General features: G+C 40.8%; 1 protein-coding gene and 3 long non-coding RNA genes across 4 annotated transcripts; all 4 read left to right on the top strand.

Annotated features, from left to right (window-relative positions):
- The first annotated feature begins 15,863 nt into the window (after positions 1-15,863).
- LOC124280366 lies at positions 15,864-33,994 on the top strand. The gene is made up of 3 exons (XR_006899663.1): positions 15,864-16,010; positions 31,476-31,481; positions 33,983-33,994. It is a non-coding gene; the product is annotated as an uncharacterized LOC124280366 (long non-coding RNA).
- Positions 33,995-55,966: 21,972 nt separating this feature from the next.
- On the top strand, positions 55,967-69,267 carry LOC124280367. Its single transcript, XR_006899664.1, has 3 exons — positions 55,967-55,980; positions 65,075-65,078; positions 69,173-69,267. It is a non-coding gene; the product is annotated as an uncharacterized LOC124280367 (long non-coding RNA).
- Positions 69,268-76,737: 7,470 nt separating this feature from the next.
- Positions 76,738-136,937, top strand: LOC124280368 (guanylate cyclase soluble subunit beta-1-like). Its single transcript, XM_046716273.1, has 8 exons — positions 76,738-77,117; positions 85,374-85,447; positions 120,429-120,529; positions 121,036-122,017; positions 124,494-124,731; positions 126,080-126,223; positions 132,729-132,811; positions 134,459-136,937. The coding sequence occupies exons 1-8, from the start codon at positions 77,115-77,117 to the stop codon at positions 134,616-134,618; spliced, it is 1,785 nt and encodes a 594-aa protein (XP_046572229.1). The 5' UTR covers positions 76,738-77,114; the 3' UTR covers positions 134,619-136,937.
- An 18-nt stretch (positions 136,938-136,955) lies between these two features.
- Positions 136,956-140,082, top strand: LOC124280376. Its single transcript, XR_006899667.1, has 2 exons — positions 136,956-137,813; positions 137,991-140,082. It is a non-coding gene; the product is annotated as an uncharacterized LOC124280376 (long non-coding RNA).
- The last annotated feature ends 4,097 nt before the right edge of the window (positions 140,083-144,179 follow it).

Here is a 144,179-nt window from a genome sequence, read left to right as displayed (position 1 = left end):
ATTGGAGGCTTTATGCATACGGAGCTATTTATTAGCAACTTTCTGTAGTCACTTTTCTCACTTTACACAAAGAAGGCATTACTGTCCATTTGCAAGGCTGTGTATATGTAATTATTATGTATCTGCATGTTCATCTTAGTCGGTGTGTATATGTTTATCCCTTTAGGTATTTCTGTCTGTATTCATAGCAATGTTTTTTGTAAGACTGGAGAGTTTGCAAGTTGGTACAGAATGATTGGGCATGTTTCGTTTGTCGAATGGGAATATTTGTACTCACACACTGCCAGGTGGCGTCCTACAGATCACTCCCAGCCATTGTACTTTCTCATAGCCTCGGTCTTCTACATGTCAGGACAGGAAGCACTCCACATCATGAATGATCGGGAAAGTGACGGCAAACAGTGTCTGCTCAATCCTGTATATTGAAATATATCACACTTGTTGACAGGCCGTCACTTCTACAACCACCACAATGGTTGATTTATCTCCCTTGAATAGACCCTCTCTGACGTGAAAGCTGGCTAATTTGCTGTGAAAGCACGTACAATGAAGCTAATGAAATAACGCAAAGATGATATATTTGATTATATCAACAGGATTATTGAATATCAAGAAATCTGCCAAAGATCTTAACGTTTCCGAAAGTGTCTGTCACTTCCTGTTCCAAGTGAGGGGTTTTCTTCTCAAGAATTAAAAAATCCCCGGACTTCAGGTTGTGTGCCGTAACAGTGGTTGGAAGAGGTAAATCTTGATTGCAGTCTTCCTGTTTGCGTCTTGCAGCCGTCAACGAGTAGATTCGCTTCCGCAAAACATTGACCATAATTTGTTAATTGACTATACGAAATGATTGATGCAAATGTCAAGATGTAACTACTTTTTGTTCGGAAACATGATAAGCACGTGAAGGATGGTGCCTCCTTCCAATTACTCAGATTATTTAAACACTCACTTTAGGACAAGCAGTTTAATGCTTTGTAAACTGACGCTTTATCGAATAGTGTCCATGAATTCTCGTAATTGAAAGCTTTTTTATGTTACTCATGATCAAGCCACGTTCTGTTTCCTTCTTGTTTTTTGTAGGGGATTTTGTGGGTGTTTTCTTTGGTGAAACATTCGGTGGGCCAAATTGTATCTTGCTTTTTCTCAAGGCAGTAGTTTGATTGAACATAATTAGGAAGTGTCCTAAATTTTATGTATGTTTTACGATTGCATTAAAAGCTCTTGAATTCAGGTTTAATTCACGGCATGTCAGTTAATATTGGTGTGACTATGGGTTTGGTGACATTGACGTGAAGTGTCCTCTGTCCTCTAACTATCGCAATACCAGCGGCAAGGAATGGTAGTATCTCACATCAAAGAGAATGAATGAATGAATGATGCTCTATGCCACGTCATCAAGTTTCCATCTATCCGAGGTCAGATCAAAAAGAAAAGTTTTTGGAAATATCGTATCATGTTGTTAGATAATATTATAATGCTGTTTGTCGTTCAAGAGGGTAACTGTTGGTGCAGCTAGTTGTCTTTATCATTACCAGTTCAGCAACACCTTACGACCACGATGGTGATAAACCCATCATCAATATATAGGCCATAAATATACAATCAGAATAAACTGAACATTGCATAGTTCTCAAGATTCTGGTAGTCTGCACAACGTTTATGCAAGCGGCAGATAGTATTTGACATGAAGCCTTCTCCAAATAGCTAATGCAAAACTTCTGCCAATGGTTAACTATGACTTTCCATAAGGCTTTAATGATTTTACTTATATCTTCCATGATGCACTAGTAGCTAAAGCAGTAACAATTTCAAGCCATCACATGTATTAATTTCATTCGCTGATTGGAAGAAACCATGTACAGCACTAAATTTTCTTTGTTGCACAAAACGTGAGCATATACAGAATATTGGCTGGACATGAAAAGTGTAACCAAACATGAATTTGATCGGTCATAGCATTTTACGAATTTTTATTGAGGTGTAATTTGATTTGAGTTAATCCGCTTTGGTAATTCAATGAGGCTTCGTTTGTAACGCCTCAGTAACACTGCATGTAATCTACTATTTGCAGAAGCTGTGGTAGAAAACGTTCCCAGTACTCCATGCTTGTTGTTCACGTGTGTGAACCTCCTATACAAACATGTCAGGACCATGGACTGGCATTTCTAAGGGCTTGCTGTAATGGGTTCTCATTAGACATTGCGAAGAGTACATATTAGATGTTTTTTTTATCAAACTTTCTGAAATGCTGTTTTTGCTAATGCAGTACTGGTCATAGAGCTACCAATTACACACCATTTGTTGTACAAGCAGATGGACTGATAGTTGTAAATGTTAGCGTTAGTTGTTACCCCGCGAAAACTCGGAGGATTGGGAAACGGGAATAGTAGCAGCAGCAACAGTAGTAGTATAAGGATAAGGAGGAGGACGAGAGGGAGGAGGAGGTGGAGAAAGAGGAAGTTGTATGTCTTTTGTCTTACTAACTGAAAATGTTGATACCTGAAGACCAACTAGCAGACTAGCCAGGCTTCCATTCTAATGCAATGTGTTTATTGACCAATTAATGATGTTCGAGGATGTTGAACTGACCCTTAGTACTGCATTCTAATTCAGCTTAGTATGTAACATGAGTTCTGATTGGTCAATGCTATAAATTTCCGAACGTATAATCAGCATATACGGTCGCAATTTGTAAACCGATTCACCAAAACCTTTGAATGTATTTCTACACAATTGGGGTAACGCTGTTTTTCAGGTCATTGTCATTTGTAGAAGCCCTTGGCCAATTAACTCCCATATCCAGCTAAAATGGGTGGAATGTGTGTTAACAAAAGACAAAACAGTATCATAAATTTAATTTTAAGTTCAAACGACTTACTCGCAACGGCCTGTTGACCCAACACTGTTAGATCATGAAACAAGATTTATGACGTCATTATGGGGGTCATCACGTCATCTGCTGTGACGTCATTTGACAACAGAAACAGTTACTGATAATGGCCCGTAGTTGAGGAATCAGCGGGCCGCTCATTTCTGATAACTAGAGATTGGTTTTATTATAATTACGTCCATTTTATCTATAACACTATGATTTATTCATCATTGTCAGATTTCGACAGTCTGCACATAATAAACGTGTTGAAGTTTGAAAAGGGAACTACTTTTTCTGGCGATGTTGTATGTTCAAGGAGTGATATGATTAACCTTTGACCTAGAGGAACTTTGATCTGGTTAAATAATGAATTTCTGTCACGAAAAAAACTGCGTAAAACGAGTTGAATTACGCGTCGCCGATATAACTAAATTTGCGGCTATATAACCACCGGTATACGTCCCCAATTCGTCAAACACAGTACAGTTATCCCCTAATTCATGACTCAGAGGTATCCCGACGACGCTGGCCATTGCCCATCCTTTATCAGAAATCTGGAACCATGCATTCAGAGGGCGATATCCTCGACAGATTGGTTGCAGCACTGGCATTGCACATTTGGAGCCGCTGCATTCTATTTCGTATGCTATATGCTCATTAGATGCCATAAATAAATCGCTCGCTAGGTTTTTTTTCATTGAAAGAACTCTTTTGACTTGCTACATGTTTAATTGGTGTAAAATATTGAGGCAATCTAAATGGAATTGCTATGGTCCAGGCAAATAACATTTACATGTACATGTTGATTGTAGCAGATTCACTGTAGCGTCCTCAGCAATATGGCTTCAATTGGGTATTTTTAAGATGAGGCTGATTTGGTCATAATAAGTCATAAACACATGACTGTTATTCACAGTTGGAGAATTGATTACTTGTCAATTGTCGTCGTGGTTGCGAGTGTTATAAATTCAGCTGGGTGATTATTTTGGTTTGGGGTTTAAAAACACATATGTGAATTCTTCGAGACTTCATGTGTGGCTGTTTACGTGATTGACAGTTGAACAAGGTATTGGACAAAGTGACTGACAACCCATCAGAGGAACATATTGTCGGGGGGAAATAAATGACAGGAACCAAAATGTCCTGACCAGCTGATGGGTTCTAGAACCGACTGAAGTATCACATACTTGAGATTCGGACTGTGTTTTTGACGTCAATAAAATGGGCCAAAAAAACCGCAGAGTGCTCTATAAACAATATCCACATTGCCTCTTCTTGTGATGATGTCTTGGGTAATTTGGAAAATTTCAGTTCAATTAGGTAAAAATTAGTTATAAGCAAAGTGCTAACTCAGGTTATCAGATTATCTCGTCACGAGATCATAACCTACTGATTTTAATTGAAAAATACACGTTTGAAGAGAACATAATGATAATGATTGAAAGATGCGAGTTTCTGTAATTACCTGTAAACACAGAAATATGGATCTTGAGTGAACTAATTTGTCTGCAATTTCGAACACATAAATATTTATGCTTTGAAATAACCTCCTCAGCATATGAATGATTCAAGAATAACGTCCTATAACTGAAAACATAGATATCTTCATGCCATCAAAACATGACAAATTATTTCATGCTTTGAAATAAATATTGATGATTTAAGGATACCGGTTCTGGAAACTGTATGTCATCAAAATCCTGCTCTATCTTGGACATCACATATATACTCATGGAAACGAAAAGGGAACGCATGAAAGTACAAGTGTTCCTTTATTCTTTTCCAGAATTTCACCAACAGTGCAATACGAAACTTGTGAAGAAAACTGGAAAATAATAAAGGAACACTTGTTCTTTCAGGTGTTCACTTATTCGTTTCCATGAGTATATTTTGAAAGATTCTTTCTTTACCTTTAATGTCTGCCATTATATTTCTGTGATCACAATTTCTGTTTGTTCATTTGTGGTTTTCATTCCTTACTCCATCCATCGAGTCACTTTAGTCTTGGTATAACACAAAATATATCTTGGTTTGGTATAACGCAAGATGGCTTTAGTGTTATTAACAGACATTTCTTTAGAGGATGAAAACGCTGCATATATACTGGAGAATCCTATTTGTGCTACACGTCCACAGCCTCTTGATTACGGTGTGGCAGCATATGCGGACACACAAAATTAGCGTAGTCTGTGAGTTACCTTTTACCACTTGAGAACAGGTAGGTGCATAATCGGGCTATTCCTGTAATAGAATTAAGGCAGATTTTGGCTGCTGTGGGCGAGTTATGACGCCCACGGACCACCACGAATCAATGATGGAAATTTTCAAGTGTGCTATGCCTTGTAACACCATGGACTGCCATTCTTCTGTAAATTTAAAGGTCCACAGAGAAATCCAAATGTTCTCGTTTTATACATAAATTATTTATAAATATATATTTTAAGAGAAGTATGTTTTAGCAATCCTATAACGCATAATGTGAGATACTGAGTTCTTACTAGAAAAATCTTTCTTAAATTGTATTTAGATGTATTTAGCTATTATAGGAAATGTACAAATGACTGAATGCTTTTAGATTTTCAATACTTATTTATAAACAGAATAATTTATACAAAAAAAGAATTATTGAAAGTGAAGTTAGTTGATGATGATACATGTACATTTTGCAAAACGCCTCAGAAGATATATCACATGTCTTCTTTGAATGTCAATTTGTTCGGAACTTTTGGGTTAAAGTTGAAGAATTCCTTAATAATAAGCTCCAAACCAATATGACACTATCTAAATTAATCATTATGTTGGGACTGCCCTCAAATAACCAAGTAGTAAATCACATTTTACTGCTTGCAAAAAGATTAATCTATACTTCAAGCCTTAAACAGCAAGATATATCTTTTGCAGAATTTCTCAAGTAACTTAAAGACATATGCTATATCGAAAGGTTTATTGCAATGAAAAACAATAAATTTAGTTGTTTTACTAGGAAATGGCAACACTTAGATACGGTACTCTGACATTTTAATTTAGCACATATGCAATTTGACCTACTCAAACTATTGTGTCCACTACAGTAATAATATTACAAACTAACTTCTATTTATCTATATATGTACACCCTCATATGTGTATACAATTTTGTACTAACTTGATGATGTAAATGCCAACACATGTCACTCTTCTGTCTGTACATGCAACTTGAAATGGAATAAAAAAAGACCGTAAAAAAATAGTAAAATAAATCTAACATTCTGCTTCACCATCTTCCACAATCTGGAATGTTTAAGATGCATGGTCTAGAAACGAATTCATGTGTTGCTGAACCTACTTCATTAGGACTTAATCATAAAAACAGAATACCCCAATGGTTAGTCATTAACATGAAAGAAGCCGGTAAATCCAACTCAACAGTTTGGGAAGGATTGATTCTATTTTAGAGACGTTTCCAATATACAGATCTAAATTGTTTCATATGGGAAACCAGCCAGAAGGAGTCCAATGCGGTGAGTTTAGAAAGCCAGCAAACCTTGACGGAAACGGTATATCAGGGAAGAATGGAAACACAGCAGGGTACGGTCCGGAGTCGAAATTGTTTTACTTACATTAGACAGAAAAAAGTCCTAAAGTCACATGGAACTGAGGCCATGGAAATCTCTGACGAACTAAAATTCGGAAGACCAATCTCAGTGTCCAGACAGGTACTGTTTCTGCCATAAGCACATTTTTCATGACATCTTTGTTTGTTGGTTTGATCGATTGTTTTACGCAAAACACCAACTTTCCAGCCATATGGCAGCGGTCTGAAATTAATCGATTCAGGACAATTTTGTCAAACCGGCGTGAATGACATCCACGTTTGAATTCCTTTCATGTCAAGAAAAAGTCGAGGACACGGGAAGCCAGTTCAACAAACAATGAATTCTTTAAACATCAAATCTGAATAGTTACAGGAGTGAATATTCACAACCGTTTTATATTAAACAAATGTTTGATAAATAAAATGATATATTGATTTATTACCCACGTGGTCAACGTATGGGTTGCATACTAATCTCATACGTCACACGAGTGTCGTAACGACTTGACCTGAGATTTTAGCGATTTGATTGGATAACCGATGACCTCTCAATTAGGTCACGTTGTGTCGGAACTACTTTTTCATTCATAACAAACACGTGAATTCATTCATTCTACAACTTATATGCATTGTGGGAATGTAAACATTGCGAACGTTGCCGTATCGCTGTCGAACTGAGACAATATATGCGTCGAAAAACGTAAACACAAAGTTTCCACCAGTGATGTTAGCCGAGAGAAGCAACTGCAAACTAAGAAACGGGGTGCCACGGAATAGTTTAATGTAGGAGGCCGTACGAGGCGATGACAACTGACATGCATCGTGACGTCGATTACCAAGGGGGCAGACGAGCAAGGCGTAGTGACGTCATTTCAGTGTGACGTCATGCAAAAAGCGTACTACAGAACAAAATTCTTCCGCAACCTCTTTATGAAATTAACCGGTGTCGGTTTGAAACCATAACAATAACAAAAATACGCTATTTTGTCAATTTAAGGCATGTAAGACGTGGGTAATAAATAAAATACCACTCTCGGTCTCATAACATACGAATTATACGAAACTCGTTTCGTATGTCATGAGACCTTGTGTAGTATTCTCTATCTACGTCCATCAGCTCTTACTGAAGAAAAGAGTCGTTGAGTGGACGTTCTGCACTTCTCATTTATGACACACAGTCATGGTCCATGTATGATATCATGATAGCTGCACTGAATAAAGTGATTTGTTTATAGTACATTACAGAGAAATAAACGCAATAATGATAATTGGATCAGATCAATTAGTTGTGCTCTGGTTATCTTTCGAAACTATTCAGTAAGACGGAACGCGTATGGAGAACCCAAGTATGATATAGATTCCGCGTCCTCTTTGCTTGTGGTATGAAACAACCAAAATGGGGATCGGGTTGTTAACCCCCTTGATTTGGTTAAATGTGTGTCATCGTAACGTTAATGATGCCGTTCCCAGTGCCTATTTGCCAATGTCTTTCTATATGGCCTCGGGAGGTGTCGAAGCCTAGTGGTTATAAGCTCGTTCTTCACCCAGGTTCGATTTCCTAGATAGGTACAATGTGTGAAGCACATTTCTGGTGTCCACTGCTTTGATATTGCTGAAATATTCCTAAATGCGACCTTAAAACATACTCACCTACTCACCTTCCCACTCATTCACTCACTCACTCATTCACACTCCCACTCACTCGGCCAATGTCATGTATAGCTATGCTTTTGCAGACCCAAGTCATATTCCTATGACTCTTTGCTCTTCTTCCTGACATCAAACGCTCGACAATCATTTCTCTCCATGATCCGCCGAAACAAGTTTAATTCATCGTAAAATGAAAAATACCTGCGGAAATGTGGGATGACACCAAGTTTTCGCCAAACAGGTAAGAATGTCCTACCCAATCGGTAGTACCCGTTATTCATAAATATTCATATTAGCATAAAAAAGTAAGTGTTTATTTATTGTCTTACTCAGCACAATGTTCCTGCCACACGATGTCGGCCTGTAAACGCTCTTTTGAAACTAATTCCGAAAACTAGCCAGTGCTCCTTTCACGAGAATGCAGCTGGATTCTTCATTGCTGACAGCTGACTTTCCCGTTATATTTACATCTGCCCTTACTAGTCACGTCCCATGTACACATGTTCCACTCCCCGGGGCATTTGACCAGACCGCCAGAGGAGGGGAACTATTAACACAGAGGTATCGGATAATCTGACAGGGCCATGAACACCATATAATGCATCTGCCAGTGGACATAGCAGGTTGAGAAACTTCCGGAATTCGATGAGCTTATCCATTAGCCCACCACTTCGCAGATGACCATTGCCACCATCTGTACCTTAGAAACAGACAACCCAACTCTTCATCCTGTCGCCCCGGTCTCCAAACCCTTATTCGAATCAAATTTAGGCTTCGTAATATCCTTCTGACGTTTCCTTTGGCGCTGAAGTCGATCTTGTCGCTGTTTCATTTGAGAGTGTTATTCCTGAGGGAGGATTCGATGAAGGAATAATTCCTGGAAAATTGATCTGGCTAATTCACAATGGTTATTAGACAACACTGAACACAGGGGAATGTACGCATTGATCCTAATGAGACTTGAGAATCAGTTAATAACCATGCCAAATCTCGCTTTGCAAACATAGTTCCACCCAAGTGGTGACTTGTGGCATGGACAGTCGCCGTGTTGTCTCCGTGAACAGAATTACACATTTGGTGCACTATATTATATGATGATATTCGGGCGTATCGGTTTCCTAGATATAGAAACTGAAGTGTCCTCATGTACTAGTGTGTAACATGTGGGCAAATACAATATAACTATTCCTGAATATGTTTATATTAAGTGTCTGTTGTCATGGACCGACCACTGACCAATGTCATGGAATTTTTAGCTTGTTAGAACCAGGTCCCAAGAAAGGCTAGGACAGACTTGTTCTTTTAACAGCAAAGTTTATGAGGATACAATTATCTATTATGAAACCCGATCCTGCACTATTTTCGTATTTTCCAGAACGAAGTATTTTTAAATTCAGAATAATCTTATTACAGCTACTTACTCTTAGGTGAGCGAATAACGCCTACCTCATACTAAACCATTACCAGACATGTGGGGAATCCAATTAAGAACTGATCCCCAAAACCCATGCTTGTTGTATGAACTTGTCGTGAGGCTGTGAAACGATTGCGTATCATCAGTGTGTTGAGTAACAGATTTGCATGGTTCAGTTAAATATTTCCACACATATGTACAGTATTAAACAACGCTCGGTGCGAACATCATTTAGGAAATGAGGCACTGTTGTTTTTAGAAACACTGACAAGTAAAATATACTAGAACTCAAATGTACAATTTATCACAATGTTGAATTAAACACAAAGTAATCTACCAAAAATCAATTATAGGACGGATGCAACAGTCGCTTTAGTCTGCACTCCCTGTAAATTTACTTTATTCATCCCATTGGTAATACAGGTGGTTCACAGCTGTAGAACGTGCAAAGAAAGCTCACAAGATTTCTCAATTATAAGAGGAGTACAGACGTCAAATAAAACATACCACTGTTATCTGCCAAACAGAGAGAAAGGGACATTGATACAATGCTGTTAATAAGAGTCAGGCATGATGCCGTCCCTATGTGGTCCCTGGATCAAATCTGTCCCCATCACCTCCAAAATAGTCTTAGGAGTATCTTAAGATTCCGGATCAGAATTGGTCTCTACCAATCTGTGGTGGTCACAAGAAGTGAAGTGATGGATTGTATGTCCTCGTACTCAGACTGACAAACAGTAGACAGACAAACCACGTTTCATGTTTGTTAACGAATATTATTGTTTGCGTATATTTCATTTGAGGATAATGTACATCATCTGAAACAGTCGCCCCAAGATACATAAACCATATCACTCGAAACAGCGTCAACATTGAATACTCGGGCCCCTAGACCTCTTTGGAGGATCACTTTGACACCGGAACATCGACGTCTAAATATTACTCCTAACAATAGCTTAATGACGTCATATATTGGCGTGTCTGATTGTTTCTGTTAAATCAATGCTTAGTAACTTTATTTGTTATGTATACTGTCACCACAAACTAACGTAGAGAGAGATACACTGACGAATTCAAATGTACAACTATCCAGTTTCTAAAAGGTTCTGAATACGGAGCTTAGTCCTTTCATAACAAACAGTTTTTTCATCAATAACGCAGACAGGTTTCACTGTTAGCGCTGCCCAGCCGTAAGGTATTAATTGAGCCATACTTTGCTGGTGTATATTGCGTCATTCTTATTGTTAAGCTAACAATACAGGATGTTAATCTTCAAAAAGGATGTCATCTCTTGTCGATTGAAGAACCCATTAGCTATATATGGGCGTAATGGTTGTCAGTCAGCCATTCCTATAAGTTTCACTTTTACTCCCAATGGCCTCAAACGACACTGGTTATCATACTGCGTTGGGGTTTTATTTTCTATTTTTTTCCACCTTCATTCTAGGTCGCGTCCTTTTCAATCTATAATCCTCTTATGTAATTCTCGTCAAGAAAATACAGATATGCATAATTTTGCTAATGATCTTTCAAACACTCGAGGGTCATCGATAGGAAAGAGATCATTACTGTTCATGTTCACCGTGGCTGTAACATATGCTTACTGTTCACCGTGGCTGTAACACAGCTTACTGCTGAGAACCTACACAGTTACTGTTACATGTACTGTGGACAAGGACCCGTCCAAACTAAAAGCCGTTCCAGCTGGATCTGAAAATACATCCAAACCATCCTTCGACTCAGCACTGTGTAGGCATCAACAAAGTAGTACAAATAGTCACCCATCTTCCACTTTGTTAATTATATGTACTTATACTCTGTAACATCATTTGTATACATCACGTTGGTCGTATAGAGTAAGTTAGGACAACAACTAATTGATCTGATCAAAATGGCGTTTATCATTTGGATCACTGCCCCATGTATAGAACGACGTTGTTATTTCATCTATAATGTACTATAAACAAATTCCTTTATTCAACAGAGTGCAGCTATTAATGATATACATGCACAACCTGACTTTGTGTTAAAAGTGAGGAGTGTAGAACGTCCAACTGCAATCGATCACATGGACCCTTTCTTGGGTAAAAGCTGAAGGAAAACAACACTTTTCTAGGGTTGATCTCCACCACTTTTAGGAACGTGCTTTGTGCTTACATTTACATTAGAACTTTATATTGTTTTATTCATCAAATATTTGTTTTATATAAAACGTCTGTGAATATTCATTTCTGTAACTTTCTAGATGTGATATTTGAAGAATTCAGTGTTTGTTGAACCGGTTTCTCATGTACACGACCTGAGAGTAGGGCTTTTACTTGACATGAAAGGAATTCAAATGTCAATATCATTCACCCTTGCTTGACAAAATTGTCCTGAATAGATTAAGTTCAGACCGCCGCCATATAGCGGTAAAGTTGGTGTGGCGCGTAAAACAATCCATCAAACCAATAAACCAACAAACACTGATGTCATGAAAAAACTGCTCATGGCAGAAAAAGTACCTGTTTGGATACTGGTCTTCCGAAATTTACTTCTTCAGATATTACATGACCTCAGTTCCATTTGACTTCAGAATTGTTTTCTGTCTAATGTAAGTAAAACAATTTCGGGTCAGGATCATACCCTGATATACCGTTTCCGGCAAGGCGTGCTGGGTTCTAGGTTCACCGCATCAGACTACATCAGGCTGGTTTCTTAAATGAAGCAAATTTTGATCTGTATATAGGAAACGTCTCTTAAATAACTTCCTATTAATACTTCCAACCAAAACTTTTAAGGGGGATTTACCTGCTTGTTTCATGTTAATGACTTACCATGATGGTATTGTTATTTATAACTCATTCCTAATGAAGTAGGTTCAGCAGCAGATGAATTCGTCTCCAGTTTTAATTTGTAGACCATGCATCTAGACCATTCCAGATTGAGGAAGACAGTGAAGCAACATGTTCGGTCTTTCTTCTCTGAAAGAAAAATAACTTGCTTGTGTCCGTCAATTCAGCTTGTTGTCAAACTTGAAAAGATGTCTTGGCGAAGATTAACGTCTCTTCAAAACTAAACTTCAAGTTTGTCCGAGATTTGAAAGACTACGAAGGCTTTTAGATGCTGTTTTAAGATAGCATTTTCAATGTGAAGCATTAGAAGGGTGATCATTATTCTTTTTTCAAATCAATTTTAATATTTCAGCAACAGAAGTCACATCATGCAGATAGCAATTTCTGTTCTACGTGCACTGCTGTTAAATCACTCCGGAAAAATAATCATCAAAATGAGTCAAAGAACACGGACAGAAGAGAGTCTAAAGAAGTGTTGGTGTAAATAAATTGAATGTAGAATCAGGCAGTGGTATGCTACACTTTGTTTGACAACATATTCACTTCTTGTGATGAGCAACGTTTATTGAGAGGAAGATTTCATGTCAAGAACCTTCAGACTGTCGGTTTCTCTTTCATTCTTATGATATTATATTGTAGCTGTTTATCTACGAGGTAAGAAAAACGTTTGGTATGAATATTCTCTTTCTTCTGTTTTGTTATAGATCTTTGAGACAAAATCTATTCTTGACGAACATATTGGTTAAGTTGAAGTAAAAATTCTATCTGTTGACACACGTGATGAGGAAACCGTTTTGACACCCCATCATTGTGTTTCTTCACATTATGCCAGGATTGCTTTGTGAATTTAACAACCATTTTTGTAGGGAGGTAGTAGTGGTTAAAGCGTTCGTTCGTCACGCCGAAGACCCGGGTTCGATTCCCCACAAGGGTACAATATGTGAAGCCCATTTCTGGTGTCCCCCGCCGTGATATAGCTGGAATATTGCTAAGGCGGCGTAAAACTAAACTCACTCACTCAACAATTTGTATATTAAACTCTCTATTACACATGATGAAATAAGAGTTTGAAATGACAAACATATTAGCTCACTCAAGATCCATATTTCTGTTTTTACAGGGTCATTACAGAAACTCGCATTTTGAATCATTACTATATCCATGTATTATTCAATTGAAATCATTAGGTTATGATCTCGTGACTAGATAATTTGATAATCTGAGTCAGCACTTTGCTTATAACTAACTTTAACCTAATTGAACTGAAATTTTCCAAATTTCCCAGTAATTCATCACAAGAAGAGGTCATGTGAATGTTGTTGTGTGGTTTTGGGCCCATTTTATTGACGTCAAGAACACAGTCCGAATCTCAAGTATGTGATACTTTTAGAACCCATGAACTGGTCAGGACATTTTGGTCATGTCATTTATTTCAAATATTCCCCTGACAATATGTCCCTCTGATGAACAGTCAATCACTATGTCCATAGTTCAACTGTTAATCGTGCAAATAGCTAGATGTATTTTTAAACCAAAATCAAAATAATAACTGCTGAATTTATAACACTCGCAACCACGAGGATAACTGACAAGTAATCAATTCTCCAACTGTGAATAACAGTCGTGCCTTTTAGACTGACTGACTGACTGACTGAGTTTGGTTTTACGCCGCTTTTAGCAATATTCCAGCAACATCACGGCGGGGGACACCAGAAATGGGCTTCACACACTGTACCCATGTAGGGATTCGAACCCAGGTCTTCGGGATGACGAGCCAACGCTTTAACCATTAGGCTACCCCACCGCCCCCGTGCATTTTAGAATTATGACCAAATCAGCATCATCTAAAAAATACCTAATTGAAAACATATTGCTGTGGACGGCCAAGCGATATCTGCTGCAATCACCCGCATGTAAATATTATTTGCATGGACCACAGCAATTTCATTATAACTAGATTGCATCAATATTTTACAACAATTAAACATGTGAAAAGAGCCCAGTCAGTCAAAAACAAAACCCACAAGGGATTTGTTTATGGCATCTTATGAACATGTAGCACACGAAATGGAATGCAACTGCTCCAAATATTCAATCCCAGTGCTGCAACCAATCTGTCGAGGATATCGTCCTTTGAATGTATGGTTCCAGATTTCTGATAAAGGCAAAACAAAAGATGGCAATGGCCTGAGCCGTGGGGATACCTCTGAGTCATGAATGCAGTACTTAGGATCAGTTCAACCTAGAACATCACTAATTGATCAATAAACATATTGCAATGTTATTGTTAGGCACGTTGTAATTAGTATGGAAGCTTCGCTCGTCTGCTGGTTTGTGGTCTTCAGAGATCAACATTTTCAGTTAGTAAGACAGAAGACATACAACTTCCTCTTCCTCTACCTCCTCCTATTGCTACTGCTACTAGTATTCCCGTTTCTTCCTACTACTACTACTACTACTACTACTACTACTACTACTACTACTACTACTACTACTACTACTACTACTACTACTGTAAGCCATTAAAAACGCAATTGGTATTTGTTGTCCTGAAACTCACAAAAGTTCTATTGAAGATTTTTTCCTGCGATACAGAGGATGTAGGGATAAAAGGCTGTTATTCTGGCCCATTTCGAGTTCGAGTCCCGGAGCATTCCTCTCACATGAACTTTGATACTTAAAACTGAACCTTTGACATTTCTCGTAAACACAACCACATTCACGAAACACGTTGTGCACATGCATTACCTGCACCCAAGCCCTGTAAAAGCACAAGGAATTGTGGAACTCAATCACTTTGAGAAAATGCCACAATTGACACAAGACGAAAGGAATCAGGTTATCGGTATGGTCAGCCAAGGTGCTTCAGATGTGATGATTGCCAGGCACTTTAATGTGCATCCATCCACTGTAAGTCGACTCAGACAACGTTTTCGGGCTACCGGAAGTGTTGCTGATCGTCCGCGACCTGGTGCACCACCTGTGATAACAGCTCGAAAAAACCGCAATATCCGAGTTTCACACTTGCGAAATCGGCTCCAAACAGCTGATGATGAGGCAAGGAGGACAATTGGGACAAGTCAACGTCATTTCAGCGCCCAAAAGGTGCAAGGACGCCTTGCTGACTTCAAGATCCGGTGTCGTCACCCGTACCGTGGTCCAACCTTATTGCATCGCCACAGACTTGCCAGACAGCGATGGGCAGCAAATGGGGCCAATCTTGGCAACCGGACATTGCCACATGTCATTTTTTCAGATGAATCCAGGTTTAACTTATCCTTTGCAGATGGACGTCCACAGATTTATCGACGTAAAGGAGAAAGACTTGCGCCAAACTGTGTCCTTGAACATGATCGTTTTGGAGGGGGGTGGTGTCATGATCAGACCACAGACCATTAGAGGCTGCAGACCATCCAACAGCTGTTCCTGAGAAATGTGTGTCTTTCAATGCCCCAAAGACTGCGAGCATGTCTTGCAGCGCACGGTGGACACACACGATATTGACTGCAAGTTACCCCTCCTTTGTTTGATGTCGTTGTTGCGTCACTGATGTTGTTGTTGACTGGACATTTTCAGATGAAATTATTCACAGATGTTCACTTAAAACATATCTGCCAGTTTGGTTTATATAAGTTGATATTGGTATGAGTAAAGAAAGTATCCATGGTCTATAAATGGGGTTCACTCATGTGAGGTTTACGCTGTTAGAATGTTGCTCGAAACAGTAACGGTTGTAGAATATTCTGTGTGTGCGTGTTTGTGTGTGTGTTTGTTTGTTTGTTTTTGTTTTTTTGTGTGTGTTTGTGTGTGTGTTTAAAGCCGCAATAGTTCGACTACAGACCAGATACTGCAGTGATTAGTTTAGTATAAGCAATGGCGCCTCTTTAGACCGGTCAGTTTTGAACCGCAATCCCCAAGGGACCAGTGAACGAGAGACTACAAACCACACAGGTGCAATATTTCATGATAACTCCGATTGCTTGAGTATAAGCGACAATCGACCAGTGAATCATTTGACTGTTAGCTTGAGCAAATATGTTTTCCATCGGTGATCGTCATCACAACCACCAGATCCCCATTTCTATCCGTCCTACAACAAGCAACTGGGAACGTTTTCTACCACAGTTTCTGCACATAGTAGAATATATGCAGTATTACTGGGGCGTTACGAACGGAACCTCATTAAACTGAAATATAATTAAGGATTTCGTGGTTAGAGCGTCCGTCCAGAGAGCGGAAGGTCGTGGGTTCGATCCCCGACCGTGTCAAGACGTTAAAATATGGTACTTGTTGGTCCCTGCCTGGCGCTCGGCATTAATGGGTACAACAAGGACTGGTCGGCTTGGAGTCAGTATAATGTGTCTGAGTGGGGTATTCATGCTTTACTGCGGCATGGTATCTCAGTGGGCTAGCACTATAAAACCAGCTTCAGTCTGGGCTAGTACAAGCAGCCGCATATACACATACACACGCATTCACGTCGTCATTTGAGCGAAGTATTCTCCAGCGCGACGTTAAACCTAATTTCACCTCACCTCACCTCACCTCATCTCACATTCCAGCGCTTCAATTGCATTCGTAAAACATACATAAAATTTAGGACACGTTCTAATCCAAATTGTGTTCATTCAAACTACTGCCTTGAGAAAAAGCAAGATACAATTTGGCCCACCGATTCCGTTTCACCAAAGAAAACCTCCCACAAAATCCCCTACAAAAAACAAGAAGAAGAAAAAACGTGGCTTGATCATGAGTAACATAAAAAAGCTTTCAATTACGAGAATTACAAGACACTATTCGATAAAGCGTCTGTTTACAAAGCATTAGGCTGCTTGTCCTAAAGTGAGTGTTTAGATAATTTGCGTAATTGGAAGGAGGCATCATCCTTCACGTGCTTATCATGTTTCCGAACAAAAAGTAATTACATCTTGACACTCGCATCAATCATTTCGTATATTTTTGAATCGTAACAAATTATGGTCAATGTTTTGTTGAAGCGAATCTGCTCGTTGACGGCAGCGAGACGCAAAGAGGAAGACTGCAATCAAGATTTACCTCTTCCAACCACTGTTACGACTCACAGCCTGAATCGAAAGTCCGGGGAGTGTTTATTCGTGAGACAGGAAGTGACAGACACTTTCGGAATCGCTAAGATCTTTTGCAGATTTCTTGATGTTCAATAATCCTGTTGATGTAATCTAATATATCATCTTCACGTTATTTCATTAGCTTCATTGAAAGTGCTTTCACAGCAAATTAGCCAGCTTTCACGTCAGAGAGGGTCTATTCAAGGGAGATAAATCAACCATTGTGGTGGTTGTAGAAGTGACGGGCTGTCAACAAGTGTGATATATTTCAATATACAGGATGAGCAGATACTGTTTGGCGTCACTTTCCCGATCAATCATAGTGTGGAGTGCTTCCTACCCTGACGTGTAGGAGACCGACACTATGAGGGAGTACAGTGGCTGAGAGTGATCTTTAGGACGCCACCTGGCGGTGTGTTAGTACAAGGAATCCGTACCTACAAACAAGTTATTCCCAATCAACAAACGAAACATGCCCAATCAAATGATTCTTTACCAACTTTGAAACTCTCCAGTCTGTCCCCAAAATATGACTATGATTACAAACAGAAATACCTAAAGGGATGAGCATATACACACCGAATAAGAAGAACATGCAGATACATATAATTACATATGAACAGCCTTGCAAATGGACAGTAATGCCTTCTTTGTGTATAGTGGGAAAGGTGACCGCAGAGAGTTGCTAATGAATAGCTTCGTATGCCTAAAGCCTCCAAAATACAGGTACATACACCAGTCTGGCAAATGGACAGGCCGGTAACCCTAAGGCCTCCCAAATAGATAAACCATTGGTTCCAGAGTCTTGTCAATAGCATTATACCTGTAATCTCCCACATAGGTTCACCCTTCAGTCTAAAATCTTGCAAATAGACCATGGAACTAAGGTTTTATACATCGTCAGGAACGTGTACCTGATGCCTTGCAACAAGACGGGCAGCACTGCAACAGATCTCGACACACAAAATTGACTAAAATACATGGGAAAATACACACGACAACGAATCCAACTGACTGCAGATAACATAATACTGTTGCTACAGGTACACGAGGACCAACAGAGAGGCATTCAGATGCACATAGCTGCTAGACGTACCGGGAGTTTATAAACGTACATATTCACACCCACAGAAACTGAGGGAATGCAGACACACTAACACAGAGGCCCGTCCTCCATGAGGGATCCATGAGAGACTACAGCGGACGCGGAGTGAGCGGATCAGCATCACAGGCTAATGAGAAGACAGTGAAGACGAGGAGAGACTGTTTCCTTTTGATGTCCGATTAATCATGGCTAACACCTGCCCCTTACTCTAATGAGAAGGAATGGCTGGCAACGTCCAAGACAAACACTATCTCTATTACTGACACACCGTCATAAATAGCGTACTCTTCTGTAATTACAGCATTCACAACTGGCAGAAAACTTTACTCAGGGTCTGAATAAAACTTCAGGTACAAATATATACAAAGTGAAGCTGTTGAAAGGCATTTAGAAGTTGGAGGAACATGTATACATGACACGTTATGGAGCAAGAATTAGCTCCTAACGTCGTGTAAAGAATAAATAAGAAGTTGTTATCCACAAAACGTGTCATGTATAAATACGTTCCTCCAACTTCTAAATGCCTTTCAAAAACTTCACTTTGAATATATTTGTACCTGAAGTTTTATTTCACAGAGGAAGACAAATTATTGTGAGGAAATGTGTGGCTGAATAGTGGTATTGAAAAGAATACAAGATAAAGGACGATGTATCCCAATTATAAGAGAACATTCCGGAAGCATTCAGACCATTGCTTTCCATTTCTCGCTAATCATTCAAATTTTACTCACCAAATGCGATTTGACAGTTTGTTGGCTACAATAGTGAAAATGTGTATTCCTTTTCGCTTAATGCATACACCAACTAGTGTTTTTATCATGAGTAGATGGCATATGTAAATGCCCCACTAGACGACGTCACAGGTGTAACTGCAAATAGGTAGGAATCCACTTTCAATAATAACACGACAGAGATGGACTATTTAGCAGATAATAAAAACCTGTTGGAGACTATTTGCATGTACAGTGCGTGAATTAAATATCAAATACATAGGACACGTTCTATCACATACTTGCTCAGATAATAATTTGTTGTAGATTTCCTGTTTGTCACTACACATGTTGACCTTTGCTGTGCGAATACCATTGTCATTAATATACTTTAAAATATTAATTTAAGAAAGGGAGCCTGACGATCCGGGTTCAAAATGGTCTTCTGCAACCAATGTTTGCCGTAAGAGGCAACTAACGGGATCGGGTGGTCTGGCTCGCGGACATCGTATCCCAGACATCGATTCGCATCCAGATATCGATGCTTATGCTGTTGATCAATGGATTGTCCTGATAACAAAAAAATAATAAAAACAAAAAAAATTAACAATTCAAAGGGAAAAACAACAACAATAAAACAATCAATCAAAGGGAATGAGCAACGTGCTTCATCGATGGGGACAGCTCTTGATATGACAACAACAGTTGCACTGGGTTGAACAAGTTCTATCAAATATGGTTTCTCTTGAACCTTTGTTTAGACAGAAGTATGGATATTACCAGAATTAGCTGAGCAGAGACGTGCGTATTAGACGGTCATAGATCCGCTGACTGAGACTGACACAGTGTTCCTGAGTTTCATTAATGATGTAAACATGTACAGCTCTTGATATGACAACAACAGTTGCACTGGGTTGAACAAGTTCTATCAAATATGGTTTCTCTTGAACCTTTGTTTTAGAAGAACGAGCAGAGACGTGCGTATTAGACGGTATGGATATTACCAGAATTAGCTGAGCAGAGACGTGCGTATTAGACGGTCATAGATCCGCTGACTGAGACTGACACAGTGTTCCTGAGTTTCATTAATGATGTAAACATGTACAGGCTGATATATTTGAATTTGAATGGCTTTCCTTGCCTATTAAGCTGCCGTTATATGATCAAAACACTTTATCTTGCCACACATATAAATGTCGTTTTCTGATTGGCTGAGCGCTCTTCTATTATTTTCAATGTACCACGCTTACAAGCGAGTAACATTTTCTATGTACCCCGCTGGAATTGCCGAACTGATTTGGTACTTCGTAGTAGTAATTCTTTTTCTCGAATAACATTGAACCACGTATGATGTACGGAAATTACCGATGTTTTGCGAATGCAAATCGATGGAAGGGAGATAACTCTAAATTTGTTTTTCTTGTCATCTGGTACTCGATACCCGTGCTTCAAACAGTTCAAAATTACCATTGAGGTGTTCGATAAGATAATACGTTGTTCACTGGTCCCTCAGGGCCCATGGGTTGATGTACCCTCGATGTTGCTTTATGTTCCCCTTGCCCGAAACATCGATGGTACATCAGCCCATGTCCCCCTCAATACCAGTGAACAACTTATATTCACCCACCTCACTCACCATGCTGTTGCATCTGCCGTTCCGAATGGTGTATGACATGATCCATTCTGCTCAGCCAGGCACAGGAGAGATATATGTGTATATGTGGAATGCCAACAGTAGAAGTATGCATGTATTTCACAGTCGTATATGGCGGGGCTGTTCCGTTCCAAACAAGAGTAATATCATTTGCCTTGCGCAGGAGGCGAATGGGAGGCACCGAACCCCACGAATAGAAGGACTTGCTGGACCGGCAGAATGTCGGTATAGGTAACTGACTATATTTAGCAGTGTCCTTTGAACAATTCACATGTGTTCTCGTGTATCCATGAGGTAGTGTTCAGAAGGTAAATTATCATTGTTGTTATATTTAGCATGTACATGCTTAACTCGCTTTCTATAACGTGCATGAAGTCTTGGCTCAGGTTGTTTCGTTTACAAATAGTAATGTGCAATAGTTGAGTGAGTATAGTCTTTCTCCGCTTTTAGTTATTTTCCAGCAATATCATGCTGGGAGACACCAGAAACGGGCTTCCCCATCATGCCCATGTTGTCTAATTCGGGTCATCGGGTCGTGACGAGCGAACACTTAAACTAGAGAATAACCAGTCTCAATCGTCCATCAAGACCGATTGCAATTGGTGTAAATGACAACGCAGCATTGAAACTCAATTGGATGGATCACACAACGTGTGCCAGGAGGTCGGGATAGTTAATTGTAAATGATTCCGTTAAGTACTAAGACTCGGAACACCGGTTACAGGCTTTCAATATAGCAATTTCAAGGATGAGAACATTGTCACAGAAGGCCCTGGAGCCGATTCTACACTTTTCCATTCTACCTCTTCTGATCCCCGAGGAGTGATACGTAAACATCGCAAAAATCCAACCAGTAGACATAGTGTAAGATGATTCCGGTACAACATTTAGTGAAAAGGGCGGAAAGTTTACTTTTAACCGTGAAGGGACATACTCCTGGGACGGGGACGATGAGCAGAGCATCAGGAAGGAAATAACTGGACAGATATCCAAGTTTGGCAAATTGAAAGGAGGCCACGGCCAGGTTCAAGGTTTATTACAGAAGTTTTTCAAAAACTTGGGCCATAAAGTGTGAACTCAAATGAAGTGAATTTATCGACTTTATACGCGCATGTGTCTTTTTGAGAGAAATCGATAAGTACTCCAATCTTTCATTTAACTGCCAATATTCAAATATATGTTGGCGTTATTTCCTTTTGTTCCCTTCGTCGCACATTTGCGTCAGAAAAATGATATTGTTCTAATTTTTGTAATGATTTCTGAAAAGGAAGTGGAAGTTTTGATGAACTTCATCAAGTACTGTTATATTTTCAGCAAAGAATATGAGGAGATACTACTGCTCGAACAGGACATGGAACAACTTTGTGTTTGAGTATAACAGAGACAATAGTATTCCTGAAAGTTCACTATCCATGAGGTTTTCTTAATGTCGTAAATAGAGTACTGGCCACGAAGCATTTTGTTCATTTATCAGTGATAAGTGAGTGAGTGAGTTTAGTTTTACGCCGCACTCAGCAATATTCCAGCTTTATGGCGGTGGTCTGTAAATAATCAAGTCTGGACCAGACAATCCAGTGATCAACAGCATGAGCATTTATCTGCGCAATTGGGAACCGATGACATGTGTCAACGAAGTCAGCGAGCCTGACCACCCGATCCCGTTAGTCGCCTCTTACGACAAGCATACTCGCCTTTTATTGCAAGCATGGGTTGCTGAAGACCTATTCTACCCCGGATCTTCACGGGTCTTATCAGTGATAAACATTATGGTGGAAATAGATATGAAATTCATAGACACGGGGGAGATTTTACGTATTTATTCCACCATGGAAATAGTGTGGTATATGCACTTTTTTCAGCTATCTTGTTTAGGTGTATGGCAGAGTTTGTGGTAGCAACACCTATTGAATCGGACCATCTTCCACTTCCATCTTTCCAGTTTATATAAACTTCTCAATCCCTAGTAAGAAGTCATAACAACAACAGGACCAGTTTACCGACACGGATAGTAAAACTATATATATTAATGTAAATATATTGATATCTTATTAACTACTCGTATATACATAGCTATCGTGGGGATAAATTAAACGTCACAGTTATCGTAGTATTAAGAAGTTTACAGTAGGTTGCGTTTTATGGATACTCAGTAATGATAGTAATGGATCGTAAAGTATCTGTCGATATTTCAAAATATGATGTTAAAATACGATGTTATTTGGAAGTATAAGTACGTTAGTTCAGTTTATAATTTTCTTGGAAATGTATTTTAGTTATATCACCGCGGAACAGCTTGACTCCGGCACAAACATCGGTATGATGCTAGTCATATGAAGGATGAATTCTTTTTTCTTACATTTCGCGATAAATTGATAAGACGGATGTATATAGTCAGTAAACACGGAAAGAAATTGTCTTGTTGTTTTTCATTCTAATGTCCTGAGAAAATGCTGATATGAATAAAAGTGCATCATAATTTATTTATCATGCTTTAAGGCGAACATGTACTTGTATACAACATACAAACAGTGACAAATCTATAATATTACTGAATAGTGGCATGAAGCAACCGGCAATATATATTGTTTGACTCAATCAATAACTCAAGACGACAACACTGTTTGCTATAAGCTTAACAAACAACAACAGAAACGCCTTTCAAAAGAAAGAAAACAACAACTACTTGATCCCCACCTGTTGTGGGTTACCAGGTATATCCTTGCCCTTGGCTGCATATAAATGTCTGCATATCCCGATGGAATTGGCAATACCCTCACTTCCAGCATTCGATACACCCACCAAACATAGTCCTGAATCCTCGCTCACCGTCTTCAGTTGACGAATCTGAAGCAGAGTGATCTTCACTCTTAGTTACACACCTGGAAATATTTGTATGTTAGCCTATTTCCCGTGTTCGCCAGCCTCCAAATTTGAGATGATGATGATATAGCGAGCATTGACTGGATTACCCCATATCAGGTGGTGTCTTTCGTGTTCTTCAACACGACAGTGTGCGCAGCATACACGTGTTTCATGCTCGTATAACCATTTCCATCCTGCCTCATTTCAGTGCACATTGGTTAAATGATGTCTTTGAAAAACGAGTTTCTGAACGGATTGACACAAGGACGATTTTTATCTTCGGTGAACTGTTTTTCAAGTGCTTTTCTTCTTCGTGACTTGAGTCGAAATCGGAGTTAATATAACATGTGATATTCTTGAACGTATAAAGTGACAAGTTTCCGTCGTGAACAGACTGCTTTATACATTATCTGATGGTGGGATTAATGAAAGATGCAATTTAGTTCTTATCAGTTGTATTTCATAATTTCTTCCAGAATTGTGTTTGTGTTAAGTACGTTGGTGTGATCTACAATTAGTACAACTAAACATTAAGTAGAAAACCTCTAACCTGAGCATGCCAATAAAGGCATGTCCTAATTTCTTTATTCTTCAACTTTTTATTATTTCTGTTCAATTCAAACAAAAACATAAAGCGTATAAGTCACTGTATGTTACACAGATTCAAACATTTAAGCGGGAGAGGGTTATTTTAAAATGAGCACATATGTGCTCCGAACATAAGAGTACATTACAAATGTCAAGCAGGCATGACGATCAAGGGAGATACAATCAAAATAACAGAAGTTGCTGTCCATTAAGTTTGTTCTTCCATATTTTACTTCCGAACTTCCCAACAAATGCCACTCAAAGAAGATAAAGGGAGACAATCGAATATTCATAAGAGTACTGTGTGTTAGCTAATCTACATTTCAAACATTTTAGTTTGTTATGGCAATTGTTTTATCCACCTAGAAAACCTCTTTCAATGATTCTCTTTTATTAATATCATACCCCTTTCGAGAAATCCAACATTCGCGATCCTCATTGTACACATGGTGTGGGGATATATGAACAGTTGTTTGATGAAAATCCGCTTGAAGAAAGTATATTTTAAATTGATTATCGATTGTCGAATACAATCCAATCAAACTCTGCAACCAGAGAACAGATAATGACAAACAGAGATGTATGATTACTTGAGAGGCATGTAGCCCTTTGAGCCTTCATCACAAAAATAACTATTTCAGATGAAGATATTGTATGAAAACAAGGGTGGTCAAAATCTTTCCCCCGTGTAATCAGAGGTGTAAATTCTGTTCTTTTTTAAAAGATGTATTTTTCGTGACTAAACAACCTTCGTTCTGCAAGTGGACTTGAAAGATACCCATTTCTTGATTAATAGCTTCCCTTGCAGGATCAATGGAGTCTGCAGTATGTGGAGGAGGAAGATCCCAATATCCTGAATGGGCATTTTGAAGCGATGTATTCGTTTCAAGATCTCCATTAGCCACAATTCAATGTAAACGCACGGTCTCAACAGAAAATCGTAGTTAATAATGTAAGGGTACATTTGGTTTGATTGGTCATAAACAGGAAACGAGCAATTAGAATTCTTGCATTAGAGGAAAATGCCCAGCCTTGAGTGCAAGGCGTATTTATCAAACGTATACGTCGGATAATGGCTGAAATATTCAATACATAATATTTCTACTTTGATGTCATTCTACGTATAGCGTTTGAAAAGGTGAATACGGCCTCCGAATCTCTAGTCAAAGATGTAAAGGGGCCCAAAGCGCAGTTTCAAATCATTCCATGTAAGTGATCAAGTTTGACAATGAATGTGTCGGTCAAGGTGGAACATCGAGTAAATGACAATGATTATGTGTATGAGAGTGGGTGAGTGAGTTGAGTTTTACGCCGCACTCAGAAATATTCCGGCTATATGGCGGCGGTCTGTAAATAATCGAGTCTAGACCAGACAATCCAGTGATCAACAGCATGAGCATCGATCTGCGCAACCAAGAACCGATGAACATGTGTCAACCAAGTCAGCGAGCCTGACCACCCGATCCCGTTAGTCACCTCTTACGACAAGCATTGGTTACTGAAGATCAATATTCTAACCCGGTCCTTTACGGGTCAATGTGTATGAGAGAAAAATAAGCTTCATTATTGGAATCATAACAACTCGTCTATCAGTTTGAATGTCGTCGCAAATTGGATTACCTCCAATGTAGATTTGATTTGTTGATTGAGATACTATTGAACGTTGAATATGTGCAGTAAAATACTGTTATACTATAACTGGCAAATAAATCGGAAATACATGTTTATTGTAATGCTGAATCTAGAGAACTAAAATTCACAGGGTACTTACGTGTGAGCAAATGTCAGCACATCTGTGGTGTGTGTGTGTGTGTGTGTGCGCGCGTGCGTACATACATACATACATACATACATACATACATACATACATACATACATACATACATACATACATACATACATACATACATACATACATACATACATTGAACTTGTATATGCTATATCTTTAGTTCTACATTGAAACTGAAGTATGCTGGTTTCTGCTTGGTCTAAATATAAGCTAAAAGTAAGTATCTATCAGTAAAAATAAGACTAAATCAAGCATCGAATTCTATTCCATACCTTATTGCCTTGAACATGATTACATCGATATAAAGCAGGTAACTATGGCTGTTGATAACCAATTAGAATTTTGTTCGTACGTTTATGAAACAATATTACATCTATCTAAGAAAGTACACATTCAAGAAAAACACTACCCACTGTGACAAGGAAATTTCGCACATTTCCACCAGTACGTGAGCGTAGTTTTACGCCGCTATTAATAATATTCCAGCAATATTATATACAGTACATCTTGCGCCAGATATGTTTTTCATACCTTGAACCCGTTTCCATCAGTAAATCATAACTTAATGGTGAATCTTATAACAAATTGTGGTCATTTTGGGTGTTCAGACAACTCGGCACGTGACTATTGTGGCAGCCATTTTGAACTGAAGTGAACTGACGTTTGATTTGTTTGTCGTTCAACGTCGCACTCAGCAATATTTCAGCTACAGCACAGCAATTTGTAAATAATCCTGTCTGGACCAGACACTCCACATCGTAGCATTATTAGCATCGATCTTTGCTGCTGTGATGCGTCGAATTTCATACTTTGACCCGCATCAACCAAGTCAGTGAGCTTAACCACCCGATCCCGTTAGTCGCCTCAAACATCAAGAATAGGTTGATCATGATCTAACCACTGATCTTCATGGGTCTTTTAACTGACGAATAATAGAAGTTCGGGGCTGTAGTTATTCTGAATACATTTCAATGAATTGCCACTTACTGAAAAGCTATTTCAAACAATCTGGCATTTATTGAAACCCAAAATAGTTCCTTTACCTGGCTTTGTCTAAGCAGTGATAATATGAAACACCATGCAACGTAATTAAATATATATCTATGGGTGGTTATTGTAGCAATAAATTGAAATGTAACTAAGTATATAGTAGCGTTCCTAGTATGGTGATCTACCTTCAGTGGTTGGCGATCTATAGCCCGTGTTTTATATTGTATTGTATGCTTTAATTAAAATGTTTTAGTTTTCTATGCTAGTTCTATATCCATATCCGTCGATGACTGGTTATTTACCTACTTGTATATATTGTGTATGTTCACCATTTCTCGTCACTATATGGCTGAAACATTGCAGAGGTGACGTTAAATTGTAACTCACTCAATAAGTATATAGTAGCCATAATTTGGAACAAGTAAAATAAATGTAAGTATGTGAGGAATTGACATCAACTTTGCCTCTATACAAATAACAGGGACAAACATGGATTTTAAGAAAGCACCATTTACCAAAGCGCTCTTGTCATGGTAAAATGGAGAAAAATCAGATTGTTATAAAAATCGAGGTAATCTAACAAAAGATCGGATATCCTGAAGCGTCTAGTTCGAAATCAACATCTAAAGTAATGTATCTACAGTTGGACTTCGTGAAATTACAACAAAGTAAATGTATGATATGTATGCCATTTCATAAACTAGTATCATTGAAGACACAGAGATGCCAGTGACCAACAACTGCGGCGAATATTGCTGTGTCGCAAAGAATGCAAACTATTGAGAGAATTAAAAAAAATCCTAATATGTGAAAGGGTAATGTAAGAGGTACAAAGCCTGGAAAAGTGTTGAAAGACAACTATCAAGTAGATACCAATGCTAATCAATCGTATTATCTCATGAACAATAATCACATATTGTAACTGCACTGCAATCAAGCACCTTGCTGAAAGGTTTCAACCCATATGCAACTGGTAAGGTCTTAGTTCTGCAGCTCAAAATATTTTAAACAACACCCGCAAATAGTAGCCTGTGTGTTGCAGTACACACTAGCCATGAAATATATTGCTAGTCATGTAAAAGACTAGTGTTGCTTAACTTCGTCTGAGTTAACGTGGTTAATAAAAAATATTGTTATATACAGACAAGAACAACAATTGGTAATATGGTAAGAGATGGCAGTGTATTGTTACTAAGGTAATGAGATGTGATTCCAGTCGATGAGGTGATGGTTTGATGAAGTAACCCTGGTCTGAGATGGTCGGCTGGAAATTGTATAATACTAGACGTAGCAGCCTGGGTTGAAACGCTGCACAAGCATGGATTACGTGGAATTTGGCAACTGTTCTTTCCTTAAACTTAGAGATGACACACTTCATGCATATACATATGTACTTCCAATCCTCTGGGAAATCAAACCTCCCGTTAGGAAGAACAGGTTGAATACACCTTCTTTCTTTAGAACTGAAGCGAAAAGGGGTCTATTTGTGTGTCTAAAATTCTTTCACTTAAAACACGACATGAAGATAATCAGTCTTAAAGCTGGAATTAACAAGAATATTAGAGATGCATTTGTTGATACTATAAGATGACCAGTTGAGGTCTGGATACATACATGCCCTATGTTAGTGTAGGAATCAAGAATACAGCATAGGAATCAAGATTACAGCAAACAGATGCTAGTTTTACTTTGAATTTGTGATGAACGTAACTGCACAAATGTGTCACCGCTTATTCTATTTTGCACGTTGAAGTACAAGCAGTAGTATAAAGAGATGTCATGCTCAAGGTAAACACGAGACACAAAATGTTGAATCCAAGCCAACCAGTCGAACCGTCGATCTTGCGCTCTCAAGGCAGACACTCTATCCAGTGGGAAGTTGTTCTGTGCTGTTGGATGATGAGAGATTCAAATAAGTAAGTGAGCAAGTTTGCTGTAAGTATAAAAATGCGTGTTTGCAAGGCTTGCTTATTACAGAGGTGGTCACTATGTGGCTGAGATATTGCCGAGGTGACGTTGAATTTTAACTCACTCACTCACTATTACAGTGGTAACGCTGATGATGTGTGGAATCGAGATGAGCTGTAACACCGACCCATAACGTTAAGAGCCCAGTTATGAACTTTCGCAGACAATAATGCTAATCAGAATTACATTATAAGTTGTTCACTGGTCACGTATTTATCTTACCGAACACATTAATGTTAATTTTGAATTGTTTGAAGCACGGGTACAAATCTTTTCGTAGCCATCGCTAGATTTTGCTGACAAGAAAAACAGATTTAGAGTTATCTCCCTTCCATCGATTTGCATTCGCAAAACATCGGTAATTTCCGTACATCATACGTGATTCAATGTTATTCGAGATAAAGAATTACTACCACAAAGTACAGAATGAGTTGCCATTGACAGCGGGGTACATTGAAATGTACCTCGCTTGTAAGCGGGGTACATTGAAAATAATAGAAGAGCGCTCAGCCAATCAGAAAGCGACATTTATGTGTGAGGCAAGATAAATATCAGTATTGGTCCCTATAGTGGTGGTGCAGTGGTTAGAGCGTCCGCCCGGGGAACGGAAGGTCGCGGGTTCGATCCCCGACCGCGTCATACCAAAAGACGTTAAAATATGGTACTTGTTGGCCCCTGCCTGGCGCTCGACATTAATGGGTACAACAAGGACTGGTCGGCTCGGAGTCAGTATAATGTGTCTGAGTGGGGTATTCATGCTTCACTGCGGCATGGTATCTCAGTGGGCTAGCACTATAAACTAGCTTCAGTCTGGGCTAGTACAAGCAGCCGCACGTACACATACACGCGCATGCACGTCGTCATTTGAGCGAAATATTCTCAAGCACGACGTTAAACCCAATTTCACCTCACCTCTCCCTAGAGTGGTGGTCTACCTTCAGTTGTCAGCCTTTTTCTATATTGTATTGTCCTAATCTGAAATCCTATTTTAGAGATATATGCTAGTTTATTTCTTGATATTGTGATATTCTAGTCGGTTTTACTGTCCTTCGATGACAGGTTTTGTTATTTACCATAAATTACTATGTATAACAATTAAATGTTCTCGTCCCGATATGGCTGAAATATTGCCGATGTGACGATAAATTATAACTCACTCACTCACTATTACAGTGGTAACGCTGATGATGTGTGGAATCGAGATGAGCTGTAACACCGACCCATAACGTTAAGAGCCCAGTTATGAACTTTCGCAGACAATAATGCTAATCAGAATTACATTATAAGTTGTTCACTGGTCACGAGGGGGGCAGTGAACAACGTATTTATCTTACCGAACACATTAATGTTAATTTTGAATTGTTTGAAGCACGGGTACAAATCTTTTTGTAGCCATCGCTAGATTTTGCTGACAAGAAAAACAGATTTAGAGTTATCTCCCTTCCATCGATTTGCATTCGCAAAACATCGGTAATTTCCGTACATCATACGTGATTCAATGTTATTCGAGATAAAGAATTACTACCACAAAGTACAGAATGAGTTGCCATTGACAGCGGGGTACATTGAAATGTACCTCGCTTGTAAGCGGGGTACATTGAAAATAATAGAAGAGCGCTCAGCCGATCAGAAAGCGACATTTATGTGTGAGGCAAGAAAAATATCAGTATTGGTCCCTATAGTGGTGGTGCAGTGGTTAGAGCGTCCGCCCGGGGACTGGTCGGCTCGGAGTCAGTATAATGTGTCTGAGTGGGGTATTCATGCTTCACTGCGGCATGGTATCTCAGTGGGCTAGCACTATAAACTAGCTTCAGTCTGGGCTAGTACAAGCAGCCGCACGTACACATACACGCGCATGCACGTCGTCATATGAGCGAAATATTCTCAAGCACGACGTTAAACCCAATTTCACCTCACCTCACCCTAGAGTGGTGGTCTACCTTCAGTTGTCAGCCTTTTTCTATATTGTATTGTCCTAATCTGAAATCCTATTTTAGAGATATATGCTAGTTTTATTTCTTGATATTGTGATATTCTAGTCGGTTTTACTGTCCTTCGATGACAGGTTTTGTTATTTACCATAAATTACTATGTATAACAATTAAATGTTCTCGTCCCGATATGGCTAAAATATTGCCGATGTGACGATAAATTATAACTCACTCACTCACTATATCAGTATTGTTGTCTCTAATAGGAATTGTGAAGAAAATCAAAACGTATCAGTCATGTCTGTCCCGAACCAATGCAGGCGAGATTTTTCTCTTTTGGTGGTTGGGAGTCACAGCGCTGCCAGATGGGTAATGAGTTGGCAGACAGAGACCATTTGTTTGTGACACAAAGCCCATTTCTGAAGTAATGCGCCCATCTGTCAGTGAAATGTTTTATAAGCAATGATTCGTCAGTAATTAGTACTTCATTTCTGTATTCATCCATCTCTCCAGTTAGCTATCTGCATTATATCCATTATCTGACAGATATGTTTCAGATATCTTTCATTCCAGCAAATCACATGCTTTCATCGACCTATCATTTGTCTGTGTGCAGTATCGTCTTTCTACCATCCAATGCGCCTGTAAGTCCCGGGCTTTCATTCATGCTGTACGTTACTGACTCGAAGCATTCTTCAGACTTTATTACAATGATATTAAATTGTTCTTTCTCGTGGGTGGCCGCATTATATAAGGTGGCTTAGATTTTGGATGTGCAATGTTAATGGGCGCCCGGTTATTACCAACGTATGTACATCCGTCATTATTTTGTTGGAATATTGCTGGAAAACAACTTCCTTTCGCGACACTATCAACATAATTTTTAAGTGACCTTCTTGGAGTTTCAGAAACTAGTTGAGTTTCTGTTAGTAGTCTCTGCCGACAAGCATTGGTTGCTGAAGATCAGTTCTACCCCGGATCTTCACGGGTTTCTGATCCAGAATATGTCACCATTTTATAGTGTAAATAATCTAGCCAGGAATAAATTGACTCTTATTGTGAACAACAACACAATGACACCCAAACAAACAAATCACCGAGTCTACCCACCCAATCCATCAGAAACAGTGAAGGTTCAGGTTAGAATGAACCTTCAGTAACCCTTGCTTGTCGTAAGAGGCGACTAACGGGATCGGGTGGTCAGGCTCTCTGGCTTGGTTGACACATGTCATCGTATCCCAATTGCGTAGGTCGATGCTCATGCTGTTGCTCACTGGATTGACTGGTCCAGACTCGATGATTTACAGACCTCCGCAAAATAGCTGGAATATTACTGAGTGCGGCGTAAAACTAAACTCACTCACTCACTCACCCAATCCTTCATTGGCCTTCTCCGACCTGCATGGAGTGTTAGGGAACTATTCTCATCTGGAATCCCCACCTCGCCTTTAGTTTGAGCTGGCCAATGAAGATAAGTCACCACACAGAATAGATCTTGGCTGAGTTCAAGTTTAAGAGAGAATAGCATACAAGATTCTCTGTCTCACTTAAAAATGTCCCAATGGTCTGCTGAAAGTTTCATGTTAGACTTCATGTCAACCATCCAGAAATTTCAAATCATATAAGACACACAAAGAACTTGTGTTCAGAGATGGAAACTGACGTCCTTTTGTTCTAAATCTTTTCCAACAACAGCAGCCTTCCTTTTGGAAGGGAACAAACCACACAGAGACATCAACACATCACAAACACTGGATGTATTTATAAGTCCGCTGAAACAATTTTGAAAGCAAATAGTGCAGGGATAAATCCTTCAAAACATCATGGACTTTCATTGACTTTGGCGCTTTATAAATGCTTATATTATCATTATTATTTGTGTGTCATTGTGACCTGGTGTCTTGGCTCCATTCTGTGATGTAGCTTTAATATTTGACGCACGGACACAACATCCCTTATCCATTCTCACTATGTCTGTTTGTATGAATTCAATACAGTTTGTGCAATTGTGTAACTCTCCGGTTATGAAAAATATTAGAAATATAAATGTTTCGAATCCCAATACGAAAATAGGAACATTTATGGCCACTACATTGGCACACAACGTGGTGCCCTGTGCACGCTTATATAGAGAATCCTAAACGATGTCCTGTGTAATACCATAGTTAAAGCCTAAAGCGAGTTAGATACCAATGCCATTCACGAGTTTCATAAATATGGTATTACACGGGACATAGTTTAGTATTTTATTTATTACTCACCCAACATTAGCAAAATATTATCGAGCAAAGTACTTCTCTCCTAAGAATTCAACGAGTATGATGACTCTCAGCTTCACTGTAAACTTTTAAACAGTGATATCTTCAACGGGTGAGTAATAAATTACGTTTGAGCGACATGTGTCTCAGTTAATGGTAATGGTATAGCCCCAAATCAGGCAAGTCTATAGATATGTTTGTCTTTTTCCACAATATATATTTACAGTGACTAGGCGTGGGAATACGTCGAATCGTACGGCATGTTATGCTAGACAGAAGAAGAGGAGAGCCTGAGTTCCAGATCCACACCTTTCCCATTCCCCTCCGTGAAATATACACAAGAGCGGACGCCATTTACCACGAAGCCCCAGTGTTACAGGCACGTACAGGGTATATTTAGCAGGTACATCATGACTCCAGCAGTCTCGGCCAACAGGGCAATACTTTTACACGCCGAAAATACTGTTCGACGAATCAATATGATGCCAAGTAGAGTACCTGTTAAAAAAAACCAAAACTTTAAAAGTTACAGGACCAAATCTTTCCTGACTATTCCAACACATAAGCAGGCTAACTTCCCAGGTCGTTCATCTAAATCTTATGTATATCAGTATTGGTAGAAGTTTTAGTACCAATAATTTATAGTGGAAAGAATGGAGTTTTTAAAACAGTTTTACTTTGGTCATTTCCAAGTAATAACTAAGAATTTTACAGCAAATGAACAGATTAACTGGAAATTATTTTCAAGTAGTTAAGAATTTAGAAGCAGTTACTCTAGCCATCATTTTAATGCATTCTAAATACATCCACACTGTTATCTCTACGGTCAACTTTACACCAAGGACAAAAACGTGAACATATTTTATTTATTAGATTAACAATTCTAAATCACGGCAGTTCCTTTTAAGATGTCCAGTTTCTGCTGACAACCACGGGGGCTAGCCTAGTCGGTTTTGCCTGCAGGTAAACACACACTCCTGAAAGGATTTTTCCAAAGTTAATACTTTCGTAAAGGAGCGGTCCAGCAATAAACATTTTTATAGAACCTGATTAAATTTCTCTAAACGGAGATTATTGGCGTCCACATGCAGTTACCATTGGCTATATTCTATCATGCCATGTACAAAGCCCGAATGGATTTACACAAAGCCTCAGGTTTTCTGTAAACGTCTCCTTCCTCCATCAGATTACTGTTTTGGACCACTTTCAACAGATGCTGCACTGGCTTTACAAAAGAATCCTCTAATGTAGGTGTTTTGCAACTAATGCTCCCATCTGTATCTTCAGATGTACGTATGAGTGACTATTTGTACTACTTCGTTGATGCCTACACAGTGCTGAGTCGAAGGATGGTTTGGATGTATGTTTAGATCCAGCTGGAACGGCTTTTAGTTTGGACGGATCCTTGTCAACAGTACAGTAACAGTAACTGTGTAGGTTCTCAGCAGTAAACTATGTTACAGCCACGGTGAACATGTAGAACATAATGGTGTAGGTTCTCAGCAGTAAGCTATGTTACAGCCATGGTGAACATGTAGAACATAATTCTGTAGGTTCTCAGCAGTAAACTATGTTACAGCCATGGTGAACATGTAGAACATAATTCTGTAGGTTCTCAGCAGTAAGCTATGTTACAGCCATGGTGAACATGTAGAACATAATTGTGTAGGTTCTCAGCAGTAAACTATGTTACAGCCACGGTGAACATGTAGAACATAATGGTGTAGGTTCTCAGCAGTAAACTATGTTACAGCCACGGTGATCTTCTCTTTCTTGTCGATGACCCTCGAGCGTTTGAAAGATCATCAGCAAAATTATGCATATCTGTATTTTCTTGACGAGAATTACATAAGAGGATTATAGACTAAAATGGAGGCGACCTAGAATGACGCTGGAAAATAAAATAAAATAAAACCCCAACGCAGTATAATAACCAGTGTCGTTTGAGGCCATTGAGAGTAAAAGTGAAACTTATAGGAATGGCTGACTGACAACCATTACGTCCATATATAGCTAATGGGTTCTTCAATCGACAAGAGATGACATCCTTTTTGAAGATTAACATCCTGTATTATTAGCGTAACAATAAGAATGACGCAATATACACCAGCAAAGTATAGCTCAATTAATACCTTACGGCTGGGCAGCGCTAACAGTGAAACCTGTCTGCGTTATTGATGAAAAAAACTGTTTGTTATGAAAGGACTAAGCTCCGTATTCTGAACTTTTTAGAAACTGGATATTTGTACATTTGAATTCAACAGTGTATCTCTCTCTATGTTAGTTTGTGGTGACAGTATACATAACAAATAAAGTTACTAAGCATTGATTTAACAGAAACAATCAGACACGCCCATATATGACGTCATTAAGCTATTGTTTGGAGTAATATGTTAACGTCGATGTTCCAGTGTCAAAGTGATCATGCAAAGAAGTCTATGGGTCCGAGTACTCAATGCTGACGCTGTTTCCAGTGATATGGTTTATGTATCTTTGTGCAACTGTTTCAGATGATGTACATTATCCTCAAATGAAATATATGCAAACAATGATATTCGTTAACAAACATGAAACGTGGTTTGTCTGTCTACTGTTAGGCAGTCTGGGTACGTGGACATACAATCAAACAACTGCCATCCATCACTTCACGTTTTGTTACCACCAAAGATTGGTAGAGACCAATTCTGATCCGGAATCTTAAGATACTCCTAGGACTATTTTGAAGGTGATGGGGACAGATTTGAGCCAGGGACCACGTAGAGACGGTGTCATGCCTGACTCTTTATCAACATCATTGTACCAGTGTCCCTTTCTCTCTGTTTGGCAGATAACAGTGGCATGTTTTATTTGACGTCTGTACTCCTCTTATAATAGAGGAATCTTGTGAGCTTTCTGTGCACGTTCTTCAGCTGTGAACCACCTGTATTTCCAATGGCATGAAGAAAGTAAAGTTACAGGGAATGCAGACTAAAGCGACTGTTGCATCCGTCCTATGATTGATTTTGGTAGATTACAGTGTGTTGGATTCAACATTGTGATAAATTGTATGTTTGAGTACTAGTATATTTTACTTGTCAGTGTTTCTAAAAAAACAGTACCTCATTTCCTAAATGATCTTTGCATCGAGCGTTGTTTAATACTGTACATATAACTGGAAATATTTAACTGAACCATACAAATCTGTTACTCAACACACTGATGATACGTAATCGTTTCACAGCCTCACAACAAGCTCATACAACAAGCATGAGTTTTTTTGGATCAGTTCTTAATTGGATTCCCCACATGTCTTGTAATGGTTTAGTATGAAATAGGCGTTATTCGCTCATCTAAGAGTAAGTAGCTGGGATGAGATCAAGTGCTCGGTTCATGACAACACGTACTTAATAGGAAAATATTTAGGAATAGTTCTGTTGTATTTGCCCACATGGGGCACACTGGTATCGAGATCTAGGAAAGCGATATGCCCGAATGTCTTCAAAATGGAGCATAACGCCAGTGGTTAAAGAGGTTAATCTGGCCTGTTTCATCATATAATATAGTACACCCAATGTGCAATTCTGTTCACGGAGAGAACAGGGCAACCGTCCATGCCACAAGCCGCCATTTGGCTGGAAATGTGTTTGCAAAGCGAGATTTGGCATGGTTATTAACTGATTCTCAAGTCTTATTAGGATCAATACGTACATCCCCCTGTGTTCAGAGTTGTCTAATAACCATAGTGAATCAATTTTCCAGGAATTATTCCTTCATCGAATCCTCCCTCAGGAATAACGCTCTCAAATGAAACAGGGACATGATCGACTTCAGCGCCAAAGGAAAAATCAGAAGGATATTACAAAGCGTAAATTTGATTCGAGTAAGGGTTTGGAGACCAGGGCGACAGGATGAAGAGTTGGGTTGTCTGTTTCCCAGATACAGATGGTGGCAATTGTCATCTGCGGGATGGTGGCCTAATGGATAAGCTCATCGAATTCCGGAAGTTTCTCAACCTGCTATGTCCACTGGCAGACGCATTATATGGTGTTCACGGATCTGTCAGATTACCCACAGAGTCGATACCTCCGTGTTAATAGTTCCTCTCCTCTGGAAGTCTGATCAGTTGCCCATGGGGTGGAACATGTGTATGTTGGACGTGACTAGTAAGGGCTGATGTAAATATGACGAGAAATGTCAGCTGTCAGCAATAAAGAATCCAGCAGCATTCTCGTGAAAAGAGCACTGGCTAATTTTCGAAATTAGTTTTAAAAGTGGTTTTACAGGCCAGATGTCGCGTGGCGGGAACATTTTGCGGCGTAAGACAACAAATAAACACTTACGTTTTATTACGAGAATTTTACCCGTTTGGCGAAAAACTGTTGTCATCATTCATTCTCACCGCTATTTTGCATTTTACGATGAATTGAACTTGTTCAACTTGAACTTGAGAGGAATTGTTGTCCAGTGTTGACGTTTGATGCCAACAAGAAAATCAAAGGAATGTGACCAGAGGAAAGTCTGCAACATCATAGCTACATCACATTGGCCTCTTAGAAAGGCGTTGGTAAATAGGCACTGGAACCCGCACTATCAGCGTTACGAAGACACACATTTAACCAAATCCGCCAGGTTAACAAACCGAACTCAATTTTAGTGGTTTCATACCAAAAGCACAGAAGACTGGGAATCTATACCAAACTGGAATTCCCCACAGGCGTTCTTTCCAATGAATGGTTTCCAAAGATCACTAGAGCCCAACCAATTGATCTGATCAAATTGGCGTTTATCATTTGGGTCACGTGTATTGCCGATATTTCTCTATAATGTACTATAAACACATCAATATATTTAACAGTGCAGCTATCATGATATCATACATGGACCATGACTTTTGGTTAAAAGTGAGGAGGCAGAACGTCCACTCAACAACTCTTTTCTTGGGTAAAAGCTGATGGAAAACAGTTTGCGTCCAAGATTTCTAGGAACGTGCTTTGTGCATACAGTCAATCGTAGATATTTTTGTCGTCATATTTATCAAATATTTATTGAATATTAAACGACGGTACAACGGAATGCCCAAAAGTGAAACTGATTATATTAACAAAAAGTTCTATTTGGATGTGAAGAGGAAAATAGCTGTGAAAATTATAAGAATGGACCTCGAAGATCGCCCATGTGTAGATCGCTACCAAAGGGGTTTTACATGTATGTAAAAGTCTCATCTATGTAAAAGGTTTATCGATGAGTATTGATTCATACAGGTTGATATTGATGCGTTCTGTTGCAAATGATTTATCCGTGCTATTTTCCAGATTATCCAGCATGTCCAGTGATAGACAAGATCCAGTATATGGATGGCTGATTTATTTAAATATCATTTGTTGACATCCTTTACTAAGACTATCTATATTTTAACCAAAGTAATGCTTACTTTAATAGTGTTTTATAAACATCAAGTGAGCACTTAATCCTTTCTCTTTTATTAAAGGTAATGATCACTTCGTTTGAGGAGACGTGTGGTCTCAATTGACACATTTATAGCCTCATATCAGACCAAAATCAGAACAATCACCCTCAGCTATACAACAACGCCCCTAGTGATCTATTAAGCACAAGGAGTGACGGAAGATAAGGGCTTGGCATCAACTTAAATATACCCTAGGAATGTTGTCTTGAGAGGGGCGGTGGGTAGCCATGATGTTATGTGTACAGCGGTCGTCCGTCACGCGGATTCCCCATGTGGGTAAAATGTGTGACGCCAGATTCGTTGTTCCTTATCCACACAATGGAATAGGTTCTGAAGCTGCTTTAATCATGTTATCTATAGGAGAGGTTATTAGTTTCTGCTTCTCTTGCAGTTGCTGCAGTGCATGATTAACTTAGTAATTTGTTCTTTATCACTTTGTTTACGACTCTGTTGACCTCCAACTATGGGTCCAGTTTTATACTCTCACTATTGCTGTTGACCTGGGAATGAAAATCGCACACAGTTGTCTCAGGTAAATGGTCTTTCAAACCTACAAGTATTACATAGCTGTACTATGTAAGCTTCAACGCTATAAAACTGTAAATCAAACAAGCTATTTTGGCAGTTTGCAACCATTGAAGATCCGGATTAGAATTCTGCATCTAAGACACAGTATACTGACTCTGAGCTGACCTGCACTTGTTTTAGCCCTTCATTTCAAAGCGTCGGACTACCAGAGAAGATACGGTTTAGAATTCAACAACCTATGTTTTCGTAAGAGGCGTGTTACGACGTAAATTGTAATAAAAACACAAATTGTAATACTTGCAGCAAATTGTAATAAACTTGACGTAAATTGTAATAAAAACGTAAATTGTAATAAAAATTGACGTAAATTGTAATACGCAAATTGTAATAAAAATTGACGTAAATTGTAATAATTTTCGTTGCGGTAAAATGTAATAAATGTTTACGTAAATTGTAATAACAGTTTTAATCACTCGTAAATACGCGGGTGTTTGTTTTTCGTTGCATTTCATACATCAAATAAGCTTGTTAGGGCGATAACTCAAGAAAGAAATGATGGATTTTGTTCACATTTGGTACCAAGGTATATTGGCGAGATTCAACGACACAAGTGAAATGGAGTGACCTTGAGATAATTTTCAAGGTCACAGCAAAAATCTGAGGGTTTTGCCAATATAAAGATTGTTAGCGCGATAACCCAAGAATGAATTTACAAATATTAGCTAAATGACGAAAATGATATTCGTCCTGATATATAATCGATATAAACTGTCCTCTGTATCATGTCTTTTCGCAAATATCTTTTGAGGTTTTGATATGTATACATATAAAGTAGGGGTGGGGTAGGGGGTGGGTTTCTAACGGGTATATCTAACACACTTGCATGCATGTAGAGTCGGAGAGGTGGGTGGGTGTTCTAACGGGTATAACTACGAGGGACGTTCAAATAGTAGTCAGCTTCACCTAGAATATGATACAAATGCAGCTGTTTTTATGTTTTATTTTTCTACATGTTATCTGTCAGCCTCAAGCAAATTGGTTTTGCTATGTTGCAGCCTCACGATCCCCATTTTGTGAGACTTTGTATATTGGCTTGGTACTCCCCAAAAACGTAAAATCTGCAATAAAATGCATCACAAACTTCAGGAAACAAAATATGCTATGTTTGAGATTGGTAGAAGTCGGCTAGAATCAAACTTAGATATTAAACTGCACAAAAAAGCAATTTCAAAACTACAATCGCTTGTTCAAATGACTTCCCATTCTGTTTACTGAAAGAACTCGAGAAAGAAATGAAGGATTTTGTTCAAATTTGGTACCAAGGTTTATTGACTGTAGATTGGAGATTTACCGACACCACTTGAATTTAGTGACCTTGAGGTCATTTTAAAGGTCACAGCGAAGGTGTAACAGTTTTGCACATGCCAAGCTTGGTAGCCGCGAAATCAGGAAAGTATTAATAGATTTTGATCCAATTTTATATCAAGGTGTATTGGCGGGATTCCCCCAACACCAATTGATTGGGAAACTTGTGCTCATTTTAAGTTCACAGTGAAAAGTGTTTTGCACATGTCTAACCTTTTAGTGCGAAAATACAAGACAGAATTAATATGTTTTGCTTAAAGGTAGTACCAAGATGCGTTGGGAGTATCGTCTAACGCCAGTCGAATTCAGTGACCTTCGGATTATTTTCAAGGTCACAGCGAGTATTCTTGCGATATCTCCAAACCTAATGGATGGAATTTGTTCGCATTTTGTATCAAGGCATCAGATGACAGTTTCGGTAACGTTTACATAATTTTCAGGGTCAGACAGAGGATAATTGCAACATTCAGATATCGACATGTGGCGGGGGTAACAGCTATGTTTGTGACAAACGCTTTGTCATTACTAATTTTCAAATTTTTGTTAGCATATGGTTTCTATAATTTCATGTTAATTCTACCAGCTGTGAAATTATTCGTGACACGTCTTAAAAAAGCCAGAGATTATTTGTGTATGTTTCGAAAATTAAAGTTAATTGTTTTTCATTACGGAGTTATTTTCGATGTTGACGCAAGCACATATTTTACGAGCAACAGCTTTCAATAATTTAATGTTATTTCTATTACATTTTGAAGTTCTTCATAGCATATCCCAAAATAACAGGATAGTGTTTGTTTACGCTTTGAAATGTACGTTTCTGTCTTCTTCATTTTCGAATTATTTTCAATGTTGACGCAAGGATATATTTGAAGTCAATTTTATGTTTTGATCATATGTGATTTATTATGATTTATGTTTCGATCATACATTCATATATTGCGTTGTCATAGTTTAACCTGGTTCGTATTATTTTCTTCATCATATTACTACATATTATTGTATTTTTATGAGAGGGAATTTTAAGTTACATTTGCTAAGGATATCATAAATCGCTGGCGCCTGGTTATTCCTTGCCACATAGCAGTCAATCTGTCTACTCATTTGTTGTATTTGATTGATGCATTTAAAATAAAATATAGAAATGATATTGAATTGCATCATTTGCTTCAAGGAATCGATCAGATGTGCTCGTTATCAAAGTAAAGTCAAAACTTCTTTCTGTAAGGTATACAGTGGAAGTTGACACCTTAATTGTTATGGGTAGACCAAAGAAATCATTAATTTAGTTTCACCGCCAAAATACAACAAAGAATTCAACGGGTGGCATTAACCTCAAAGAATGATAATAACAATACTTATAACATACGAGGGCAAACATATCGGGGATAATTTGTTTTCATGCGATATGCACCGGGTAAAATATCACTTTCTCATGGTGACATGACATCATGAACAATGTTATGACGTCACGTTGCTTCTAAGAAGCCGCCTTCTAAATACAACGATGACGGGGAGCCTGCCTTTGTTGGAAAGTAGATTATCGCGTAATTTCCGCAATTAAAGACTTCGGTAATAAATAGAAAATTATATTCGTGACCATAATATGCTAGGTTAACGACCTAAATATCGGCATATCCCTTCTCTGGTTCCGAAAATATCAAGATTTAGGCAGTTGTGTTGTAAACTGATATTTATCTTCTATAAAGTCGGCTATATTCAAACCATGAGAAATGTCGTCAAATAATGTCTGATGACAGTTACCAACGTCCCAATAGTGTCCATATGTTTCAGAAATCTATAACAATATTTAAAGCACAACCTCACTATTTTTTTGATAAATGACAAAGGATTAACCAACCATATTAAAAGGTTTTCAGGCTTGAAGGACGAAGCTCATTAAAATCTATTGCCAGCTCCCTTTTAGAGACTGATAAAAGGTTCGACAATGTGGGTCATAAATGCATTAAAGTTTTTATTGTAAAAATATCCGAACGATTACATTATGATACTGAAAGTGTAATCGGCGGGATATGGTGATTGTGTATACTCTTATTCTACCGACCTTCACCTCAGAGAAATTGCCAAATACACTCCCATTTTAAGAAAGAGAAAAAGCCAGAAATGCCGATTATTACCGTGGTCGTTCTGCGTGATTTTGCGTCAGTCATGGCGTCAGGCAGGACAGAAACTTGACAGTTTCGTGTAAACACATCACATTCCTGTATTGTATCTATTTTTAATTTCCTATTTCTTGCTACTATGCTCTTTCCATGCAAATGGGTGTACACAGTTTGTTTACATTTCAAACAGGTGTTGTCTTTCGAGCACAGCAGTTGTTTCCACCCCCAATATCTTTCGTTTCACTTTATCTAGACACTTGGTATTGGTGCCAAAAAGACCAGTTGTAATTAGATTCTAAAATGTATGAAGAATTCAGTAGGGCTGGGACGAGTAGGAAACAATGGAATCTAGTACCCGCATGTACGTACCCGAATTGGAATCGAGTACCCGGAAATGTAAGAAATACATTCGGGTCAACTTTCTGAATATTCAATCACGATTTGACAGAGATTATTGTAGAAAACTTGAACAGTTGGTAACAAGACTCACATTAAAACAGACCTCAATCTATTTAATTTACGTCTGTTTAACCAATATAGAGAGTAACACCATTACTTACTTCCTCGTTATAACAACGAACGTTTTGTTCCTGCTGCTATTGTAACTTAACTACTCACTGCTCATGCACATATAAATTACAGTCATTAAAACTATTCTCCATTAATCGGACAATACCAAAGATGTAAAACCCGTGAATTTCCGGGTTAGAATATGGATCTTCAGTAACCCATGCTTGTCGTAAGAGGCGACTAACGGGATCGGGTGGTCAGACTCGCTGACTTGATTGACATATGTCATCGGTTCCCAATTGCGCAGATCGATGCTCATGTTGTTGATCACTGGATTGTCTGGTCCAGACTCGATTATTTACAGACCGCCGCCATATAGCTGGAATATTGCTGAGTGCGGTGTAAAACTAAACTCACTCACTCACTCGCTCAATGATGTAAATGTGTGTTACGTCAAAAATGAAAAAGACAAGCTATTGTCTGCCCTTGTCATTACAGAGCTCTCTCCTTTCCGGATACTCGATTCCTACAAAAAGGACTCGATTCCAGCTGTACCCGACCTGGATTCGAGTACCCGAGTACCCGTCCCAGCCTTAGAATGCAGTGATTCATTTGTCGCCGCTGAATATGAAATACAAGTGATGTAATTGGCGTTTAAATACCGGCCTTCGCGAAACGTGATTTTGTAAACACTATCCAAATAGGGCGCAAAGTGCACTTGGGCGTTCGTGTGAGTGTATTTATGAAAACATCTGAACACGATTCCAGGCTTATCGGCAACGTTTCAGAATTATTAGTGATTTTATTAAAAACTGATATCATTGTTAATTAATATGCTGTTTTTGAAAATCTATACTCCAAGTAATTATCCGATTTTGTTTTGATGTGTCCGTCTGGCATCCCTTCCCATAGATGGATTTTAATTATATTTTTACTAATCATTTCAGCAATAGGACTAATTTCTTTTCAATTCTTCGAATGTTTTAATTGACGCAAATCATCTTTTAAAAATGCTGTATTAATTGATGAAAGCTTAGTTAGCATAAACATTGCTCTCGCAACTGATGTGTAGGAAAATAAACATAACATTAGTATGTATCTATTTCTGTTGTGAGTGATATGCAGGCCTACTTCGTAGTCACTTTGATTAAATATTATATTTGAATATCGAAACCTTTTTGTCACAGCGAACACAACACTTTCTCTTGTCATATTACACGATAATATTTGGAATTTTTAACTTATTTTATAACAATATCTGAATGCTAATGTTATACACTGATGGGTTCATATAAGGAATACTATGGCACAATAGTATTTCTCTGTCGAATCGTTGCAACGTTCTATAACACACTTATGAAATATAATATATGTTTTCCGACCGTGAAGTCATTAACAAGAATTATGCATTTTCTGCAGTCACTTGTGAATTGAACTAAATGAAGGTTCATCTGATTAATGAGTATCGAGGAAATTATGTTCATCTATAAATTAGACGCAGCTTCATGTTTTTCAAAACATCTTTCCGGAATATGCGTCTGTGAAGGCGTTCTGATAATGACGATATTGCACAGTATTATTCATGAGATTCTTGTCAAAAATAAGGTCGGATAATAGATCGATTTTATTCAGCAGTGTTGGCCCTGGGGCCTATAGTACGATTAAAGTTTGATTACTTGCACGTGGTGCTAGTAACATATTAAGTTTCTATTGGTATTGAATGCATATTTCAGATAAAAGCTATGGTATTTATTACACAACATCTATATTGTTTGATGTTAAAAGATTTGGCAATGTGTGTTCATACATTACAATTCTTGACAGACTTGGCAAATAATTAATAAATGATAATGATAGCATCTTCACGACTTGGCCATACAGTCATGACAATTTAAGGAGTGAAAAGTGAGCGATAGGTCTTGAGGGAATTCAAAGATTCATTAAGACTGTAGCCGTCTAAGCGTAACTCTGTGTGTAATATTTATACATTTTCTATCCACGGACAACATGCTTCTAATATTAATATTATTTTCATGGATTCATCATATTTTATCTATAGCTGTGCTATAGTTTTTCATTAAAATGTGGGGCGGTGGGGTAACCTAATGGTTAAAGCGTTGGCTCGTCACGCCGAAGACCCGGGTTCGAATCCCCACATGGGTACAATGAGTGAAGCCCATTTCTGGTGTCCCCCGCCGTGATGTTGCTGGAATATTGCTAAAAGCGGCGTAAAACCAAACTCAGTCAGTCAGTCAGTCATTAAAATGTCTTTTCTGTTGCTGGAATTGAAGTAAGTCCCACACAGAGCTGGGATCATATGTCTTTGAAATATAAATTATGCAAACGGCTGGAACCTTGTGTTCCAATACAAAACGTTCGTAACGCTACGACATTCGCATGCCTATGATAAACTATAGAGTTGGCCTCAACCATTGACTGGATTACATTCTCTTCGTCAGCAGAGAAATTTCGACTTCTCTTTTTCCTTGGGGTGCAGGCGACATTTTGCGTTTCCATTTTTGGTAAACCGGAAGTAAACAGAAAACGGAACTATGGGATATATGGAAGCTAACCAGTGACGTTAACCACACTGTTAAACTTTGACGGCGACGTTAGCTAACGGCATGAATAACTATGTTTTGAACAACGCATATTTAACGTTCGGTTACCTAACGGAGTTAGGAGTTAGGAGTTAACCGGCGGTTAAGATAACCGTGTATTGAACAACCGGGCCCAGATAGATTGTTAGTTAACCAACTAAGTACGTTTCCACGAACACCATCATTTTCTAATTTGTGCAAAAAAACCTTTATGCTTTTGAAATATCACAAAACAGCATACAGTAAAGGTGGTGATTATCTAGGATTGAGCATATATCATGATAAATGTCTATGTTGAGATGTAGTAGAATGACTAGCAGTAAAACCTGACTGGAATTTACTTAAAATGTTATGTTCATGGAAATAGTCGTGCACATGCTTTACCATTATTCTTTCAAGGATTTTCCAAAGGATAGGTATGAAACTAATAGGTCTGTAATTAGTTGGGAGGGATGCATTTCCTTCTTTCAAAATAGGAGTAACATTACCCGTTTTCCACAAAGTAGGAAATACAGTCACTCAGTGATATATTATACAACAAACAAAGAGGTTCAGCTATAGATGTACAAATTCGTTTTAACACTCTCATGTTAATGCCATCAGGTCCACTAGATTTGTTTGCTGGTAAGGTCTTATCAAATACCTCCTTTTCGGTTACAATGACATTTGTTATACTGTTAACACAGCGATGGCTAACAGGTGGCAAAGTCTTGCCGCCATCAGTAACATTTCAAACAGATACAAAATATTCATTTAATGTTTGAGCTTTATCCAAATCTGTAAAAAACTGAAGGTATCCCAGAATCATCAGTGACAAGAAGGGGAATGGGTCCCGATGAAGTAGCAACCACCTGATTGAGTAGACTGAGGTGATAAATAGTTATCAAAAATAGATTAAAAGTTTCCCTTGGCTATTCTTTTCAGATTATTTACTGTATTCCTTTGCTTTTTGTATTTAAATAGCTCAGAAGTATTCAGAGATCGAAATGCTTTTTTCCTTAGACGTTCTCATTTCTTTTAAGTATGTTACGAGGGGCGTTGAAAAAGTAGTCAAACTTACTATTTTCTCGATGTCCAATGTTTGAAAAAAAGCTTCCATTTTATTATGAAGGAATCATTAGCAAAGTCATATCCAAAATTTCATGTGGGTAATGTGGTTAACGAGATATTAGTCATCACAACATTGGGGTATTATGTTTCTTGCAAATTTGCAGAAAATGGAAAACGATCTCCCATTTGGTATCTAGTAATAGTAATAGTCCGCTTATATGGCGCTCACATCCAGGCACATTGCCTGCTCACGGCGCTACGTACATTACTATCCCCGATCATAGGACACTATCGTAGTTTCCGATACTTTTTCAACTCCCTGGGGACTGTACAGCCATGCTGCCTGTTAGGCGCAATGAACTAAACACTCACATTGCCAGCACACACTCACGGGTACCCATTTCACAGCTGGGTGAACTGAGACAGTTTAGATCTAAGTATCTTGTCCAAGGATACTACGCAAATGTGCCCATCTCGGGAACCGAACCTCGGTGCCTCCTCGAAGCAGGGCCTTCAGCGTGATAGGCAGACGCCTTACAACTGCACTATTGCACTATCTCTTGGATAATGGTATACCCTCAGATAGTATCATATAAAATATGTTCAGCATAGTATTGGATGACTTTCCGTCATCATCAACATTCAAAGATTTGGATTGCTTGATTTACATTTAGACGGGGAATGGGTTTTTTAGGACACCCTCATTTTAAATTTTCAAAAACATTGTGTCCAGATATACAACATATTGAGAGCTGACACTTGTGTGACCATTCAGTATTTAGTTTGAACCCTTGACACCATGTATGAATAAGTGAAAACTTTAGGATGAGTTATATCCTTATGATGACGTCAGCTGAAAGGGGGTGGGTAGTGTCTCCAAAACAAGCCCTTTCAGTAAACATGAGGGGGAGTCACTTGAACAAGCGATTATAGTTTAAAATTGCTTTTTTGTGCAGTTTAATATCTAAGTTTGACTTTTACCAACATACAACATGTTTTTTGCATATTTTGTTTCAATTGGTGTAGGGGGATTTCCGCCAGTACACCTTGATATAAACTTGGATCAAAATCTATTAATACTTTCCTAATTTCGCGGCTACCAAACTTGGCATGTGCAAAACTGTTACACCTTCGCTGTGACCTTTAAATGACCTCAAGGTCACTAAATTCAAGTGGTGTCGGTAAATCTCGTCAATAAACCTTGGTACCAAAATTGAATAAAATCCATCATTTCTTACTCGAGTTCTTTCAGTAAACCGAAGGGGGAGTCATTTGAACAAGCGATTGTAGTTTCAAATTGCCTTTTGTGCAGTTTAATATCCAAGTTTGATTCTAGCCGACCTCTACCAATCTCAAACATACAAAAATGTTTCTTGCTTATTTTGTTTCCTGAAGTTTAATTTGTGATGCATTTCATTGCTAGTCAGCTAGGCTATTCCATTTGTCCGAACCACAACATACGGAGACAGATCATTTAGCAGACCGGGTGCTGTACTCTGGAATTGATTACCTGAAAATGTCAGAAAATCGGAAAATATCAACAGTTTCCGATCTTGTCGCAAAACCATCCTCTTCAAACGAGCATTCGACTAAGCGCACATGAGCAGGACTCTTGATATGTAGCGCTATACAAATGTCTAATTTGATTTGATTTGATATACCCGTTAGAAACCCACCCCACCCCACCCCACTTTATATTTATACATATCAAAACCTCAAAAGATATTTGCGAAAAGACATGATACAGAGGACAGTAAGAGATCTTATATCGATTATATATCAGGACGAATATCATTTTCGTCATTTAGCTAAGATTTGTCAATTCTTTCTTGGGTTATCGCGCTAACAATCTTTATATTGGCAAAACCCTCAGATTTTTGCTGTGACCTTGAAAATTATCCCAAGGTCACTCCATTTCACTTGTGTCGGTGAATCTCGCCAATATACCTTGGTACCAAATTTGAACCATATCCATCATTTCTTTCTTGAGTTATCGCCCTTACAAGCTTATTTGATGTATGAAATGCAACGAAAAACAAACACCCGCGTATTTACGAGTGATTAAAACTGTTATTACAATTTACGTAAATATTTATTACAATTTGCGTATTACAATTTACGTCAATTTTTATTACAATTTACGTTTTTATTACAATTTACGTCAAGTTTATTACAATTTGCTGCAAGTATTACAATTTGTGTTTTCATTACAATTTACGTCGTAACAAAGCGACTAATGGGATCGGGTGGTACGTTTCACTGACTTGGTTGACACATGTCATCGTAATCAAATTGCGTAGATCGATGATGTCAATCAGTGGACTGTCCAATCGAGATTCGGTTATTTACAGACTGCCGTCACATCGCTGGAATATTGCTGAGTGCGGCGTAAAACAACAAAGAACCAATATACCAACTGTTTGACTGTGCGTGGGCTCGCTCACATCCATCCTTTAACACTCCTATCACAGTTGACAAATATTCTATACCAGTCTGTTTAATAATTCTTTTGACACTATTTTCCACATAATCAAGAAAAGAAACGAGGGAGTCATTTCGTAATTCTCTATAATTCTTACGCCTTTACATGGTTTGGAGCAAATAATCATGAAACCAGCTAATGCAAAATTCCTAAGATTTAGGTACGCACCAACACATCGTCTCATCAATCCTGCGATGTGGGAGTTTAATATGTCTAGTCAGCGGATGTTGATGTGCCCCACTTTTCTCCAGCAATCATTCTCCAAGACCGAGTCTCAATGGGCCTGCATTTTTGTAATTTCCCTCCAAATACGATTTCCTCAGTATCCCCCAAGGTTGGCTTTCGTCTAGCCTTGACCTTGACCTTGGTCTGATTATGTAGCCTCGCCCTAACATTTATGGATGTGTAATAAACCTTATTAAGCCACCGTATCGACAGAGTCAATATGTACCCATACCATTACGCTGCGTCGATACCAGAGAGTTATCGGCCAAAACGGACGGCAATCTGGCATGTTTGAGGTGAACATAGATGATCTCGTCAAACAAACATCACAGAGGTACAATAAGTGATCGATCGAGGGCGGGGAGATACCATATCTCAATAAAGTAAATTTACTCCAAATGATTTGTGTAAATGAGATATTCGAGATACCACAATTTTGCTACACTGGGTACAGGGCTTGTCAAAAGAAAGTGGTTGTGATTCTGGCGCTGATCGATATGTTACATTTCTTTTGAGGGCAGATATTATCGATATGTATTGAATGTTTAACTGTACATCATCTCAGAAACCATCTGCTGATGATATACATAGATTTATGGATGTGTTATAGCTATAACAGAACATATATAACTACCCATCAAAAGTTTGTACTCACTTAAAGCACTCACTATATACTATGTATATGTATATATATATATATATATATATATATATATATATATATATATATATATATATATATATATATATATATATATATATATATATATATATATATATATATACGGTTACATCGAAGATGAATTTGAATTTCTCCACTAACTTAGGGGAACCAACTGCAAACCTTATGTAGATGAATTGCACGAGGATCATGCATTAGTTTTCTTAAAAGCATGTGCAAATATCGTGCATGTTAAAAGCTGCGTGTTGGTGTAAAGTTTTGTTAAGAATTCGCTAATTTTCACTGAATTTCATGATTTCTTGAACTGATGAAAATAATTTTTTCAACGTTACGATTTGTTTTAACAATACATCAGTTCATGTGTAAACAGTACCTTTAAACAGTATGGAATATTTAGCAAAGTCTAGTTTAGAACAGTTGACTTTTGATGGGTAGTATATTTATAGTGTTGAGATGGTACTTATTTATAAATATTTGAATAACCAGAAATAATCGAAGCAAAGACAACAGCTGAAAACAATTATTTATGCTACGAAGGTGACAGAAGTAGCTCAATCAAGACGTGCAGCTTCTGAGTCATTTTCAAACTTATACATACAGATGACCTAGGGCTCCTTTCAGAAGCAACCTTAACTAAGGTTAACCTTAACTCCCATTCATTACCATTGCACTAACATGCACTAACATCTTAGAGACTTACAATCACCTTAGTGCTTTGTGAAAGGAGGCCCTGATGTCTTTCAGCTATGCAAGAGTCTCTTCAGCTCATGTACCACCCTGAGATGGAAATGAACACAACTGAGAAAGTAAATCCAGTGTCCTATCCAGGTGTATGCATGAAAAGTCAAACAGATGCCAATAGCTGCACCAAAGGGTATGGCGGGAGATCATTTCTGATTTACCATCGCGGGTTGGTCCTTCTTGTCGAGGAATATACCAACAGCTTCGGATGGAGAGAAACCTTCTTCAGTGAAACGTATCCGAATTGATCGGATAGACCACTTTTGGTGGGCACGTCATCGTAGACCCAGTGCGTAGATCGATGCTCATGCTAATAATTGTCTGGTCCAGACCTTGACTGCATTGAATATTCCATCACAAGGGATAACTATTTCAAATCACGAACTATGAATGATTTTTTAAATAATATAAGATCTCATTTAATTACTGCATTTTTAAAAGATTTAGATTTGTTGAATGATTTGTAAATAGATAAATAGTTTATGTTTGGAAGTTTATATTAGTAACTTCGATTGGGAGTGGCTGTATCCTCAAAGGGGGTTAAATTATTGTCCTCCTGAGAGGATACGTAAGTCCTAAAACATTCAAAGTAAATTAAAACTTTCCACGTTTTTAATCGTAGAATACGTGTCTTTTTTATGTATGGCTAGATTTCCTAAATTGCTAACGGCTGAAGGGATGGTGTAAATCCAGCTAGGGCCCATGCAGAAAGCAAATGTACTGTAAGTCCCCATGGTCCCTAGTATGGTGATCTACCTTCAGTTATAGCAATATATAGCCTGTTTTTATATTGTATTGTCATCTATAGTTAAACTGTTGAAGATCTAATTACTAGTTTTAAATTCGAATCTGTGATAATCTAGTTATTTTACTGTCCTTCGTTGACAGGTTTTTACAATTTACCATTAATTCCTATGTATAAAATTAATTGTTCTCGTCACGATATGGCTGAAATATTACCGATGTGACGATACATTTTAACTCACTCACTGGTCCAGACTCGATTACTTACAGACCGCCGCCTTATAGCTAAAATATTGCAGTAGAGATGCTCGTTAAACAACCATCCATCCATCCAATCGTTGGTGTTTCTCCCCGCCGACGTTGGCGTAGAATACTGATCACGGGATGGTCTGCTTCGTTTACACTTTTGTTTGAGCAAGTGCGTTTTTGTGTGTGGCGGTCCCATCGAGATAAGAGTAGATGTTTGCCCTTTTGACATCTGGAGTCAACACTTTCATATAATCTTCATTACAATTTTGTGTTTTATCCACAATTGTGTCTGTTTCGGCAGATAATCGAGTTTCTACGGAACACCTATTCTACTTCATTGGAACAAAAACATTGTTTATTTTGTAAAGTGTGGAGATGTGTGTGGCTTATAATATTGTTAACATAAACTTCACCAACGAATTACAGAACCGTTTTTATCACGTCGGTCAGGGCGACTACCTAATGTAAAGAATCGTTTATCTTCTGGTATAGTGTTTCATCTTCAATTTAATTGAAATTCCACAAGACGAGATTCACACTATTAGCATCAACATGGAATCTTGCCATGGCAGATAAAACAGACAACGTCGATTTTAAAGGTACATTGAAAATATCGCGTTTTCCATGACTTTTCTTAATGTGGATGACATTTGGAGAAGATGAAAATTGTGCTAGTAGTACTAGTAATAACAAGAGGAAGAAGAAGGTTGACAATAATGCACAAATACATACAATGGTGTGTCCCTTTTGTGTAACGCACCACTCCTCAACATTTCAGTTGTGTGACAGTCTGTAAATGGACCATACAATCCTGTGACTGATCACAATATGAGCATCGATCTACGTATGATACGAAACAATCACGTCAGCAAGCCTGACCACCCGATCCCGTCAGTCGCCTCTTACGACAAGCTTGGGTTGCTGAAGACCAACTCTAACCCTGTTCTTCACAAGTGTAAAACGTAGAGCACTTGATTGAAACAGTTGGAGGAAAGTGTGGATTTGGATTTGAATGCGTCCATGCTTGACATGTCTTTTGCTTTGGGGAAGGTTAATCCATAAGCTGGGAGAGGCGTAGTAGGTAAAATGACCTCGATCACTGTATAACTTGATGCAGTCAGAAGCTGTCTATAACTGGCATGTAGGTCACGTCACATACGTGTAGGACACAGTGAGTGAGTGAGTTGGTGGGTGAGTGAGTGAGTGGGTGGGTGAGTGAGTGAGTGAGTGAGTGAGTGAGTGAGTGAGTGAGTGAGTGAGTGAGTGAGTGAGTGAGTGAGTGAGTGAGTGAGTGAGTGAGTGAGTGAGTGAGTGAAGTTTTACGCCGAATTATGCGATGTTCCAGCATTATCACGGCGTGGGACACCACAAATGGGCCTCACACATCGTACCCATATGAGAATCGAAGCCAGATCTTCGGCGTGATGTAGGACACAGAGCAATAATTACGTTTAGACAAAGAGGGTGCTTGTCCACGAAGAAACTCTTTCTAGCCAGAGTACAACAAAACAGCATGTTACACCTAACATCGAACCTCCCCCACCGAATTACCGCATCTGTCAGCCTTGACAAAGAAAAGACCCAATTACCTCTATTGGATAACATGTATCGTGTCTCGCAAAGTGTAGATTAAAGAGATTTGTCAGACTTAACGGACTAACGATTTCTTTTATGTGTCTGTATGGGATGCGCCATGTGGTGACCAGCACGCGTGTTAATACAAGATAGGGACTATAGATAGATCCGATACACGACGCAATACATTGCGTGTGAAAGTGAACGCGGTAGTCACCTGTTACACCAACATGACCCGGCCTTATGAATATGGTAACAATCCCTTGGGGCTGTCACCTTGGTTTAACAACTGGATTTATCGTTTATCAGTTTGTGTCAGTTTGTGTTGCAGTTGTAGCGGTTGTGTTATTGCAATGTGTTAGTTCATGTTCTTTTTTAAAAAATTACATTAATATGATTTGTATGTCCTTGACATTTATATTATGTGGATCAGTTGTGACTTTATAATATACTAAGCAGCAAAAGAAACGTCAGTTTGGAAGTTTCCTTCGCAGAAACGGATAACTGTTAACTCATTTAATGTTTTGATAGTATATTTTTGACAACATCTCCAACTTTACCTGAGCAAAGACATTCATTCCCAAACTCAGAATGGAACCCAGGAAATGGTCTCAAAAACGCAACCTGATCTCGGAGATGGTACGGTGTTCTCCATGTTTTTTCATGCAACTCATGCTGCACGTGCTGTTTACAAGGACCAGCCCTATAAAATGCACCCCCAAACCTGGTTGAAACATTCACATTACAACGTCAGCAGGATGCCGCAACTCACGACAGCTGAGAGGAACCAGGCGCTAGAAAGACTTGAAGCTGGCCACACTGCACAAGACGCTGCCAATCACTTCCAGGTCAACGTTCGGATCATCTACAGGCTGCAGCAACGTTTCCGGGCCACCAACACCACAAATGATCGCCCCCGTACTGGCAGACCAAGGGTGACCACAAGAAGACAAGACCGCCATGTTGTGCGACAGCATGTACAGAATCCCTTCATGTAGGCATCCGAAACAGTGGGAACACACGGAAGACCAATCAGTACTGATACTGTACGCCGACGTCTTAACAGTGGGAACCTCCATTGCCGTAGACCTTACCGTGGACCTATCCTCACCCCTCGTCATCGGAGTGAACGTCTACAGTTTGCCCAACAACACCAAAACTGGCGATACAGGCAATGGAGAACTGTTCTGTTCACAGATGAGAGTCGGTACTGCGTATCAACTGCGGATGGCAGAACAAGAATATGGCGACGACGTGGCCAGCGTTACTCAGACCAATGTGTTATGGTGAGAGACTCATGGGGAGGTGCAAGCATCATGGTATGGGGTGGAATAGGCCTGAACCAGAGATTGGGTCCTGTGGTGTTCCAGAACCTTGGTCCAGGGAGAGGAGGCGGCATCACAGCGGTGCGCTACATCGACCAAGCTCCCAGACCCCACGTCATACCACATTTCGCACGTCACCGGAACAACATTTTGCAGCATGATAACACCCCGGGCCCAGAGCTACACGGGACTTCCTACAGCAGAACGGTGTCAACCCTTAGTCGAACATCTTTGGGATGAAATTCAGAGGAGACTGGATAATGCCATACCAAGGCCGAACACATACGATTTATTGCGCCAGGCCTTTCTCAGAGTGTGGTTCCAGGTGCCAATGACCTTCACCAATCGACTGGTGCACTCCATGTATAGACGCTGTGCTCCAGTTATTGCCGCTCGTGGTGGTCACACTAGATACTGAAGTCAAGAGTCTGAATGGACTGCAAACGTTCACGTAATGTCTTGAAATTGCGCTGTGTTATTCATTGATGTGTCAAATTATTGTACACAAAAAATGTTTTTGATCCGCTTATTATGTCCATTTCTGTAATGATTTGATTACGGTGCCTATCTAATTTTGAATTCGTACTGACGTTATTTTTTGCTGCTGAGTATAGTTCATCTTTTAATCATCCTAGCACTTGTTTTAAGCAAAATGGGGCAGTGGTTAAAGCGTCCACTTGTCGCGCCGATGACCCGGGTTCGATTCCACATTGGTACAACGCTTTGATAATGGTAGATGTTTTGCTAAAAGCGGCGAAAGATAATACTCACTTTACATAAAGTTTTTGATAACACAGTTAATGTACATATTTTTTAACATGATAAATGTTTTAGTCACGACCTTGCTGAAATACCGACGATGTGTTTGTGTTTTTAACCATCCACTCACTCATTCACTCACTCGTTTATCTTATTTAATGTAGATAATCTGACTACCAGACAGTAAAACATGATTTTTGCGAATTTTTATTCGTAAAACATGATTTTTGCGAAGATTACGTTCGTAAAAAATGCCTTTGCCCTCCAATCACGCAATCAAGTAATGTGTTGTACTAAAGATGCAACGAGCCAGTATCATTCAAGATAAAAAGAACAATCAAGCTAAGAATGATTGAAGGACCTGCTTGGAAGTAGCAATTTTAAACAATGGAGATTACTTTAAAGTGCATGTTATAATACCATCTCATGCTTGGGAGGATGCTGTTGAGCGCAAGTAGGCTTATTGTATTTCTATTGTCAAGCACTGCTTCGTGCATATTGAGTGTGGTAGTATTGACTGATGCGGACAGTCAATCATGCATCGGCGGTGGAGGTGTGTTTACAGATTGACAGGTGAGACGCCTCTTGTGGATTCAGTTTAAAAGTGCACGAAGGAAGTATTATTTGACAAAACAATTATATGGCGATTTGCATTATCTTCGAGATGAACAAAGGATGACGATTGGAGAATCAGCACCGATATGGATTATGTAGTGGTTTTTGTCAGTATTCAAACTGTTGGGGCGAGAGTGAGTTAAAACTTCGAGTTATCCTGACTATAAATATAAATTGTGCAAATGAACTTCGAGTAAACAGGAGTATAAAAATAGTGGTGTTTATCGTAACATATGATAATTTGGGATTACGCTTTCTAAGTAAAGTACAGATTCTAGTGAGTGAGTGAGTGAGTGAGTGAGTGAGTTTAGTTTTACGCCGCACTCAGCAATATTCCAGCTATATGGCGGCGGTCTGTAAATAATCGAGTTTGGACAAGACAATCCAGTGATCAACAGCATGAGCATCGATCTGCGCAGTTGGGAACCGATGACATGTGTCAACCAAGCCAGCGAGCCTGACCTAGTACTTTTAATAGGTTGAATCCTATCCGTCATTAGAACCCACTTTCTCAGAATCAAGCACCTAGTCGCCAGCACACAAAGTCAGCCATCTAACCTACTCAACCACCATGGCTTCCACAAATGTCACATTTGTCCACTTTCTGAATGGCGTTGGGTATTATTAGTGTTAATCAATGAAACAAGGGGTGGAGCTTATGCTAAGTTCCAATAAATATGAGTATCAAAATGGTAAACCGAAATGAAATATGGAGTGGAGCTTATGCTAAGTTCAAATAAATATGAGTATCAAAATGGTAAACCGAAATGAAATATGGGGTGGAGCTTATGCTAAGTTCCAATAAATATGAGTATCAAAATGGTAAACCGAAATGAAATATGGAGTGGAGCTTATGCTAAGTTCCAATAAATATGAGTATCAAAATGGTAAACCGAAATGAAATATGGAGTGGAGCTTATGCTAAGTTCCAATAAATATGAGTATCAAAATGGTAAACCGAAATGAAATATGGAGTGGAGCTTATGCTAAGTTCAAATAAATATGAGTATCAAAATGGTAAACCGAAATGAAATATGGGGTGGAGCTTATGCTAAGTTCTAATAAATATGAGTATCAAAATGGTAAACCGAAATGAAATATGGAGTGGAGCTTATGCTAAGTTCCAATAAATATGAGTATCAAAATGGTAAACCGAAATGAAATATGGGGTGGAGCTTATGCTAAGTTCCAATAAATATGAGTATCAAAATGGTAAACCGAAATGAAATATGGAGTGGAGCTTATGCTAAGTTCTAATAAATATGAGTATCAAAATGGTAAACCGAAATGAAATATGGGGTGGAGCTTTTATGCTAAGTTCCAATAAATATGAGTATCAAAATGGTAAACCGAAATGAAATATGGAGTGGAGCTTATGCTAAGTTCCAATAAATATGAGTATCAAAATGGTAAACCGAAATGAAATATGGAGTGGAGCTTATGCTAAGTTCTAATAAATATGAGTATCAAAATGGTAAACCGAAATGAAATATGGGGTGGAGCTTATGCTAAGTTCCAATAAATATGAGTATCAAAATGGTAAACCGAAATGAAATATGGAGTGGAGCTTATGCTAAGTTCTAATAAATATGAGTATCAAAATGGTAAACCGAAATGAAATATGGGGTGGAGCTTATGCTAAGTTCAATAAATATGAGTAAAAAATGGTAAACCGAAATGAAATATGGGGTGGAGCTTATGCTAAGTTCCAATAAATATGAGTATCAAAATGGTAAACCGAAATGAAATATGGGGTGGAGCTTATGCTAAGTTCTAATAAATATGAGTATCAAAATGGTAAACCGAAATGAAATATGGGGTGGAGCTTATGCTAAGTTCCAATAAATATGAGTATCAAAATGGTAAACCGAAATGAAATATGGGGTGGAGCTTATGCTAAGTTCTAATAAATATGAGTATCAAAATGGTAAACCGAAATGAAATATGGAGTGGAGCTTATGCTAAGTTCCAATAAATATGAGTATCAAAATGGTAAATCGAAATGAAACATGGAGTGGAGCTTATGCTTAATTCTAGTAAATATTAGTAAACAAATAAGTAGTGTTAATCGATGTGAAATATAGAGTGGAGCTTATGCTGAATTCTAGTAAATATGAGTTTCAAAATAAGGGGTGCAAATCCAAATGAAATATGGAGTGGAGCTCATGCTAAATTCGGGTAAATATGTGTATGAAAATAAGTGGTGTAAATCGAAATGAAATATGCAGTGTGAGTGTATTTTCAAATAGAGGAAACGGAAGAGAAACTCACAAGCAGTTCTGCTGCTCTATGAACACATCCCATTTTAACCCTTTATCTATGTCACTCAGCCATCAGCCACCATGTTATTTATTTTTGCCAAAACGTTCTTCTGACTTCTGATACAGAATTCAGATAAACCCAAAAACTGTCTACTTGTTTATAAACTGTAAAAATGTGTATAGATTGTCGGACATACAATACACATTCGGTGTGCTCTATCTAAACACATGAAATGAGCAACACTCTCGCAGCTGAAACATAACCTAAACACAATATTCACATAATCTAAACACGTTTAGATACCGTTCTGATACGGATCTGATGCTGGGGTTAATACGTACCTTTTCCCTTTTTAATGTATGGCTAAATCTCAGCATAAACGCCAATGGCTGAAGGGATGGTGTAAATTCAGCTAGGGTCCATGCAGGTAGCAAAAGTAATGTAAGTCCCCATGGGCCCTAGTATGGTGATCTACCTTCAGTTGTTGGCGATCAATAACCCATTTTTATATTGTATTGTCCAAATATAATTTTTTACTTTTACAGATATATGCTAGCTAGTTTTACCTCATTTGTGATAACCTGGTAATTATACTGTCCTTCGTTGACAGCCTTTTATATATTATAGGTATGTATAATGAATTTAGAACTAGTTTTAGTCACGATATGGCTGAAATATTGCCGATGTGACTTTAAATCTTAACTCACTCACTCACTCACGTACCTTTTCCAAGTTTAAACCCTCACACATTCAATTGCTAAACGCGGGGATATCATAACATATAATATATAAAATATTATTTCAATAAAACCCAAGCCCCCCAACCTGCAATATCAAATAACCGGTAATTAACAGACAGCCAGTTTGAAGTTGCAATGGTGTTGAAAATGGCATTTTATATAATTCATGGATCTCAAAACAGACCCATATTTTCAGTACATATAATCTACACACATCAGCACTTCAAACCTTTAAAAGCAATATAGGAGTACTGTTCACGATAAAGGCTAATAATGCACTTGAAACACAATGTTGTTTTCCTTCATTAAGAACACATTTTATAGCTGGTGCTATCAACAATATTTACCTATTAAGTAAACAAAACTTCAAAATGCTGCATTACCCCTTTCATTGCTGTTGACATGTTAATACACACTTAGTTATGGAAATATCTCGCACATGTTGCAACTATGTGTAATAACAAAAATAAGTAATAACCCTACTTTATCACCCTATCTCTTATTACAAACATCCCTCGTCATGACAAATTACTAATACATCGCTGGGCTGGTTATTTTGCCTCCTAGTGTAAATACAGTTGTAAACCAGCTAACAAGCCAGAATCTAATTGTGTAGAAAGCATAAATTCACTGTCGTTCATTTCCCTGTCGATATGTTTACTCTCACATAAATAAATCATGCTTTCCATCTCGATGGTAATGCGCATGCGTGGGAACCAATGCTTTGGCCTTGACCTGACATTTTTTCACATTAAAACATTATAACGAGGTCTGGTGTACTCGGGCTTGTATTGTTCTGCCATGACAGATCTGAATTCTCTTTGTTTTGATTTACGGCCATAGGACCGTGCAGCCACGGTCGTTTAGTGAGATGTATGCGTTAAGCCGGGTAGAGACGTTTTAAAGGGTATTGAATGCCACAGGCCAACTACGACGTAATTTATACCATGGATACCAGGGACAGTATGTTTAGTTACTTGCGTTTGTTCGTGAACATTTTCTCCAAACATGATCGTTGGGTAGCCGAGTGGTTCAAGCATTCGCTCGTCACGCTGAATATCCGGGTTCGATTCCCCACATGGGTACAATTTATGAAGCTCATTTCTAGTGTCCCCCCGCTTTGATGTTGGCATAGGCCTACTGCTAAAAGCTGCGTAAAAGCATACTCACTCACTCACTTCTCCAACCAATGTGTCGGGAAGGGGCGCAGGTCGCCGTCTCCCATTGCTGAATTCGGACAGAAATGAACAAGCTGATCAGCTGACAGACTGACAGACAGACAGACTAACATTTGTATAGCACCGATATCCAGCTCAGCTGCTCAAAGGCGCTTTGTTTTTCCCTCGATCACTGGACGTCAATCTCAACGGCACGTCGTATTATCAATCTCAACTCCCTGGGGATCATACAACTCTTGCAGCCACTAGGTGCACCGAGTTAGTGTGGCTTTCCGATCCTTACGAGGTACCCATTCACAGCTGGGTGGACTGGGACACATAGTCACAGTACTTTGTCCAAGTTTACTGCACGTTGCTGTACCCGTAACTAGGCGTTTGCACGTATTCATGTGGCCACCATCTGGTCATATACCAATGGATTCGTGTTTTTTTAAGTGCACAGGGTTGTGTACTGTAAACTAGGGGTTGTGACAACACTGAAAGAGTCTGCACACAAAGTTGACTCCATGGTTTTCGCACCCGGTCACAGGTGGGCTCGTGTTACGGTTAATAAATTTGCCATGACAAAGGTTTCAGAATCCTTTTTGAACCAGCAAAATAGAATACAGACAAGTCTAAAATATTCAATAATATATTGAGCAAACAATGAGCAAACTACAGTGAATGACAATATAGATTTCTAGTACAATGCAATTGAGTCAAAAATCCAAAATATTGGGTCACAAATATAAAATATTAACTCACCAGAGTCTTGACATTTACAGTGAGAGCAAATATACTGATTGAAGGTTGTTTACAATGGCAGCAGGCAAGCAGGGTCAGTCTTGAAATGTTGAACAACGATGGCAGACAGATGTGTATAAATCCAGACATGTGGAAAGTCCCGATCACACTACTCAACCACCAGCCTATATATATATAGCTCTTACACAGTTCCCGAGCATTCTAGCAAAGCTAGGCTCCATCATTATTCCCTCAGAACATTCTCTCAGATTTTCTCGAACACACGACCGGAAGACAAAAACAAATACAAAAGATTGCCCCAAGGGAGGCAACTCTGAAGCACTATCAAAAAGGCGTGCCGCTACTATTGCCATTGAACATGTATGATGTGAGATGCGAGCCAAACCCACACTCAAAACTTCAAACATTGTGACCCATAATAACTATCACTTAAACAGTGTGATATTACAAATTACAAATTACAAAAAACCCGAACACTCTCATAAGACTCGATCCCGTCACCTCATGCTCGCTGGATCACTAGCCCGGCGCTTTAGACAGTTCGCCCACGACGCTCCCACATGGTACCGCTTATCGCTACGCCCAGTTGTTTCCCTTCGGTAACTGTCAGGATCCGGCAATTGTAAGTTCGAATCTCATATTCCCACGTTTACAAATGTCAACTGATGCTAAGACATGCTATTTTTGAAATTGTAGACATGATATAATGAAACAATAATAACGTTTTCAACCTCTCTCTCGATCCTCTGGTTTCAAAATGCAGCATGGTATCGATTAAAAAATATATATGAAACAACAGTACCAGTATTAGCGACGGGGTCGGCTAGCGAGATGGTGCCATCAAGCACAGCTGTACAGTCCTCTCAACAATATTGGAACCTGGCTTTGATATGCACCCGAGTTATTGGGAGCACAGCCAACATGACGGATCAGATGGTGGGAACACACATCAAGGTGTAAACGATTCTGACGTTTCTTACTGCGCAACCTTACTCGTTGACCTAAGATTGGCTATATCAGCATCTTCAACAATGTCTGTGACAATAGTTCCTTTCTTAGCCAGCATGACAAGACAGGAAAAACAAAGCACAACAGCCAGCATGAGATAAGGCAACAAAAGGCCCTTGAGAACACAGATAAGAAGAGAGAACCCAGCATAAACTGAGGCTTCCCAGGACGCTTCTGACGAGAGAACAGAAGCACGTAAACGTTACATGGAGTCTTTTTATTAAACCAGACACTCGTGTCCCGAGTTTGTACGAGTGCGTTTGTTTGATTGATGTAATATTTGTGGCCCGTGTTGGGTTTTTGACATCTGTTGAAGAAATCGAGGCCCGAAAATAGATTTCTGGTTTATGCACTAAGTCTTTATGACAACATTTGCACTGGTGACACCGTCGATGTTTCATTTAGTACGTCTTCATCTGAAAAGTATGGAATCCAGGACGGGACATTGTCGCGTTGTCGGGTTGTCGAGCATTTTTAGGCTTTATTTACACATCTTAGATGGGGCGACAATGCGACATATTTTGACCTTGAAACTTGTCGCTATGTCGCATTGTCGCCCTTTGGAGGAACAGAAAAATATTATTCAAAACGCGACATGCGACAATGCGACAGATGGCCGAAATGTTGCGCCGTCGCATTGTCGCGCTTTGGCTAATTTTGCCTCATTTTGCTTGTTTTTGAGAGGGCGACGACGCGACAATGCGACAACGATGTCCCTTCCAGGATTCCATAGAAAGGGAACGGAGTTGGAATGTCCCTACCGACCTGAAAGGATGGGGGTCTTGTTGTGCCAGGAACGTTATGATCAGGAGATCCAATTCCAGATCGTCATGATGTTCTGGGGTTTTCAGCGTTATACCCGTGTTTGTGGGTTTCACAGAAGTGACAAACAACTGAGACCTCTAAGGCATCATTTGGGTCTTTCCTACCACACAACACTGACATGCCGTTATATAACTAAACTCCTGATCATCCGTACTCACTAACTCTTCATCAGTTCAAGTGGCAGACTGCTATATGTTCAGGTGAAAAAAGTGACATCATCGTCATGAATGCTGAACCGCAGGGCTCGGGTTGGAATTAGTCCAACCTGATAACGATGAGGGTCAGGTCCGTCAGGTAGTTCTAAATAATCTAAATCAAAACTTCCAAACAATCATCACAACGTCAGTTGAAGCTTGTCATCTCGCAAGATAACTTTCTGAACCTCTTTGGATTCACTCGTGTTTACTTTAGACCAGAGATATGCACGGAATATAAAGATTGTAACCATGTTTAAAGAGTTATAGTTCTTTAAAATGATCAATTCTTACTTTTGGAAATCGTCAGATTACGGCTTGCAATATAGAAGGTTCACTTAGATACATACAGTGTCAGTATGAGTGAGTGAGTATGGTTTTACGGCGCCTTTTAGCAATATTTCAGCAATATCACGGCGGGGGACACCAGAAATGTACCTTTTATCATCGCAGTGACATCTGCTATTTTTAGTACACACACGGAGTGACGCATTATGAGGACAATGTGTCCAGCGTGACACCTAATACCTTGTTTAAACAATATCTACGTAGACATGACTGAACTGCTGATTCTCGTACCACACGCATAGTAAAACTTCGCGGCATATATTTCGCATTTCACAGTTAACATGACCGGTATATCAGCGAAGTGACACCTTGTAATGATACGTTATTGACACCTCATGAATGATACGAGTATGTGGGAAATCGAACCCGGGTCTTCGGCGTGACGAGTGAACGCTTGAACCACTTGGCTACCCCACCGCCACAGTATCAGTATGAGAGACAAAATAAGAAGCCCCACAGACTGTTCTTTTACTGCCGATTAAAGATCGAGCCTAAGTGAGACCTTCCAGTATTTTATATCCTGAAACCATACCTAGAGTATATGAGGCAAGGCTTGACGATTGAAGGATGTAATAAAAATGCTTTGAACTATATACCCACTTGTGGGAAGGCGGTATAACCATTAAAGTGGATATAAGTAGATGTTCAGATACAATACGGCTACCGGTAGTTCAATATGTCTGGTGACTGAAGTAGTTCATGATACAATTCATTATCGTTGAGTTCAGACATAAGCCAACGAGAATTCAGCGGAAGTGTTCATGTGGTAAATATAACAGTTTATTGGATCACTGTCGTTACGATGCTTTAATCATAAGTTTGTTTAAAGAAGACATAACCAACGTTCGAATAACCCAAGGACATCTTTCCGGTTGCCGTGATCTTTCCACCTTTGAATCCCGAATCGGATTTTGCAATCGCTAACACAAGATTTAAGCATGACAAAGATGTTAAGAAGGAAGCGATGAGAGTCTTGACCAGAATAGAACCGGGGCAGTGATGGCCTAATTGCCAAAGGCCCTGAATTTCGCTGTGCAGAATTACCTCCCTTAAGCGTGCCAGAAACCTATGAACTTGGGATCGAATTACTACTGCACTGAAATTTGCCAGCACCATGTCCGTGGTATTTGATTTCACAAATATGGCAAAAATCTAATCCTCACATCACCGCTGTCTCTCTTACCTCTAGTGTTTGGAATTGGTTGAAATCTCACAATTGATGATTGCTTCATTACCAACGAACAATCATCGAAAAATAAATTGGTTAGCGTCATTTTTCAGATTTTCCTATCCAGGTTGTTACTGCAGAAAAGTATAACATGTTGCAACGTGCTACATTAAAGTGATGACTAATATATCATTAACATAAACTTCCTTGAGTCTTAGAGAAATATTCAGTCATGACTTTTCAGTTAGTGAAGTGAGTTTTCTAAGAAATAAACATGTTTTCAGGCCCTGACAACTTCTAAGATATGTTCCATTGTCAAGTATTTCAAAAGACTAAAACAGTAGTTCCAAATTCGTTTATGTTCGATTATGAGAAAATGTGATCGATTGCTTGGTCGTTTGGTCACTGCGACCAATCTTCGAATATTTCAATTAATCGGAACACCACTACTTACCTCAAACCAAGTTGTTTCTTTGTTGTTTAACTGGATGGATTGGGTGAGTGAGTGAGTGAGTTTAGTTTTACGCCGCACTCAGCAATAATACAGCTATATGACAGTTGTCTGTAAACAATCGAGTCTGGACCAGACAATCCAGTGATCAACATCATGAGCATCGATCTACGCAATTGGGATAGGAAGACATGTGCCAGCCAAATCAGCGAGCCTGACCACCTTTCTCCTCTTACGACAGTCATGGGTTCTTTAAGGGTACCCTCGCACCAAGCAGATGTAGTGATGCAACATCACTTATATACACTGTTGATAGTTGCGTTAAGCTTAACTAGCTCGATAGTAATAGTCCGCTTATATGGCGCTCATATCCAGGCACATTGCCGACTCACGGCACTACGTACATTACTATCCCCGGTCATAGGACACTATCGTACTTTCCGATACTTTTTCAACTCCCTTGGGATCATACAGCTATGCTGCCTGTTAGGCGCAATGAACTAAAAAGTCACATTGAAAGCACATCATCACGGGTAACCATTTTACAGCTGGGTGAACTGAGACAATGCGGATCTAAGTATCTTGTCCAAGGATACTACGCAAATGTACCTAAAACCACTATCTACAAATGACTGTACTGCGGAATAATTATACTATAAATATTGAAGGGGTTGAATTTGAATTACATGTACTAGTATTTCACAGTGGACACAGTTGGTTTAGCTCGGCGTGTTTTACTGCCAATATATTTATTTATTGAACCGGGCTTGAAGTTCCGACTTGGAAGGGTACAAATATGCATGTGATTTCGACATTGATTGATAGATACATAATAGCTTTCTCCATCCTTCAAAGGGATGTTTGCGATATATATTTCTTTCACAGTTTTCATTCGTTTTGAACACTGATAATATTTACCGAAACCTTCGCTCATTTAAGAAGGAAGTCACACTTCTGCGCTCTGTTGTTGTTTCATGACGTCAACAACAAAAGGGCGACAACTGCATACGTTTATATTGGTTTGGCAGGGGAGTATGTTGACACGCGTTTCCGTCCTGAATTGCTTTCACTTTACATTCAAGTGACCAAAACAAGTACTTTGCTATGAAACCATGGTGCGGGTTTGTTGAAATAATATGGGATCTTGAAGAAGCTATGTTGCCCCTTTAGTTTTCAAGAGCTAAATTAGCAAGGGTAACCTAAATGCACCTGTTTTGACACGTTCCTTGTAAAAGCTAACGACTTGGTACTAAGTCATGGAATCGAACCATCGTGTCAACATGGACAAGAATGTGCCAATTTTGTTGATCGTCTTCTGCCAGATAGGGTCATGGTTTAACTGCTGTTTTGCTTGAGTGGAAACGAAAGTAAACAACTGCAAAGTCGAAGCAACATACACCTCTTCGATCGTCCCCTGTTCGTTCGTAAACCAACAACCACCTGGTCGATAGACAATTTCCTCCATCTCCATTGCTTGGAAAGAAAGCGCGAGGAGACTATGAAACGTCACGTTCTCGTGTGATCAAGCCGAGACTTGGAACAGTTGATGTGACGTCACAGTGTATGTCGTATGACAATAGAATCGGAACGTACATACACCGCATCCGATGGTGTCAGACGATGATGATGTTCGTCGTTCCTGTTTGGTGTGTGTCTGTGTGAATTGGGTCATCAAGATGTGACCACGCATTTGGGTCTTGAACGGCTTATACGATCATGTCTGAGACGATCGGTGAATGTTAACGATATGCTGTTTTACACGGAGTCAAAACGCAGCTAACACGAAGCCAACACGAAGCCAACACGCACTCAAATCGAACAATATAGGCCTGCAGGTAATGGACCAAGTCCGGGTTGATAACGAAAGAAACATCCGAACCCACGCCAGCATCAGGTTCCGAAGCCGAACTACCTGAACGCTAACACATTGCGCCATCTTCTGTAGGACAAACTATTAGGACAAAGTATTCAGGACAAACTATTAGGACAAACAAAGTATTCAGGACAAACTATTTAGGACAAACTATTAGGACAAACTATGTTGGACAAACTATTAGGCAAACTATTAGGGCAAACTATATTGGACAAACTATTTAGGACAAACTGTTAGGACAAACTATTAGGGGGATATATTTAGGACAAACTACAAAATGTTGCACAAACTATTAGTCAAACTATTAGGGCAAACTATTAGCCCAAACTATTTAGGACACACTATTAAGGCAAACTATTTGGGACAAGCTATTAGGACAAACGTTATAGGGCAAACTATTTAGGACAAACTATTAGGACAAACTATGTAGGACAAACTATTCATTTCCATTCTTTTATATTTTTATTCTTTCCTTCCATTAGGACAAACACCGGACGGCATTTGTTCCCTAAATCCTTGGCAGATATTTATCTGATATACACGAGGGGGTCGACCATGACAGATATCGGGATTCATTTGCTCAGACATAATGAGTGGACCAAAATTTGTTTCAGCAGCAAAACATTTGGTCGGCCGTTTAAAGCGTCGGTCCTTTAATTCACTTCGTTGCAGTCGAAGCACAAACTGCATCGTGTGCCCGTGTGTTTGAAGTACCAAGCCACAGGAAACACTATAGGGAGCCACGAACGAACACGCGTTCCACCTGGTTAGTGCTCAGAGAGTACTCACATTTAAAAAAGTGCTGGATCAAGTGATTCTAAGATATTCAATAAAGGCAGATAAAGTGAACTACGAACTACTTTGATTTTTATGGATTGCTTTTCGTGGTTTAAGTTTTAACCTGACCTCGACATTAAGGGCACCAGAGAAACTGCCTCATCTGTTTTATATCAGGATCTTTGGGTAAAATTGAAAACAGCAAACATAACACCAAAAACATATCATCAAGACCGCATGAAAGAAGAGATGTTTTCCAAAAGTCAACATACCCTTCACGCAAACATTTGAAATGCTCTTGAGTTTGCCTATTTTTATTCAAACATGTCGTGATATGATTCTCAAACGTTACTGGATTAGGGTTACATCACTCAAGGCCATGGTAATGCTTAAGGTTCCAAACATTTAATGGCAAACATGTGGAGGACATTTCCAACTGATGTGGAAGGAAGAGAACGCCCCAGTTCCTTGATGATACTGGCTCAAGCTGAACTAACTGGAACTTTTCAAACAAATTGAAAAATATGTTCTTGTTATTATTATATATTTTTATCATTACAATTTCAACTTTCCAGACATGAGGGAACCCTAAAGAATATGGATTGATTTAAAAAATATATATTTAAAACATTAGTGTGTACACATTCTGTACAATCTAACTAGACTTCTTGTTTAATTTTTCAACCACCTGGAACAGTCTATAGCTATTTCTGTAAGAAGTGCAGTCATGATAACTTACCATGAACTCAAAAGCACGACATTTTCTTTGAAGACAGTCAGAGGAATGGGTGTTGGCAAGTAGGGAACACGACTTTTCAGTAATGAAAAAGATGACCGATGCAGTTCCCTATATTTAATTTAGTATCATATTTTGAGTCGAAGTGAAGACTTCAGTTACATTTGCATGTGTTGTAACGGGTGCCATCGGTGGATTTTCCTTTTCAGAAACACCCGGTGTAATCATTTTAAAGTGATTGATAAACATATCTTCATGATAAAGTTAGAATATCGTACCATTGACTCTTCTCTTAGCTGATATTTCCTACAATAATGAAAGGGGCGGTGGGGTATCCTAGTGGTTGAAGCGTTCGCTCGTCTCGGGTTCGATTCCCCACATGGGTACAATGTGTGAAGCCCATGTCTGGTGTCCCCTGCCGTGATATTGCTGGAATGTTGCTAAAAGCGGCGTAAAACGCAACTCACTCACTCACTACAAAGATTTTCTCATTTATATTTACTTGACAGTGCATCTCCTGCTCGGAAAGAAGATTATCTGTTACAAGTGCATTTTGAGGAGAGTTACTCATGGAAACGATTAAGGAAACACATGAAAGTACAAGTGTTCCTCTATGTTTTCCAGGTTTCTTCACAAGGTATGTATTGTACTGTGAGTGAAATTCTGGAAATAAATAAAGGAACAATTGTACTTTCATGTGTTCCCTTATTCGTTTCTATGAGTATATATCTCCCTTTGGCGAGTTGAAACCGTTATGCAACAAATCTCCTTTTTACAAGACAACGTACAAAAACATACACTTCAGCCAAGTTCACGAAGACGAGTTGAACTGGTCAGTTTTGTATTAAAAAATATATAAATCATTTTTAGGGTTTCTGTTTGGTGTCGAACAATAAATCATTTACAGTTGTATCCCGCACTGCGGTTATATAACACCATAGGGAAACTCAACAAACAGTCAAAACAAACGAACAAAACTTAATCAACGTGAAGCAGAAATTATATCTCTCAGGGGGAAAATTACTGAAAATGATTTCCCCGTTATCTGTGCATGCCCCTATGGTTAATGTTACTTTATCTACACGTTCGTAATTAGTGTTGGCATTTATTGCGATAGGACTAGGCGTGGGAGCAGACTTAATCATTTTAAACATACATAACACTTAATTCTTGTGGATTTTCTTCTAAATCAGCAATTTTTAGGGGCTGATAGGAATCGAGTTTGTCAGCAGGGGTAATTCGTTATATTCTATTTTAAGTCGACAGTATAAAAACATCATGACAAACACAGAAAATATCCAGTTGTCCAGTGAAACACGGTATACAGCATACACAAAGCAGGGATGTTTGGAACAATCGAGTGAGTGAGTGAGTGAGTGAGTTAGTTTAGTTTTACGCCGCTTTTAGCAATATTGCAGCAGGATAACGGCGGGGGACAAAAGAATTTGGCTTCACACATTGTACTCATGTGAGGAATCGAACCCGGTTCTTCGGCGTGACGAGCGAACGCTTTAACCACTCGGCTACCCCAACGCCCCAATCCTTGGAACGAAGGGCGAGCTGCGCAACATTTCAGCAATATCAGGTTGGGAGACAGAAATAGGAATCATACATTGTAATCAATTGCATATGAACTCGAACCCTCGGCGTTTTCGGACGAATGCTTGAAGATCCCATTGCACATGAAGACATATTGGTTCTTGTTTCAAGTAAAATTTCTTTTACTGTACATTTCAAAATTATCCTTTCTGAAGATTAGCCAGGCATTTTTGGTTACAAGATGCTAAAATTTGTTCACTTCCATTACATGCATTAAAATCGTCTTGAAAACTATGCAGTGCGAATGTTAATTCAATACTCCTGCCATTGAAAAAAAATCTCCCCAAATCTAAAATTATTGTGAGATCATTATTTAGAGCATTTAATGATATTTTACATCCTCATCAGCAAAATCTTTACGAAAAATGCAACACAAGCACAAATTATAATGTATTATGTCCCAATATTCGATGTTCGTGTTATTTTCCCAAACATGCATTTAGAGACGAATAGCTGCTGATTTTGATGCAGATGTTGAATTGCTCACACATGCAGGAAATCCCCATAAAGTCAGTAAAGACACATAACATAACCTCATTAGTATTGTTATGCAATAGCTATCGACAAGTATGATGACGATAGTATAAAGTAACAGTGCTCTGGAGTATTTCACTCATGATGATACTTTGATGACGTACAGTTTGGAAACGCTAAGAAAAATGATAATGAAAACAAAAAAGAACACAGCTATCACAAGGTTATTGTAATAAATATGAAAACAAAACATATTCATTGTAAGAAGTTTGTTTTACCGCTCATTTATCATATCCATTTTACTATTTATTACAGGGCTAATACCGTTCATATGAAGTACTGAATGGTTCCAATTGAACGTTACCATGACGACAATGCCTCATCAACCAATGAGAGACTGGCGGAACTACTATGATGACATGACAGGTTCACACTACTTCAACATTGCTTGTAAGTCCCCATGGTCCCTAGTATGGTGATCTACCTTCAGTTGTTGGCGATCTATAGCCTATTTTTATATTATGTTGTCCCCTATAGTTGAAATGTTTTAGATTTAATTACTAGTTTTAAATTCGAATCTGTGATAATCTAGTTATTTTATTGTCCTTCGTTGTCAGGTTATTACAGTTTACCATTACTTACTATGTATAAAATTAATTGTTCTCGTCACGATATGGCTGAAATATTGCCGATGTGACGTTAAATTTTAACTCACTCACTCACTCAACATTGCTTGCCTGAGGATTCGGATACTACGTCGCATAAATGAAGTTGTTTCCAAAGGCCAGGACACATATGCAAGAACAACCAAAGTCTCCCGTGTTAGCACCAAGGTATTGTTTACCATTCGGACTAGTTACTTATAATAAGTCGACATAAATGAACAATTAAACACAAATAACTACTTCAGCGGTCAGTTCCTCATCTGGGAAGGGGTGTGTTTCTTTGCGGGTTGTCAACATAATGACGTTTGGATGTCTTGGAGAGGCAGGGAAGCCTAATACATCTTCCACGCCTAGAAGTGTAGAAAGTTGCTCAAGTTTTAGAAATACGATATCCTCACGGGGCACGATAAATGGCTTTTCGCATTGTGTGTGTGTGGTGGATCGAGCCTTTGTCTTCTGAAAGATATACCCCACTCACAACATCAAAAGACGAAGTTACTGCTCTTTGCCTGCGTTTGGAGAGTTGTTTCCCTTGGTGCTACGTGCTTGCAATCGGTTAGCATATGCCCAGCGGCAACAACACATTTGTATTCTTTTGTGAAAAAGGAGCGTCTAAATATGTAGCCAGAGATAACAGGTTCGGGTACTGCTCCAGGTAACGAACTTGCAGAACCCAAGATACGAGTCTGCAGTTTGGAATTCCTTCTTAAATTCACATAAACACTGTCACTCAACGGAGATTAGAAGCAGTTCATTACTCATAAACGTTATGCCCGCACATTCGACGTTGTTATTTTCATATTCCACACGGCAGTATTTCAAGGGCAGGATAGGTCAATGATCAATTTAAATCGCTGCTGTGTGAGTTTCATAAATTGTTATACGTTTCTGCCCTGTGCGACGTACAATAATGATGATGATGATGATGATGATGATGATGACAATAATGATGATGATGACGACGACGACGATGATGGTGATGACAATAATGATAATGATGATGATGATGATGACGACGACGATGATTATGATGATGATGATGCTTATAATGAAGATGTTTTGGTTCCCAACATGATCCAGGACTAAAGAGAATATGGGCCCCTTTAAACTTCTCAATGTCTTTGACAGACTGAAATGATTCTCTTATAAGGTCAATGGAATGTATTGTCCTCCTTGAGCTCGTCAACTGAACTTGAGCCGTATTTGCAGGAGCACGTGTTGACTTTAGAACTCATTTAAACAAGAAGAGGAACGTTGCAGGGCGAGTCATTCAGTCTTTTGCTTTTATGTTTGTAACATAATCATTTTGAGGCAGAATTATACCTGGACCTCCACAGCACAGATCCCCAACAACTCTTACATACATCCTTCACATGGATGAGTGTGAACTCTTTGCCAAGAGAGAATCCACCTGAAGAAACACATTACCCGTTTTGAGATCTTTTCCAGTGACACTTGCCCTCGGGCTCGACAGTTCGAACACTTAGGTAGACGTGATGGGATCAGTAATTTTACTCGGGAAAAAAGTTTTGTACTGACGGTCTCGTCACTTTTGTATGCAGATAAGATGCGAACTCCGGACTGGACATATAAAGAACAAACTTCGGAAGACCACAAAAGTAGACGTTTGAAAATCTGAAGTTTAGATCAGTAGTCTCGCGATGACGTCAAAGTAAAATGCATATGCTATGCCCCTCCTTTCATATGCTTATGGTGCTGTTGATTGGACGAAGCAAAACTCTCTCACACAAAGAATATTCATTATGTCAGACAACATATGTCACCACAATCTCTCACAGGCTCAGTCAATCGCTTACATTTATCAGTTATATTGGAAGGGTTAGGTGTGACAGAATGTTATTGAGCACCTTTGTACACATTCATGTGTTTGATGATTCTCTTGTGAACCATGTCAGAACTCATGATGAAAACATACATTCCACAGTTTCCATAAACGAGCCAAGGATGTTAGGGAAAACGCAATGTCAATGTTGATTTTGTTAATGGTACTTCTGGACGTTACAGAAATGAGTGAGTGTCAAACCAAGCCAAGTGTCACATCAAATCGGAATCTGAATTTAAGAATTGAACAAATCTGACCTGGTCCTTTTAATAAAACAAATAAAATTATTTATATCATTGAACTTTCTGTCCCCTTTTAAGAGTATTCTAATTGACAACATTCATGACAAACATGGCAAATATGCAGACTTCGTTTACGTAATGTCACGCTTGCATCCCTAGAACCAACTTGTCCGACTCCCCATTGTTTGTGGTGCTTTCGGTACCTACCAATCTCTTGGTTGACATTTGATGTTTGCTGCTCGGAACACATCTTTGGTTTCTGGAAGTCGACACATTCTCGGAAACGTTCTTGGTGGGTTCAACAAGGTAGCATTTTCTGGAAGATGTCCCATGTAAAGGTATCTCAGTGGGCTAGCACTATAAGACCAGCTTAAGTCTGGGCTAGTACAAGCAGCCGCACATACACATACACACGCATGCACGTCGTCATATGAGCGAAATATTCTCAAGTACGACGTAAAACCCAATTTCACCTCACCTCACCTCACCTCACCTCACCTCTGGAAAGAGTGTAAGGTGAGCCAAACCAACCTGACTGAGCCAGGATCACCCAACCTCTCTCTGCTGAATTTTAATTAATTTGTAAAACATAATAATAATGAAAATGTGTTAGATTCCGTCAATCAAGTAAATGCTCCTCCGCAGGCTTCATGATTATTTCCTCGGTCTTTGGGTCAGTATTTGGAACTTCCTCATTAAGCTTTCAAGCTACAATCGCTGAAATAAGGAATCTTTATGCGTCATATATCCATCCACATGCATCATAAAAAATATTTTACTGCTGAAGGCTTAAACATGCCATTTTGTACTCAACAAACAGCAATTAAAGTGTCATGCTTGGAGGTGATTTAATAACTCTGTGAGACATATATCATAATGTTCTATCAACATTTATCACATCTGTATGCAATCTAAAAGTTATCAAAAGGTCGCATCTCTGGATACAGTATCATCTGGATGAAGATGGATTGTTGATTATTATAACATGGCATATACTTACACAAACGATCCTCTCAAGTAACTTTTGTAAATGTCGCTTCTATGAAGTGCATTAAACTGGGTGATTACTGATGCAATACTGCGAATTCCCAAATGTCCGAGATCATTGATTGATTGATTGATTGATTGATTAAGTGAGTATTGTTTTACGTCGCTTTCTGTCGTACTCTGGCTTATATCAAGGGGGAAAACCATGCATTCATACATTTTACCCAGACTGGCTATAAAACCCAGGCCTTCAGCGTGGGAACGCCCCTTCACATGGAAGAATTTTGTTTGACTTTTTGCACTTTGTTTGGCACCCCTCATTCTGGTCAGTTTACCGTGTCTAAATGGATCATGCATGATAAAATGCTAAATACCTCAGTAGGCTGGCGCCATAGAACCGGTAGTATTCTGTTTAATTGACTCGGTAGTTCTCTGGAGTTAGTTACCTACAGACACACGAGCTTTCACGATGGTGCATATGTAGGCGACGTTGAACACGATAACTAGGGGTGGGTATTGCAGAGAATTTTCATATTGCAATATATTGCGATGCGGGAGCATATATTGCGATATGTATTGCAATATATTGCAAGGATTATTTTTTAAACAAAAACTACTTATAATCGAGTTAATGCTTGATTATAAAGCAAAAACACAAAAAATCACTATGATTGATTAATCTTTTATAAAAACTTTTAATCATGACAAAATAAAAATTTAAGTAACATTTGGCACTAATGAAACAGGGAAAAGAACAATTCAAAAAACGGAAATATCCGAAGATTTCCGAGCGTTACGAAGTTTTCCGAATGCATGTCAAAATACCGGTTTTCGATCAGCGTATCGCAATACGTATCGTTTTCATGTCTGAACCAGTAAATACCGGTAAACCGGTTATATTGCGCAGCCCTAGTGATAACTGTTACAGAAATGACAACAATATGCTTCCCTAAATATGATCACCTTCATCTGTCAACATCGGCATGATGCAGTGTCTGTTTTGTACTGTTTCACAAAGATAACTGATATTTTTCAGTTGTATCCGCTAAAGTCTAACGCGATACACATGCTTGTCGTAAAAGACGACTAACGGGATCGGGTGGTCTGGTTGACACATGTCATCGTATCCCAATTGCGTAGAACGATGCTGATGCTGTTGATCACTGTATGTATCGTCTGGTCTAGACTCGGGTTATTTACAGACCACCGCCATATAGCTGGAATACTGCTGAGTATGTTGCTAAAATCACTCACTCGCTCGTCACATCTTAGGACTGGGTATATTATATGAAGCCCATTTCTAGTATTCCTCACCGTGACGGCTGGAATACTGCTTGGGGACGAAAATCTCAACTCACTCATGAATTTATGATTTTACAACAAAATTCAAACGAACACACGCCAAAAACCCATATGCATATTTGATGGCATTTTACATTCTAACAAGATGCAGACCTTTAGACCTTCAGTTTGTCCAAGAAAATGCTTGAAGACTGTAATCATGTTTCAGACTGTTGAGTGAGTGAGTGTTACTTTTACTCCGCTTTTAGCAATATTACAGCGATATCAGAAATGGGCTTCACACATTGTACCCATGTGAGGAATCGAACCTGGGTCTTCGGTGTGACGAGCAAACGCCTTAAAGACTAGGCTACCCCACCGCCCCTTCAGACTGTTGAAAAGAATGTGAAATTACCTGCTGCAAAAATACATTGTTGTCACTGTTACAAGGTTTCTTGAGATAATTCAGTGTCAGCCATAATTCCAGAAAATCTGTTTTTGCACCAAAAGCTTTCAAAATATCTAATCTTGACAGAAATCCCAGTATCCCCTCCTCTCCAACCAAATGTTTGCTCTATACCTTTTTAATATCTCATGGGACAGAACCCAGCAGATTGCTTATAGCTTTTAAATAATTTGATGAAAAGTTTAAAAGTTAAATTGCATAAGCAAAGGACACAAGTAAACTCATATTCCATGCTTCCTGAACTTAACGGTATTTTCGGGTTTATGTTTTGATTTATTATGAGTGAAAATAACGGTTTCATCACGATAATTGAATACATTTAAATTAAAACGTACTGCGGGGATTGGAAAAACATTGTAATCTTTATTGCCAGCACTTACATAAAACTAAAAAGAAACGCATACACGCCTGAGTTTTCGATTAATTACTAAGAAAAACAGATTTCCAAAATGGTGCTCGCCTATAAACGGAAAACAGATCTAATTTTATCAATACAGCAAATGCCTGCAACTGTGAGGTTATAAATAGGCTGTGGTTCTCTTCAGCGAGGAACACAGCTGAAGCGCGGATCGTTTCGTTTCGTTATTGGTGAAACGCGCTGGCGTTGCCGATCCACATTTTCTAATCACTCCGATCTAAACACATGTGCCGGGCGGTAGGGAATGTTTACAATTGCACTGATATGAACTAGGTTGCGTTTTCAATGGTTTACTTCGAGAGTGTGTGCCGCACTGACATTAACCACTCGCGTCTCTCGCAACGCCATTGTGTCGAAGGGGTGAAGGTGGCTTGTGTGTTTACGGTGTTGTTAGAGGGAAGTGTTTTGGTCGACGAAGCCTAGCTATGTCTCAACTAACATAGCGAGCCGAACGGACCACTCCGAAGGCGTTCGAGACGGGCTGACACATCGACGGAGAGTATTTGTGTGATTCCCCACTATAAGCAAAAATGGTGAGTACATTTTTCTTGGTGCCAATTTCCACGCATGTTTAGCCCTCGCTCAGTGGCTAACCGCTTGTTGTCACGGTATGCTCGTATCGGCAATTCTTTTCAACTGTGTCCGTCTAAATGTTTGTTTTCTCGCGATTTTATTTGCTTTCCGTAGTTCATAATATTTGCAAAAAAACTATAATAAATTAATGGATGAATGAAACGTAAAAATTAAAGCGTCTTTTTACCTGTGTAAATATTCAGCTCATGACTTTGAACTATAAATATGTTACATATGTCTTCACTTTTTTATTCAAATCGAATTTTATTTGAGCTGATTTAAAAAAATATTACAATTGTGTGTCTACAAACTAGGCCTCGTTAAGAGCTAGAACCTTTCGTAGTGGTATATGAGTTACTTCTTGACATAATAACCTGGTCCCATAATAATAACACCTAAAAACAAAATCGTACTGATATACAGGTAAGAACCCAAGTGACGGATAACACTGTTCCATAATCCCCCCTCCCCCCTTTTCCCTGTATACCGCCCCGTCATGTCCAGCTTGTGAACAGGTTGCTCTTGTCCCAAGGAGTTCATTGATTCCGACAGGATTTTGTTCAGATTTTACGATGTGATCGGCAACTGATCTCGCCACTCGCGGAGTTTTATTTAATAGATCGATATGCTGAGAAACAGTGTAGGGTCGCGGCCCCTGTTGTGGCGAGTGTCGATCAAGAACACCCTCCCAGCGGGTGGTGTCGGTCGGTATGTAGACAATAGCCCTGTTGCTTGTTCTCGTTACACTAGGGCTGGAGTTCGGTCGACAACTGACCACGGTTCTTTCTGGAACACGTACTAGAAAGGGTTCTCCACTCTCGCTCTGTGCAAGGGCGAAGGCCTAATGTTATAGACAGGTACTTTACATTGCCCATGGATCCTACTGAAGAGCTGTATGGGTGATTCGCCATACAATGAGACAGATTAATGGATCATTGTATAGAAAGTTTAGACCTGACATTTGGAAACTCATGCTGGGACTATGAGATTCCTCAATACCAGAGACATCCCCTTGAACTTGGATCAGCACTCGTACAACCCGGACCATGGAATTCCCCTGTATACAGTGATCGGTATTAAGTCATTCCTAAGCAGAATCTCGGCATTGGAATTCCACATATATTTCGACTGGCGTTGATCGATCTGGACCATGAGTCCCTGTTGTACATGGACTTGTGTTTGACCAATGTCGACCAGAGAGTCCCTGTTATACTAGGACTGGTGTTTGCCCAATGTCGACCAGAGAGTCCCTGTTATACTAGGACTGGTGTTTGACCAATGTCGACCAGAGAGTCCTTGTTATACTTGGACTGGTGTTTGACCAATGTCGACCAGAGAGTCCTTTTATACTTGGACTGGTGTTTGACCAATGTCGACCAGAGAGTCCGTTATACTAGGACTGGTGTTTGACCAATGTCGACCAGGAGTCCCTGTTATACTAGGACTGGTGTTTGACCAATGTCGACCGACCATACATAGACTGGCGTTTGACCAATGTCGATAGTGAGCCTCTTATACATAGACTGGTGTTTTTGACCAATCGACCAGTGAGCCCTTTATACATGGACTCGACCAGTAGCCTTTACATGGACTGGCGTTTGACCAATGTCGACCAGTGATCTCCTTTATACATAGACTGGTGTTTGACCAATGTCGACTAGGGATGTTCTTCCTATCCAGTCCCTTGTGAGGGTGTATATTTTAGTATTCAGCAGCCCGTGCTGGTCGTAAAATATATCGTTAGGTAAGAGGGGGCTAAATGGATCAGGTGGTCAGATTTGATTGAAGACGGGTAATCTTGATCGTTGTTCACGATATCAGTCACTGGATTGTCTGGTCCAGGCACGATTGTACAAGTCGGCTGGCCTATCCCATCAGACACTACGTCTTCGTAATGTTAAATGTTACGCCGCATGCTTGCCACGCCACAACTAAATCTGTACAGTCTACCGATCTGTTTTTATCGCAAGTATGTCTCCCAAAACTTATTGTTTTGAATGTTTGATGAATTAGGTGTTAAACCAAACTCATTAACTCAAGCGATTGATCTAGTAAAGATCGATAGTTACACGTCAATACCTGGGTTGGTATGATTTTACGAGCTGAACGTCTGAACACGTCCCATTTCTGGTGTCCCCCGCCGTGATGTTGCTGGAATATTGCTAAAAGCGGCGTAAAACCAAACTCAGTCAGTCAGTCAGTCAGTCTGAACACGTCCCTTGACCCTTGATTTCGTGACCGCCTCCGTGGTGTAGTGGTTAGAGCGTCCGCCCGGAGAGCGGAAGGTCGTGGGTTCGATCCCCGACCGCGTCATACCAAAAGACGTTAAAATATGGTACTTGTTGGTCCCTGCCTGGCGTTCGGCATTAATGGGTACAACAAGGACTGGTCGGCTCGGAGTCAGTATAATGTGTCTGAGTGGGGTATTCATGCTTCACTGCGGGGTGGTATCTCAGTGGGCTAGCACTATAAAACCAGCTTAAGTCTGGGCTAGTACAAGCAGCCGCACATACACATACACACGCATGCACGTCGTCACACGACGTTAAACCCAATTTCACCTCACCTCACCTTGATTTCGTGTACATAATCATTTGACTCGTAAAACCCCTACATCCCGGCATTCTAACTCCCTTTTCCTGTAAAATATTGCTTTGAAAAAATCTTCCTGAACCATGCATATGGCAACATTAAACGTTACACGCGCTTGTAGAATCTGTTAGTTTTGATGCAATTGTATTGTACCATTGTATTAAAGTTTTCATTCACATGCTTCTTTCAGTTTTATTGTATATTTTAGTCTGTCAGTCAGTGGTTTACGTCCGTGTAGACACCGAAGTGCTACTTCCTTCTTAGTAAGGTGACCCGTGAAGATCCGGGGTAGAATAGGTCTTCAGCAACCCATGCTTGCCACAAAAGGCGACTATGCTTGGCGTAAGAGGCAACTAACGGGATCGGGTGGTCAGGCTCGCTGACTTGGTTGACACATGTCATCGGTTCCCAATTGCGCAGATCGATGCTCATGCTGTTGAACACTGGATTGTCTGGTCCAGACTAGATTATTTACAGACCGTCGCCATTTTGCTGGAATATTGTTGAGTGCGGCGTAAAACTAAACTCACTCTTAGTAAGGTTTGAGGTGAGGTGAGGTGAAATGGGGTTTAACGTCGCACTTGAGAATATTTCGCTCATATGACGACGTGCATGTATGTGTATGTGCGGCTGCTTGTACTAGCCCAAACTGAAGCTGGTTTTATAGTGCTAGCTCACTGAGATACCATGCCCAGTTAAGCATGAATACTCCACTCAGACACATTATACTGACTCCGAGCCGACAAGTCCTTGTTGTGCCCATTAATGCCGAGCGCCAGGCAGGGACCAACAAGTACCATATTTTAACGGTATGACGCGGCCGGGGATCGAACCCGCGACCTTCCGCTCTCCGGGCGGACGCTCTAACCACTACACCTCGGATACGGCCTAGTAAGGTTTGAACAACGTAGGTGAGTGCTACTGTCTGTTTTGTGGTGAAACATTGTTAAAAGAGATTGGATCCTGGAAATGTAGACTTTCTGCATGTGCGTAGGTTAGTGAGTGAGTGAGTGAGTTGTGTTTAACGCCGCCTTCAACAGCGTTCCGGTAATTTCACTGCGTGTCATCATGAGGTGGGAGGAAGACCCCAAGAGATGTATTCAACGTCTATCACTTCAGAATGGTTGGGGGCCGGTGGGGTAGCCTAGTGGTTAAAGCGTTGGCTCGTCACGCCGAAGACCCGGGTTCGATTCCCCACATGGGCAAAATGTGTTAAGCCCATTTCTGGTGTCCCCCGCCGTGATATTGCTGGGATATTGCTAAAAGCGGCGTAAAACTAAACTCAGTCAGTCAGTCAGAATGGTTGGCCTCGTGGTAAACGTTTACTCGTCACGCCGAAGACCATCAAAAGGTTTTTCTCCACATTCTGCTGACATTCAAGTGTCAGGAAGCTTGTGACGTCATATATCTGGCCATGACGTTTTTACAGAGTGACGTCATCTTTCCGAATGTCAGTTCTTGAAACCTGAAAATAGAAACACAATATCCTCCAGATATGTGAGGTGGGGTGAGGTGAAATTGGGTTTAACGTCGAGAATATTTCGCTCATGACGACGTGCATGTGTGTGTGTGTGTATGTGCGGCTGCTTGTACTAGCCCAGACTGAAACTGGTTTTATGGTGCTAGCCCACTGAGATACCACCCCGCAGTGAAGCATGAATACCCCACTCAGACACACCAGTCCTTGTTGTACCCATTAATGCCGAGCGCCAGGCAGGGACCAACCATATTTTAACGTCTTTAGGTATGACGCGGTCGGGGGTCGAACCCGCGACCTTCCGCTCTTCGGGCGGACGCTCTAACCACTACACCACGGAGGCGGTCTCCAGATATGTGCCGTGAAACACCGTTGTGACAAAGTGAAAGGAACCTACGTGTAACGTTGCTTTCTCCAATGTTCAACACAACCGCAAAATGATAAGTGATTGTCCCAAACAGTCGTAAGTTTGACACAAAGGTGTTTTTCCACTGCAAGGGCAACATGCAACATCAGTATGAATACAACACGGTGGGGTAGCTTTGTGGTAAAAGCGTTCGCTCGTCACGCCGAAGGAACGGGTTCGATTCCCAACCTGGACACAATGTGTGAAGCCCATTCCTGGTGTCCCCCGCCGTGATATTGGTACAAGCGGCGTAAAGGTTATCTCGCTCACTAACTCTTCCGGTGGTATGTAGACATATTTTCCAGTCATTTCGGGATAAATGAATGAGTTAGCTGCTTCCGCTCAACTCCGAATCCGCAGTCCTGCAGCCACACGACAGCGAGATTAATTGACGTACGCTAACTAAATATATTTTGGTCTGATCTTTTCCTGATTGCGAAAGGTTCACCGGCATCGAAAGTGTCGAATTTCGGCCATGCATGTAGTATCCATGCTACGTGCGTTGCCCCGACAGTGAATCGGTACAGACACTACATGGCAGAAAAAAACAATAACGACCCAGGAAGGGTATATTAGCGATTCCAACAATGTTCATACACGTCCATTTTCGTTCACAACCCGCCCACCATTGCTTCGAAAGAAGACAAGGAAACCACAGTGACGTTTGTCAGGTGAATAATATCCAATGAAATCGGATACCTTAACCCAGCGAATTATAAATAACTGTCTCGTCGATAATGGAAATGACCACGACAGGAATTGTCATTGTAGTATTAAACGGCTGCATAGAATACCCTAGACGCTATTAAGCCACGCGTCATCCCTACGACCGGTCATTTTGAAATGTTAAGCTCCAATCGTCCAATGACTTTCCCATATACTGTATTGTCGCTTAGGTATGCATCAGTACTCGCATTCTTCTTCTACAATGATATGGATCTGGCTTTTATGACTGCGTACACGTATATGGCTAGCACGGCATGAGGAATGCGACCTTTTGACCTCATTAATATGCATAAATATATACATACCTGTTGGCTAGTATAAAATGGCTGGTTGATGAGAACTAGCAGAATGAATCATGTGAAATATGAGAAATATGACAGAGGTGTGAGTGTCAATGAATGTCATTGATTGCGGTAGCGGTGACGTTTCAAGTCGTTTTATCTTCAGAGGATCTTAAACAACTTTAAATGTCATCCTCTGTTCAACATGCCCAGACATGGCTGTGAGCTCCTCCGGACGGCTATAGATCGTGGTGACATGTGTATATAAGCGCAGAAATACTCGCGAGGCCGTCCACTTTATTGTCGCTGTAAATTTAGTCATGATATTCCAACGGGAGCCAATTTGTAAACAACGTTATGTACGCTGCCACCGTGTCTGATTTGCGGGGATTTATGTCTTCTGAATCATATCCTGTGTTGTTCTTATATAATCGCTTCAACTCGAAGGGTTGTAGAGTAAGTGAGTTTAGTTTCACGTCCCTTTTAGCACTATCTCAGCATTATCACAGCGGACGCCAGAAATGGGCTTCACACATTGTACCCATATTAGGAATCGAACCCAGTATTCGGCTTGACGAGCGAACGCTTTAAACACTAGGCTACCCCGTCGCCCTTAAGGGCTGTAAAAGACAGGGTAATTAATCCACGATGAATTTGTACAAAGCCCACAAACAAGTGATAACAGTTTTATTCAAGTACTAAGTAGGCATAGGCCAGTTGGTCAAGTGATGTGTCAATAAGAAGAGCAACTCCAGAATGTTTTGGTCAGTTAGTGTCAGTTTGGAAGCAATGGATGCTGTCCTACACAAGAAGTGCAATAATGTGAGTGAGTTTAATTTTATGCCGCTTTTAGCAATATTCCAGCAATATCACGGCGGGGGACACCAGAAATGTACCTTTTATCATCGCAGTGACATCTGCTATTTTTAGTACACACACGGAGTGACGCATTATGAGGACAATGTGTCCAGCGTGACTCCTAATACCTTGTTTAAACAATATCTACTTACACATGACCGTACTCTCAACTGCTGATTTTCGTACCACACGCATAGTAACACTTCGCGGCATATGTTTCGCATTTCACAGCTAACATGACCGGTATATCAGCGAAGTGACACCTTGTAATGATACGTTATTGACACCTCATGAATGATACGAGTATTAACGGGGATGACCTATCGTGTGTCGAGTCTACATTACGTACAGGAAGGGGAGGGATCTCCACGCCTGCTACAAACACGATATACTTTCCACACAAGTGCAAACCTGTGAAGATCCGGGTTAGAATTGGTCTTCAGTAACCCATGCCAGCACTTATCTCATAGACGTTCTGCAGCAGGGGAGACAAGCTGGCAAGAGCTGCTGTGCAGCTTCACCAGTAGAGAGGGGCGTTTGGGTAGCTTTGTGGGTAAAGTGTTTCCTCGCCATTAGAAGACCCGGGTTCGATTCCCCACAATGGTACAATGTGTGACGTCCATTTCTGGTGTCCCCTGCCGTGATACTGTTGGAATATTGCTAAAAGCGGCGGTATACTTTACTCACTCACTCACTGATCACCGTTGTGTCGAAGTCTTGATGACAGGACCTTATAACACTGGGTTTGGATGCCTGTTAGTCTTCCATTGTTAATGAAAACCATTCCCATTGATTTTACCAAAACGGTAGACGCCCACGTCGCGCTCAGTGTTGTGTTTTGCCCTTACGTCATGATAACACTGAAATGCTGTTCCAAACCAAGGATTCCCACATACCACACAGAAGCCCTCTCCATGTTGCCGACAATAATCTTCCCAATACGCCTCATTCATATAGTGTAAGCTGCCAAACCTTGCACACAGATCCATGAAAGATATATGTTAAACTGAGACAGTTACAGTAATAGCCGAACCAGATACCGTTATGGAATAAACAAATGCCGGACGGTAAACATGTAAGCAGTTGCCGGCATGTCTCCTTCCCATCCGACCGCCTCCGTGGTGTAGTGGTTAGAGCGTCCGCCCGGAGAGCGGAAGGTCGCGGGTTCGATCCCCGACTGCGTCATACCAAAGACGTTAAAATATGGTACTTGTTGGTCCCTGCCTGGCGCTCGGCATTAATGGGTACATTAATGGGTACAACAAGGACTGGTCGGCTCGGAGTCAGTATAATGTGTCTGAGTGGGGTATTCATGCTTCACTGCGGCATGGTATCTCAGTGGGCTAGCACTATAAAACCAGCTTAAGTCTGGGCTAGTACAAGCAGCCACACATACACATACACACGCATGCACGTCGTCATATGAGCGAAATATTCTCAAGTACGACGTAAAACCCAGTTTCACCTCACCTCACCTCACAATCCATAGTGATGCGGGCGGTGGGGTAGCCTATTGGTTAAGGCGTTTGCTCGTCACGCGAAAACCCGGGTTCGCTTCCCCACATGGGTATCATGTATGAAGCCCATCTCTGGTGTCCCCCGCCGTGATGTTGCTAAAATATTGCTAAAAGCGGCGTAACATTAAACTCACTCTCCCATAGCGATGCAGGGCGGTGGGGTAGCCTTGTGGTTAAAGCGTTTGCTCGTCACGACGGAGACCCTGGTTCAACTCCCCACATTGGTTCAGCATGTGAAGCCCATTTCTGGTGTCTCCCGTCGTGATATTGCTGGAATACTGCTTGAAGCGGCGTACAACTAAACTCACTCACTCACTCCATGGTGATACATGTTTAAGATGATGTTTGTTGTGTTTCAGTACGGGTTCGTCAATCACGCTTTGGAGCTGCTGGTGCTGAGACAATTTGGGCAAGAAAAGTGGGAGGCAATCAAGTAAGACTAATAGTGTTTTTGTTACCATACTGTTTAGGTGCACGGCAAACAACAAACAAATAAGATAACTGTACCCAACAAACAAACACAACGATCAAACAACAAAACGCTTCAGCCAGCACAGATGTGGACAGCATGTGGAATGAGTTTGTTTTTATATGCACAGATACCACGCTCATCGTCCATGGATACTGCTGATGCTAGTACTTTGTAATACAACCCAGGAAGAGTACAATCCAGATCTCATGTCTATATTTAGACCTCCTCAACAAAAGGAGGAAAAAGATGTGATTCCGATTACCCAACCGACCCCATATCTGAAGAGCTTGACCTTAATTATTTTTAAGCGTGTTTGGATTTGTTGCTAAACTTTTTCCCCACCTTACGTCGCGATCCTCAAAGCGTTCGTAAGATTACGACTTTCGTAAGCCTGTGATAAACTGTCGAAATACGATAGGTCGTACTGCTGGGAACGGTTTGGGGACTGTGGCCCTGATATCATAAGATTGTCCCGAACCACTGCATAAAAAGCTTGGACTAAGCTACAGAACAGACCAAGCTACAGAAGAAATCGCTTTTAATGGCATACTGCAATGTACAGTTTTTCAAAGAAACGTAAATAAGATTCGCTAAACGTCGACCCACTTATCCCAAGGTTTCTTAACCAAGTGGTTAAAACGTTCGCTCGTCGCACCGAAGGCCGTGTTCGAATCTCCCACATTGGTAGTATGTATGAAGCCCCTTTCTGGTGTCCCCCGTCGTGATATTGCTGGAATATTGCTAAAAGCGGCGTAAAATCCAACTCACTCACTCACTCACTCATCCCAATCCAATCTTGAACCGTGTTACGTGATCGGGTACAAACCACACCATACTGAGACAATGACATGGCACACTCAGTGATGTAACGTCCTCTATTTCCCACAGTGGACATGGCAGTGATGGCATATTCGCACAGGGACGCCTTCAAATACATTCTTCCGGTGATAATGTTTGCCCGTGTTCGCTATTATACAGACAATTATATATGGGAATATATACTACTCAATCTGTTATGATGGATTTGCCGTTATTACATTAGCAATAAGAAAGAAACGAGTGTTCCGTAACTTCTTTTGAGTAGATGATTTATTTGAACATGACGCCCCGAATGTCTTCATATCTATAAGACTGACACGCAGATACATGTAATGCCACCCACCAATATAATGCTATAATATACAGGAAACTGCATCTGTAACCAACACGTCATAACGAACTGTCATATATACCGAACTGTTTGTTTTGTCCCGGTCACTTCATATTTTAGTGACCGCCTCCGTGGTGTAGTGGTTAGAGCGTCCGCCCGGAGAACGGAAGGTCGCGGGTTCGATTCCCGACCGCGTCATACCTAAAGACGTTAAAATGTGGTACTTGTTGGTCTCTGCCTGGCGCTCGGCATTAATGGGTACAACAAGGACTGGTCGGCTCGGAGTCAGTATAATGTGTCTGAGTGGGGTATCCATGCTGCACTGCGGCATGGTATCCCAGTGGGCTAGCACTATTAAACCAGCTTAAGTCTGGGCTAGTAGAAGCAGCCGCACATACACACGCATGCACGTCGTCATATGAACGAAATATTCTCAAGTACGACGTTAAACCCAATTTCACCTCACCTCATATTTTAGTCAGATGCATATGAGGGACTACGGTTATAACGAACTGAAATTACGGGCCCCTTCAGGTTCGTTACAACAGCAGTTTACTGTATCCAGCGTCACAATGTGTATTACCACGTGCACGCATGATGGTCATCATTCCTAACTGTAGTTTACAGTGCAACTCAGGTTCCTGGCCCTCTGTGAGTATTCTGTAGGACGTAGTGTTTTTCAAGGTCTTTGTATTTTTGTAATGTTATGGAGGGGCACGTGTGACCCAAATCGCTTAAGGCGCCGTAAATCGTGGCACTGTTTTTTTAGCCGAAGACGTTTCAGAATCCTGTGATAGCGGTTCCATTTGTCAGTTATTGGATTTTACCGGTGGTAAACATCTAGATCTGAATCTCTTTGGAATTTCTTCCAATGACTGGCTCACCTTTTTCGAAGAAACGTTGGGTTTTCCCGTCGCCAATGAGTCCAGTCAGAGGCAGTCCTTTTAGATAGTTCACTTTTAAGTTGATAGCTCGCCAATACGTGCCATGGGTTGAAAATGCCCACATTACAATTTGGTAACGTGTTTTTTCACGAACCTTGCGCACTTCAGCACGCTTGGGGAAAAGATGTGTGGCGACTGTCAGTTGAATGGAGTCCTGTCGTATTTAGAAACAATTAAGTAAAGTTAAAACTGTTTGGCTTGTATAATTCGTCTCCTTGCTTGCATGGCACCTGCTTAGCAGACACAGAAATAATGGTTATCTGGAAATAACACATGGGATTCCAGCTGATACAAATGGCCGGGCGCTCTCATTAATCAGTAACTCAACCATACTCTCGAGGCTCCAGATCCCGTTGTGTCGGTGGGGCTGGGGTTATGGTGGAGTGGGGTTATCTGCGAATGGGGTTATGTAGGAATGGGGTTATGTGGAGGTGTTTCTTCACTGGATAACACCGTGGCTGACCATCTGGAGCTACCTTTCCAAATTGTGTGGGGATTCCAAATCCTGATGAGAAATATGCCTTCACCTATTTTTACCAGCAATCGTTTCTTGGTAAACAAAACGGCTGAAACATTGTACAATATCACTCACTCACGTGTGATACAATATCGCAACATTGAGCACTGTCTACAGGGACCATCGTGGACTCGACAGAACATCGTTAACTGACCATCGACCATTGTCAATGAAGTGAACTTTTTTATCTAATTCTGAAATATAGATAATTTATTGCTGCTGCTTCTTACTGCTGTTGACCAACCGCAGTTATACCTGCAGAAAGTTGAGAATACTTCTCACTTGATGCATCATACTATCCCCGAATAACCTCCTCGTTACGACATCAGATATTGTTTACGTGTAATATCAGCGAGTGAAGTGAATGTTGTGTAGGGTGATTTAAGAAAAAATCAAGATGTAACAAAACGGTCTGCCTTGGCAAGACAAACCAGATACGGAAGCGATCCACAGCACAGGTGCACCATGACTCCCAATATAGGTCACCGAGTATGAGCCATACCTATGGGGCAATAGACCCATGCTTGAAGCATACGTTGCCCTCTCACCCACGGGGATCTGAAGTAAAAAAGGCCTCCTCCGTTGGCAAATACACAGAGCGGCTGACCTGATCAGGAAGGTCGATGGTTCGATCCCCTCGTTGCATCATTCAAGACGTGAAATGGTGGTATTTGTTGTTACCGTGCTGTCACAGAGCACACAGTGTAGTAATCATAAACTGGTCTACTATAGAGTACTAAGCCCTAGTAGGGTGTCCATGCCGCGGCATCAGACCTGAGAGACGGGCATTTGTCCGAGCAAGTACTAACAGTTACACGCACGCACGTGTGTACGCTCTCATGCACGCTCGCGCACGCAGTCACACTTAAACATATATGTGTGTGACAAATCGTAAACGCGAAATTAATCCCTCTATCTGAAAACAATGCAGAATAAATAATTTTACAGACTTATTATTCCTGTGTCACACGTATATTCCTGAACAGAGTCAGTGTTTATATTGTAATTATCAAAGGTGATTATAGTTTAGTAGCCCCAAGATGGATTGGTGTGAATGGCTACCAAGGAAAGACCAACTAGAAAGCTATTATGTGTCAGCGTTGGTAGTTTCACAGTATTGACCGGGCAATTTATACTTGTAGGCGACTAAATGGATTGAGTGGTGAGACTTATTGTACAGTAATAGTGTGAGGCCCTTCTTATCTTATCAATCACTGCCCATTTACAGGCCGTCATCATATAACCGAGATATGCTGAATATGATCAACTACACTGGGGTACGGTCATCATACTTCGTCTTGACAACCTGATTGATTCATGACATTAATCATCACATATTTTTTCTGAAGGTGACTCTTTTCACATATATGGTCATATGGCACACGTGTGTAAAGCGCAGTTCGCTGTGCAGAGTTGTCCATCTTGGTCTCGCCAGGAAACTGTGATTGTTGCTTCGAATCCTGGTTCTGTCCTTATTTTATGAAAGCGCCATATTGTGGGTTTCAGGTAAGTGGTAGAAGTGTCACTTTGGTCTTACATCCCTTATTAATCTGACAGACCGTAAAATAACGGAATGGCTGTTCAAAGCGTCGTTAGACCCAACTCACTCACTCACTCAATCATTCGCTCGACAGACCTTGTACTCTCTTCGGTGTCTCAGTATTCCACAAGCCAGAACTGACCCTTGAAGATCCTGATGGGAATTGATCTTCACTTGCCCATGCTTGTCGTAAGAGGCGACAGACGAGATCGGGTGGTCAGGCTCGCTGACTTGGTTGACATGTCATCATGTCCCAATAGCGTAGATCGATGCTCATGATGTTGATCACTTGATTGTCTGGTCCAGGCTCGAGTATTTACAGACTGCTGTCATATAGCTGGAATACTGGTGAGTGCGGCGTAAAACTAAAAACTCACTCACTCACTCAAGCCTCAACTCTGGTGTGGCAGACTCGGGATTTATGTTCACACCGTGCTTTTGTGAATGTCAACCACAAAACACAACGTATACATTTCAGTTTCACCCGTCGCCATAGTGACAGATGAAGATGCATACACTACTTGGTGAAATCCTGAATGAAATATTCGAACCTTTGAATAATACATGATTTCTAAATACCCCATTTTAAATTCTGCTTTAATGTTGGTGCTGTTGTGTAACATAAGATATACCGTCAGCCTTCACATGGGAGATGGGACCTGTACAACAGCTCCTGGAGACCTTCAAGGTGCTGTTCTACAATTAAATCATCAAATCCCCAATTCAGACGTCCGAAATGTGAGAAACGACAAGCCAATTTCAGATCGATACTAATGCAATGGTATCGTCGGTTATTTGGAATTCCACAGCTCTTTTAGACCGCCCTGTTTAATTCGGAGTGTAGAACTTCGGTCATGCGCAGAATGTTTTCAAGGTCTTCACAGCCAAGATGACTTAAGGGATGTAGATGTTCGACCGATGCGCCTTCTTCAGTCGCAAAGACGTCATGAAAAGCACATTTGGAAACGTGAACTTAGCTGCCATTAATAATTCATAAACAAGCACCAATTACTCGGTTCCAAGGTATCAAGTTCCAGTCGAGATGGCTTCATGGATGTCTTTGTGCCGTATGCTCCGATCTTGCTACAGCAAAGAAGCTGGCATGTAACATTTTAAAATTACCTACACCTCCCGATCAATGAACGTTGGGGCAAGGTCAGATACATTTCCCTGGAGTCCAGTGGCACTGTCTCTATTCCAGAGGGCAGGATGATGGAGACTTTCGTAGGCAGAGATTGTAGCATATTCTTATTGAGCATTTGGGTCGGGTTCTGGTCTTCTTTGCTGGGGTTATGGTTTGTGTTTCGCTGTCAAATGATTGAACGAAGGTAACGTCACAGGGTAGCGGACCAACTCGACATTAGATAACATCATGTAAAGCTAAATTTTGGGACTGTGTCTTTTCGGGTATATTTCCCAAAAGAGTGAGTGAGTTTGGTTTTACGCCGCACTCAGCAATATTCCAGCTACTCCAGTATACTCCTGTAAATTATTGAGTCTGGACCAGACAACCCAGTGATCAACATCATGAGCATCGATCTACGCAATTGGAATACGATGACATATGTCAACCAAATCAGCGAGCCTGACCACCCGATCCTGTTACTCGCCTCTACTATTTCCAACAGAGGCTTAAAAGCTAGCTTACCATCGTAACCCCCCAGTCTGGCATTGCTGGACTATTGTTAAAGCAGCCTAAAACTAAACTCGTCCGTTCACTATGGTAGATATGATTTTCAGAACACGTTGATGACTTGCCATGTTCAAAGAGGCGTTGAACCCAACTCACTCACTCACTATCCAAACCTCCCGATATCTTTAGTCACCTTTTACAAACATGGGGTACTGCAGACCAAGGAACACCAGAAACGGGAATCACACATTGAGGAATCAAACCCGGGTCTTCAGCGTGACGTGCGAACACTTTAACCACTAGGCTACCCCACAGCCCCACGATGCATAACGAAATAAAGACCGGGACAGTAACTGTTAATCTCAACACAAGCAGACTCCTTTATCTCAGTCCTTGTCAGCTCGTTGTGCCTTCCAAATCTGTAATATTGAATGTCTTCACGGAAAAAGAATTGTAATAAATATGCAGGCGCCCAAAACCTATTCTAAAATCCGTAATCTAATTTTATGTTATTAAAGTTGTTGATACTACAACTCAATACTCGATGTGTGTATTTTTAATAATGATATAAGTAAGTGTCGAAGTTGCACTGCAGGACCTGTAATGATGATAATGCTTCATTTAAGTGGTGATATTTAGCCAACATTGACCACTTGACTGTAATCATACAGACAGCCGAACCTGCCCAATTGATCCGCAGTCTGGTCTGAGCGTCTGTTTCCAGCAATATAACTCCCACAAGAGGCCAGGTCTGCGTACCTTTTGATGATCCTCAAATTGAGCGACAAATTATCTTCCCTTTGATGCCGCGGCTCCCAGGTGTAATATGGCAATTATAGCAGTCGGAATAGACCGACAGCAGCACACAATCAGCTGACCTGTTACCACGGCCGGGGCACACATCCCATAAAAACACTGACTTGATGCTGTCTCTTGGGACCTTTCTAGGTTCTGTGTCACGGCGAATAATTGTCTTCCCTGCCCCAAACAGAGACCCCAGCAATCACGTTTCAAATAAGAGTGGAAGAAGTCAGTAATTTCTACTGATTTGAACTCGCGACACGTTAATGAGCACACTCGAGCATATATTTGTGTTGTGATGTCCTACTGACCTATCTTGTAACAAGCTCCTTATTGGTCACTCGAACGCATTCAAGGGCGAGGAATATTGTTGTTATTTCAGCTATGTAATCGATTATTTTTTCTAAAACCTGCTTGTTGCTAGATTGTCCAGTAAGCGGTTTGTTTCTTTGTTGTTAAACTCCGCACTCGGCAATATTCCAGCTATATGGCTTCGGTCCGTAAATAATCAAATCTGGACCTTACAATCCTGTGACCAACAGCATGAGCATCGCTCGACGCAGTTGGGATACGATGACATGTTAACCAAATCTGCAAGCCTGACCACCCTAACCTGTTAATCGCCTCTTACGACAAGCATGTGTTGCTGAAGACCAATTCTAACCTAGGTCATGTCCAGTTAAGCCGTACTGCTCGCCTACTTGCAGGATCAGCAGGTTTCAAGTGAATTCTAAGAAGTGTCGATGGATGCGTGCATCTTCTTTCTCACTGATATGGCCTTATGGAGATGCACCGACACATCCCGTCCAAACCAAATATAAGGGTATACACCATTAACATCAAAGTCAGCAATGGTTTGATACATCAGCAACCGTAATGCTTAGATGTTGCAAGACGATTCAAGAACCGTAACAAGGATCGTTACCAATTACATTTAGACTTTCGAAGCCAAATGAATCCACTTCATACTTTTCCAAAGAAGCATCGAATAGCCCTTAATCATTTTTGTTTGAAGAAGGTATTTTCGCGAGCGGAAAACTTGCCTGATTACAATTTTTGCCGTAACAGTTCCCCGTTGTGGTCATTACAGTCGCCATACAATAACTATCGACCATGTGTGTATTGTTACATAGCTGCAAGGGACTCTATCATCTTAGTTAACAAATCTGCCCGCTTCTATCAGCCGCCCCACCATACAGCCAGTCAGGGCCTTAGTGTGTATCTTATTAGATACATTGAAAGACGCTGCAGTAATTACAACACTCCCCTAGCTCCAATCAGCTTGTGTTGGGATGCTTTGATCTGGTAGATGAAATTCCCTTTGTCTAGTGCATATCTCCAGGCAAACTAACGCTCTGCTTTTGTGTGTCGATAGGGCCTGATGGTAGAGTTCAGTAGAACGTCCGGTTTGTGGGTGTGTGAGTTAGCGGGAGAATGATGATGGATTCAGTCGAGTTTACATTTTCTGGGGAAATTATTAATGACTGTACTCTTATATCTGGTAGGGAAACAAAGAATGCAGGTTACTGTAACTTTTCAGTGTTTGGGGATCTTTAAATAGGTTTTGTGCTAGCATAGGTCACCTCAACGATTTCCCCTGCTTCTGTTATGACGCGCTGCAATTAGCAGTGTAGAGTTGTGTCCCTTTGGCCTCTGAGGATTCGCTCTTTGTTGTTTTAGATCCCAGATTCATCATGACCATGATCCTAGGTCTTTCAGCATTACATCCTTGCTCATGGATTTTAGATGGAGTGAGTGAGTGACTGACTTTAGTTTTACGCCGCTGTTAGCAATATCCCAGCAATATCAAGGCGGGGGGACACCAGAAATGGGCTTCACACATTGTACTCATGTGGGGAATCGAACCAGGGTCTTCGGCGTGACGAGCGAACGCCTTAATCACTTGGCTACTCCACCGCCCCTTACATGATGGAACAGATCTACGACGTTTAACACTTTTCTCCAACATTATGATGACGCTTAGTGATAGAACTCTCAAGGGCATGAAAGACGTCGACAATATTCAAATTGCGTTGTTGGTCTTTTAATATTAAGACTAATTCTATAATGAATACGAAAATCACGTAAAGCTGAAAACGACCCTTTCGGTAGATTTTGGTAGACAAAACTCTTTGCAGGTCATGAAAGGTAAAGTAACCTGCATTTATCTAAGATAGAACATGTTTTAACCAGTCGCATCGCGTTACTCATTAATATTCATTACTTAATTTTGGAGTAAGCATTATTCCAAAAGCAAATCGTGGGGGTCCCTTGCACAGGACGATTGATGTGTCTTGTTGACTTGTATTCACACTGATGATGGGGGACCCGTGAAGATCACAAAAGGCGATTATGCTTCGCGTAAGAGGCGACTAACGGGATCGGGAGGTCAGGTTCACTGACTTGGTTGACACATGTCATCGGTTCCCAATTACGCAGATCGATGCTCAACCTGTTTCTCACTGGATTGTCTGGTCCAGACTCGATCATTTACAGACCGCCGCCATATAGCTGGAATATTGCTGAGTGCGGCGTAAAACTAAACTCACTCATTCACTGAAGATGGGGTGGTGGGTTAGCCTTGTGGTTAAAGCGCTCGCTCGTCATGTTGAAGACTCGGGTTCGATTCCCCACATATGTTAAGCCCATTTCTTGTATATATAGCTGGAATATTTGCTAAAAATCTCGTAAAACCACACTCACTCACTGCCTCACTGATGACATCACGGCATTGATGTTATTGCATCCGGTTCCATCGAAACCCAAATATGCTGAGACAGTATGTAATGCTGAATAAAACATGAGAATTAAAATCAATTCGCATTGATCAGCCTGCTTTTTTGTGTACAAATCGTCCCGAGTAAGTGCATGTTTACATTTAGTCGGAATGCAAGGACTTTGCCTCACATCAAGAGACAAACACGACTGATAAATACATGTACGTATCAACATCATTTTGCACATTACATCGTCTTGACAACCACGCTTCCGGTAAGGATTCTTGATGTTGAGTTTAATACCGAGTCCTTAACGGTGAGCATTTTCCTCTGCTGTGATGTGTCCCATTGCCATGACATAGAACTTTATCATCCAAAACTGTGTTCCACTGGAGATATCGCTTGTGTGAGATCAAACGATATCTCCTAGGAGATATCGTTTTGACAGTAGATTTTGTACAATGCCCTGACAATGCTATGACGTCATGTACTTGATGACGTCACAATGCTATGACATCGCTGCACTGCAAGTCTAATGGCAGTACCATGTTCAGAGATGAAAATTTTTCATTGAAAATTAATGAAGAGTGATTTTGGATGATAAATAGAATCTCACCCTCGTGTCTTCTGATATCAAATATATCAACACTCGTTGATAAAAGTAAAATTATCTGAGGCTTGCCTCGGATATTTGTAACTTTATCAACTCGTGTTGATATAATTGATATCAGAAGACACTTGGGTGAGATTCTCTATATACTCTTGGGCTCGTTTAAGTGCCTACGTTTGTCGGAATTGTATTCCCGTTAAGATCCGTGTTGGCATTTATCTTCAGAAACCCATGCTTGTCGTAAGAGGCGACTAACGGGATCTGATGGTCAGACTCGCTGACTAGGTTGACACATGTCATCGTATCTCAATAGCGTAGATCGATGCTCATGCAGTTGATCACTGGATTGTCTTGTCCACACTGGATTATTTACAGACCGCCGCCATATAGCTGGAATATTGCTGAATGCGGCGTAAAATTAAACTCACTCACAAATTAATGTGGTTATTAAAAGATTAAAGGAGATAGTCATACAATGGCTGAAGCTAAGATGAAAAGTCAAAAAGGAAAAGCCACGATGACTTATTTAAATATACCTACTTCAAAACAGACTGACTTCACCAGACATCAATCGCCGGGGGATCTTCAAATCTGCTTCTAAAAATACAAATTTCATTTCGTTCATAATGATATTATTCGTATAATGATAGCACTACACCATCTCGAGTACAAAATGTACTGTGGTAATTATTTTGTCAACAGTATCATGGTTGCTGTGGCGTTAACTGAATTGGAAAGCTCTACAAATGGCATCGCTTAAGTGCTTTAATAGCTTCTGCGGTGATAACATTGACAAACTGGTAATAGTGGCGTTAAGTCCAATACAATGAACTACGTATATGATGACATCCTTATAACGAACTGACGGATGTAACGAATATTTTTTGGTTTTGTCCCGACCCTTGCTGACTATGTTCGTCGAAATGCATATAACGAACTAATGGTATAGCAAAGTAAATTTTGAGCTCCCTTATAGTTCGTTATAACCATACTTTACTGTGCCACTTTGTTGTTAACAATAGAGGCGAAGTGGTAGCCTAGTGGTTAAAGCGTTCACTCGTCACGCTACAGACCCGGGTTTGATTCCCGACATTTGTACAATGTCTGAAGCCAATTTCTCGTGTCCACTGCCGTGATATTACTGGAATACTGCTTAAAGCGGCATAAGCTAAACTTACTCAATGTTGTTAACATTATGTTATTTACTTTTCTTGTACAATGATCTAGTAAAAATAGTCTATGGATCTTAGAACTTAAAAATTTCATATGTGGATGTCCACGAACGTATGTCGTTCTGTAAATAGGAAGTAATTATTGCATATACATGTACATCGGTATATTAGTTATACAGTTTCCTGCAATACCATTGCCGATTATTTTGGATGTCAGGTTAGTGACATTTCCTAATATTTAATCCCAGAAACGTCGATACGAGCTGACAATCACTTTCAGAATGGACACTCAGGATAATAGGAATATGAGGGTTATGTCACTCAATGCTGTAATGATCGTACTTGAGCCTCTGTGAGGGACAAGCATTTTCAATTCGTTCCTGCTCTGCTCGTGAAATGACAACTCCACGTGTCTGATGTGCGACTTGACATTTTCCCCGAATTCCACCTGTGTAGGGGCTGTAATGGTGTTAAAGTGAGAGTCCTTGGACAGTCCACTTGACAACAAGAGCGTGGTCATCGTTCATAGATTGGAGTTTGAGCATAGACGGGCTGCAGGTCTAGCGCAAGCTGCTGGATGGCAGGAGCTGTCCTTCACCACACCTTCCCGCTGGACTCGAGGAGGTTCCGATAAGAGGAAGAGAGTCAAATTGGATTGATCACGATGAGGACCTAACTAAACTGGGACTTGCATTCATGCCTCATTGTAGGGAGACTAGATGAGGGTTGATAACGAATTTGGCATCTGCTATGAACGTCCCTCCTGAGCACCTCTCAAGGACGCAGTCATCCTGTGCTATTGTTATTGGGATAAATAGGAGAGAGATTACTTTGTTGCTTCACAAATTGACAGGAGAATTTGGCAAATCCTTCTTGATTCTAGTAGAGGATTATAATTTGTCTAAATATACCTAATCATCGGACCGGTTCTTCGTTCTCCCAGTAAGTCACGGGTATCCGCTGTTTTACGACTACTCAGTGTGGTGCTCATTTGTTAAGTATGCTTGCCGTGATCCAAATCCTAAACCTCTCTCAATGATGGCTACCCGTCAAGATCCGGCTGGTCTTCAGCAACCCATGCTTGTCATAAAAGGCGACTAACGGAATCGGATGGCCAGGCTTGTTGACTTTGTTGACACATGTCATCGTATCTCAATTGTGTGGATCGATGCTCATGCTGTTGATCACTGGATTGTCCAGTCCATAGCTTGACTATTGCTGAGTGCGGCGTAAAACAACAAACCAAACCTGTTTTGACCCATTGCCTGTCAAAGCAGCAAATTATTCGAATCATGTTCCTTTGGATTCATCTGACACACCATCGTATGACCCATCACTCATTCTATCAACCTTCGCACTCAGGGTACATAGATTAGCTTGTGTTGTATGAGTTTGTTGTAACATTTGTAATCTTTGACCGTTCTTTCCATACGATACAATGAAACAGTTTAGTGCAAGGAAGCGTCATATAAATTTGTGTATCTATTAAAGTATATGTATGTGAGTATTTAATAAAACGTGGAAACATTGATATCTCTTATGGCGTTATTCAAACCGACATGAACGTCATCGATACCGTTCTCTTTTTGTCTGCACGTATTGTTTAGGGATTAACATTACTAGACCGTACTAATCCTTACAACAATGGGGATTAAAGCTATAGTCTGTAGTAGAAATGCAAGTGTGCCAGCACTCGCTGGTAAACAGTCAAGTTGATCACATTTTGTTTATTGCATATAGCACCCGCAAATATACGAATATGAGTCATTTGAAAATATGGTGACATTTTTAAATTTACTAATATTGCACGTAACATAATATATACGAAAATGAATTATCTGACAAATATGATGAAATTTTAAATCAGCAAATACACACAAAATAAGCGTTAAATGTCACGCCAGGAAATACATATTTATGTGAAATAATCCATGGCTTCTAATTACCCTTACTAATCTCTGGCTTCCCTTGTTATTGTGCTATCACTGTTGTGGTTTCACACGAACTTATATGGCAATCTGTTTACTAGTCTTTTACTAGTTTCATCCACCTGAGGAAGCAGTAAGAATATACTCCAAAACGTCGTGTTCCTAAAAAAACGAACTTGACTTCCATACAGGTTTGCCCTTGGCAGGAACGTCCTAACAATACCGTCTTGATTAACAATTCTATCTATCTATCTATCTATCTATCTATGGAAAAACTTATATAGCGCCATATCCAGAAATAAACTGCTCTGCAGCGCTTGAAGCTCTGATGGAAAGTTAGTTGTTGTATGCTTCAAGCTTCTGTGATGAGCAATAGCTAAACATGCAGTACAAGGGAGGTTAGACCGTTCTGTGTTGTAACGTCATGTCGCATGGGCCTTGGCAAGACTCAGAAAAGATAGAGGACACTTTTGAAATAGAACTTCAAAGACGAGATCAAGACACACCTTTGTTTTCTTGTTCATCAACCTGATCTGGGTTATTATTAACAGCGTCTGTGATACCAATCAGCTTCCATCCTTCATCTCTACAAAAAGTCCACTTCAGAATGCCTCTTTGCATGCAATGCTTTATCTAGACAGTAAATTTCAGTGACGTAAAAAAGTACTTAGGCATGCAAAGTATCACTTATTGTTTTGTCAGGTGTTTCCTACATTACAAACACCACCTTACCTTGCCATCGTTCGAGTTTATTTGTGTTTCATAAACAAACACGTGTAATATTTCAGTAAAATAAGCTGACATACGCGCTAAACGAGTTAATCTTTGGTAACCTGAATTCCGCTCTGTCACATTAGACTGCTGTATTTACTTGAGTATGACATTCTTTTGGAGGAAAACGTTATGCTCAAAACAATCTCCTGCTACCATATCATATGTAATGTTGGTGAGTTTAGTTTTACGCCGCTTTTAGCAATATTACAGTCATATCACGGCGGGGGACGCCAGAAATGGGCTTCACACATTGTACCCTTATTGGGACTCGAACCCGGGTCTTCGGCGTGACGAGCGAACGCTTTAACCACTGGGCTATCCCACTGCCCCATATTTAATGTTAAGATGCTTTGACAATCAACATCACACATGGGCCAAACGTGGTGGTTAAAAGCGATGTTTGCCTAATATGAAATATAGATTGCAGGTTGTAGGTTTGAACTAAACTGATGCAACATTAAACCTCAGAAAATCCAATTCAACATATATTTGGGCATTACTAAGAGTTCGTACTATCAGCTTTACTTGGATGGATTATTTGAGTTCATTTTGGTAAAACATCAAGAGCCGGCTTGTGCCTTTGGTTCCTGTTTGTAGCCGTCGAGCAATATTTATAAGCGGTTTTACTGAGATGTCAGTCCTGCGCTCAGTATATGAGATTTGCAACTTTGCATATGCACCAAACACATGCTAAACTAGTTGTCGTTTGATGTTTGCTTTTTCTAACATAAATTTAAAACCCCGGAATGTTTGCGTTTCCTCGGCTGCTCATTCGAGGCATGAATAACGTGCAGTATTGGTTTCCAGATCATAACTTGGAAACAGCTAAATAATTTATCATGAAAAGGTGCATATGCATCAAGCACATGCTGAACTAGTTAGTCTGATGTTTGCTTTTTCTCAAAAAGTATTTGTTATGTTTCCTTGTTTTACTAAGAGGATATGGCCGCGAAGATCCAGGTTATGATTGGTCTTCAGCAACCCATGCTTGTCGTAAGAGGCGACTTAGTGACCTGGTTGACACGTGTCACTGTATCCCAATTACGTAGATTGATGTTCATGCTGTTGATCACTGGATTGTCTGGTCTAGACCACCTGTTTGTAGCTGGAATATTGCTGAGTGCGGCGTAAAACTAAGTCGCGCACTCACCCTAATACCACCATGTACGTCCTCATACCCTTCAAGTAAAGACCTCCAACAGGATGTACGTCTCTCAAACCATACACTCCGGGTACGTTTTGAAAGCCCGAAATAGTCTGAAACAGTTGTTAATGCATAGCTAATCAGCTATCGAAGTTGGGTCAATGATAACAGACATAAAAATGGCATATAATGCCCTAATCAGGTGTCGAAGTTGGATCAATGATAACAGACATAAAAATGGCATATAAGGCCCTGTACATGTGACCTCTCGGCTCAAAAGTTACTGAAGTAAGACTTGTTATCCCCGCAACGCGTTTTGCGGGGTGGGGGTGGGGTGGTTGTGTATTAAAATTCACTTCGTCCGTGCGTCCGTGCACATTTGTCTTTTCCGGAGCATAACACTAAAACCGTTCAATATTTCTTCACCAAACTTGGCACATAGATAGATCTGGTGGCAACAAGTTTGACTTAGATTGAAATTGGTGGTAGTACACTTTTCCGGAGCAGAACTCTAAAACCGTTCAATGTTTCTTCACCAAAGTTGGCACATAGATAGATCTGGTGGTGAACTGGTGCCTTTTTGTAGGTTTGGATTTCTGAATATAATATATTTTGCGTTTCCATGGCAACAAGTTTGACTTTGACTGAAATTGGTGGTAGTACTCTTTTCCGGAGCAGAACTTAAAAACTGTTCACTGTTTCATCACCCAATTCCATACATAGGTAGGTCTAGTGGTGAGTTGGTGCCTTTTGGTAGTTTTGGATTTCTGAATAAAATAAATCTTTTTATGGCAACAATTTTGGTGGTAGTGCTCCTTTCTGGAGCAGAAATTTGAAACCTTTCAGTACTCTCCTTCCACTTAGTAATATACACGCCAAAACATTTGACATAGTAACTCGTAGACATATTCATGAAGAGTATTTTGCCATTGCGGGGGATATTGATGACTTTGTCTTCTTGTTGAATTGTGACCCGTGAAGATCCGGGGTAGAATAGGTCTTCAGCAACCCATTCTTGTTATAAAAGGCGACTATGCTTGTCGTAAAAGGCGACTAACGGGATCGGGTGGTCAGGCTCGCTGACTTGGTTGACACATGTCATCGGTTCCCAATTACGCAGATCGATGCCCATGCTGTTGCTCACTGGATTGTCTGGTCCAGACTCGATTATTTACAGACCTTCGCCATATAGCTGGAATGTTGCTGAGTGCGGCGTAAAACTAAACTTACTCAATCACTCACTCTTGTTGAATTACTACCGTTGTGCAATACGGACGTCTCACGGAAAGAGGGGTGGGCAAGTATGCCTGTTGCGTGAAGTACTCCAGTTAAAGATGACACAGCACAAAAAGACAGTAATATTATTATGTTGGTGAAAGGCTTGGCTACAGGTTATGCAAGTTCCGACCAGGTGATACCTAAAATACAATCCACAGGTTGAGATCTTGCTGTCACCTTGTCCGTGCAGGCAGAAAGAGGAAGATTTCAAGTTTAGGGGTTATGTGACATCATAGCCCGAGGGGATTGGCTGAAACATTTGTTATGGAACCCATTGTACCAGTGCCTTGAGCCCCATAACCCCATTATTTATTATCCAAAACTGTGTTCCACAGGAAATATTTCTTGTGTGAGATCAAACGATATCTCTTGGGTGATAAGTTTGGACAGTAGATTTTGTACAATGCCCAGACACTGCTATGACGTCATGAACTTGATGATGTCACAATGCTATGTCATCACTGCACTGCAAGTCTAATGGCAGTACCCTGTTCAGAGATGTACAATTTTCATTAAACTGAAGAAGAGTGATTTTATATGATAAATAGAATCTCACCCTAGTGTCTTCTGATATCAAATATATCAACACTCGTTGATTAAAGTAAAAATATCCTCGGCAAGCCTCGGATATTTGTCACCTTAATCAACTTGTGTTGATATATACCATTAAAAAAAGGAGGGGATATTGGATTTACAAGATTGATAAAATGCAAATGATAAAACCAAGGAGGAAACAGATGATGAATTCCTTTGGAAATGTTTCATCTGTATGGATATATATTACTTTTTCTCATATGCATTGGCATTGGCTAGTGATATATCCCCTACTTTTTTTTTTACTGTATATTTGATATCAGAAGACACTCGGGTGAGATTCTCTATATAATTAGTAAAGGGCAGGATATCGGGTTACTTGTGCAAGGGACTGGAGCGAATAATACAGCCCTTACAGTAACAAGATTGAAACATTGCATGCTTGTCCCTGATATACTGGTCAAGGTGGACATGGAGACTTCGAAAATTCACTCCGTCAGTCATATTTCGCTTGAAACTTTATAAAGTGAGTGAGTGTAACGCCGCTTGATTTTATTCCAGCAAAATCACGACAGGTGACACCAGAAATGGTAAACCTTACAAAGAAAGTGCCCAATGCGGATACACTTCAACTAATAAGATGATCTTTGAAATAGTCTAGTCTGAGCTTAATTGGACCCTAATTGCCAACATAGATTTATTGTATTGGGCATATGTTGTTTACTACAAGACAATCCCAGCTTGTTTGATACATCGATTGACTGAAGGCAGAACACAACACACACCAAAAATGTCCTTCGTTTTTGGTTAGTTCGATGTCCTTACAAATCCTTAAAAAGTTTTGACACATTTTCCCAACACAAATCATATCAATGTTTGGTTCAACAGACTAATGTTGGTGAGTAATGTCAGCATTTTGAGTGTTTACACATTAGTTCCTTTAAAATCTACAAATAACGATCGTACATTAGCGAAGCTTCTTATCATTGTCCCTACTATCGATGATGGTCGGATGTGCGTTTTTTCAGTCACACTAATTGTTTTCAGTCGACTAGGAACGCCTGCAGCAGGCATGGCGAGACCATTATGTCGATACAGTATCTGTTCTGTCCAATCAAAGACGTGGACTTCTATTAGTATCGCATCTCGCGCCTTTGAACGAGACTGACAGTACAGGTGGAAAAGCCAATTAAATCCTCACCGAGCCAGCTCGTGTTGCAGAAATGGAAGAGGTGTTCCATACGCTCTTCGTTCGGGAAGAAGAAAATTCTGGTCATTGATCCGGGGACAATTTGAAAGGCGAAGATGTCTACAAAACGTCCGCACCTGTCCAGATATGTTTATATCCCTTGAGGTCGATAGAACGTGTGATATCACCTGTTGTCCAGCGTAGTCAAATGGGACCTTTTACATGTTTTCAATACTTTGTGATCGTGTCTTTTAGTCCCGAAAAGCTTTTGATGTGGTACTTGTTTGGGTGTTCATTTGTAGACATTGTTGAATATCTTTGCTCTCGAAACACTTATAAAGTATCAATTCGGCCAATCATTCAGTCTCACGAGCGCAATGTGCTGATTCAATAGATAAGTACTTATGGGAATATACACAACTGCCTTCAAAGTATATGTTACACGACCAGGGGGGCACTTACGAACAGCTATAAATACATAAAGTACGACGGGGGAAATATATTTCAACGCGTGATTAATTCTCGTATAACGCTGAGTGCATTTACTCCTTGCTCAAAGACATTGTGAATAAAACTTTGCTCGTAACTTACATGGCAATATTTTGAAAGGTCATATGAGGACAGGTCGGCTATGGTGCTGCATTTCAATATGCAGGTTTCTGTCATCCAGGCGAGTCGGTATGGGCCTTTATGGGCCTGGGTATTTCTGTTTGGAGGTGACGTACCCAAGTGGTTAAAGCGTTCCCTCGTCACACCAGAGACCCGGGTTCACTGTGTGAATAAAAAGCGACAAAACACCTTCCACTTCCACATCCATGAGCTACCTCTGCTAAAAGAAGCACATTTCTGGTGTCCCCTGCGGGAATATTGCTTCTCACTCCTTGTTACACCTACAGGTGCTCTTGAGTTTCAAAGTGTTGCAAACGTCCAAAATGCCTCATATTACTGATCTGTTGGTCAAAGCGGCATTTACCCCTCTGACTAAAGTTTGGATTGTGAACACGAGATCAGCAATCATTAAAGAGATTTTTTCTGATTTTTTAATCCCACCTACTCATGAACGTATTGATGTATTAATAAATACTAAAGCATCATGTTATGTTATAACACGAAACATATTCCATTTTGGATCGCCCGTATATGCAGGAATAACCCATGTCGAGAACTTCCTATTTACGTCTCCCTAAAAATAAACAGTGCCTTTCCGTTTTCAGTGTACCATGTTCAACATTTAATATAAATGTCAAGCACTTAAGGGGTAATATTCCGATATCTGAAAACAAGACCTTTGCTCACTTATGGATGATATTTTGAGTGTTCCGGATGAATCAGCAGATTGTGTTTATGTAAGTACGGCGCTTATTGCTGCCACTTAACGGCGTGACAAGCATATACATGAATTTGTGTGTGCTTGTTTATTTGGATTCTATCTATCATTTTGACATGCGACAGCTTGAAGTGAATATGTGTGTCCTGGCTTATATCGCTCACTATTTTACATATTTGTACAGGGCAGATCCTACTGACATTCGCTAGAAGAATAACATGAAGGGCTGTTGTGGTTTAAATCCTCTGATAAGGACGGAGACAGTTTGGTTCAGTGTTAGCACGGCGTGTGAGATTGGTATGGTAAGAGAGCTCGAAGTGACTTGTTGTTTCGTTCATGGTAAAACACGAGTAAGGTATCAGCAGATTATGACTTAAATGGCAGTTGATTTTGGCACTTTATATACTGAGAGAAACAAATAAAGGAACACGGGAAAATTCAAGCGTTCCTTTAATATTTTCCAGTTTTCATCACCAGCTTTGAATAAATAGCGCTGTGGGAGGAAATCTGATGATAAATAGAGGAACACTACTATGAGGTAGATTGTTTCCCTCAGTATATGTGCATGAAATGCTTCATATAAATTTTCAGTCTTGAGTGTTCACTCGTAATGATCCGGGTTAGAATTGCTTATCGGCAACGTATGCTCGTCGTAAGAGGAGACGAACGGGGTCGGGTGGTCAGGCTCGCTGACTTGGTTGATGCATGTCATCGTATCCAAGGAGATGATTTCACGATCACAAGATTGTCTGGTCCACACCCGTCATATGGCTGCACTATTCTTGAGTACGGCGTTAAGCAATAAACAAAACGCTATTATGATTAAAATTCAGTGTTCATTTGTCAACCCATACCAGTTTCATTAGGCGACCATTGTGATCGGGCACATTGAACAATTATGTCCACATTTCATAAGTGTTGCAACGTGTTGGCGGAGTTCTTGTTCATCAAAAGCGTGCATGTAGGTGCTCATTTCAACAGAAGAACGAAACAAGAGTCGTTTTTTTCAAAACAGAAGTTCAACAACAAACGTTTTAGCTTTTTAAACGTATGTTACGGAATTTCCGTCTATGTTTCCGACTGTGTTGGTAGAAGGCGAGGACGGTTTTCTTGGGTGAATTCGGTCCATGTGTCAAACCCAACTTGGCGCGTATTATGTAGATGGGTTCTGGTTAGTGAGAAGCTCTCGTATGTCTGTCTTACAAACGGTAGACCCGGCAGGATGATTCATGCTCTCTTGGCGGCTCGGCAGGGGGCCTCGTATACTTGACACTGCACGGCCTGCGATCGCATTTGTTAAAGCTTTAGGTAAAGAAAATATTTGCCTACTCATCCGGCCCTATCTACATTCTATACAGAAAATATTAATCATGCATAACCCGTTTTATCTCTCAGGACAAGGCTTGGTCACCTTCACTCTCAAACGTAGTGTGAGTTATGAAATGCTCCTTTTGAGCCGATAGGTCACATGTACAGGGCATTGTATGTCATTTTTATGTCTATTATCATTGATCCAACTTCGACACCTGATTAGCTATGCATTAACAACTGTGTAAGCAGCCAGACTATTTCGGCTTTCAAAACGTACCCGGTTCGTGTAGTAGGTCAGATGTACATCCAGTTGGAGGTCTATGAGGGCTTACATGGTATTGGAGCGAATGAGTGAGTTGAGTTTTACGCCGCACTCAGCAATATTACAGCTATATGGCGGCGGTCTGTAATTAAACGAGTCTGGACCAGACAATTCAGGGATCAACAGCATGAACATCGATCTAAGCGATTGGGGTACGATGACATGTGTCAACCAAGTCAGCGAGTCTGACCACCCGATCCAGTTAGTCGCCTCTTACGACAAGCATGGGTTACTGAAGACCAGTTATAACCCGGATCTTTACGGGTCGGTGGTAGTAGGGGGATGGTCAGGGGTGGGTGACACATCACAGGCGATACTATAATCAGGTGGGTGCTAGTGTGGTTCCAAGCACCCTTATAAAATCAGAACGTTTACAACGGACCAGCCAGTTCATATTCTCGGGGGTTAGTGATATATTTGTTTCTTTGTTGTTTAACGCCGCACTCAGCAATATTCCAGTTATATATTGCGGTCTGTAAAATGGAATCTGGCACTCCAGTGATCCACAGCATGAGCATCGATCGACGCATTTGGGTTAGTGACATATAATTCACTGCTATATTCAGTCGGGCGCTAGTGTGTTTGCGCGCACCTTCAGCGTAATCAGAATATATTTTTTACTCTGGATCGGCCACTGAATATTCAAAAGGAGGGTGGAGACCTTGAAGGAAAATTTCTTCAAACGTCATTTTTGTTTCTCTGGCAGGGAATGCTGATTAAACCTTTGTAGCTACATCATTATCTTTATAAAACCTAACACGTCAAGTGAAAGATTTAATTTTCTTATCATAGAAGATCGTATTTGCCCATTTCTGGTGTCCCCTGCCGTGATGTTGCTGGAATATTGCTAAAAGCGGCGTAAAACCAAACTCAGTCAGTCAGTCAGTCGTATTTGCAGCATTTTGGAGAAGAGAATGTATTTTTTCAAATAAAATGCATGCATTAGAGCTGTATAAGAAGAACACAGGGGAGCGGTGTAAGAGGCTCTTCGATAACATATGTGTCCGTGTATCTGTCAAAATAGCATCCAGGGTAAATGTTAGTCGTGGGCTGTATATGAAGCACTTGGTTGATCGTGAGTGAGTGAGTGAGTTTGGTTTTACGCCGCTTTTGATATTCCAGCAATATCACGGCGGGGGGACACCAGAGGGTTCATCGTGTCACTAAATATGTAAGTCGTGTGGGTATTTAAATCGTAAACTGTTAACAAACAAGGAGGTGGGCTCGCCGTAAGCTGTGGAAGGAATTATGTTAGTCTGGGGGTACTTAAGTTGTGAAATACATCTTGGGGTGTATATGTAAGTTGTAACATAGACCAGGAGATGTGGTAATCTTTAGCTGAGGATTAAGGGTAGGATGATTGGGGGATGGGGATGTTAAATATATCGTAAAATATATCGAGTGGTATGTTACTCGCACTATTGCTCCAGCCCACACATCAAGATTATTCAATTGTGATACACTTACAGTTCCTGGTCACCAAATGTAGAATCGGATTCCAACAGAAGAACATTACAAAATACTGTTTTGCCAGACACGTTCCACAACGAACTCTTTTTTCTTGGCCGTATTTACCCGGCTTCCACATGCTATGAACACACACGCCACTACACACCGAGGCTGCTGAACATGTCTGGCAGTTTCGGTTTAGGTACGTTTCGGGGACCTCCACGTCAAAGTTATGTACTACTTCCTGGAACATCTGTTGTCTTGGGAAGTTGTGTCAATAAATGGGGATTATTAGAATTACTACCATCTATCAAGTATTGTCTCATGTACATTGTCTTAGAAAACACCAATGTTGATCTGACTCCTTGCCCAGCCCATTACATATTTAGGTAACGGAAGTGTAGGAGATGGGATTGCTTAGTCTTGGTTTCCGTAAAGAAAAAAAGGAAGAAGTTTCATTTTTTTTCTGTTTTGGGTTGTGTTAGGAGTTGAGGGCCGTGCCTAAGGATTGATAACTAATACATACCTTTCAGTCTTATCTTTTCTTTGCAGTTCTCTGGTTAACGGTACTCAAATGTTAGCCGCATGTTAAATGGCAGTATGATAGTAGTGAGTTGTGCCTGTGCGCGTGCGTGTGCGTGCGTGCGTGTGTGTGGTGTGTGAAATATATCAGGGGACAGATGCTAATCTCGCGGTTTATCAGGGTTGTCTCATTCGTGAAAAAGTAATAGGGTTTATATATGTTATCTTTGTTTAAAATACGGGGTTTGTATTGGTCGGGAAATAGATCAGGTGTGTTTGTCGTGAGCTATACCAGGGTATGTGTTACTTGTTAAATATTTTAAAGGGTATGTTAGTCGTGCAATGACACCAGGTGTTGGCGAAAACGTGAATCTTTGCACCACCATCCACTCCATGGGGATACGGTCACGTTCATTCATATATGTAGACCCGTGAAGATCCGGGTTTGAATTGGTCTTCAGCAACCCATGCTTGTCGTAGGATGCGACTAACGGGATCGGGTGGTCAGGCTCGCTGACTTAGTAAACACATAATATCGTATCCCAATTGCGTAGATCGATGCTCATGCTGTTGAGCACTGGATTGTTGTCCAGACTCGATTATTTACAGACCGCCGTTATATAACAGAAACAATTGCTGTGTGCGGCGTTAAACAACATACATTCATCCATGTCATACAGTACCACCTGCTCATTCTTAAAATAAATACGAGTTACTTTGGGCGTATATTCTCACTCTGAATCCCACGGGGTTTATCATTAAGGACCCGTGAAGGTCCGGATTAGAATGAATCTTCAGTTACCCATGCTTGTCGTAAGGGGCGACTAACGGGATCGGGTGGTCAGGCTCGCTGGCTTGGTTGACACTTGTCATCGGTTCTCAATTGCGCAGATCGATGCTCATGTTGTTGATCACTGGAATGTCTGGTCCAGACTCGATAATTTACAGACCGCCGCCATACAGCTGGAATATTGCTGAGTGAGGCTTAAAACTAAACTCACTCACTCACTCACTATCCTTAAGGCGTGCTACTGCCCTTGACTGCCGTTTTTGACAAAGGCGTTGTTTACTGACACAGATGCCAGCAGTAACACATAAAAACTTGATACTGATAGTAACTTCCCCAAATGATCAGTCGCTGTCTTTAAGAACGTGTCGCCACCTTAGAACGCTGCCGTGAGGTACACGTTAAGTCATAAACTGGTATTTTCAAACTGTTTGTCTTCGCTCATTCTGTTTTTATTACGTTTCTATTTGTAGACCGAAACACGTTCTTTACCGCTTGGAGAGATATTTCATTGGTGGAAACTTTATCACTTGATGGAAGTAACAGGCAAAGTTTTCGCAAGTTTGATTGTTTTTGAAAAACGTGGTTAAAAATAAACGCTGACATTATTGTTGGAAGGAAATTGATTATTAGGCATAACGTGCCCGCCGTCTGATCGGATCGTTATTCGTAGTTTCTCTTGCTTCGCCAAGGGGCCGATAATACACTCAAATAAGCGTATGTAATTCACTGCGTACCGTTATCACCCAATGTCGTTGAATGTTCCCACCAGCCAACATTACAATGATATTCTCGTCATTCGAATAAACATCGGAAGGTAAAGGAAATTGATATTTTTGATCAATCATATTGTCTATCATATTACCTTATTTCATTATCCGTTTCATATTTCGCCTTTTTAACAAAATAATGCAGCTAATTACGGATGTTATTTCCATGTGCTTGTTAGCGATACCCGCTCCATTATGGCCATTAGAGTGACTACTTCTGATGTTTATTTTCTTCTCAGTATTATTTTTTCTTTCTGGAAACTTATTTCACGCACTGACGATGTCGGTAACGACACTTTCAAAAATAATACTGTATTAAATGTAAGGGAAAGGAATTAGATACGTCAATTACGGGATCATTGTGAGAAGGGTGAATGGTGAATAAAAAATCTGAAATGGAGAAAGGAAACGGAGGAAAGGTTTTATTGATTGGGTAAATGAGACTATGTTGTCCAAAATGTGTGGATTATGTCATGCCGAAATCCGATGTAGGGAGCAGGTCGAATCAAGGTTTTACTGAAGATAAGATCTGTTGTGGCGTCTCAGTCAAATACGTTAGATCTGTTGCAGGGAGTCAGTCAAATAGGAAGCACTTCTAAGGATTCGGTCTGTTGTAGGGAGTTATTCGAATACGAAACTCTACTAATGATTCGGTCAGATACAAAATGTATGTTAACCTTGATCTGTTGTAGTGGGTCACACGGGTACAGGTCTGTTGTAATAGTTAGATCAGTTGTAACTAGTAAGTCAGATAAGAGGCTTTATTAAAACCTTGATCTGTTGAAGTGAGCCAATAGGATGTAAGGCTTGTGTCATGCCTGGAGCTGTCTGTCGGCTACAAGGCTCATGTCATGGAAAGTATTCTTGGAGTCGGACACAAGTACAAGGCTTATATCCATGCTCTGGTCTGTACCGACTCCGTGGTGTAGTGGTTAGAGCGTCTGCGTCATACCAAAAGACGTTAAATTATGTTACTTGTTGGTCCCTGCCTGGCGCTCGGCATTAATGGGTAGAACAAGGACTGGTCGGCTCGGAGTCAGTTTTATGTGTCAGAGTCGGTATTCATGCTTAACTGCGGCATGGTATCTCAGTGGGCTAGCACTATAAACTAGCTTCAGTCTGGGCTAGTACAAGCAGCCGCACATACACATACACACGCATGCACGTCGTCATATGAGCGAAATATTCTGAAGCACGACGTTAAGTTAAACCCAATTTCATCTCACCTCTGGTCTGTTGTGAGTGACACATACTAGATGTTATGCCTTGAACTGCTTGCGCTGATAATGAATATTCCCCATACTGGCCGTTTCTTTGTTCTCTTCAAATACAGGCTGCTATCAATGTGCCTCGTGACTGTAAATAGTTTAATGGTACCAAGCTAATTTCAGACAGAATCCGACAAGAGAGCTTGATGCGGGCAATATTAAACTATATACAATCACGCGATAATGTGATAACAACATGTATACCAAGCAGCATTGAACCGAAATTCAAGGATATGGCTCTGTAAAGGGCATATTCCTCATCCAGGATATTACAAGCATGTAAAGGCAGTTAATTTGTTGCCGAAGAATCAGTGAAAACGAGAAAAAAATACGAATTTAATATGCTCATAACCATTTGATTGATTGTGTGAACTGAATTACATATTCTTATTTGCATCTGAATGTTTACTGAAAATCATCCGTGTCATTATTCGAACCGAAGCGTCTTCACGTTCTTGACTAAGCGATGGTGGCAACATCTGGGCACAATATCTTGGGGATCACTGCTATCAGAATCAAGTCCCAACTGTCGATAGTGGGAATATTGACTAACGTTCATGGCGCTCGGTTCGATGAGAGTCAATACAGTTCGCATAATATCTCAATTATGGTGGATATTAGCGGCACGATTATTGCATACTGATTATTGGCAAAGCGCTGATCGCCCGGCGTCCATTGACCACAACCGAGTGGGAAGTCTTTGAGGCAAATATTGCCGTCGAAGCGGACCAAGACAAGATTTTAATTACATCCAGGGACATTTAGGCTAATCAAGTACAGTTTGTACTGCCGTTTACATCCAGAGCCAAAACGTAAATTTCACCGGCGATATTTATTTCTTGATCTTCTGGCAATACAATAACCGAAAGTCTTTGTGGAGACAATGTCCATAGTTCTCTGAAATTACGTGCCAGGAAAAAATCTGTGTATGACACAAAGCAAAGCAAGGGTCAAAAGTACTCGATTCTAATCTTCTTTTAAATGAGCGTTTGACAGAGAGCTAAGCCTGTGCGTCCCAGAAAAGGCACGAGCTGATCAGAATTAGTCGGAATATTAAATCTGCTCAAACAGACAGCACGGTGATGTGGTTACATAACGCGAGACCATACCAATGCAGATTCCGTGAGACGTACGTCCTCGCCTAGCATCGACACACGTAGAAAGCCAATTTACACAATTCTTTTGATTCCACTTTGGGATCTTTAAGCTTTCTGCGCTGTTTATTTCATGCTAGACGATGACACAAAGGTCGCTTGATCGTGTACCGATTCTTTGATTCAGTTCATGAAAAGGAAGTATGTATCGGACTGAAGAGAAACTTCTCAAGCAGAAACAGGATAAAATGAAAATAGTGAAAGTGGAGGCTATTGAAGAAGCTTTTTAGAAGCATACGTGCTTAGAATAAAAGAAGTGCAGATTAGCGTCTGCATAGACATAGTGGGCAATAAAAATTTATAGCAGGCAATACATTTCTGTACTGTCTGATGTTCAGAAGGCAAGACCGTCTTCCTTTTGAAATGAAACGATGTTTTTAACAACCAATATAATTTAGTTTGACCCATTGATTATTCTCAAACAGGCAGAGGTTATCTTTGGAGGAAGTTTGAATAAATACATATTTGTTAAGTTCATTGTGTGTAAACTATTCTCCACGTCTATTTAAGGATTTTCGATCGTCAGTGTCATATTGTGCATAATTAAAAACATTAAGGTGTTTGGATGGTAAAGGCAAGAATTGATGGATTTCAACTTTTTTTTATTTTGATGGACGTGACGCTTCGGAGTATATTCTTGCTCCTTTATCAGGAGAATGAAATACTGGGACACAGACAGCTATATATATGTACATGTGAAACAACAACAGGGATATGGTAACAAGGGAAGCCAGTTGTTATAAGAGTTAATTAGCACTAAATCGGTAAGGTGGGTGGTAACAGTCTTACTCCGTTTGCTATGTATGAAACACGGAATGTTGCCGTTTGAGTTCATTTGGTTTTGGCATTGCATGGCTGGTTGTTTTGAGTCTGGTATGGTCTTGTAGTCAGTGTTTCACTGGGCCACCATAGTACACCATACTGGCAAGCACGCAGAGGGCAGCCTATTGAAATGTTGACTTAGTGTAAAAGCTCACCTGTGGAGCAGTATCGGTTCCTATTTTCAAGCTGGATATTATCCGTTCCCATGCTGTCTAACTCAAGCGGCTGAGTAGGTCAGCTGCAGGGGCGAGCTGAACACCCTTCTGGATTTTTTCCAGGATCCTCCTGGGGGGCGGTGGGGTAGCCTAGTGGTTAACGCGTTCGCTTGCCACGCCGAAGACCCGAGTTCGATTCCCCACATGGGTACACTATGTGAGCCCATTTCTGGTGTCCCCGTCGTGATGTTGCTAAAATATTGTTCAAAGCGGCGTACAACTAAACTTACTCCAGAGTCCAGGGGCAGTAGATCAGTCTAGCGGTCAAACTGTTAGCTCCTGACGCCGAAAGAACGGGTTCGATTCCACAGATGAGTACAATGTAAAATGGAGCTTCTTTTGGTGTTGATTCTGATATATTTCAGCAACCCATAGATCTTTCTTCAAAATCAGAGCCCTTGAAGATCCGGGGTAGAATTGGTCTTCAGCAGCCAACGCTTGCCACAAAAGGCGACTATGCTTGCCGTAAGAGGCGACTAACGGGATCGGGTGGTCAGGCCCGCTGACTTGGTTGACACATGTCATCGGTTCCCAATTGCGCAGATCGATGCTCATGCTGTTGATCACTGGGTTGTCTGGTCCAGACTCGATTATTTACAGACCGCCGCCATATAGCTGGAATATTGCTGAGTGCGGCGTAAAACTAAACTCACTCACTCACTCAAAATCAGATAAAAATAATGAGCACACCAAAGTAAACATTAATTCATATTTTGATGAACGCATGATAGTGGGTAGCAATGCAGGAGCACCTGTCTGCTTCCTCTTAAATGTTATCAGAAATGATATATATGTGAAAGAGATATGGGCTTCGTGGACGATTAGAATGTGGGTGGCCATGTTCAATTATTGAGTTTGCTGCTGTAATGAAACCGTCACATCTGGTCGTTATGATCATACAGAACCCTGGTTGTTGTCAGTACATTTACATTGGTTTGACTTAGGGAGGTACGGATAAATAGAAGTCAATTTATGTGGTCTTATATACGTGTACTGATGTCTCTGAGTGAGTGAGTGAAAGTGTGTGAGTGGATGAGTATGGTTTTAAGCCGCTTTAGCATTATTCCAGCAATATCACGGCGGGGGGACTCCAGAAATGAGCTTCACACATTGTACCCATGTGGGTAATCAAACCCGGGTACCCTAGCGCCCCTGATGTCTCTGAGAGAGATGGGGTAGCTCAGTGGTTAAAATGTTCATTTGTCACACTGAGACCCGGGTTCGATTCCCAACATGGGCACAATGTGTTAAGTTATTCCTGCTACCCCATGCCGTGATATTGGTTGAATATCCCTTGAACAAGCGACGTAAAACTAAACTCACTCACTCAACGAACATACTTATAATTTTATGTGAAGTACATATTTGCAGATTCTGTAATGAGTTAAAATGAACGAAATAACTTGACCGCGTTCCCCTTTCTACGTTGTTTGTCTTAACGTGTTTCCGAATTTCTTTAATTAGCGACATGCTGGCGATGCGCGTTCACCGGGGAAATTCCATATACCGGTGTGAACCCTTCTCGCGCAGAGCTACCGAAACTCGGTAATCACATTTTAGGAACGTGGCGAGCTGTATTCCCACGTGTTTATAATTACATTTCGCCAGTTTTTTTGGCTGTAACTCCTAAACAAACATGTCTTCCACTCGTCAACATTTGTTACATTGGCTTCATGGCTATTAAATGCAAATTGGAGTAAATTTACGTTGCCATAAAAACTTTCCAGATTCATCAGGACAGAAGGGGATATACATGGAACTGAGAGTTTGTGGAGACTAGGGTTTTTGACTGATGTTATAAATAGTATTTTGTGAGGGCGATCTAGATAGTGTCATCGTGACAAGTGGTGGATAGTGTGAGCACAATTCGTCAATAGTGCAGTTTGGCCTTCAGGCTGGTTTTAGGTTATTTTGCTATTCAAGGAATTACGACGCTCGGCAGTGTTGTGGCCATTCGACTGTAACCGCATTCTCTTTCGATTGTACATCACATCGAATGTAGGCGCATCCTCTCTCGATTGTAGGGACATCATCAGACATACATGTAATACCGGGATCAACTTCATCTTGACCAGGGGCGGTTGGGTAGTTTAATTGCTAAAGCGTTCGCTCGTCACGCCGAAGACCCGTGTTCGATTTCCCACACGGGTACAGTGTGTGAAGCCCATTACGAGTGTCACCCGCCGTGATATTGCTGGAATAGTGCTGAAAAGGGCGTACAACTAAACTCACTCATCTTGACTAAAAAAGTCCGTACACATAATATATGTATGTGGTATTTAGACGATATGTCATCACTGAAGACTTACGATGGGTTGAACTACAGATTTCAACTTCGTATTGGAGATCGCATTTCGTTACAGTTACACTTTTCATATTACCAGTCGTACATGTACGTCGCTAGGAAGGAAATACGTTGAAATCTGAAGATAGATATACGCCCTTTGTCCGATTTAAACAAGATTAACATAAGTTTATGAATCACCATCAATTAGGGATGACACCATGAGTTCTCGAAATGATGGGCGCATCCTACCAATATACATCACCCTGGTCTTCATCCTCAGAAACATGGTTCTCTAACCCCAAACCAGAAGAACAGGCATTCACTAAACCCTCCTGAGATGGTATTATGGTCACTCGTAGAACTCTGTTGTGACCTGGGGCACAGTGTAAATAATTCTGCCACGTGGCTTGTACACACGCAGTATTAACGGGGCCTTGATAAACATCCGTAAGCGTGGGCCGTCTCCAGAAGTCTTCTTTATGTGATTTGCCATGGTTAAGCCACAATATATTGAGACGTGCTGAGAAGACAGAGCCGCCATCAGAGCACATTATGCTCGTATAAACTGTTTACATTAATGAAACTCGGCTTCCTGATCCAGATGGTCAAGCAGCACTATCAGGTCGGTTGATTAATCCAAGAACACGACAATATCCATGTGGAGGGCTGACAAGTCGTATCGTGTTGCCCTTGTTGTGTATGTTGGCCCAAGGCATTCCCCAGGGTGCACAGATCTGTTTCCTAAGCTGATTACTGCATCTGACCAGATGGATACTTCCTGGCCTGGTCGCTGTGGAGGTCACTTAAGATAAAGTGTTGGGAGAGTGGTCCATGTTTTTTGTGGGTTGTGTGGCTACAGCTGGAGAATACACGCAGCGGGATGCTGGTATCAGGAAGGAAACATCTCCTTAGTCCAGAGGGGTGTGCGTCTGAGAGCAGAAAGGCAGTTTCCATCCCCGTCATGGATCTTAAAAGATGGCAATTGTTATTACCCTGCCTGGGGCTTAGGAATCGGGGTTCGACTCCGGGCTACAGCTGGAGAATACACGCAACAGGGGATACTGGTACCAGGAAGGAAACATCTCCTTAGTCCAGAGGGGTGTGCGTCTGAGAGCAGAAAGGAAGTTTCCATCCCCGTCATGGATCTTAAAAGATGGCAATTGTTATTACCCTGCCTGGGGCTTAGGAATCGGGGTTCGACTCCGGGCTACAGCTGGAGAATACACGCAACAGGGGATACTGGTACCAGGAAGGAAACATCTCCTTAGTCCAGAGGGGTGGGCGTCTGAGGGCAGAAAGGCAGTTTCCATCCCCGTTGTGGACCTTAAGAGATGGCAATTCTTGTTACCCTGCCTGGCGTTTGGGAATGAGGGGACGACTCGGGGCTACAGCTAGGGAATACACCAAACAGGGGATGCTTGCACCAGGAAATAAACATCTCCTTAGTCTTGCTGTTTGAGCGTCTGCCCGCAGAAAGGCAGTTTCCGTTCCCGCCGTGGGCCTTAAAATATGGCACTTATTGTTACCCTGACTTGCGCTTGGGAATGGGGTCTGAAACAAAGCGCGGGTCGGCTCGTAAGCAGTATACTGTGTCTAATTGGATATGCATGTTCAGTTGGGTTATCACTGTAAAAACGGCTAAATTTGTCCAATACTCTTGAAACGTCATTGCTCCCCGCCACACCTACCAGGAAGTTATTCGACCGGTGATTGAACCGGTGAATGATGATGTTAGGACTTTGCATGACAAATCTCTACACCAATCAATATAGGGTTTCCATCTGCATGTGTATTGCGTCCCGATAAACCGAGATCCCGTTCAGCATGTAGAGATATTTAGACATAACACGAGGGGCGGAGGGGTAGCCTAGTGGTTAAAGCCTTCGCTCGTCACGCCGAAGACCCGGGTTCGATTCCTCACATGGGTACAATGTGTGAAGCCCATTTCTGGTGTTCCCCGACGTGATATTGCTGGAATATTGCTAAAAACGGCGTAAAACCACACTCAGTCAGTCAGTCAGACATAACACACTGAGTTTTAGTTATAACCATTTGCAACGGTAAAAGAGTAACACGAAGACGTGTCAGTGGGACAGCCGGAAGTTATGCACGATCGATGGTCATGGTTAAGTGCTGGGATTCGAACCTTGTGCATATACTAATCAATACGTCTTACAGTGCCATTTATAAGATGAAGTACGGAACACTGTTCCAACTGCATGGTGTTTTTGAGTGAAATGTAAGGCAGATAATATCTTGACCTGCCATGCTTTAAAGGTGACGCACACCATGTTTCCTGTGATATCCCCAGTGAAGGCTGTTCAGGGACCCATGCAGAAAACTACCGAGAGGCCATGTGTGTCTTACTCACCGTCGCGATGTATGTAAACTATAGATATATGTGTAGTCATATCACATGGACCTCGTTGTAAAAAGTGATCTGGGGGTTACTTCTGTCCCGTATTTTAACATACCTGTCACTGATAGTCGTCGGAAAAGAATGTTTTCGTTGAACAAGACCCTCTACGTATTGAAGGTATTACAGTAACAGTATTACAGTTTCTATTTGCGATTAAGGCGATCTGGTAGCCAAGTGGTTAAAGCGTACGCGTCACGCCAAAGACCGGGGTTCGATTCCCCACATGGGCACATTGTGTTAAGCCCATTTCTGGTATCCCCCGCCGTGATATTGCTGGAATATTGCTAAAAGCGGTGTAAAACTAAACTCAGGCAGTCAGTCAGTCGTTATGCGTAAAATTGTGAGGCCCATTTTTGGAGCCCCAACCATAAAACTGTCAACGGCGTAAACTCAGTCACACGTTCACTCATTCAAGCACTATATACAACATAAAAATACAACAACAATGTACAATGTATAAAGCCCATTTCTGGTGTCCCCCGCCGTGATATTGCTAAACTGTTGATATGTGCGGCGTAAAACCATACTCACTCAAATTGGTATTTATGTGTATTGTACGTGTTATGAAGATAACAAGTGATATCTGGACGTCAGCCATAATGCAGATTTAACGTCAGTAATAACAGATCCATCTACTGTTGTTCGTGTGAAGACAAAACAAGAGTGACATTCTGACACAAAGTAGTCCGATATTCATGGGGAGTTTAACGCAGGTCGGGAGTAAGCGAGATATGTGCCTTGGCACCGCAGCAGCAGTCATGCGGAATTAGCCTTTTAAATCAAAGAAAGCTCCATTTCCAGCTGTTTATTGACTGCTTACCCATCTTGCATGAAATTCGACTTAGTGTTCTGGCACTAATCTGCCTGAGACAATTGACTGTGGCGTCTGAATCAGGTCAGCGATTCTCGCCATGGTCGGGGAAGAGATGGCGTCTTGATGGACTATTCCGTCAGGCTCAGTTCGAACTGTACTTGTGTTTACTGAGCATGCGCCACCGGAAGTACTGTTGCAACCGCCTTTAAAGCTCGTCTCCACATGCCATAGCTCACAGACTTGAGATAAGCTGTAAATTAATGAAAACAAAATCGCATTGAGCATGGGGAGCACAGTTAGCTCGAACAGTCTTACGACACGGGTTGCAGTGTTGCTGTAATTTAGAAAATGGTACTATTGATTAAGGAGATTTATCTGAAGATGAAGATCCTAAAAAGTGATGCCTTTGGAAAAATGCAACATATGCTATATTTTTGTTGCGTTTTTTTTCTTGTGGAAACCGCGATGGCTGAGAAGGTTAGACCGCAAACTTTTTGTGCTAGAGTTGAGGTACCTGACTCTGCTCCACCCAAAACAGTACAAGAACCGAAATATAATTATAACACATCTTGCAGTGCAGTTGATAGCATTTAGATGAATCTGCATGCAGACTTTACTTTTGATAAGTTTCCAAAATACATACATGAGTGAGTTTAGTTTTCTGCCGCACTCAGCAATATTCCTGCTATATGGCGGCGGTCTGTAAATAATCGAGTCTGGACCAGACAATGCAATGATCAATAGCATGAGCATCGATCTGCGCAATTGGGAACCGATGACATGTGTCAACCAAGTCAGCGAGCCTGACCACCCGATCCCGTTAGTCGCCTCTTACGACAAGCATGGGTTACTAAAGATCAATTCTAACCCGGATTTTTCACGGGTGCTGGTGTGTGATGCGTGATATGTGGTCTGTGCTGTGTAGACCGAAACATAACCTGGCGCATATACTAGAGACTCGAACCGATGAAGTTCAGAGTAATCATTCAACAACCATATGCAGCTACAGCGTTTGCATTATTGATAACAAATCAGTTTTTTTATCAGTATTTTCTCTTGGTGAAGCCAGGAAGACGAGGTCAAACAGGTAGAGATAATCAATGGCTTGGTTAATTGTGAGTCGTTTTACCCCGGGGCCACTGTCTTAGTTGTTCCATCAACTTTAACGACCAACTACTAACTACGTCCAACTGGGGCACGATGAACAAATTTCAGCCATGACAAAATTGTAATATAGGTCATTGCCACATAGAAATACATTAGCTTACTTATTTGGAGACCGGCCAGCTAATTTGATTAGGGCTGGCGACAATAATTTGTTCACGTAATCTCTGGAGAGTAATTGTCTCGGATTGTTTTTGAGAGAAACTTTTGACTTTCTGGATGTCTTGAGAAAGTGTTATCGACTCTCTGAGAAAATATTGATGCACTAAAGCAGTCCGAGTATTCTGTCTCAAACAAATAACAGGAAATTAAAATGCCAGTCCCGCGTCAGTTTTACTCTTACTGTAGTGTATATTATAAACATTGCGTTTTTCTTCCAGGCGGGAGGCTCTACTGGAGATGGAAGGTCACTTCCTCGTCCGGCACGTCTACGACGACGGTATATCGTACGACCTAGTCGGAGCGGCGTCCAAGGTGCTGGGTGAGTGACAGTAACAACATAACTGACTGACAACTGGTCATGGCGGTATAAACTTGGTGCGACTGGTCTAGCATCCAGAGAAAGTGCAGTTTGTAATGTCAGTCCTTGGACTGCATCGTTGTGACCTCGGTGGTACATAATTGAATTAAGCTGTCAAGTTTCTCACCGATATGTGGAATAAATGACAGGTAGCATACCAGGCCTCGTTTCTGATTGTTGATTTTGAAAGGTATCTGAAGTCCCGAGTTGCTTCCCTTGTCTACTTGGATTTGCTGTGCTGTCATCACTGAAATTGTTCCCTGTGGCTTTGTTGTCATATTGTTAAAAAATCTCCATTTGTAATTCAAGGACATGAACTCATCTGAGAAAGAAATCGGAATCCTTTCAATGATTGTTTCTGATGTTTCTATAGGATTTTATTAGGTACTGACCATTGTGGTTAAATTGTATTTGGTATAGTCAATTTAACAATATGATATCAAAATGGTTTTTTGGTTCTCTTACAGAACTACCAGCAGCGGACATTCTTGAGGCATTTGGAGGTATGTTCTTCCAGTACTGTGAAGAATCGGGTTATGACAAGATTCTTAAAGTGTTGGGCTCCACTACCAAAGACTTTCTTCAGAATTTAGATGCCTTGCATGATCATCTTGCAACCATCTACCCAGGCATGCGTGCTCCGTCCTTCCGGTGCACGGAACGGGAAGGAGATGGTGCCACAGTTTTACATTACTACTCCGAGAGAGAAGGTCTGGAGCATATAGTTATAGGAATTGTCAAGACGGTGGCAAAGAAGATTCACGCCTCCGAGGTAGACGTCAACGTTTACAAGAGCAAAGACAACGGCATTGACCACGTCCAGTTCACCATCGTCGAGAAAAACAACCAGGGAAGGAACGCGAAGTTGGATCTAGAACATCAAAAGACTTTATCAACAGATTCGAAAATAAGCCCTGCGACATTTTGTCGGGCGTTCCCTTTTCATATAGTATACGACAAGAACCTTGTCGTCAAGCAGGTTGGTTCTTCAATCGCTCGGGTTATCCCTCAGATGGCAAGCAAAACCTGCAAACTACCAGATCTCTTCGACATGATCCGACCACACATGGATCTGTCCTATGCGAACATTGTATCTCACATCAACACCGTGTACGTCCTGAGGACGAAGCAGGGTGTTCTGGATTTGCCAAGCATGGACAACCAGGTTGACGAGAACTCCCGGATGCGTCTGAAGGGCGAGATGATCTACGTGAGGGAGACAGACTGCATTCTGTTCCTGTGCTCCCCGAGTGTCATGAATCTCGACGACTTGAACCGACGTGGCCTGTATCTGAGCGACATACCCCTCCACGATGCTACTCGCGACCTGGTGCTGTTGTCTGAACACTTCGAGGCTGAGTACAAGCTGACGCAGAAGCTGGAGGTCCTTACGGAGCAGCTGCAGCAGACGTACAGAGACTTGGAAGATGAGAAAAAGAAGACTGACAGGTTGGTCACAGCACGTACCATTATTCTTCACTTATATTCGGGGCAGTGGGGTAGCCTTGTGGTTAAAGCGTTTGATCGTCACGCTGAAGACCCCGGTTCGAATCCCCACATGGGTACAATGTGTGAAGCCGATTTCTGGCGTCCCCCGCCGTCATATTGCTGGAATATTGCTTAAAGCGGAGTAAACCCAACTAACTCACTCGATTAGTTTCGCTTTGTTTCTGGTTACCTTTCTTACCGACATGACGTTATCAATATACTGGGATAGCCTAGTGGTTAAAGCGTTCGCTCGTCACGCCAAAGACAAGGGTTCGATTCCACACATGGGTACAATGTGTGAAGCCCATTTCTGGTGTCCCCAGCCATGATACTGCTGGAATGTTACTAAAAGCGGCGTAAAACCATTCTCAATCACTCACTCAGCCGAGATGCTACTTGAACCAAAGCTAATATGTCGTAAAACTCTACTCACCAGAACATGCATGAACTGTGTCTTCTACACACGGAAACAACCTACAAAACATAAAGAATTCATTATATGGCTTTTCATACGACAGACAAACATCCTGGCGTGAGATTCCTGGACGATAATCAAGCTCCTTTCAATCATGCCACGCTTGTATTTGTATGGGAATGCAAATGCCTTTTACAAGGACAGACGAATGCATTTTTAATTCCCCAAACCTAATACTGTCCTGCAAACCGACGGATACCACCAAAATATTCTGATAATGTTTTGGCGAGTGTTTGCGTGTGTCTTTATTTCATGACAAATAACCATTATAGTTACATTTTTCCTTTCACTCGCCTCCATCTTTGTTTGTTCAACGAAAAGTGTTTTACTGCTCAGTGAAAAAAAATACATTTGAAAAAATGCTACCCTGTTATCTTTAGAACCGATGCACTACCCTGGGGTCCTGTGAAGGCTCAGTTACGCGGCCCTCATTCTATTGCCGTCTCTTACGGTCTCAGTGTCTGAGTAAAGGTTTCTGTCACAATACATTAAGGTCACGCAATTCTCTAATTAAGTGATCATCTTTGCTCTATGGTAATGATATTCTTGTCGGTAGGCCTTTGATAGCCGCCGGTATCAATAGTAAACTTTGGCTTTCAATGGGCGTCTATCGCATTTCTGTGTTTAGATCACTCCCATCTAATCCGCTCTGAGCTCAGAATGACTCGAGTGACATCGCGCCGAAAGAACTCGAATCAACTAGAATTAATTAATCTTCAAAGCAATGCTATTTCATTGATGGAGTTTGCGTTTCGAGATGATCTGTGCGATTGTACTCGCTTGTTCAAAGAGATACTCAGTTTGGACGAGGGAGGATCCTGGTCATCGACAGACTCATGGATCTGGTAACAGGAACCATAGGAGTATAGAGCATAACACTGGACAAACCCTGGGGTAACCTAGTGGTTAAAGTGTTCTCTCGTAAAGCCGAAGACCCGGGTTCGAGTCCCCACATGGGTATAGTGTGTGAACCCCATTTCTGCTGTCCTCAGCCGTGATTTTGCAGGAATATTACAAAAGGCGGCGTGACCCGTGAAGGTCCGGCCTAGAATGAGCCTTCAGTAACCCATGCTTGTCGTAAGAGGCGACTAACGGGGTCGGGTGGCCAGGCCCGCTGGCTTGGTTGACACATGTCATCGGTTCCCAATTACGCAGATCGATGCTCATGCTGTTGATCACTTGACTGTCTGATCCAGACTCGATTATTTGCAGACCGCCACCATATAGCTGGAATATTGGTGAGTGCGGCGGAAATCTCAACTCACTCAACTCACAAAAAGGCGGCGTAAAACCATACCCACACACACTCACTATTACGGTGGAGCGGTGGGGTAGCCTAGTGGTTAAAGCGTTCGCTCGCAACGCTGAAGACCCGGGTTCGATTCCCCACATGTGTACAATGTGGTCTTTACCACGAGGTCTTTAACGCCTTATAAGGTCTGAAGTACTTTCAGACATTAAAACAAGTTTCGGAGAGTTTTATTATTTGAAAAGGGCTGCCATGTTGTAGAACTGTAAAATTGCTTCAATGTATTATTCAGAATATCTCAAACGAGAAAGAGTTGCCACTGTTTTATAACGCGCCTTGTATATAAATATGTCCTAATCCGATACGAACGACACGTGAATATATGCTGACGTCAGTCACGTCAGGGTGACAGCTCCCCTGTGTTTGCTAACATGTAATCCCGTACAAATTGTGCATATTTGCCTGTTATCTGACTCTGAATTCTTCAGCGCAATTATTTTATGTTCCTGTGAATCAAGCCTTTGTCAGATTAGATTTCTCATCCGTGAATTTTACTCAATGCATAATTTACAATTGACGTAATACGCGACCGTTGTATTTTCTTAAGCCCCAAACGTAACGGGTTATGGTGTCCGAAGCGCCGGTTTGACCGCTCTATCATGGCGTTACATTAACGCCATACGTTTATTGTATCTGGCATTTGTTCTTTTCAGTCTGATGTACTCCATTTTACCTCCTTCCGTTGCTAATGAATTACGTCACCAACGCCCAGTGCCTGCCCGGAAGTACAATGACGTCACTCTGATGTTCAGTGGGATTGTGGGATTTGGTGACTTTTGCGCCAAGAATTCAGATGCATTGGGCGGAATGAAGATAGTTCAGCTACTCAACAGCGTGTATACCAAGTTTGATGTTTTGTTGGATCCTAAGGAAAACCCGAATATATTTAAGGTAAATTACAAATTAAAGTGTGTTTCCATGTCGAAAATTACACATACTAGGAATATATGTTCATACTTTATTTAATATACTGACACAACAAAAGCACAATATTTGCTTTGATAGGTAAAATTATATGCTGTTGTAACTAATCTTTCATCGGGTGGTCTACTGCAACCCATGCTTGTCGTAAGAGACGACTAACGGGATCGGGTGGTCATGCTCGCTGACTTGCTTGACACATAGTATCGTATCCCAATTGCGTACATCGATGCTCATGCTGTTGATCGCTGGATTGTCTGGTCAAGGCTCGATTGTTTACAGACCGCCGCCGTTATAGCAGGAATATTGCCGAGTGCGGCGTTAAACAACAAACAAACAAACAAACAACCGGAGTCCCGTTCCTCAAAGCGACCGCAGCTTGTACATACTTGGAAGCGGTGGGGTAGCCTTGTTATTAAAGCCTTCGATATAAGCCTTCGCTTTTAGCAATATTCCAGCAATATCACGGCGGGGGACACCAGAAATGAGTTTCACACAATGTACCCATGTGGGGATTCGAACCCGGGTCTTGGGCGTGACGAGCGAACGCTTTAACCACTAGACTACCCCACCGTCCCGATTCCCGGACTGAAAGGAACAGTAGATGCATAGTGCACGGTTTTACATATGTTGTTTTGTATAACGTACTACTGAATAATACATGAGCGTCAATGTACATTACACAAAATCTTCACCATCAACAGTGCATAATCCATTGTCTTTTTGTCTGAATATAGAATGAGTCACAATGGCTTTTTCATTTTTTATCCTTTGGAAATTAATACTAATGCATCTTTGAAACCTGCGTAATAAAATTTAGACAAGATTTATAAGATAAGTGGAATACCAGGGCTTATGTTTAATGCATTAGTATTATATACGCCAGTCACATCGGGAACAAGCTCATTGTTTATTTAGGGTTGTTGTTTTTTTCTTATCGGGAATTTAGTCATACTTAATTCAGTAAAAAGAATATGATTGCTTATTTTATATCTTAGAAATTAATCCTTTATTTAGAAATAAGACGTTTTGTGTTGATGACTGAGTATACGTAATTAACACACTAAGCAACCTTTATAACGAACTGATGATATAACGAACTATTTTTTCGCACCCGGCTACTCGCTGCCTGTTTCAGCCGAAATGCGTCTATTTTAGCCGAAATGCGTGTACTTTTGCCGAAATGCGTCTATTTTACCTGAAATGCGTCCATTTTAGCCGAAATGCGCCTATTTTGGTCGAAATGCGTCTTTTTGTGTCGAAATTAAGATTAGTGGTCACTTGGAGTTCGTTATAACACGGGTTTGTTTTTCCACAGGTGGAGACTGTAGGCGACAAATACATGGCCGTTAGTGGACTACCCGAGCCGTGTGTTGACCATGCCAGGTGTATAGCAAGGCTGGCACTGGACATGATGGAGATATCCAAGGACCTCAGGGATCCCGATGGCAAACCCCTCATGGTGAGCACTTTGTTTGCAACTTGGAATGATGAGCTAGCGAGGATTAACGAACCAGTCTGCAAATTCTAAACAAGATGTTTAGGGCCAAAAATATCTATATTTACGTTGTGATACAGATTGCATGGTCCAGTCTCGATCATTTTCAGACCGCCGCCATATAGTTGGAACATTGCTAAAATAAACTAAACTCACTCACTCACTCATTGTGATACGACTTTACCAGAGATAACACCCGTCAGTGTTTTATCGTACTTTCACAGTTTTGAGTCTAACGCTGCGCTATTACTTTGACACCCCGATGTTTTGTAATTTCCAAAGCGAGACGCTGCTGACCAATAGGAGCCACGCTTTCAATTTACATAACGGGTTCTCTGATTGGTTGTTTGTTTAATACCCACTCAAGACATTTTATCGATTGATTTTGCGGGTTCCAGGCGGGGAACTAATTGTGTTTACAGCGATATTAGTTCGGAAGTTGGAACCCCGTATCTTCTATCTGAAAAAGTAGAAGATAATAAGTGTCACGTGAGTTTTGACCACGTGATTCAGTCAAATCCCGATGAGTCGAATGCCGGTGTCTCGAATATTATGCATAACTCGAAGTACCTGTCGGTCCCGACCATTCCCTGTTATAGTTGTCATCATTTGAATACCGGTTACACGAATTCGTCTCATAAATACACACGATGACTCGAGAAGGAAATTTGGTCCCATGAGATTCAAACAACAGCAATCTTGTATACATAAGCCGAAGTCAGTCAATGAGAAGTTGATTGGTGTAGCAAACTGATCCAATTAACAAACCAGCGCGGCTCACACCTTTCCGCCATTGACGGGTGAGTTCAAAAGGCAGATTAGTGATTTTACGGAAATCACTGTCTGTGCTAATCAGACTGGAACTGATAAGGTGCCCCTATTAGTGATATGGAAATCATTAGATAAACAAATGCTTAGGCGGAGGAATTAGGACTGGATCATCTTTTTTCTACCCTCATAGACATACCTATGTCTCGAATACATCGATAAGTCGAATTTATTACTTGGTCCCCAGCGATTCGACTCATCGGGATTTGACTGTATCAGGTACGTCGACATTGTTTTACTGACATGTATACATTATGTGTTGTAAAACTACAGTCGAGCACTGTTGAAAACTTGTTATAAAGGAGTGAGTGTGGTTTTGTGCCGCTTTAAAGCAATATTTCTGTAATGTCACGGCGGGTATACCTGAAATTGGCTTTACATGTTGTTGCCATGTGGGGAATCGAACTCGGATCTTGACCGTGACGAACTTTAACTACCGGTCTACCCCGCTGGAATATACTGACGTAAATAAATAGGGGAACACCGCTTCATCGCGGAATCTCTCTGTTCACCCACAGTGCATTTTTTTACAAATCTTACACACAAAAACAATCTAAAGAATAGGGGAACATTTGTATCTTCATATCTTTCTTTATTTGTTTCCCCCTGTAAATGAACACTATTGTGATTAAATAGTTATTAAGGTTCATTGTGGTCCAGCATGAAGCAAACTAACCGAACTGATTTAACCTGTATGTGGGTTAGTATGACGACAACATGGAGGTGATTCTGCGGCTTAAAATGTGTTTTGTTCCTGATTCCTAAGGGCCAAGTGAGACTATAGTGTGTCAATATTTCTAAAATCAGATCTCTTTTTGCCGGTAGTAAGAACTATTATCTCATTTTGTTTAGCCTTTGTTAGTGTGAACTTGCGTAGTTCCTCGAGATGACATTGTATGTGTTCACTGCGTCCCATGCCTGTTGGCCTTGGCCGACTTTGGCCGACTTTGAAAACGTTCACAGATGTGAAGTATAGAACCTGACATCAAGCATCATCTACATGAGCTTCTCTACTTCCGTCATCTGGTGTTGTGATAGTCACAGGAACCAGTGAATCTTGTTTCAGTATGGATGCATTCGAAAGCAGTCCCAGATACGTTTTTGGATGTAAATGAGCCGACAGGATGTTCAATTGTTTCTTCCTTGTTAGATCGTTCTCTACTTTCGGTTTCCTTCCATGTCAAGTTGACCCCATGATATAATTGGAATACTGTGGAAATCGGCGTTGAATCTCACTCACTCACTCACTCACTCACCCACCCACCCACCCACTCACTCACCTCACTCAACTCACCACCCACCCACCCTGCAAAACATGCAGTACTCAAGCTGTTTAGGGACGAAGGAATAGCCGAGTGGTTAAAGTGTTCGCTCGTTATGCGTAAGGGGCGGTAGGGTAGCCTAGTGGTTAAAGCGTTGGCTCGTCACGCCGAAGACCCGGGTTCGATTCCCCACATGGGCACAATGTGTTAAGCCCATTTCTGGTATCCCCCGCCGTGATATTGCTGGAATATTGCTAAAAGCGGTGTAAAACTAAACTCAGGCAGTCAGTCAGTCGTTATGCGTAAAATTGTGAGGCCCATTTTTGGAGCCCCCAACGTAAAACTGTCAACGGCGTAAACTCAGTCACACGTTCACTCATTCAAGCACTATATACAACATAAAAATACAACAACACAAGTAAACCCGCAATATAGGCACCCAGTACAACACAATTAAACGCAAATGAAGACACTATCAAAAGCACCCCGTACAACACCACATCTGAAGACAGTACAGTATTAAAGCAGCCTGCACAAAAAAACTCCAGCTCAAGCATCGATACCTCAACCTTTATAGATTCACTATGAAATAATCCTTATCACACCCTACTTCAAGGCCATCAGCAACAAACGCCCATCTCATCCATCCTAACAGTACATACGTCGCGTACGCAACTAGTCTATCCCAGCAACTGTATATGACGCCATGCGCCTTCTCATTGAGAGTCATTAAAAAGCCGAGATCTGACGGTGTGGAAGAAGGCAGTCATAATTTCCAATTGTAGGAGTTATGAAAACAAGGCGGATGGCGTGGAAGTCTGTTTTGTGACAAACCACTCACCCGGTCCATTAGCATTTGAAACCGCCGCAAACTCAATTACTACAGCTTCAGCGATTCGGTGTGTAAACCTTCCGCTCTTCAAATGTGACGTTCCTACTGCTATAATGAAGACATTATCAGCATCGCCGGCGAATATTGCAGTCTAACCAGAATTGATGTCGGAATTAAGTTAAGCCGATAAGGACCCACATACTGCTCGTTGTTCTATCTTGACATTAGTGGTGGGAACTTTGTCTTTCCCAACGCAGTTAATGTGACATAATCGTCTAATCTCATTACATATTCTCCCGATGTCTGTCTTGTAGGGGTCGCTTGTTTATCGAGACTATAGTTCTCTGATGGAATGCATGCCCACACAGATTGTATGTCACAGTAAATAAAGTCTACGGCCTCAATTGAAGGCAATTGTCTTGACACTGTGAATAAATGCATGAGGAATTACCAAAAGGGATCTCTTCAATCCAATCCTGGTTTGCGAACTTACTGGAAGACTCGATATCTGAGACCGCGATTGTCCATACTAACAGGCAGAGTGCGTGATTCTGGATCCATCGGTTGTCCAACAGACGTAAAGAACCTTCTCTGACAATTACGGATTGATAGGGTCGGCCTCCAAGTGGTCATGGATTCCTGGCATTCTAGAACGCGTTCATGTTCTCCAGCACAGCCCCACCATTTCTTCATGTCCGACTCTGTCACAGACGGATGAAAGTCCTTTTCATGCGTATCGCGTGTCTATATGCTGACTTGCACGTTGATGGCCTGTATATTCAGCCTTTAGGTAAGCCATTTACGAATGATGGGAATGTTTCGGGCCTATTCGAGTTGGAGACAGATTGATTGGTAAATCTACAGTTGTAACATGATTGACGGTTCATCCTTCGCCAGAAGAGTAACCTTTAATTCCTTGTGCCGATCAGTAACCAAGACGTGTGACCTCGGTACGGTAGAGCGTATTCACAGGCTAGAAATAGACCCCGTTACACTCCCCGGGATGCATTACCTAAGAACATTAGCTTAAATAGACGATCGAGTAAGATGATGTTTGGGTTCGGGTATTTAATTCCCGTAATGGCGGCTCTGCCGATTGCTGAGGTACCTTGCCATCATATAATTCTCTTCATCCAAATTGTTTATAAGGGAAATGGTAGACCGTTGCCGGATCTGTGTTCCGTTAACCCAATTAAAGTACAGGGCAGGAGAGAAACATGTACCGTTACACGTTTTCATGCATTGCATGGTATTCTGGAACTGCCAGGTATCTGCCTGTCCGTTGATAATGGTAGGTGTTATGGTATTTATTGCACGCAGAATGTCTGGAAACAACGTAGAGGCGTCATCATGGTAATAAATCATAAATACAGACTGATTGATGTGTGGCGTTAAAAAAGTTAAAAAGGAGCCAAGGCTAAGTTTTCATTGACCAAGCAGATCTTTGTGGATCTGAATTCCACTTTGCGTTCTGAAACCCGTGAAGATCCGGGTTAGAATAGGTCTTCAGCAACCAATGCTTGTCGTAAGAGGAGACTAACCGGTTTGGATGGTCAGGCTCGCTAACTGGGCTGACACATGTCATTGTATCCCAGTTGCGTAGATCGGTGCTCATGCTGTTGATCACTAGATTGTCTGGTCCAGACTGGATTATTGACAGACCGCCGCCATACAGCTGCAATACTGCTGAGTGCGGTGTCAAAAACAAAAATACCCGAAGCAAACTGAACATAAAAAACGAAGTTTAAGCCAAGCTCGAGTTGTAAATCACTGACGCTGCTTTCCTCGTGACAAACATATTGAACTTTCTGATTAACCTGTATATTTCGTTGTTATGTGTGCAGGATTCTCTTGTGACATCCTTTGAACCTATGCTGTCTCCAGTAAATAGCCACGGTGTTGGGTCTCACGTGAAGCAAATAAGAAACTATCAAGAAATACTTGCATTACATCTGTTTGGTCACATGACACAAACAGACTGACAACCGATGGCATCGAGCACATTTTATCAAATGTCGTCTTGGTAGATGTGATCGGATCCAGAAGTTGACAGTAGCAACATTTTTGTTGAAAGCTGCGTAAAGCTGTAAGACACCTTCGAGATTAGATATTCGAAAGTTTAGCACGAAGACCGCTTCGTGATATTCACAGAACAGGCCCAGAAGATTCAACAGGAGGTATCTCTCGGGTGGGATTATGATCTTAGCAGGAATAGCTGCTGGAAACTTGTACCACAGTGCTTTGTCAACATGTCGTCACATTCCAATGAAATTGTCAATCCCGTGTAAACTGAAAATAGTTTGCTGTACCTTCTTACGCGCTGCTTATGTAAGTCTTAAACCTTTATCATTTTACACATTATATTCAAACATAAATCTATTTATTTATTTATTAATTTTTGTTTGTTTGTGGGGTGGGTTTCGAAAGACTGTAGGGCAAGACGTTCAAAATATTGCTGCACCTCACCCCTAACCCCGTGCTTGTAATGAACATCGAAATAACGGAATTGGAACGAAACGAAGCATAATCCTCAGCTTTCCAAACGTTTCTTTAGCAGATATGCGCTTTTCAAGAACTGCAGTGGCGTTCCATTTTCTCATATTTACAGCTATTTACAATTCCCCAGTGTAGCCAACGGCAAGTCTTACTGGTTAGAGAGCCAAATACATGTCAGTATATAAAAACGGAGAGACCAATCAAGAATTGCGATTTCTATCTGAACCGAATGTCTACCACAATCCCTTCCAGAAATACATGTTTATTTCATGTCGGTAAAACGTAACTAAAGTATCTTCCGGAAAACGCATATAACTGCGGAAGTTGGTCCCATGGATATGCTGGCTTGTCTATCCGGGGCATTTACAGTTATGTCTACAGTAGCCGTGGAGAAGGTATTATTAACCCGAATATCCGGAGCCGAGATTTCCTACCGCGAGTGACTGTCAGATAGGAAACTCCGGGCCCTTGCAGCAATTGCATCTTCCGGGGCAGACTGGTCTTCCGCTATTCACGAAATGAGTCGGGAAAGTATCGTCTCCTCTGCTTAATCTCGCCTACTATCGCCTTTTATGAAAAAGACAGTTTCTGATTTTAGTAGAGCCTCGTCTTCAAATTAATGGCTTCCGGTCAAACCACGTGACCCGACTGATACAAATACAGGCCGGTAGGCGCCTATGGGGTATAATTAGGTAAGCGTCGTGCCATGCTTGGTTTTAGTCGCACAACTAGCCACTGGAAACAGCCTTGAGAAAAAAATGGCAATTATTAAAGATTGTAAGGTCTGAGTTTTTCATTGTACAGCTGGGATCGATTTCATGGTCACTTGTAGTAGCTTCTAAATATTGTCCCGTGTTTTCATCGTCGTCTAAGGCTTGGGAGATGAGATGTGTCGTATTGGGAGAAATGCAAATTGGATTAGCTTGGCACTAACAAGGTTGGGATAGATTTTACGACCGACAATCTTATGAGTGTGAGTTTAAGAAATGCCATATTGGATTGTTTCTTCTGTACTGTGTTTTCAATTAAACTTCAAACGTTCTCGATGTAGTGGGTCCTGTGGATGAGAACTGATGGAACGGATGAGGTTTGGGGAAAGAGGGAGAACGGAAAATGCATGTTCTCACGAATAATGTGATTGGATACGTGACTCCAGTGTACGTCTGGACCTTCTCGGGTTGCCAGTACTCTTTGTCTTAGTGACTTAGTGAGTGAGTTTAATTTTACGCCGGTTTTAGCAATATTCCGGTAATATCACGGGGACACCAGAATTTGGCTTCACACGTTGTACCAAATGTGGGTAATCGAACCCGGGTCTTCGGCGTGATGAGCGAACACTTTAACCACTCGGCTACCCCACCACCCCTCTTTGTCTGAAAGCGAAAACACACACCTTGCCCAGCCCTTCGTTCACCCGTCCGACATCTGCAGTGATTTCCTCTCCGCCTCTACAGCATCCCAATAAGCCAAACCCACTTCCCCGCACCAACCCACACCAAGGCGAATCTTTACCGCCACCGCCACCCCACACTAAGACTAATCTCTGAAGCCACTAACCTACGTTTTCCCCATACAAGCAGGCTAATGTCTACTGCCCAAACCCACTGGACCACAACCAGGCTGATCACTACCTGAAGATCCGGGTAGGAATTGATCTTCAGTAACCCATGTTTGTCGATAAAGGCAAGTAACGGGATCGGGTGGTCAGACTCGCAGACTGAAGCCCAATTACGCTCCGAATTACTTGGCACTGTGTAAAACAAATAATGTCGTTTGAGTAAACGTTCTTTTTCATCGTTCTTGGTATTAATTTTCGACAGAACCTTTATTGCCAATATTATGTTATGTGATTTATGTTGAGCGAAGTTTTCATTAAGGAACAAGTTCAGAGATTATATTTTCTTGACTGAGGATACTGACTAACTGAAAGTCCACGTAGATGATATTTCACTACTGTACTGTGTTGGAAATGTTTGTATACAGTTCTTATTAAATACGGGACAGAAAGGTAGCCTAGTGGTCACTCGTCACGTCAAGACCCTATTTCGATTCCCCACATGGTTACAATGTTTGAAGCCCATTTCCGGTGTCTAAAAGCTAAAAGCGGCGTAAAACCATGCTCACTCACTCACTCACTCACTTCCTTGTTCAATGCCTGACATTAGGCATTAGACTGACAATTATTCCCAGAAATACAGTTATCGTATTCAATATATATGCACAAATCCAAATGGAGCCGAGAACAAGCTAGTCTTCCCAAGTCATTCTATACTTGATTAGGACTTCTATTCAATTTAAGCTCAAGGGCCTACGAGACAATCTAATTCGGCATTGATATAAGTGGAGAAACCAAAGACGGGTGACTGCTAGACAGTATTGTATGTGTCAGGTATACATGTACCTCTACTGATGCAGGTTCACTCAGTTGGCGAGCACTATAAACCCAGCGTAAGTCCGGACCAGTCCAAGCATCAACATACGCACATGCATACACACACGTCGTATCCATTAGTCTCACACACGTCTTTAAACCACATCTACCTCATATTAACCTGGGGGCTGGTGTTGCCTAGTGGTTAAAGCGTCCGCTCGACACGCGGAAGACCCGGGTTCAATTCCCCACATGGGTACAATGTGTGAAGCCCATTTCTGGTATCCCCTGCCGTGATATTGTTCGAATATTGCAAAAAGCGGCGTAAAACTGAATTCACTCGCTCACTCGCACTAACGTAGGAAAATCGTATGAGACATGACAAGAGTTACATTTTATATCTTCAACAGGTGTCTTATGCAGCCTGAAAGCAAGGACCCCAGTTTCCACTTCGAGCAACGCGGACCGGTCACCATGAAGGGGAAGAAGGAACCGATGATGACGTACTTCCTGTCCAGAGAGAAACCGGAAGTTGCTGTCAAACCCCCGACGAAAGTATGCGAGGTGTAAAAGTTGTACCTCAACGGCGTGACGTGACAATATTCTGCATTGCCGACACCGACGCTGGAAACAACGGTGGAATGTTTTGGTGTGGTCTGGTCCGACCCCTGGGTCTGAGGTGCGGTTCCTTTTGTTGGGCCGTGGCAAGGCTTTAAGTGTATTGTTCTGTTAATTGTATAAGGGTTCCACAAGTCGTTGTTTTGATGGGTTTGTCCTCGCTATGGGCTCGAGCTGACCTTTGCATGCCTTGACCACTGCCTAACGTTCCACAAAGCGATCTTAACACTGTGACTGTAAGAAAGCTATGTTAAGGCACGTGTGCTAAGATCACATTAGCACTAAGATCGCTTGTGGAACAGGGCCCTGTACATTTGATATTTGAACGGGACAGGCTGTTCAGAGAAACTGGGTCACAGGAAGCCGGCATCTGCCAATTTAAAAATTTTCAGATCTGAGAAAATCATCGATCGTTTATTATACAGCCTTCATATTAGTAGTGGCTTTGATGGACTATGTTGAATCACGCATGTGTCAAGCACATACAGTGCCTATAGTTTTGTCCATCAGCAGTACCAAATATGGACATTGTCCATGAGTCTCACAACTGTCATTGTTTATTAATCTGTTAACAGTGTCGTAGTAATCATTATCAAGCCTAGCCGGTGTGTATGTACATTGTCAAGCCTACCCGAGGTATACATGCACTGTCGGTATGTATAACAGTGTCAGGCAAGGCAGTAAATGTGCAAAGGATAATTCATTCCCCTTGGAAATGTTTCTGGGTTGGATAAATATAGGTGCCCAACTCCTATACAAGTGTGAGGAATCTATCACCTGAATTTTATTTTCCGGATGGAAGCAATAACCTAGGTATAATTTTCCAACGGAAGAATTTGCCAGGGATATGAATCTTCTGTTACTTACATACACAGTGCCAAGCTTTGTCTGTGTACATATGCAGTATGGAGGATTTTCGGTGTATTTATGCATTTTCAAGCATTATTGATGTATATATGCAATGTCAAGCATAGTCGGTGTATATATCCAGTGTCAAGCATAGTCGATGTATATATCCAGTACCAAGCATAGGCGGTGTATATATATCCAGTGTCAAGCATATCTGGTGTGTATAGCCAGTGTCAAGCTTAGCTGGTGTATATATCCAGTGTCAAGCTAAGCTGGTATATATATCCAGTGTCAAGCTTAGCTGGTGTATATATCCAGTGTCAAGCTTAGCTGGTGTATATATCCAGTGTCAAGCTTAGCTGGTGCATATATCCAGTATCAAGCTTAGCTGGTGTATATATCCAGTGTCAAGCATACCTGGTGTATATATCCAGTGTTAAGCATACCTGGTGTATATATCCAGTGTCAAGCATAGCTGGTGTATATATCCAGTGTTAAGCATACCTGGTGTATATATCCAGTGTCAAGCATAGCTGGTGTTGTATATATCCAGTGTCAAGCTTCGTAGGTGTAAATATGCTATATATTCCGCTATCATGCGTAGATGGATATATAAGCAGCATCAAACAGGCTGTGTTAACGTGCAGTGCAAAGCATGGCGGAGCAACGATTACATACCGTCCCGTATTGCTTATAGGGAGTACATGTTGTTTTAAACCGTATGATCAATATTGCAGCTATTCGTGGCTTGGTTTGGGTATAAGCAGGCAACATCAGACAGAATGTCGAAAAAGCAGAATCGTAAACAGGAGGGAGTATTAACACAAAAATCCCTACTCATGCACCAGCAGATGAAGTATAGGATATAAGTGCAACTGCCGCGACAAGGAAGATGATTGTCTGACACCGTAATACCATGTTACGTTAGAACCCGGCGCTGAGAAATATGTATTGATGTGTCGGTTTGTTTTGACCATGCGCCAGGCTGGCAAACATCATATACAAATAATTTGGCGGTCTCTGATGAAACATCTAGCTTTATCTGCAGTCCAAAAGCATTTATATATATATATACAATTGTGAATAATATATTCAAACCAAATATGTGTACATATCGGTACAGATCGATACATGATTACTTGTTGCTCAGTCTTGTTTGATTTTAGTTGTAAAGTGCATTGTTGGTTACACTGACAATCTTGCAATAATCAAACTACTTTATTGATGAGTATGTTTGTGTAGCACAATATTCATTACCATTACTGACCAATAACAGAACGTATTTAATAACACAGTGCACATAACTCTTTCTATCATGGACATTTGGTATATTGTTGTTTGTTTCTGATACATAATTCTGCAACCAAAGGTGATTGTTAGATTCTTGTACACACACTTTCGTTATTGTCTAATCGGTCGCTCATCCATCCATCCACTTGGCTGACGGAACATGTAACACGTACAGTGTCTTTTAGAGGTAAGGGTGGACACCCTCCTCTGGGTCCAGTGGTACTGGTTTCCAGGACGCAAACGCAATGGATCGTTCATGTTCCCATTCATTAAGATGACAACCGTTTGACACTTGATGCTGTGTTCTGAGAGTGACCGTTCGTTTATAAACAGGTGAACGTACTAGGGATCGATTCGTCGATCGAACAGATTTGTGATTTTCATTGTACATTTTAATCCAAGCATCTGTTTATGTATACCAAATTAATGTATTTGTGAACTCACTAAAACGCCAAAATACCGCTGCTTTAAACAATTAAATGCAATATCAAGAGTGAGTATTCGTCAGGTAATAACGTACTAACTGCGGGTAACTAGATGATCATTATTCCAAACGTTGCTTTCTAGGCGCACAACATTACGATATATGTAGCAATATGTGTAGTGTGTGTTGTGAATGTTAATCCATTGCCTCTACATGCGGTGAGCGGCATAAGGTGTTTCAATGGAAAAGTATCCCCTTACTGTAGATACGTGTACCACCATTACCTGATACCTAATGGTCGTGTACACACAACACGTGTGGTGCGAGTGTGACTAGATAGCGTCGTCTTAATCCGTATTTCGGTTTATCAGTATTTCGATTTATCATAGTGTATAGTGTACACTGAACTTGCATCAACTAATTACAATAAATTAAGGGTAGTCATCGAGCCATAACAAATAGCTGGAAGACCTTGAGTTGCGTGTGACGCTGTAGTGAAAATTATTTTTCGGCATACGTCATTTGTACGGCATATTGATTAAACAAAAAGGGACAAATATATTTGAAGAAACAACATATGGTAAGTAAACTGACTGACTGAGTTTTGTTTTACGCCGCTTTTAGCAATATTCCAGCAATATCACGGCGGGGGACACCAGAAATGGGCTTAACACATTGTACCCATGTGGGGAATCGAACCCGGGTCTTCGGCGTGACGAGTCAACGCTTTAACCCCTAGGCTACCCCACCGCCCCGGTAAGTAAACACAAGCCAAACACCTTTTATGAAATGATTGCTCGATGACTACCCTTAACTCAACCAAATCATAGCAACAGTGTTTCAGTTCCTTCCATACTCTGCAGACATGGCCATCCGATCCCCATTGGTTACAGGAGAGAAATATTATCATGGAATCCGTACGGGATCGGCCTTTTGAGCTTGTTGGAACTTTTAGGTGATCCAGAAGCATTGACAGAGGCCAGAGTTGCAGACAGTGAATTCTTAGTTGCCAAATATTGATAGATGAATTTTAGATTTGTTTTCAAGCCAAATAATAGCTTGTTAGTTGGTGCCTTTAATACAGATTATAGCATTAGCTGCATCCGTTTCCTCGATGACTGCCTATGTCTAAAAAAATTATCACTATCTGGTTATTATAATATGTAATTGAGGAAACATTGTTTGCGTTTTAAACATGTGGTACCGGCAGAAGAGAATCTGCATATGCTCATATAGTGACAGGAATGTTTGACGATCTACACTAGCGGACAAATATACTATCTATCTGGTGTTATTAGCACCGTGGAAAGACTGTTTTCATAACACTAACATACGTATGAATTTAGAGTCAACCTGTGAACTATGCGCTCAGGAAACAATGTAAATGTATTCTTTAGCCCAATCAAATTATTATTAAATTTATCGGGTACATATATCACAGTGTATTCTTTCTCATCCCTTGAAATTGCTGCACTATATAATATGAATTTAAACCAGTTAGTAGCTGAGTCATTGCATGTGCGCTGAAAATAGTAATTGTGAGGATGAACGAAAATTTGAAAAATAACGTTAATAATTGAATTTATCCGTTATTTTAAGAAAACGTAAATCTCAAACATATGAAAGTATTAGTAGTAAAAACAAAACTGCGAGGTTCAAATCTAGCCTGGTTTAATGCCTGTGCAGTTTTTATCATTTTGTAAGAATTTAAAGAATTATTTGCGTAGTGTGTGAAAAACACGCCGAGAACGGTTACTTTTGTCCGGTAGTGTACTGAGTCACTTCTTCCGTCATTCAGGAGACGGTAGGGCATGATTATAGAATGATGTAATTTATAATGTACAGCTTTATCTCAATGTTGTGTCTGTGATATTCATGTGATATATATATCCCTGTTTAGATACAAAGGAGGCATTGACAGTAGCATTGCCTATATCTCATTTTCAATGTGTATGGTTGTGTTTATTTATTTTGTTGTAGTCGTACAGCCACTGGCAAACAACGTAAGAAATTCAAATGCCAAGATTCCTTTCTCAGTGTCCCTGTGTAAATCTATACAGTGAAAACCCGTTAATTCCTATCAAATCACCCGGATGAAAAGACTTTCGGATCTACGAATCATATTGGAATCTGTACTGTATCGTCTCGACTAGTTTTCCAGATAATAGGGGTCCGATTTAATGAGTTTTTTGCTGTGTGCAATGTGTTTGTGTAACGTCCGAAAAAGTGCTTGTCGAAATAAATGCGCAGATAAGGTGCGCATTTGACACTTTGCTTTTATATCATGAAGACGCCCATTGGTTGATTGACGTCATGTGGTTTGTATTTATTGATTTTGTTTACTGGAAGTATCGTATTTCCCAAATTTGATTGGTAAACGTACAATACCCATTTTTAAGCTATAATCATAATTGTACGCTGTCGATGATGTATACCCTCTCCAAATTATTTATTTATGCAGAGTATATTTTAAAAAGCCATGTTTTATCACATCATTGTTAACTTATTTCAATATATATTTCGTGCAAATTTTTAAAGGATACTCGTCGATTGTATGTTGACCATTAAGTGTTATTCATAGCAACCTTCAGACAAAATGCCTTCAGAATTGTTCTCAATGTATGCGTTAAAGTAATGTCTGGTCTGACATTATGTCGTTAGGAAATAATAACTGTCAATACAGAGGAAATGTCGAGCATTGTTGCAGTCTCGTATATTTGACCGACACGGTAGTTGAGTTTGGTTACAATACAGTTGTTACATATCAAGTTGACCTCACGACGGTGGCCATTTGTTTGTTGTATACAAGTGTGTATTTATATACGGCACCCATAATAAACAAACAATACATAATGGAGTTTAATTTTAGTTATTTGAGCATACCCCGTGAAGATCCGGGTTAGACTTTGTCTTCAGCAATCTGTGCTTGTCGTAAGAGGTGGCGAACAGGCACGCACAGACTAACGCTTAGTCTCTGAATATATACTTCGCATCACAAGTTTAGACGCATTTAAAACACTCACTATATGTGTGTGTGTGTGAGAGAGAGAGAGAGAGAGTGAGTGTGTGTGTACTACTGTGTATATATATATATGTGTGTGTATGTATATATATATGGTTACATCGAAGATTGATATTTCTCCAATAACTTAGGGGAGCCAACTGTAAACCTTATGCAGATGAATTGCACGAGGATCATGCATCAAATTGCTGAAGAGCATGTGCAGATATTGTGCATCTGAACAGCTGGTTTTGGTGTATAGTTTTGTTAAACAGTACCTTTAACCAGAATGGAATATTTTGCAAAATTTAGTTTAGAACAGTTGCCTGAAGTAAGTGGCTATATTTACACTGGTAAGTCTAAACGTTTGATGGGAAGTATATATAATTTTGATTACAAACAAACCGTATAAATTGAAAAGGAGCCCCAGGGAGACCAGAGATTCAGAACCTGAGGAAATCTAGACTTGCTTCATTGAGAGCTTTAGCATTGCAGAGAGGGCTAGGCAGTAGGGAAAATAATGTTGTTCAGGATTGAGACAGACTAAGACACGCAGAATGATTGAGTCATGTCATCATATCCCAATTGCGCATGTCTGGACTCTTGATGTCAATCGCTGGATTGATTGTCAGGCAGGATTGTTTACAGACCGCTACCGTATAGCTCGAATGTTACTGAATGCTGTCTTAAACAACAAGCAAATGAATAATAAGGCATGTCATCAGAATGAATGAGTGAGTGAGTGAGTGAGTTGGGTTTTACGCCTTTTTAGCAATAATCCAGCAATATCACGGCAGGGCACACCAGAAATGAGCTTCACACATCGTGCGAACCCCATGTGGGGAATCGAACCCGGGTCATCAGCGTGACGAGCTAACGCCTTAACCACTGGGCTAGCCCACCGCCCGTCTTCAGGGGGCCAACGAGCTAATCTGTCGGTTGTACCGTTAGCCTTACACGCAGAAAGTCCGTGTTTGGTTCTCCATATATGTGCGGATCCCAATGGTCCCGTGTCGGTTGGAATATTGTAAAAGGCACATTCATATACCAACATAAATTCGGCCAAATTAATACTTCTGGACCCCGTTACCCAAAGTTATCTTAATGCTGCAGAGATCGTTTGTCCCATACTTCAACATAGGCTTCTGATAGTCGTACCGCTAAAGGCGCTTTGTGCAACGGGGCCCTGGTTCCTTGTGTCATAAACGGGGGTGTGGGTCCACTAACTGCAGCACTTGGGGTTCTTCTCACGCATAAGGCTGACAGGTCATGGTATGACGGTGACCATAACACAGATACTGGTGACCCTCGATCCCAGGCCTTCTGTGGCTGTGGGGTAGCCTAGTGGTTAAAGCGTTCTCTCGTCACGCCGAAGATCCGGGTTCGAATTCCCACATGGTTACAATGTGTGAAGCCCATTTCTGGAGTACCCCGCCGTGATATTACTGGAATATCGCTAATAGCGGCGTAAAACTATACTAACTCACTCGACTTACTGGATCGTGTGTTCAAGCTCGGCGACATGTTTGACTACGCCTCATTGTACCCCGATAGCGTGGATCGATGCTCGTCACATAAATCACTGGATTGTCTGATTCGGATTCGATTCTTTACAGGCCGCCATCAAATAGCTGTAATATTCATGAGTACGGAATTCAGAGTCAGTCGCGAACGCACGCTCACAGAGAATATAAATAAATATACAAGATACATTTTCACTTGTCGCATAGTGCAATAGCGAAGTCTCGTGAGATTGGGAAATGTATCCCAAGACGTTGTGGGGATTTCCTAGGTGATAGCCAAAGGTGAAGTGAGGTGAAATTGGGTTTAACGTTGTGCTTGAGAATATTTCGCTCATGTGACGACGTGCATGCGTGTGTATGTGTATGTGTATGTGCGGCTGCTTGTACTAGCCCAGACTGAAGCTGGTTTTATAGTACCAGCCCACTGAGATACCATGCCGCAGTGAAGCACGAATACCCCACTCAGACACATTATGCTGACTCTGAGTCGACCAGTCCTTGTTGTACCCATTAATGCCGAGCGCCAGGCAGGGACCAACAAGTACCATATTTTAACGTCTTTTTGGTATGACGCGGTCGAGGATCGAACCCACGACCTTCCGCTCTCCGGGCGGACGCTCTAACCACTACACCACGGAGGCGGTCAATAGCCAGAGTGGAAGTGGAGTATAGAAGCAGGATGTAACAGGCATATGTATGAGGCATGTAGTCATTGTTCGACTGGCAACGGGCGGTGGGGTAGCCCAGTGGTTAAAGCGTTGGCTCGTCACGCCGAAGACCGGGGTTCGATTCCCCACATGGGCACAATGTGTTAAGCCCATTTCTGGTGTCCCCCGCCGTGATATTGCTTGAATATTGCAAAAAGCGGTGTAAAACTAAACTCAGCCAGTCAGTCAGTCGACTGGCAACTATTTAGATACCTTATCTCGCGATCCTGTATGTATGGTTTATTTGCTAATAAAAAAACAGTGGGTAACTTATTATCTGCTGTTTATCAGCGGAATACCTTAAAACAAACATCAAGCTTTGACAAAGGCGCGACCCTGAAGAAGTAAGAGGACCTCGACGAGCGCTGCCCATACAGAAAGTGTACCCAACTCGGAGGTAGGTTTGGTAAGGTTTTTGGGCGGCCTTGAGCATGAAAAGACAAGAGTATGAGCTAGGGTTATCTTCTCCTGAGTTATCTGGAAGGTCAAGGTCATAGTCATGGTCATGCCTTGTTCACGCCATCCCGTTTTCGACACACCCCAAATAATACAGATGAGATTTCTCTTTCATCTCTTTTGAAATAAACTGCGGTAGAAATGACAATGAAGTCTGTTAACTCGATAACGCTGTAGACGAACATTATATTAATGAATCATTATCTTTTGTTAAATATGCCGCCATCTTGGATGAAGATAACACACAAATAGATATTTTAAAGATTTATGACAATCTTACGATATCTTATGTCTGCGATAGTTTCCAAAATAGGCGATGTATGAATCCCATATGGGTGGATTTAGGATGCTCGTAGCCCTTAGATCGTTTGGGAGGATCTAGAGGCTGGTGATCAACTTGACTCAGAAATCACAAGGGGCGCGAAATGGATAGTGGTATTGACCTTTTCTAAAAGTAGCTTAAAACTCAGCCGCGATTGCGCACGAAAGGAAGCCAATATTCTGTTGCGTGCGGATAAAACATGTCTACGTACATTTCTACTGTATATATCGATACGGTACCATTACGTTACACTACCAGGCAGGAAAAGTTGCCCCTATTCCTTGCTTGTCATCAGAGATTACTGAATTTGGTTGGTTGGATGTTGTTTAACGTCGCACTCAGCATTATTCCAGCTATATGGCGGCGGTCTGTAAATAATCGAGTCTGAACCAGACAGTCCAGTGATCAAAGGCATGAGCATCGATCTACGCATTTGAAATACGATGACATGTGTCAACCAAGTCAGCGAGCCTGACCACCCGATCCCGTTAGTCGTCTCTTACGACGAACATGGGTTGTTGAAGACCAACGTTTAACCCGGATGTTCACGGGTTGACAGAAATTGGTATCTTGTGTCCATTAGGGCGTCTTGCTCTTGTAACGAGGATTGGTGACCAGCATAGTTTGGATTTGACATCCATATCATTCTAACTGTCAGCTTTCCTTGACCTTGGTGGAACGTGTTCCACGTGGGGATTCCACGCTATCATCGGAACCATGTCCCCAGCCCCAGAATTTGTCCAATGAATAAAGTGAGTGAGTGAGTATAGTTTTATGCCGCCTTTACAATAGTCCAGCAATATCACCAGGACACCAGATATAGTCTTTACACATTGTACCCATGTGGGGAATCAAACCCGGGTCTTCAGCGTGACGAACGGACACTTATGGCCCAGGTTGGGTTACTTATAAGTTGCCATCCTTTAGCTTGAATATTACAG

This window comes from Haliotis rubra, unplaced genomic scaffold (assembly GCF_003918875.1).
Source record: "Haliotis rubra isolate DU_JTF1 unplaced genomic scaffold, ASM391887v1 Scf266, whole genome shotgun sequence".
Lineage (NCBI taxonomy): Eukaryota > Metazoa > Mollusca > Gastropoda > Lepetellida > Haliotidae > Haliotis > Haliotis rubra.
The sequence above is the reverse complement of the archived record's forward strand: the minus strand, read 5'-3'. Positions and strand labels throughout refer to the sequence as shown.

What these genes read in the sequence shown, in the direction of transcription:
- LOC124280368 (XM_046716273.1), top strand. An exon ending in GAAAAGTGGGAGGCAATCAA is followed by an intron (nt 85,448 to 120,428) that starts GTAAGACTAATA and finishes TTTTTCTTCCAG; the next exon opens with GCGGGAGGCTCTACTGGAGA. An exon ending in AAAACCCGAATATATTTAAG is followed by an intron (nt 124,732 to 126,079) that starts GTAAATTACAAA and finishes GTTTTTCCACAG; the next exon opens with GTGGAGACTGTAGGCGACAA.